Raw genomic sequence first — 144,179 nt, 5'->3', positions numbered from 1 at the left:
TTTGTGCATGACACAAGTAATTTTCCAACAATTGTTTACAGACAGATTATTTCACTTATAATTCACTGTATCACAATTCCAGTGGGTCAGAAGATTATATACACTAAGTTGACTGTGCCTTTAAACAGCTTGGAAAATTCCAGAAAATGATGTCATGACTTTAGAAGCTTCTGATAGGCTAATTGACATCATTTGAGTCGATTGGAGGTGTACCTGTGGATGTATTTCAAGGCCTACCTTCAAACTCAGTGCCTTTTTGCTTGACATTATGAGAAAATCAAAATAAATCAGCGAAGACCTCAGAAAGAAAATGTAGACAACAAGTCTGGTTCATCCTTGGGATCAATTTCCAAACGCCTGAAGGTACAACGTTCATCTGTACAAACAATAGTACACAAGTATAAACACCATGGGACCACGCAGCCGTCATACCGCCCAGGAAGGAGATGCGTTCTGTCTCCTAGAGATGAATGTACTTTGGTGCGAAAGTGCAGATCAATCCCAGAACAACAGCAAAGGACCTTGTGAAGATGCTGGAGGAAATAGGTACAAAAGTATCTATATCCACAGTAAAACGAGTCCTATGTCGACATAACCTGAAAGGGCGCTCAGCAAGGAAGAAGCCACTGCTCCAAAACCGCCATAAAATAGCCAGACTACGCTTTGCAACTGCACATGGGGCCAAAGATTGTACTTTTTGGAGAAATGTCCTCTGGTCTGATGAAACAAAAATAGAACTGTCTGGCCATAATGACCATCGTTATATTTGGAGGAAAAAGGGGGAGGCTTACAAGCCGAAGAACACCATCCCAACCGTGATGCACGGTGGTGGCAGCATCATGTTGTGGTTGTGCTTTGCTGCATGAGGGACCGGTGCACTTCACAAAATAGATGGCATCGTGAGGCAGGAAAATTATGTGGATATATTGAAGCAACATCTCAAGACATCAGTCAGGAAGTTAAAGCTTGGTCGCAAATGGGTCATCCAAATGGACAATGACACCAAGCATACTTCCAAAGTTGTGGCAAAATGGCTTAAGGACAACAAAGTCACGGTATTGGAGTGGCCATCACAAAGCCCTGACCTCAATCCTATAGAAGATTTGTGGGCAGAACTGAAAAAGCTTGTGCGAGCAAGGAGGTCTACAAACCTGACTCAGTTACACCAGCTCTGTCAGGAGGAGTGGGCCAAAATTCACCAAACTTATTGTGGGAAGCTTGTACAAGGCTACCCGAAATGTTTGACCCAAGTTAAACAATTTAAAGGCAATGCTACCAAATACTAATTGAGTGTTGTAAACTTCTGACCCACTGGGAATGTGATGAAATGTGATCTCTACTATTATTCTGACATTTCACATTCTTAAAATAAAGTGGTGATCCTAACTGACCTAAGACATGTCACGCCCTGACCTGAGATATCTCTGTTTTCTTTATATTTTGGTTAGGTCAGGGTGTGACTAGGTTGGGTACGTTAGTTTTTGTATTGTCTAGGGTTTTCTGTAAGTCTAGGGTTTTTGTAGGTCTAGGTATTTGTATGTCTATGGTGGCCTGATATTGTTCCCAATCAGAGGCAGCTGTTTATCGTTTTCTCTGATGGGGGATCATATTTAGGTAGCCATTTTCCTTTTGGTGTTCGTGGGTTCTTATTCTATGTTTAGTTGCCTGTCTGCACTATGTCATATAGCTTCACGTTTCGTTTGTTTTGTTGTTTTGTTAGTTTGTTCAGTGTTCTTTCTTTATTAAAGAAGAATGTACGCATACCACGCTGCACCTGGTCTCCTTCGTATGACGAATGTGACAAGACAGGGAATTTTTACGAGGATTAAATGTCAAGAATTGTGAAAAACTGAGTTTAAATGTATTTGGCCAAGGTGTATGTAAACTTCCGACATCAAATATATATATACAGTACCAGTCAAATTCTTGGACACACCTACTCATTGAAGGGGTTTTCTTTATTTTACTATTTTCTACATTGTAAAATAACAGTGAAGACATGCAAAACTATGAAATAACACATATGGAATTATGTAGTTACCAAAAAAGTGTAAAATAAATCTAAATATTTTTTATATTTGAGATTCTTCAAAGTAGCCACCCTTTGCCTTGATGACAGCATTGCACGCTCTTGGTATTCTCTCAACCAGATTCATGAGTAATGCTTTTCCAACAGTCTTGAAGGAGTTCCCACATATGCTGAGCACTCGTTGGCTGCTTTTCCTTCACTCTGCAGTCCAACTCATCCCAAACCATCTCAATTGGCTTGAGGTTGGGTGACTGTGGAGGCCAGGTCATCTGATACAGCAGTCCATCACTGTCCTTCTTGGCAAATAGCCCTTAAACAGCCTGGAGGTGTGTTGGGTCATTGTCCTGTTGAAAAACAAGTGATAGTCCCACTAAGCGCAAACCAGATGGCATGGTATATCGCTGCAGAATTCTGTGGTAGCCATGCTGGTTAAGTGTGCCTTGAATTCTAAATAAATCACTGAGAATGTCACCAGCAACGCACCCCTACACCATCACACCTCCTCCTCCATGCTTCACGGTGGGAACCACACACCCTTACATCGATTTCCACCGGTCTAATGTGAAAAGCCAACTGACATTTACTCCTGAGGTGCTGCACCCTCGACAACTACTGTGATGTCCATTGCTCGTGTTTCTTGGCCCAAGCAAGTCTCCTCTTATTATTGGTGTATGTAGGGATCTCTTTTATATCCATTCATCCATGAAGTCCTGGTTCACGCAGTCTCTTCTGAACAGTTGATGTTGAGATGTGTCTGTTACTTGAACTCTGGTAAGCATTTATTTGGGCTGCAATTTCTGAGGCTGGTACCCCTAATGAACTTATCCTCTGCAGCAGAGGTAACTCTGGATCTTCTTTTCCTTTCTCAAGAGAGCCAGTTTCATCATAGCGCTTAATGGTTTTAGCGACAGCACTAGAAGAAGGTTTTAAAGTTCTTGAAATGTTCTGTATTGTTAATTGAAATGCATTCAAGGAGACTACCTAACTAGCTGGTTGAGAGAATGTCAAGCAGGTGCAAAGCTGTCATGAAGACAATGGATGGCTACTTTGAAGAATCTCAAATATAAAATATATTTTGATTTGTTAAACACTTTTTTTTGATTACTACATGTTTCTATATGTGTTATTTCATAGTTTTGATGTCTTCACTATTATTCTACAATGTAGAAAATAGCAAAAATAAAGAAAACCCTTGAATTAATAAATGTGTCTTAACTTTTGACTGGTACTGTATATATACACTCCATGACCAAAAGTAAAACGTTGAACACCTCATTCCAAAATCATGGGCATTAATATGGAGTTGGTACCCCCTTTGCTGCTATAACAGCTTCCACTCTTCTGGGAAGGCTTTCCACTAGATGTTGGAACATTGCTGCGGGGATTTGCTTCCATTCAGCCACAACAGCATTAGTGGGATCGGGCACTGATGTTTGGCGATTAGGCCTGGCTAGCAGTCGGCGGTCCAATTCATCCCAAAGGTGTTCGATGGGTTTGAGGTCGGGGCTCTGTGCAGGCCAGTCAATTTCTTCCACACCGATCTCGACAAACCATTTCTGTATGGACCTCGCTTTGTGCACTGGGGCATTGTCATGCTCAAACAGGAAAAGGCCTTCCCCAAACTGTTGCCATAACGTTGGAATGACAGAATCGTCTAGAATGTCGCTGTATGCTGTAGCATTAAGATTTCCTGTCACTGCAACTAAGGGGCCTGAACCATGAAAAACAGCCCCAGACCATTATTTTTTTTATTTTTTTATTTTTGTTTTCACCTTTATTTAACCAGGTAGGCTAGTTGAGAACAAGTTCTCATTTGCAACTGCGACCTGGCCAAGATAAAGCATAGCAGTGTGAACAGACAACACAAGTTACACATGGAGTAAACAATAAACAAGTCAATAACATGGTAGAAAAAAAGAGAATCTATATACAATGTGTGCAAAAGGCATGAGGTAGGCAATAAATCGAATAATTACAATTTAGCAGATTAACACTGGAGTGATAAATCATCAGAATGATCATGTGCAAGAAGAGATATTGGTACTGGTGTGCAAAAGAGCAGAAAAGTAAATAAATAAAGCAGTATGGGGGGTGAGGTAGTAAATTGGTGGGTAGTTTACAGATGGACTATGTACAGCTGCAGCGATCGTTAGCTGCTCGGATAGCAGATTTTTAAATTGTTGAGGGAGATAAAAGTCTCCAACTTCAGAGATTTTTGCAATTCGTTCCAGTCGCAGGCAGCAGAGAACTGGAAGGAAAGGCGTCCAAATGAGGTTTTAGCTTTAGGGATGATCAGTGAGATACACCTGCTGGAGCGCGTGCTGCGGGTGGGTGTAGCCATCGTGACCAGTGAACTGAGATAAGGCGGCACTTTACCTAGCATAGCCTTGTAGATGACCTGGAGCCAGTGGCTCCTCCACCAAACTTTACAGATGGCACTATGCATTGGGGTAGGCAGCGTCCTCCTGACATCCGCCAAAACCCAGATTCGTTAGTTGGACTGCCAGATGGTGAAGCGTGACTCATCACTCCAGAGAACGCATTTCCACTGCTCCAGAGTCCAATGGCGGAAAGCTTTAAACCACTCCAGTCGATGCTTAGCATTGCACATGGTGATGCTAGTCTTGATTGCGGATGCTCGGCCTTGGAAACCCGTTTCATGAAGCTCCGGACAAACTTTTCTTGTGCTGACGTTGCTTTCAGAGGAAGTTTGAAACTCTGTAGTGAGTGTTGCAACTGAGGACAGACGACTTTTACGCACTACGCACTTCAGCACTTGACGGCCCGGTCTGTGAGCTTCTGTGGCCTACCACTTCATGACTGAGCCGTTGTTGCTCCTAGACGTTTCCACTTCACAATGCCAGCAGTTACAGTTGAACGGGTCAGCTTTAGCAGGGCAGAAATTTGACGAGCTGACTTGTTGGAAAGGTGGCATCCTATGACGGAGCCAAGTTGAAATTCACTGAGCTCTTCAGTAAGGCCATTCTACTGCCAATGTGTGTCTATGGAGATTGCATGGCTGTGTATTTGATTTTATACATCTGTCAGTAACGGGTGTGGCTGAAATATCCAATTCCAACAATTTGATGGGGTGTCCACATACTTTTTTATATACAGTGCATTCGGAAAGCATTTAGACCCCTTGACTTTTTCCACATTTTGTTACGATACAGCCTTATTCCAAAATTGATTAAATTACTTTTTTCCTCATCAATCTACACACAATACCCCATAATGACAAAGCAAAAACGGATTTTCATACATTTTTGCAAATGTATTAAAAATAAAAACCGGAAATATCACATTTACATAAATATTCAAACCCTTTACTCAGTACTTTGTTGAAGCAACTTTGGCAGCAATTACAGTCTCAATTCTACTTGGGTATTACGCTACAAGCTTGGCACACCTGTATTTGGGGTGTTTCTGCCATTTTTCTCTGCAGATCCTCTCATGCTCTGTCAGATTGGATGGGGAAGGTCGCTGCACAGCTGTTTTCAGGTCTCTCCAGAGATGTTCGATCGGGTTCAAGTCCGGACTCTGGCTGAGCCACTCAAGGACATTCAGAGACTTGTCCTGAAGCCACTTCTGTGTTGTCTTGGGTGTGTGCTTAGGGTAGTTGTCCTGTTGGAAGGTGAACCTTCACCCCAGTCTGCGGTCCTGAATGCTCTGGAGCAGGTTTTCATCAAGGATCTCTCTGTCCTTTGCTCTGTTCATCTTTGCCCCAATCCTGACTAGTCTCCCAGTCCCTGCATCTGAAAAACATCACCATAGCATGATGCTGTCACAAACTTGCTTCACTGTAGGGATGGTGCCAGGTTTCCTCCAGATGTGACGCTTGGCATTCAGGCCAAAGAGTTCAATCTTGATTTTATCAGACCAGAGAATCTTGTTTCTCATGGTCGGAGAGTCCTTAGGATGCCTCCAAGTGAGCTGTCATGTGCCTTTTACTGAGGAGTGGCTTCCGTCTGGTCAGTCTACCATAAAGGCCTGATTGGTGGAGTGCTACAGAGATGGTTGTCTTTCTGGAAAGTTCTCCCATCTCCACAGAGGAACTTTGGAGCTCTGTCAGAGTGACCATCGGGTTCTTGGTCACATCTCTTCCCAAGGCCCTTATCACCCGATTGCTCAGTTTGGCCGGGCGGCCAGCTCTCATTTGTGGCCAAAAGTTGTGAGAATGACATAAATATTAATTTTCACAAAGTTTGCTGCCTCAGTGTCTTTAGATATTTTTGTCAGATGTTACTATGGAATATTGAAGTATAATTACAAGCATTTCATAAGTGTCAAAAGCTTTTATTGACAATTACATGAAGTTGATGCAAAGAGTCAATATTTGCAGTGTTGACCCTTTTTTTTCAAGACCTCTGCAGACCACCCTGGCATGCTGTCAATTAGCTTCTGGGCGACATCCTGACTGATGGCAGCCCATTCGTGCATAATCAATGCTTGGAGTTTGTCAGAATTTGTGGGTTTTTGTTTGTCCACCCGCCTCTTGAGGATTGACCACAAGTTTTCAATGGGATTAAGGTCTGGGGAGTTTCCTGGCCATGGACCCAAAATATCGATGTTTTGTTCCCCGAGCCACTTAGTTATCACTTTTGCCTTATGGCAAGGTGCTCCATCATGCTGGGAAAGGCATTGTTCGTCACCAAACTGTTCCTGGATGGTTTGGAGACGTTGCTCTCGGAGGATGTGTTGGTACCATTCTTTATTCATGGCTGTGTTCTTAGGCAAAATTGTGAGTGAGCCCACTCCCTTTGCTGAGAAGCAACCCCACACATGAATGGTCTCAGGATGCTTTACTGTTGGCATGACACAGGACTGATGGTAGCGCTCACCTTGTCTTCTCCGGACAAGCTTTTTTCCGGATATACCAAACAATTGGAAAGGGGAATCATCAGAGAAAATGACTTTACCCCAGTCCTCAGCAGTCCAATCCCTGTACCTTTTGCAGAATATCAGTCTGTCCCTGATGTCTTTCCTGGAGAGAAGTGGCTTCTTTGCTGCCCTTCTTGACACCAGGCCATCCTCCAAAAGTCTTCGCCTCACTGTGTGTGCAGATGCACTCACACCTGCCTGCTGCCATTCCTGAGCAAGCTCTGTACTGGTGGTGTCCCGATCCCGCAGCTGAATCAATTTTAGGAGACGGTCCTGGCGCTTGCTGGACTTTCTTGGGCGCCCTGAATCCTTCTTCACGACAATTGAACCTCTCTCCTTGAAGTTCTTGATGATCCGATAAATGGTTGATTTAGGTGCAATCTTACTGGCAGCCATATCCTTGCCTGTGAAGCCCTTTTTGTGCAAAGCAATGATGACGGCACGTTTTTCTTTGCAGGTTACCATGGTTGACAGAGGATGAACAATGATTCCAAGCACCACCCCCCTTTTGAAGCTTCCAGTCAGTTATTCAAACTCAATCAGCATGACAGAGTGATCTCTGGCCTTGTCCTCGTCAACACTCACACTTGTGTTAACGAGAGAATCACTGACATGATGTCAGCTGGTCCTTTTGTGGCAGGGCTGAAATGCACTGGATTTTTTTTTTGTGGATTCAGTTAATTTGCATGGCAAAGAGGGACTTTGCAATTAATTGCAATTCATCTGATCACTCTTCATAACATTCTGGAGTATATGCAAATTGTCATCATACAAACTGAGGCAGCAGACTTTGTGAAAATTAATATTTGTGTCATTCTCAAAACTTTTGGCCACGACTGTAGGTAAAGTCTTGGTGGTTCCAAACTTCTTTAATTTTATATTAATGGAGTCCACTGTGTTCCTGGGGACCTTCAATGCTGCAGAATTTTTTGGTACCCTTCCCCAGATCGGTGCCTCGACACAATCCTGTATCGGCGCTCTACGGACAATTCCTTCGACCTCATGGCTTGGTTTTTGCTCTGACATGCGCTGTCAACTGTGGGACCTTATATAGACAATGTGTGTGCCTTTCCAAATCATGTCCAATCAATTGAATTTACCACAGGTGGACTCCAATCAAGTTGTAGAAACATCTCAAGGATGATCAATGGAAACAGAATGCACCTGAACTCAATTTCGAGTCTCATAGCAAAGGGTCTGAATACTTATGTAAATAAGGTATTTCTGTTTTTTGTTTTTAATACATAGGCAAATTTTTTGAAAAACTTGTTTTCACTTTGTCATTTTGGGGTAGTGTATGTAGATTGATGAGGACCATTTTTTATTTAAACAATTGTAGAATAAGGCTGTAGCGTAACAACATGTGGAAAAAGGGAAGGAGTCTGAGTACTTTCCGAATGCACTGTATAGTGCACACCTACTAATTCCAGGGTTTTTCTTTATTTTTACTGTTTTCTACATATAACTATAATTTTATAATTTTACTGTTTTCTACATATTTCTACACATAACCTAACCCTTTGTAAAGAATGGAACATCTGATCACACTATCCCAATAACTCAGACATCGTATCGCCTATCATGTGCAGTGATTTCAAAACAGGACTGTTGATTTTTCTTTAATTTTACTATTTTCTACATGGTAGAATAATAGTGAAGACATCAAAACTATGAAATAACATATATGGAATCATGTAGTAAACAAAAAAGTGTTAAACAAATCAAATTAATTATATATTTGAGATTCTTCGAAGTAGCCACCCTTTGCCTTGATGACAGCTTTGCACACTCTTGGCATTATCTCAACCAGCTACATGAGGTATTCACCTGGAATGCATTTAAATTAACCTCACTAGGGTATGTGGGACGCTAGCGTCCTACCTGGCCAACATCCAGTGAAATTGCAGAGCGCCAAATTGAAAAACAGAAATACTCATGATAAAAATGCATAAAACATACAAGTGTTATACATGGGTTTAAAGATTAACTTCTTGTTAATCCAACCATGGTGTCAGATTTCAAAAAGGCTTTACGGCAAAAGCATACCATGCGATTATCTGAGAACAGCGCCCAGCAGACAAATCATTACAAACAGTAACCAGCCAAGTAGAGGAGTTACACAAGTCAGAAATAGTGATAAAATAAATCACTTACCTTTGATGATCTTCATATGGTTGCACTCACAAGACTCCCATTTACTGATGTGCCATCCTGGATGAACTGCACTACCTGAGCCACTTGTGTGGGTTGTAGACTCCGTCTCATGCTACCACTAGAGTGAGAGCACCGCCAGCATTCAAAAGTGACCAAAACATCAGCCAGGAAGCATAGGAACTGAGAAGTTGTTTGTGGTCACCACCTGCAGAATCACTACTTTTTTGGGGGTGTCTTGCTAATTGCCTATAATTTCCACCTTTTGTCTATTCCATTTGCACAACAGCATGTGAAATTTATTGTCAATCAGTGTTGCTTCCTAAGTGGACAGTTTGATTTCATAGAAGTGTGATTGACTTGGAGTTACATTGTGTTGTTTAAGTGATCCCTTTATTTTTTTGAGCAGTGTATAATAAATAGGAAAGTATACCAGTTTCATTTGAGGACCAGGATGTTGACAACTGTGCCATACAGATTGCAAAATATTTGGGAAGAGATTTTTGATGTACCGATTCCATGATACAGGGTGTATGAGTTGATATATAAAACAACGTAAGATTCAAGACTTCGTGCTTTTAGGCTAAAATTATTATATAGAATTCTTGCCACCAACAAAATGTGGAATATTGGGGAATAAAATCATCGAAACTCTGCAGATTTTGTTGTGAGGATACAGAATCAATAGACCATTTATTTTGGTATTGCCCTCAGGTAGCCTGTTTCCGGTCTCAAGTTCAGGAATTGCTGAAAATGCATAGCATTGATCTAAAATTGACCCTAGAAATAGTACTGTTAGGAGATCTGGAGAGACTGGGTCAGTCAATTACTAATATACTAATACTCTTAGTAAAAGTATTTATCTTCAACTCGCAATCTGAGGATTCTATTCGATTAGATAAATTGAAATATTACATTAAACATCACAGCGTAGTTGAAAGATATGTGCTGCGTAGAAACCCGAAGTGGGTGGCCAGCAGAGATAGATGGGATGGGCTGAGGGAAGCTGAGGGTTGGGATGTGGAATTGGAGACATGTGGGAGTGGAGTTGCTTTGCGGGAGATAGAATGATGGTCAAAGATAAAAGTACAAAAAAAAGTCAAAATAAAACAGAATAAAAAGTATGTTTGAATGACACTGAGGGGCAGTGTTTTTACAACTAATGCCGGTTGCCTGAGGCTGATGCCATGCAGGTGTTTGTACACATGCATAAACACACACTCTCATTCAAATAAACACATACAAGAACAGACACATACATGTAATAGTGCCAGACATGCACACAAACATATACAGTTGGCATTGCTGTTCTTCTTGGGGAGGTCTCGAATGGTTGAGGGTCAGCTATTAGGGGACTGTGGGGGGATCTTGGAGGGTTCAGGTTCACCTTTTTTGGCCTAGTGGGAGATCTGTCAACGTGCCCTTGAGCAGGACATTGACCCTGGATGCCTTTGTGTGTCACTCTGAATGGGAGTCTGTTGGATGACTGGTATGATGTAGTTGTTGAGCGGCTTCACTGCAAGTACATTTTATGTTTCAGATATTCAATTAAATTAATTTGCAGTCGCAATATTCATCAAGCGCTATGATGAAACTGGCTCTCATGAGGACCGCCACAGGAAAGGAAGATCCAGAGTTACCTCTGCCGCAGAGGATAAATTCATTAGAGTTACCAGCCTCAGAAATTGCAGCCCAAATAAATGCTACAGAGTTCAAGTAACAGACACATCTCAACATCAACTGTTCAGAGGAGACTGCGTGAATTAGGCCTTCATGGTCAAATTGCAATAATAAGAAGAGACTTGATTGGGCCAAGAAACAGGAGTAATGGACATTAGACCGGTGGAAATCTGTCCTTTGGTCTGACGAGTCGAAATCTGAGACTTTTGGTTCCAATCGCTGTGTCTTTGTGAGATGCAGAGTAGGTGAACTGATGACCTCCGCATGTGTGGTTCCCACCGTGAAGCATGGAGGAGGAGGTATGATGGTGTAGGGGTGCTTTACTGGTGACACTGTCAGTGATTTATTTAGAATTCAATGCACACTTAACCAGCATGGCTACCACAACATTCTGCATCAATACGCCATCCCATCTGGTTTGTGCTTGCTTATTGGGACTATCATTTGTTTTTGAACAGGACAATGAAATAACAAACTTCCAGGCTGTGCAAGGGCTATTTGAACAAGAAGGAGAGTGATGGATTGCTGAATCAGTTGACCTGGCCTCCACAATCACCCAACCTCAACCCAATTGAGATGGCTTGGGGTGAGTTGGACCGCAGAGTGAAGGAAAAGCAGCCAACAAGTGCTCAGCATATGTGGGAACTCCTTCAAGACTGGTGGTGAGGGTAGGTAGCAACACATCTACCACGCTGATCCTCAACACTGGAGCTCCCCAGGGTTGCGTGCTCAGTCCCCTCCTGTACTCCCTGTTCACCCACGACTACATGGCCAGGCACGACTCCAACACCATTATTAAGTTTGCAGACGACACAACAGTGGTAGGCCTGATTACCGACAACGACGAGACAGCCTATAGGGAGGAGGTCAGAGACCTGGTCGGGTGGTGCCAGAATAACAACCTATCCCTCAACCTAACCAAGACTAAGGAGATGATTGTGGATTACAGGAAAAGGAGCACCGAGCACGTCCCCATTCTCATCGACGGCGCTGTAGTGGAGCGGGTTGAGAGCTTCAAGTTCCTTGGTGTCCACATCAACAACAAACTAGAATGGTCCAAACACACCAAGACAGTCGTGAAGAGGGCACGACAAAGCCTATTCCCCCTCAGGAAACTAAAAACATTTGGCATGGGTCCTGAGATCCTCGAAAGGTTCTACAGCTATAACATTAAGAGCATCCTGACTGGTTGCATCACTGCCTGGTACGGCAATTGCTCGGCCTCTGACCGCAAGGCACTACAGGGGGTAGTGCGTACGGCCCAGTACATCACTGGGGCTAAGCTGCCTGCCATCGAGGACCTCTACACCAGGCGGAAAGCCCTAAAATTGTCAAAGACCCCAGCCAACCCAGTCATAGACAGTTCTCTCTGCTACCGCATGGCAAGCGGAACCGGAGTGCCAAGTCTAGGACAAAAAGGCTTCTCAACAGTTTTTACCCCCAAGCCATAAGACTCCTGAACAGGTAATCAAATGGCTACCCGGCCTATTTGCATTGTGTGCCCCCCCAACCCCTCTTTTTACGCTGCTGCTACTCTCTGTTTGTCATATATGCATAGTCACTTTAACTATACATTCATGTACATACTACCTCAATTGGGCCGACCAACTAGTGCTCCCGCACATTGGCTAACCGGGCTATCTGCATTGTGTCCCGCCACCCACCACCCGCCAACCCCTCTTTTACTCTACTGCTACTCTCTGTTCATCATATATGCGTAGTCCCTTTAATCATATCTACATGTACATACTACCTCAATCAGCCTGACTAACCGGTGTCTGTATGTAGCCTCGCTACTGCATATAGCCTCGCTACTGCATATAGCCTGTCTTTTTACTGTTGTTTTATTTCTTTACTTACCTATTGTTCACCTAATACCTTTTTTGCACTATTGGTTAGAGCCTGTAAGTAAGCATTTCACTGTAAGGTCTACTACACCTGTTGTATTCGGCGCACGTGACAAATAAACTGATTTGATTTGAAAAGCATTCCAGGTGAAGCTGGTTGAGAGAATTCCAAGCGTGTGCAAAGCTGCCATCAAGGCAAAGGGTGGCTACTTTGAAGAATCTCAAATATAACATATATTTTGATTTGTTTAACACTTTTTTGGTTACTACATGATTCCATATGTGTTATGATGTCTTCACTATTATTCTACCATGTAGAAAATAGTAGAAATAAAGAAAAAACAACAGTCCTGTTTTGAAATCACTGCACATGATAGGCGATACGATCTCTGAGTTATTGGGATTGTGTGATCAAATGTTCCATTCTTTACAAAGGGTAAGGGTATGGGTTTTATGAACTGCGTGCAGGAAGACATAATCCTATATTCCAGGTTGAAACTACAACTCCAGATTACTGCATAACTCCCAAATTGACCTCTTTTTGTGGGTGCAAAATTTAGCTTTTTGGTAAATCCCTATTCGGTATTTAACTCTTTTAGGTGGTTTTGTATCAAAATGATGTCACTATTAAGCTTATAAGGAAATTAATTGGATGCTGCATCAGTTTATACCAATTGTAAAATGGACACATTCTAGCATAATGTTGTTGTGTATGATGATATTAGAGGGTTATATCTCACAAGTGGATAGTGAGGATTGAGACATTAGTTTGCTAACAATTAGAGTAGTTTATCTTTTTTTGGCTCCCGAGTGGTGCAGCGGTCTAAGGCACTGTATCTCAGTGCTAGAGGCATCACTACAGACACCCTTGTTCGATTCTAGGCTGTATCACAACCGGCCGTGATTGGGAGTCCCATAGGGCGGCGCACAATTGGCCCAGCGTCGTCCGGGTTTGGCTGGTGTAGGCTGTCATTGTAAATAAGAATTTGTTTTTGACTGACTTGCCTAGATAAATAAAGGTTAAAAAAAAAAAAAAWTTCATCTCAGTCAGTCAGCTGATAGTGTGCACATCCTGAGATGAATTATCATAGAATATTCTCTCTATTCCAGTCCCCTTCATACAGATGTAGGATCTTTATTTGATCACTCTTTTGTTGCTGAGAATTTTCCTGCGGAGAAGGAAATGCAACTTGTTTTGTATTTGAGTTTTAAAAGGCTTCCAAAGTTTGGATTTTCCCCTTAGACATTTCAGACTTGATTTGCTTAAATGAAAAATGTATCAACCCCTACAGAAATGTCTGTTAATTCTTATCTTTCAGTATTCTTATTTTGACTCCTATGCACCTGGAACCAACACTAAGTAGTAGTAAGGACCGCAGACGGCTGCTTATCATAAATTATAATTCACATAATAATTCACATTTCTTGTTGCTGCAGAATTATTTTCCTGCTGTAGCAAACTGGCTCAAATTAAGATCCTACATTTGTACCACACAGCTTTTCACACTCTTAAACACTCCTATTTACCACATCCTAAATACTTGCTGGATATAAGCTTATTTAAGATAGAAACTGTTTAACACTTTTATGTTAGAGCTGGACAAAATTCCAGTAACTTTTCCAAAGTTCCCAGGTTTTCCAGAAACTCTGTTTGGAAGATTTCTGGAATCAGGAGGGAATAAGCAGGAAATCCGGGAATCCTCCAACCAGGATTTCTCAAAAACCTGGGAATTTTGGGGAAATTACCTGACTTTTGCAACCATAAACTGGACATAGTTCAAGGATTTTGGATGTTGGTTCACAGTCACATCACACACAAGGTGTCACTCATTATGCCTTTAATGTTCCCCTGTAATGTATTGTTATGGCAGTTGTGTAAATGTATAGAAAGACCTCTAAAATAAAGTATTTTGAAATAAGGTTATTCCATGAAATCAGGAAATTAGAAAGGCTATCCCAATATTCATCAATATCAACATGCTCACCAATGTACAATAAGCTGTTGCTCCCCTCCCCCTCCAACCCCCCCACCCATTCTAAAATACCCAACCTCCACACACTGATAGTGCACTGGTTGCTAAGCGACAGAGGGAGAGATGGATTGAGGAGGCATAGTCGATCAATTCTACAGCGGGAGAGGGAGAGCACAGAGAGAGTGACCCAGAGAAAGAGGAGAGGGTGAGAGGAGGGGAGGAGGGAAAGGCAGAATGCAGAGTAGTGGAGAGGGGTTAGAGATGATCTTATAAAACATATATCTTTGTTAACGGTATCTTGCCTTTGCAAGAACTCTCCGCCTCTCAATCTCTGTCCAAATATATTCCACTTTAATATCTTGATCACTACACATTATAATCTGTTCACCCTCCCCATGTGGAATGTTAACCAATTCAAGAGAGTTTATAATTTTATATTTTATACTTTCGCTCTCTATCACACACACACACACACACACACACACACCACACACACACACACACACACACACACACACACACACACACACACACACACACACACACACACACACACACACACACACACACACCACACACACACACACACACACACACACACACACACACACACACACACACACACACACACACACACAATCACACACACACACACACACACACACACAATCACACAGCAGTAGCACATCTCCCCCAGTGTATGTGTGTCTGTGCAGAGCTTGGTGTTGAGCGCATCGACTGAGTATTGATCTCTCCACTCACCTCCCTGCAGTCAGCTCTTGTCCTACATAGCATGCCCTGTCTGATTTCTCCCTTAATGGCTTTTATCCAGCTCCAATCTTTATTTAAACTGAAAAGCAGGAATTAGCACTCACTCCCTTCCAGCTACTCCTTCCCCATCCTTTTCACCCTCCTCTCCAGGATGTCAACACATCACTGAACCCCATTCCTCCTTTACTGGCTTTCTCTTTGTTCTCATCCACATTTTACTTACTCCCCCCCACCCACTCTGTTTCTCTGTGTGTTGGCAATGATTGTGGTGCTGTTTGTGTGTCTGTGCAAGAGAGAATGAGAGAGTAAGAGAGAGAGAGTGAGGTGAGAGAGTGAGGTGGATTTCATACCAAGATCATATGAGTTTCAGTCATGTAAGAGAGAGATTTCAGATTTCTGCATGTTACCAAACAATATGCAACTTACCCATCAAACACTAATATCTCCTGATAATCATTATTTGTCATATGTGATTCTGATTTGCGCATAATACAAAATAAATATTCAGGGTTTATATGTACAGTACAGTGAGATTAATTTCCATCATCCAGTCACTGACATTTCAGCCTGGGAATGAGAGGCATTTTTTCTATGAGGAATAATTTGTTATTGAACGGATTTCCTTATTGTGACTACCCAAGCTGCCCCGGGGAGGACCTGCTGCATGCCGTCACCCCACCATTCCATTTGATTTGATTTGATGATGTTCATAGAAGGAAGTGATTGGAGACTTATCTTGGCTGAGCAGAAAACAAGCCCTACCAAATAAGACACCGCCGACTATCTGTGCTGGCACACACAATGGGGATTAATTGATCACCTAATACCACAAATAAATCAATTCCTGCCTTCCCCTTGAGCTCCTCTGTCCATTTGGAGGGCTTATTGTTTGATCAACAGAGGCTCCGTGGCCAATGGGGAGGCAGGTGGGAGGGAGACTGACAGAAAGCAGAATGGAGGTTAGCCCTACTATGGCCAGTGGAGAGCCAATCAGAAAGCCATTGGCAGGAGAATTGTTCCTGAGTTAGATTGAATAGAATTAGTGCTAAATCCACAGAGCTACAGAGTGCCCTGTGTAATCCTGGCAAAACTGTAGTGGGAAACTACTGTATAAGAAGGCATCTATGGTTGGAGAAAAATGACTAGTTGATACAATATTCACATCAATCTAATAGGAATAAATGTGTTTGTTGAGTCAATTGATATCACAAAACACATGGTATACCCTCTTTAGAGTCACTGTAAACCTTTCACAATATCACATCAAGTATCACTTGGTCACTGTAAACCTATCACAATATCACATCAAGTATCACATTAGTCACTGTTCCATCCTTTCTTCTCTCAGTCAGCCCATACGCTCCTCCTCCCATGCAGCCAAGTCTCTGGTCTGGTCGGGGCACCGGCCATTTTCTCCCAGTCGCCTCCTCTTATCCCCTCCTTCATTTGATTAATCTCCATTAGACTATCGTTTCCATCCACTAGCACTCTTCTTCTCCTTCTTTTGTCTCTCTCTTCTTTTGTCTCTCCTAGTCTCTTTTATCAGTCACTTTGCTGTTTCTGCCTTTCCCAGAAACATGCTTTCGTCTTACAGCTCATATAATAACGGGCTAAAAATATGCCTTTTTCTTTCTGGAAAGTATTGATTTTGCCCGTAGCATTGTCTATGGATAGGGAGAGGAGAAAGAGAGAGGGAGAGTGAATGGGAGAGAGAAATGAACTAGCAGGAAATAAGGAAAGGATCAGTCTATGTCTGGTTAAGCTCTCACCTTCTGTATTACTGGACTTAACCCAGTTGCAACATACGTTTGCTGTACATTACAGCACAATAATAACCCCACTTTGGCGGTTACGGTTGTTATTGTACTGGTCTACAGCACAGGGAGGGATTACATGTATAGGTACTAGTATAGCCTACTGTCTACATGTATTTCAAGATATGAAAGAACATTTGACAGTGTGCTCACCGAATATGTTTTAGGTCAGTGAATGGTTGGCTCTTTTGGCACTTGTGTGTAATGGAAATGGAGAGAGCTGATCAATAGAATATTGATCGCAGCTGGCCGTAGTCAGGGGAATTGAGAGTGAGAATAGGCGGGAGTTGGGGTGGGGGTTGGCTGCAAGTTGAATTTTTAAAATGCTTTATTTTAGAGATGACTTATAGCCTGTTTGAAGTGAGGGGAGAATGGAGGAGCCAAAGCGTCTCCTTCCAGTATGCCTCTTTCTGAACAGTCATCGGACAGACTGGACTTCCCAGAAGTTGTCTCTTGAATCTGAGCTGAATCTACTACAAAGCGATGGAGGCTTTTAAGGCCACAGCAGCTTGTGTGTGGGGATCTCTGTTTTAAAGGCTTTCAGAGCCATCCAGCAGTGTTTTTAAGCACTGCAAGCACATACAGTTTAGTGATTTGTACTTCTATCCAGGGTGCAAGAGTGTCTGGAACCCCAGGGGGCACAGAGACACACAGTACTTAGGTAATATTTACACACACACAGAACACAGGCTCTGATTGAGGTGCTATACCCATACAAACCAACACTGGAGGAGTGGATAGAAGAGGCATCACACATCAACATTTTATAAAAAGGGCACTGATGGTAAATGTATTTTGTGTGGAAAAAATAGCATATTTTTACCATACAAATTGATAACGTGGTGGGGGCATGTAGGCTACCTCCTCAGTTTCAGTAGGTATACTGGCTGTGGTGGACAGGACCAACTAGTAACACAGGTCCACAGGAGCCATTGGTAAGGCACTGGTACAGTTTAAGTCGGAAGTTTACATACACTTAGGTTGGAGTCATTAAAACTCGTTTTTCAACCACTCCACAAATTGCTTGTTAACAAACTATAGTTTGTTTTGGCAAGTCGGTTAGGACATCTACTTTGTGCATGACACAAGTAATTTTTTCAACAATTGTTAGCAGACAGATTATTTCACTTATAACTCACTGTATCACAATTCCAGTGGGTCAGAAGTTTACATACACTAAGTTGACTGTGCCTTTAAACAGTTTGGAAAATTCCAGAAAATGATGTCATGGCTTTAGAAGCTTCTGACAGGCTAATTTACATAATTTGAGTCAATTGGAGGTGTACTTGTGGATGTATTTCAAGGCCTACCTTCAAACTACTGTCAAGCCTCTTTGCTTGATATCATGGGAAAATCAAAATATATTAGCCAAGACCTCAGAAAAAATTGTAGAACTCCTCAAGTCTGGTTCATCCTTGGGAGCAATTTCCAAACGTCTGAAGGTACCACGTTCATCTGTATAAACAATAGTACGCAAGTATAAACACCTTGGGACCACGCAGCCGTCATACCGCTCAGGAAGGAGATGCGTTCTGTCTCCTAGAGATGAACATGCTTTGGTGTGAAAAGTGCAGATCAATCCCAGAACAACAGCAAAGGACCTTGTGAAGATGCTGGAGGAAACCGGTACAAAAGTATCTATATCCACAGTAAAACGAGTCCTATGTCGACATAACCTGAAAGGCCGCTCAGCAAGGAAGAAGCCACTGCTCCAAAACCGCCATAAAAAAGCCAGACTATGGTTTGCAACTGCACATGGGGACAAAGATCATACTTTTTGGAGAAATGTCCTCTGGTCTGATGAAACAAAAATAGAACTGTCTGGCCATAATGACCATCATTATGTTTGGAGGAAAAAGGGGGAGGCTTGCAAGCCCGAAGAACACCATCCCAACTGTGAAGCACGGGGGTGGCAGCATCATGTTCTGGAGGTGCTTTGCTGCAGGAGGGACTGGTGCACTTCACAAAATAGATGGCATCATGAGGCAAGAAAATTATGTGGATATATTGAAGCAACATCTCAAGACATTATCAGGAAGTTAAAGCTTGGTCGCAAATGGGTCTTCCAAATGGACAATGACCCCAAGCATACTTCCAAAGTGGTGGCAAAATGGCTTAAGGACAGCAAAGTCAAGGTATTGGAGTGGCCATCACAAATCCCTGACCTCAATCCTATAGAAGATTTGTGGGCAGAACTGAAAAAGCACGTGTCAGCAAAGAGACCTACAAATCTGAGTCAGTTACACCAGCTCTGTCAGGAGGAGTGGGCCAAAATTCACCAAACTTACTGTGGGAAGCTTGTGGAAGGCTGCCCGAAATGTTTGACCCAAGTTAAACAATTTAAAGGCAATGCTACCAAATACTAATTGAGTGTTGTAAACTTCTGACCCACTGGGAATGTGATGAAAGAAATAACAGCTGAAATAAATCATTCGCTCTACTAATATTCTGACATTTCACATTCTTAAAATAAAGTGGTGATCCTAGCTGACCTAATAGAGGGAATTTTTACTGGGATTAAATGTCAGGAATTGTGAAAAACTGAGTTTAAATGTATTTGGCTAAGGTGTATGTAAACTTCCGTCTTCAACTGTAATTGGTTAGAGCCCTGGTCTATAAGTAAGTATCCCTGAGAGAGAAAGGCAGTAAAAATTCAGTAGAAATTCAGCTGTAAATAATGTATTGAATGAAAACTTAAGGTCCAGAGGGAACAACGGATGGGCTCTTATTCTTTTTGTTGACTATTTATACAGTGCAGGATCAGACTGATGGGTTTCCAGCTCCATTCTCTATTGTAATTTCAGCAGCCTACATATCATTTTACATGTGGATATGGATTTGGATAGTCTTGTTTTTCCATTTCACGCTCAAGTTTGCATACAATACACCTGTGCGCCCACATGTTTCTCTGCCCTCTCATGGTTGGTGTGCATGTGTGTGTTATCTAGGCCGGTAGCCCAGGCGGATACATGGTCCTAGGTGTGTGTGTTATCTAGGCCGGTAGCCCAGGCGGATACATGGTCCTAGGTGTGTGTTATCTAGGCCGGTAGCCGAGGCGGATACATGGTCCTAGGTGTGTGTGTTATCTAGGCCGGTAGCCCAGGCGGATACATGGTCCTAGGTGTGTGTTATCTAGGCCGGTAGCCCAGGCGGATACATGGTCCTAGGTGTGTGTGCTCTGTTAATGCGCAGAGCCGGGATCCATTGATCTCTGTGCAGGATGTCAAACATTTTAGCGCGGATCTTGTCCTTGTTATTGCCCTACACAAGCAGGCTGTTAATGCATTAAAAATCGTTTCTCCCTATCTTTCCAAACCCATTTCGGAGCCCTGCCCGGAGCAACAGAAGAATATACCTCCATTGTATCATATACCACTCCTGACCCCCCTTCCTCCACCAACTGTTTCTCCCTGTCCTTCCATCCTCTTTGTCTCAATCAATCTTTACGACACCCGGTTGCATCTCTCTAATGTTTCCGGACTTGACTGTATCCCCGTTCAAAAATTCTTAATTAAGCCCGTTCTATCTGTTTACAGTTGGGCAAATGCCAATCTGACAGGGCTAATAAAATAACATTTGAGAGAGGAGGCCAAGAAAAGCATAAAGGGACCATTCTCTATTACCCTTACCTCCTTCATCTACCACTCCATCTCTACCACTCTTTATCTCCATATGTTCTACCTCACAGCTCACGCGAAGAGGGGAGTGATGAACTGATACCTGTTATTCAGGCCCCTGTGTTAATTTCATTTCTAGCCAGCTTTCATCTCTGGCTATTGAGATTCATTAATCTGCTCCCTGAAGTACAGTTAGTGCTACTGCTGTGAGTCATATGCCTATCTTTGCACATTAGCATTCTCTTGATATAGTTATTGACATATGCAATATCTAGACTTCAGGAATGTTTTTGTTTATATTTCGTATCTCTATTTCCGTCCAATGTATGTTTTAAAGTGGACAGCTGCAGGAGCAGTGGGTGAGGTGGGGAGGGAGAGCGGACCTCTCCAGCAGTTTAGGGAGACCTAGGGGGGAATAAGGTTTGACGGCCTAATATCCCCTCAGAGCAGAGTCCAACCACACGTGTCTGAGGTCAGCGGTCATGACAGGAACAAATAAGGGGTGGTTTTCTAAGCAACTGAAAAGAAAGCAATACACCTCAAATGACATGACAGATGTTCAAAGGGAGCATTAATTAAGGGAAATATGAGAGGGCCCAGGTTCACACAAATTAGGTACATTTATTGACCAAATTATTGGTTTGGTAAAAATTTGGGGTTAACAGTCTTACTTATTTTCAATTATAACCAACAAAAACTTAAATAAGTAAAATGAGTTTTATGCTCTTTAAAGTGTATTATTTTCTTCAGTATGTGTGTCCGTGGGAAAGAGAGGGAAAGAGAGTGTGTCTTGTATGATACTTTGTATGTTGCTCGACACAGTCTGACAGGAGCAAAGCCCCACAGTATTGTATTTCACACTCCACCGGACATATACCTCACATTGGATGTGTGAGAAATCCATTGTGGTCTTTGAGGACCTATCACAGAGCCTCTGTGAACACATCCTCACCTCCTGTATGTCAACCACACACACAGGCTACCCACTGCAGTGTGATGTGTTCGCCCCTCCCTCAGGAGGGGATTTGTGAGTGTGTGAAGTGAAAGAGAGAGAGGCTCTGAGTTTGTGTCATAGGATCAGAGTGTGTGTGTGTGTGTGTGTGTGTGTGTGTGTGTGTGTGTGTGTGTGTGTGTGTGTGTGTGTGTGTGTGTGTGTGTGTGTGTTGTGGTGTGTGTGTGTGTATGGAATGGCTGTCTTTAGTGCAGTTAATCAAAGGAGAGGCCTGGAGAGTGTCAGGCAGCTCAGTTGAAGTGTCCTCAAGCCCTCTCACTGTGCGTTGACACCTCTTAACCCCAGTCTATCATCTCTCACACCGACACGGCCTCTCCATTGACACTTGCCACCGCCGTACAGCATACAGCCCTCTCCAAAGGCTGAGAGTCCACTACAGGGGTTGTTAGCATAAAGACAGTGTTCAGAACAGTAAAGCATGTGCATGGTATGAACTGTACGTATCAGAACCCCCTGAAATATTACAATGAAGAATAAGAAAAATGTATCAAAGAAAAATAAAAGGGAAAAGGATTTGTTCTGTAAAAATATGGTTATAGAAGATGCAAATGTATATAAGTATAATGACTTTCAGCTCCCATGACCATTCACTGCATGCCTGTCACCTTCACTCTTATTTTTCATTCATTGTGCAAATGGATTGATATGGATGGATGGATGACAAAAAGATGGATTGAYGGGTCAGTGATGGAGTGAAAAATAGCATCAATTTTTAAGACCCCAGAAACAATGCAAATTTGTTTATTCAAATAAGTCCTTCTCCTGTACAGCTGACCAACGGAAGTGAGAGAGGGGTGTCAGTACTGTCACTGGCCTGTGTAAGTGGGGTCAGGGGGTGGAATCAGAAGATGAGGGTCAGTGGAGGAAGGTAAAAGGTCCCAGAGCAGTGGGTTCTTAAAACTCCTTTTAGCCTCCTTCAGGGATGTTATGTAATAGCTTGGGACAGGTTTGCAGGGTGAGGGGGTGCTAGCTAGGAGATTGTATATGCACTATGCAGGATGTATATTTATTACCCTTTTTATCAGGATTCAAAGTGAAGGCATAAAGGTCAAGAGGGTCAGGGTTCAAATTTATGTTGTTTTTTGGGAAGTATTAATATGATTATGTTTTACATAAAGAGGATGTCTTTATGTAGCATAGTTTAACTTGAACCTTCCAGACATGTTAGTGTCATTGAATGTCATCAAATTAGGTCTTAATAAATGTTCATATGTTCTCATCAACAGCCTTGTGTCATGAACAATGATATCCACCTTTTACACCACAAACTCCATCACTCCCTCTACGTCATCATTGATCACTCCACAGCCCCAGTCTCTCTCTCCCTCGGCTATCTTTCTCCTCACACCTCTAACCTCCCTCCATCCTCTAGCCTCACTGTAAAATGTGTCCTTATTCCCTGCTTCAGGACACTAACCATGTGCAGTCCCTATTATCAGTCCAGAGCTGTTAAATTAATAAATTGATATTGACGAGCTATCAGCCAGGGGATAAATTATTTGGGAGCGGAAGGCTAGGGTCACATGACTTTTAGTACCCACGATTCTGCAATTATTCCCTGCGAGTAGGCCAGTGGTGCATTTCCCATCCCCCCTTCCATACATTCACACTTTGGCCTATAAACATCAACACGTAGCCTACAGTGGGTTACAGGGGCTGTGGGGAATACCGATGATCATTATTGCTGTCATAAACGTAATTTCGTCATACAGGGGTTAGAGCTGAATATTGTGCATTACTCGTAGCCTACCGATAACTCATAAAATACATAGAATGTCCATCCGTGTGTATATGGGCAATATATGTATGAGGATGTATAGAATCAAATGCAATTTGTAGACTATTGAGCGCACATACGTTGCCTTAAGAGTAGAATACCTACAGAAACAAAAATGCTAAAATATGGAATGTTATGCACTGATGTTTCCAATATAAATGCAAATGGGAGGTGAAATCTGGGAGAAAGGTGAGGACTGCAGATGAAGGGGTAGTGAGGTGGCAGGTAGCCTAGCGGTTAAAGCATTGGGCCAGTGACTGAAAAGTTGCTGGATCGAATCCCAGAGCTGACAAGGTAAAACTCTATTGTTCTGCCGCTGAACAAGGCAGTTCTCCGGTAGGCTGTCATTGTAAATAAGAATTTGTTCTTAACTGACCTGCCTAGTTAAATAAAAAAAATAGAGTGAGCATCAGAGTGCCAATCATGGAAGTGCTCTCATTGCCCTCTGGCCACCACTGACCTCTTGACCCTGGCCATGGCCTAAAGGTTAAGGGTCAGCAGGGTTCACTGCTGGCCTGGCCGAGAACCATCACCATAGAAACCGTGGTCCCCAGGGAGGGAGAAAGGGAAAGGGCACTGGACTCTAACATCTACCATCTCCCCCTGACCAGAGGCTGTATCACATCTTTCCTGCTTTTAGAGATTTCAGCTTCCCTTATTAGCACACATTAGACTAGCATACGGTGGTATTGCTTAGCCCTACAGTAAAAGGAGAGGGAAAGGGAGATACCTAGTCAGTTGTACTCCTGGATGCCTTCAACTGAAATGTGTCTTCTGCATTTAACCCAACCCCTCTGAATCAAAGAGGTGCAGGGGACTTGCCTTAATCAACATCCACATCTTAGGAAAGGTAGCATAAGGCATCTAGTAAGGGAACATTATAATGATCAGGTTAGTATGATATTTCCAATATAATGAGCAATCTGATACTCACCAGGAGAGAAAGAGCTGATCTCTTGAGATTTTTTAAAATTAGTGTCTTGTTCTGTGAAGTATTGCTTTCCTGGTCTTACTAAGATGTCTTAATCTGTCGCTTGTATTTTGTACCCAGAAAGTGACATGCAAGTCTACATATTGCGTGTGTAGAATTTCCATAAATTGTGACGAATTAGAGCCCTACTGAAATATTTGTTTCAAATGGTCAAAACAATGTCGAGGATTTATTGACATCTTGCGCCATCTAGTGGTTATATGCCATATCGCTCTTTACGCAGCGCGGCACCGCTGGTCCTTTCTCCTCTCCGCTCTCATCACCGCTCCCCCTGCAAAAGAAAATCACTCCGTCTGCCTCCGTCTCCCGGGAGCGCCGGTCGATGCCTCGTCCTACCATATGTCTGAGCCCAGCTGCCAATCAACAGGTCAACGCGACCCCGGGGACAGAGAGGGGGTTGTGGGGAGAGATCAAACAGTGTACCTCAGGGATGACAGATGCAGATGAAAAGAAAGGCAATAAAACATTGCTTCAAAGATGGCAACGGTGCATTGGGAGGAAAATTATTGTTAACAGTAATGTGTAGAATAGCGCCTCGCATTCATGATAATCGATTGACTATTATGGGGCCTTTGATGCTCAGGCAGCTGAGGCTATTGTTCCTGTGACACAACTGTACACGACGGAGATAACGGTTCAGGTGCAGCCTAATGCTGACGTCTGAATATTCTACCTGTTTCTATCTATTCATAAGCTTTATAATACCTAGTTTCGACCTTTTCCAAAACTTCAAGTTCATGCAAGTCTATCTGCCATGGGTCCGTGTACCTTTTATTATTTTGATTTCCCGAGTCATAACTAAGAGTGGATAAACTGAAAATGTCTCGTTTCTCGTTTCTGATAACCAATTATAAAAAATATGTTCTTATTTATTGTGTCATCATTGGACATGGAATAACAAAAAACAAATAACAACAAAATGTATATATTTTTTGTCTCTCCGTTTTTCATTTGGTTCATAACTGGAAGCAGTGGCGACCCATCATTCAGGGCAGGTGGGGCTGAGCGCCATATTTAAAAATAAAAATAATATTAAAAACGAAAACATAAATAAAATATACACTACCATTCAAATGTTTTGGGTCAATTAGAAATGTCCTTGTTTTTGAAAGAAAAACTTTTTTTTTGTCCATTAAAATAACATTTAAATTGATCAGAAATACAGTGTAGACATTGTTAATTTTGTAAATGTTATTTCACCTTTATTTAACCAGGTAGGCTAGTTGAGAACAAGTTCTCATTTGCAACTGCGACCTGGCCAAGATAAAGCATAGCAATTCGACACATACAACAACACAGTTACACATGGAATAAACAAAACATACAGTCAATAATACAGTAGAAAAATAAGTCTATATACAATGTGTGCAAATGAGGTGAGATAAGGGAGGTAAAGGCAAAAAAAGGCCATGGTGGCGAGGTAAATACAATATAGCAAGTAAAACACTGGAATGGTAGATTTGCAGTGGAAGAATGTGCAAAGTAGAAATATAAATAATGGGGTGCAAAGGAGCAAAATAAATAAATAAATACAGTAGGGGAAGAGGTAGTTGTTTGGGCTAAATCATAGATAGGCTATGTACAGGTGCAGTAATCTGTGAGCTGCTCTGACAGCTGGTGCTTAAAGCTAGTGAGGGAGATGTGTTTCCAGTTTCAGAGATTTTTGCAGTTCGTTCCAGTCATTGGCAGCAGAGAACTGGAAGGAAAGATGACCAAAGGAGGAATTGGCTTTGGGGGTGACCAGTGAGATATACGTGCTGGAGCGCGTGCTACGAGTGGGTGCTGCTATGGTGACCAGTGAGCTGAGATAAGGTGGGGCTTTACCTAGTAGAGACTTGTAGATAACCTGTAGCCAGTGGGTTTGGCGACGAGTATGAMGCGAGGGCGTACAGGTCGCAATGGTGGGTAGTGTATGGGGCTTTGGTGACAAAACGGAWGGCACTGTGATAGACTGCATCCAGTTTGTTGAGTAGAGTGTTGGAGGCTATTTTATAGATGACATCACCGAAGTCGAGGATCGGTAGGATGGTCAGTTTTACGAGGGTATGTTTGGCAGCATGAGTGAAGGATGCTTTGTTGCGATACAGGAAGCCGATTCTAGATTTAATTTTGGATTGGAGATGCTTAATGTCAGTCTGGAAGGAGAGTTTACAGTCTAACCAGACACCTAGGTAATTGTAGTTGTCCACGTATTCTAAGTCAGAGCCGTCCAGAGTAGTGATGCTGGACGGGCGAGCAGCTGCGGGCAGTGATCGGTTGAAGAGCATGCATTTAGTTTTACTTGYRTWTAAGAGCAGTTGGAGGCCACGGAAGGAGAGTTGTATGGCATTGAAGCTCGTCTGGAGGTTAGTTAACACAGTGTCCAAAGAGGGGCCAGAAGTATACAGAATGGTGTCGTCTGCGTAGAGGTGTATCAGAGAATCACCAGCAGCAAGAGCAACATCAATAATGTATACAGAGAAGAGAGTCGGCCCGAGGATTGAACCCTGTGGCACCCCCATAGAGACTGCCAGAGGTCCGGACAACAGGCCCTCCGATTTGACACACTGAACTCTATCAGAGAAGTAGTTGGTAAACCAGGCGAGGCAATCATTTGAGAAACCAAGGCTGTCGAGTCTGCCAATAAGAATGTGGTGATTGACAGAGTCGAAGCCTTGGCCAGGTCGATGAATATGGCTGCGCAGTAATGTCTCTTATCGATGGCGGTTATGATGTCGTTTAGAACTTTGAGCGTGGCTGAGGTGCACCCATGACCAGCTCTGAAACCAGATTGTATAGCGGAGAAGGTACGGTGGGATTCGAAATGGTCGGTAATCTGTTTGTTAACTTGGCTTTGGAAGACCTTAGAAAGACAGGGTAGGATAGATATAGGTCTGTAGCAGTTTGGGTCTAGAGTGTCACCCCCTTTGAAGAGGGGGATGACCGCGGCAGCTTTCCAATCTTTGGGAATCTCAGACGATACGAAAGAGAGGTTGAACAGGCTAGTAATAGAGGTTGCAACAATTTCGGCAGATCATTTTAGAAAGAGAGGGTCCAGATTGTCTAGCCCGGCTGATTTGTAGGGGTCCAGATTTTGCAGCTCTTTCAGAACATCAGCTATCTGAATTTGGGTGAAGGATAAATGGATAAATGGTGGGGGCTTTGGCGGGTTGCTGTGGAGGGTGCCGGGTAGTTGACCGGGGTAGGGGTAGCCAGGTGGAAAGCATGGCAGTGGGCAGCTCAGAGGAGGTGCTCTTATTCTCCATGGACTTTACAGTGTCCCAGAACTTTTTTGAGTTAGTACTACAGGATGCAAACTTCTGTTTGAAAAAGCTAGCCTTAGCTTTCCTAACTGCCTGTGTATATTTGTTCCTAACTAACTTTGTTTCTAGCCATTTTGAGTCTGTAATCGAACCCACAAATGCTGATGCTCCAGATACTCAACTAGTCTAAAGAAGGCCAGTTTTATTGCTTCTTTAATCAGAACAACAGTTTTCAGCTGTGCTAACATAATTGTAAAAGGGTTTTCTAATGATCAATTAGCCTTTTAAAATTATAAACTTGGATTAGCTAACATAACGTGCCATTGAAACGCAGGAGTGATAGTTGCTGATAATAGGCATTTGTACGCCTATGTAGATATTCCATAAAAAATCTGCCGTTTCCAGCTACAATAGTCATTTACAACATTAACAATGTCTACACTATATTTCTGATCAAATTGATGTTATTTTAATGGACAAATTATATATTTTTGGGGCTTGCCTGTTATGCATGCTATTTTGGCATTAATACGTGTTACATATCAGTTTACATACAATGTAAATAAATATATTAATATCATTGAGTTAATAAAGTCGCAAACACACATGGTCTCTTTTTTGTTTTCTTGAGTGAGGCAGCTCCAAAATGCAGGTGTTTCAGCCTAGCTCAGTGTTTTCTGTGGTGCTGGGGCTAGCCAGCAAAAAATAGGAGCATTCCGCTGTGATTGGCTCAATGTTTTGTCAGTCATGGGGACAATACGTCATCACCAAGTTTAAGTCCTTAGTAAGGGTAGACATCCAAAATTTCAGCCCTTTGAGTCCTGCCATAGAGTTATATTACAAGTGCCCTTCCAAGAAGGCTCAAAGTCATTGACGACAGATAAAATTACGTCAAATCATGTTATATGTACAGTAGCTTTTATTGGTGTCAACATCTTACTTTCAAAGTCTTAGCTAATAGTCATCATCATGAATCAAGTCGACAAACTACTGGCAAATCCTTTTTAATCCGTGTCATATGAAGAGAAATAATGAAGAGAAATTATAGATAAAACTTATCGGTGCTCATCGGCCATTGGACATAAAGATTACACAACAAGTTGGAAATCGCAAATTCAACAATGAGTCGTTTGGAAGGAATCAGTGGCTAACTGCAAGAATTGCAAAGCAACCAGTAGCCTGCTATTCAATGGAGTTCCCACCATAAATCCAGAGAATGCCAGATTTTGATTACAACGTTTGATGACAAAATTGTCCCACAAAGGACCGCCGCGCCACCTTCATGTTTAAGTGAGCACATCATAAGCCAAGGTTAGTCCAAAAATGTCTTGTATGCTGCTGCATAAATTATGTAATATGCAAGGGAGATATGTGCACTATAGCTAAGAATGTAATACTAAATGTATGTTGTGCAGTAAGCTGTTAGTAGCCCATGTGCCTCACCCTAATAATTTGGTATATTTTCACTTCTTAATTTCACCTAACATTACTGTTCTGACTCAGTGGTTGTGCACATGTAGCCTATAACCTGTTTTTGAGAAATGTCATCATCTAATATTGTAAGAGGTTTCAATGTCTGCTTATATGCCCCCTTTATTTATCTTACGGTTCTGACTTGGTGTACAGGGAGAATACTGTAAGAGCAGCCCATGTTCTGCATTCTGTCGCTGTACATTTCAAAAGTGCTAAACACATAGTTATATTGACTACGTCCGTCGTCGCTCACTCATTAATGTCTTAATTGAAATGACGGAATACCTCTTATCCGCTCATCGTTCCCTTATGCCATAGTTTGTACATCTCAATTGTCAGTAGAAACCAGATTTGTTTAAGCAAGTCAGCCATATCAGCTAAGTCTTTTAAAAAGGCAGTAAACGAGGCTGAATTAATTGTTTTGCTGCCAGACAAGGCTCTGCCGATAGCGAGGTGTAGCAGTGGTAAGGATTCACTCCATTGTCCTGGAAAGAAAGCTCTGCTGTTGGGACAGCTTTATGTAGGCCCTAACAGTTTGTGGGCACCGCTTGTCACCGTTATAGTGCTATTGATGTATTGTTTAGTGTTGTGTTGTGTAGTGTCTTTGCTGGCATGCATCTTTTTTTGAGTTTGCCCCACCAAGATTAACATGCTAAAATCGACACTGCATGGAAGTACACACCCCCTCATAGAATATTCACAGGGTTTAGGGGGGGGTGTTACAGTCTAGGTTGGCAGCACAAATAAAGGATTAGACAGTGTGAGTGTGACAGGAAGATAAAAATACTAATGTTAGACTAAGATGCAGAACTTATTATGAAGTTAGCACACTAATAGAATAAACTCAACAACAACTGAACAAAGTTGGTTTGCACTAGTTGGCTACAAGGCTGGCTAGCTAGCCCTACCTGGTTACTGGTTATAGTCATGCTAGCTAGTAGTAGCTAGTGGAAGTAAGTTAGTCCCTCAACCTGCTATGAAGCTGCCCGGCCAGATCTACTGTACCTGCTGCAGAAAGGTTTGATTTCCAGATTACTTCTGCAGGGAAGAACAGGAGGGTCTCAGCTGATGTCCAATAATTATTATACACTGCTCAAAAAAATAAAGGGAACACTAAAATAACACATCCTAGATCTGAATGAATGAAAYATTCTTATTAAATACTTTTTTCTTTACATAGTTGAATGTGCTGACWACAAAATCACACAAAAATTATCAATGGAAATCAAATTTATCAACCCATGGAGGTCTGGATATTGGAGCAACACTCAAAATTAAAGTGGAAAACCACACTACAGGCTGATCCAACTTGATGTAATGTCCTTAAAACAAGTCAAAATGAGGCTCAGTAGTGTGTGTGGCCTCCACGTGCCTGTATGACCTCCTACAACGCCTGGGCATGCTCCTGATGAGTGGTGCGGATGGTCTCCTGAGGGATCTCCTCCCAGACCTGGACTAAAGCATCCGCCAACTCCTGGACAGTCTGCTGCTGGTGCACGTGACGTTGTGGATGGAGCGAGGCATGATGTCCAGATGTGCTCAATTGGCCAGTCCATAGCATCAATGCCTCCTCTTGCAGAACGCTGACACACTCCAGCCACATGAGGTCTAGCATTGTCTTGCATTAGGAGGAACCCAGGGCCAACCGCACCAGCATAGGTTCACAAGGGGTCTGAGGATCTCATCTCGGTACCTAATGGCAGTCAGGCTACCTCTGGCGAGCAATGGAGGGCTGTGCGGCACCCAAAGAAATGCCACCCCCACACCATGACTGACCCACCGCCAAACCGGTCATGCTGGAGGATGTTGCAGGCAGCAGAACGTTCTCCACGGCGGTCTCCAGACTGTCACGTCTGTCACATGTGCTCAGTGTGAACCTGCTTTCATCTGTGAAGAGCACAGGGCCCAGTGGCGAATTTGCAATCTTGGTGTTCTCTGGCAAATGCCAAACGTCTCTGCCACGGTATTGGCTGTAAGCACAACCCCACCTGTGGACGTCGGCCTCATACCACCTCATGGAGTCTGTTTTCTGACCCTTTGAGCAGACACATGCACATTTGTGGCCTGCTGGAGGTCATTTTGCTCTGGCATGGCTCCTCCTGTCCTCCTTGGCACAAAGGCGGAGGTAGCGGTCCTGCTGCTGGGTTGTTGCCCCCTCGGCCTCCTCCACGTCTCCTGATGTACTGGCCTGTCTCCTGGTAGCGCCTCCATGCCTGGACACTACGCTGACAGATACAGCAAACCTTCTTGCCACAGCTCGCATTGATGTGCCATCCTGGATGTTGCACTACCTGAGCCATCCTGGAGCTGCACTACCTGAGCCACTGTGGGTTGTAGACTCCGTCTCATGCTACCACTAGAGTGAAAGCACCGCCAGCATTCAAAGTGACCAAAACATCAGCCAGAAGCATAGGAACTGAGAAGTGGTCTGTGTGCACCACCTGCAGAACCACTCCTTTATTGGGGGTGTCTTGCTAATTGCCTATAATTTCCACTTGTTGTCTATTCCATTTGCACAACAGCATGTGAAATTTATTGTCAATCAGTGTTGCTTCCTAAGTGAGGCAGTTGATTTCACAGAAGTGTGATTGACTTGGAGTTACATTGTTTGTTTAAGTGTTCCCTTTATTTTTTTGAGCAGTGTATATTCTGTCCAGTTGTCCCTCAAACAGCAGGCATGGGTGTCATCAATCAGCTAACATGCCATCTGTGAGTGAGAACTGTAGGATTGTCATGTTTCCCATGCCATAAATCCCATTTGAATTGGGAGAGAGAGAGAGATAATCACTGTTGAGCATTCCATTTCAAAATAGTGTTAACTGTTCTATAGTCTATAGTCAGCTTGAGAGCATCATGTTTCCTGGATAGGGCTGTTTGACTGAACTTGTGTGAATGGTCCTGTCGGTGTGTTGTGTGTGTGTGTGTGTGTGTGTGTGTGTGTGTGTGTGTGTGTGTGTGTGTGTGTGTGTGTGTGTGTGTGTGTGTGTGGTGTGTGTGTGTGTGGTGTGTGTTGGGTGGTGTGTGTGTGTGGTGTGTGTGTGTGTGTGTGTGTGTGTGTGGTGGTGTGTGTGTGTGTGTGTGGTGTGTGTGTGTGTGTGTGTGTGTGTGTGGTGTGTGTGTGTGTGTGGTGGTGTGTGTGGGAGAGAGAGGAGGTAAAAGAGAGAGCGAGAGTGTGTGTGTTGGGGGGGGGGCAAATAATATTAGACTGGTTGCGTATCATTGATCATTGACCCACCCCACAGGCGATATGTACACAATGTAGGATGTTAATTTGATAATTTTCTCACAGCATAAAAATTATCCTGCAGCAACAGGAAATGTGAATAATTGTGTGGATTATAATTCATTGATACTTTTGTCAGGGTTTGATAAATTCTTAGTTAGGGCAAATCAAGTCAGTCATTTTAAAGTGGAAATTACAAACTACAGAAGCCTTTTTAAACCTCAAATAAGCTATACATTTGCAACAACTGGGTGATCAATTAAGATCCTACTCCTGTTTACACGGAGTGTACAAAACATTAAGGACACCTTCCGAATATTGAGTTGCTCCCCCCCTTTTGCCCTCAGAACAGTCTCAATTCGTCAGGGCATGGACTCTACAAGGTGTCGTAAGTATTCCACAGGGATGCTGGTGCATGTTGACTCCAATTCTTCCCACAGTTGTGTCAAGTTGGCTGGATGTCCTTTGGGTGGTGGACATTCTTGATACACACGGGAAACTGTTGAGCGTGAAAAACCCAGCAGCATTGCAGTTCTTGACACAAACCAGTGTGCCTAGAACCTACTACCATACCCTGTTTAAAGGCACTTAAACATTTTGTTTTGCCCATTCCCCCTCTGAATGGCACACATGCCTCAATTGTCTCAAGGATTAAAAATAATCCTTCTTTAACCTTTCTCCTCCCCTTTATCAACACCGATTGAAGTGGATTTAACAAGTGACATCAATAAGGGATCATAGCTTTCACCTGGATTCACCTGGTCAGTCTATGTCATGGAAAGAGTAGGTGTCCTTAATGTTTTGTACACAGTGTATATTCAGAGAAGTAGGCCAATTGTCAAAACAATAGTCGTGTTTTGTACTGAGTATAGCCTTGGTCTGCCTTTCAGTGAGTAGGAAGGGATGTTGGTGAAGTATACCAATGCCAATAAAAAGGCTTATTTTAACTTACTGTATTACTTGATGTAACTACATGAAGTTCATGATGATCAGCTGAGATGCCATATTGTACTTTTCTCCTACAGGGACATTCAGAACTTTCTCTCTCACACACACACACACACACACACACACACACACACACACACACACACACACACACACACACACAAACACACACACACACACACAGACACACGCACACACAAGAACACACACACATCAGCACTGACTATAGTTTAGTAAGGAGATTATTGTATACATAAGCAATAGCAAAGTTAGCTATGCAAAGTGCCAGATAGGTAACTATTTACAGTAACTGCAGTTACTTAGTCAACAAACACCATTAGCCAACAGAAGATCGAGCTATCTTTCTGCCGCAAGTAGACTTGCCTAGTTAAATAAGGGGGACTAATTTACTCCCATTAGCTACTACTAGCTAGCATGACTATAGCCAGTAACCAAGTAGAGCTAACTAGCCAGCCTGCTAGCTATTCTGTAGCCAGCTAGTGCAAGCTAGTGCAAGCCAACGTTAGCATGAGTATTTTTATCTTTCTGTCATACTCACACAGTCTAATCCTTTCTTTCTGCTGCTAACCTAGGCTGTAATCCCTGTGAATATTCTATGAGGGGCGTGTACATCCAGGTATGAATAAAAAAGGAATATATTTTGATGTTGTTTGTTTTCTGTTATTCCATGTCCAGTTTTGACACAATAAATGAGAGAACAAGTAGATTTCAGAAACACATTTTTCACACTCTGTCTTGACTCGGAAATCAAAATAACAAAAAATACACAGACATATTCCGTTATGAATTTAGTTAACCTAGTTGTTATATCCTAGGTCATTGAACTAGGTTAACCATTGGCTAAATTTAGGTAACGTAAGGCTTGACTAATTCAAATAATCTAACACATTTGACACGTTTATTGAAATAATAATTATTATATGCCAAGTTTTGGTGGTGCAGTTGTGCTTCCTGTCTTATCAAATGTCATTCACATAAAACCCCCAGCTTTATTTTACATTTACATTTAAGTCATTTAGCAGACGCTCTTATCCAGAGCGATGTCATTTTCTTCTGTTTTACAGATGCTCTGTGGAATCAGACACCAGCCAATGTTTGGTCAACATTTGTCAATATTGTGTCTTGTGTTGAGCCATAATCAATCCAAGAGATACTACAGCAGAGCTATCAAACTAGCTTTGGAATACTGTAATGTACTAATGTACTAGAACATGGCCATCAGTTTTCATCGCAGCAGGACACATCTTCTTACCTCACTCTCAGATCTGTTAATCAGGCACAAGTCGTGGACAGTAATCCCCTGAACCCTTCAGCCTATCCTATTAGATTAAGAAGTTAAAGCACCCAACCTGACAACCTCCCTCTGCAATGGCCCTACAGGCTGGGGCTGAAGTGTACCACACACTGACCGCGTCAGTCATCTTAAACACTGTTAACTTCTGATCATCATTCATTGAATGGAGAGTTTATTTGGTAAATTGAGATATCAGGTTTCTTGACGATGGACAACTCACATATTCCTAAAATGCATGGCACACCTACAATGTCAGAGGCCGAAAGAATATAGCACATTGCTTGACTATTCCCCCCCCCAAATTGAAACCTTAAATTTTGCTATTTTGGATTAGACATCATTACTAAAAGTTGAACAACTTGACAACATGTGTTGTGTCACGTTAAAGTCATTCAAGGGGCTCTACATTGTCTGTACATTTTACTGTGAACTTCAACCTTATACCTCACAACCACCAAATAGGTAACTGTGTGTGTGTGTGGGGGGGGGGGGGGGGGGGGGGGGATGCAACCTGTTCAAAGTCTTGTATCCTGCCAGCATGCGGCAAACATATGCAACAGAATTAAAGCCCTAAAGCTCACAAATTGATGAGGATTTAATGCAGAGTGCAATTGATGGGAATTAAACAAATTAGTGATCTAATTAGCTTGTCCACAACGAATCGAGAGATTTGGTCAACAAAAATTAATTAGATGGATTTGTCATCGCTCTAATGAACATAGATGGAAATTGGGTATTGAGATGTTTGTCTCTTGTATTTTAGCCCTTTCCCATTAATATATTCATTCTATTTTATTTTTACAATGTAATCTAATCTACATGTCAGATGTATTGCTTTATCTGGAAAAAAAACTCGCATAGCATAGTTCATTCAAAAAAACAACTCAAGTATTGTGAATTTAAATGTCAACCTTTGGAAATCACATAGGAATTTCCTATTAATGGAATAACTGATAGCTGATGATTGACTTTTCTTTTTAATCTTGTTGTATTCTCCAGATATGATTTTCTGACCATGCTGCTGCATATTTTAACACGTTTTGCCCTTTGGGAAAGAAATATGGTGCCAGTTCCCTATCCATTTTCAGATCTGTTTAAATATCATTATTATTGTATACTGTATCATATCTATATCACATTTCCAGTTGAGTTTGATTGACTGTTGGGTTTGATTGACTGTTGGGTTTGATTGGACCTGTATACCTTCTACTTGTTGTTGCCTGTGATGACTTTGACAATGACCTTGTCCTCTTGGCCTTTCCATGTCCACTCCTCCACCTGCACCTCCCCCTCTCCATGACATCCACTCCCCCTCCCCCTCACATCTCCCTCCCTCTTTCCCTCACCTCCCCCCCCCCTCTTCCCTCACCTCTCGCAGTGTCTCTTCACCACAGGAGCGGTTACAGATTACACTGTGTGATAAGCTTCCTATTTTTTTCGAAACTCCTTGGGATCTCTGGGATTATCCAGGTGCTTATCCCCGGAGTCAGCTTTGGGAAGCCTGCTTTAGTCTCTCTTACGGCACAAGATTTGGTATCCTGGCAGCTCTGACTAATTAGCATCTAAACTGCGCCGGGCTGCCGGAGTGGGCTCACTTTTAACACCCTGTATCTACACACAACCACACACAGACACAATTAGGAACACACAACCACATACAACCACACACGTGAATACACAGGCACACAAAAAGACACACAGACACAAAAAGGTATTCACTCGCACGCACGCACACACACGCATGCACGCACACACACATGCACATGCTCAGTTGATGAACTGTACTACCCGGAGTACCAAATGTCTTCTCAGAACAGTCATCTGTATGGTCCATTATTCTGTACAGATTTGTTACTTTAAAGTGCTTTATTTACTAGTTCAAAAAGTTATCATTCAGTTTAAGCCTTTTCTCGTCTGACAGAAATCAATGACACTTTGCTGGGTGAGTTTTTTGTTTATTTATTTGAAATTGTGCAAGATATATAAAATATTGCAAATCTTCATCAGTATATTTACAATTCATTTTCTTCATATACAGAATTCATCAAATACAATATACATGTATACTATCACAGTACAAATCTGGTGTATTACATTTCAAACAAAAATTGTGCAATATCGTACTTTGGTGCTTTGGTACTCTTATTTGTGCCAGCCAGCCACATATTTCACAATCATACTCAATACATCTCTCTCAGCCACCTGTTATATAAAGAACAGACCAACATCCAACATGCATCCAATTCTATGTGGTGCTATTGAACCGGAGCGTGGCTGGGTGTCGTCTGGTCTGCAGGCTGGCCCAGCTCCAATAGATCCTGGCTGAGACGTAGGACAGAGGGTGGGCGGCGGAGAGAGGGTGGGCTGGGGGACAGCACCAGCACCACACACCCCTGGGCCTATGGAGGGGATAATAGGGTGTGTGCAGGGCGTAGGGAAGCTGTCCTGTTACTCTGCGGATCCTGCGGCGAGCCCGGCGGCGATGGTAGTCCCCATTGGAGAAGTCCTGGAAGTTAGTAGGGTGGATGGCCCAGAAATGGCCTTTACCATTGTCACTCCGACCAGCCTTCACAAAGCACTCGTTCAGGGATAGGTTGTGTCTGACGCTGTTTCTCCAGTTCTTATCCTGTAGGACAACAATAAAGTTCACATATGAGACATGAAGTATAAAGTTGAGTAATGAATGAAGTGTTGTATGTGGCCCTGGAACAGAAAGTATCTTAATTTAATAGAAACTAATAATCGTTTTCCCTCACAGCTGAATCCCCAGTATATACATTGATACACTGTACTGAGAATATGGCAATTTGCTTTTGCTTTCATTTCATTGGTTCCAAGTTCATGTGAAGGGTCCATGGTGACCTTTGGTCAATGATGTTTCAGTTGGCTGCCAGACGAAACCATCATGTTCACTTTGTCAAACTCCCCCAATCATATGAGGTAAACTTGCTGTTACACCTGTTAAAGACCTAGTTTTAGTTTTTAGCCTGTTGCGGCTATCAACAGGTTTACCTATAGCCTTGAGATGACTCAGTTAGACCTTCTATGCAACAACAGCATCAGCCGAGCCAGGGTCCTGCATGCAGCAATTATACTCATTACTGAGTCAGACCACTGTGTTTCTACAGCTTACAATAGGAATATAGTGAACATTTAAAATTATAGATCAACTTTTTTCAAGCTCTTTATTTTCAGATGCTGCCTTATGACTAGAGTGGAGGAAGTGCGTAATGTCCCAGAATAGTACTTTAAGTTTTGGAAACTTTCCACACACTAGTCATTGCTTGACCAAAGAACTTTGTTTTTTTTCATGAGTATCTTGTCTACTGTTATTCAGTTAAATTGATAGGAATATCAGTAATTGGCTATTAGCTATACAGGGTTGACAATGTCAATTAAATTCAGTCCATATATTAAGTGAATTGAAATTGCATTTCAATAATTTAAAAAATCTGCTTTCTAAATAAATGGCACTCTTTTAAATTATTGAATTGGAATGTACTGTATCTCCTGAATTGAAATGAAACTGGCCCCAACCCTAATTCAGACAAATTCTCAACTTGAAATGAACCCTGAAATTAATCAATTGGACATACCTTGCTCTTGAAGTAGGGGTAGTTATCCATGATCCACTGGTAGATGTCACACAGCAAGAGCTTCTTCTCCTCTGAAGCAAGTATGGCCATGGAGATAAGGGAGATGTAGGACTGGGAAGGCTTGTCCTGTGGGCTGTCTGTAGTGGTTTCCTCTTCATCTTTTCCCCCTTTGATCTCCTCCTCCTCTTCATTCTCCTCCTCTGACCCCTCTTCTCCCTCTGGCCCCTTCTCAGGCTTCCCAGGTTTGATCATTTTCCTCTCTGAGAGGATGTCAGGACTCTGGCCCTCCAGTAGGCTATGAGCGGTCTGCTCCACTGCGGGAATATTTTGCTCTTCTCTCATACACTTACTGTCCTTGTTGTACAGCAGGTAGTCTATGGTGAAGCGTATTCCCAAGCGCTCCCGGTCATTGTTGCAGCTGCTTCTGTCCTCCATGGTTCTTCTTAGACTTTTAAGGCAGTTACTAATACTTTTGATGTAGATTATCTATAACCACCACAATAGGCAATCCTCAGATTCTTTCACAGGTGTTTTTGTTTCTTAATTTAAAGATGCTGGTCTAGGACACTGCTGTGCTCTCCATCAGGTAGGATGCCTCTCTTCAATGTCCTTTGGGCTAAGTAAGTTAAGTCTCTCTGGTCACAAGATCAAGTTAGGACAATTAAAAGGGATCCTCCCAATGTACTCTAATTATTTGGTGACTCAAACTCAATGTGATGCCAAAGCTTGAATAGGTTTAGAAAAATCTAATTTGTTAGACCAAATAGATAGGTTRGAGAAAAAAACAGTATATTTTTACTATCTATGCAGTGCTCAACTGTATCTTGTGTACACTAGATCAGAATGGATCACAGTTGTGAAGGTACCACTATTTAAATGTTCGTAAATTTATCCTTCACAGTGAGGGGCAATAGAGACAGGAGAAGCAGAGGTAGGGGGTCTAATCGAAGCGGATTAATTTTATTAACCACAGCAAATCTTTGTAATTACGGGAGATTAAACACTCTGATTTAGTAGGACATGGTGTTCAGAGGGTGCTTCAGCAGCACCAAAAGGCATTTAAACAGCGTTATCCCTACTTAAATGGTTTTCGAACAGAGGATGCGCTGCATAGTGTGCATCATTAGAGTTAGGCTTACTGTAAGCCTTTCTGTTATAAAACATTAAATAATTTATCATAAATGATATGCTAAAATCAAACTCCTTTGGCACAATGACAATAGCCAAGAGGCTAGACATAATAACTCAAACTACACTGCTTGAGTTTATCTACTTAATCTAAATTCAATAATTTGGTTGCAGATGTTGAGTGCCAAATCAAGAGCAGAACTATCTCAACCTCATTATTTTACGAATATTCTACTATTTCTCGCATAGGTCTTGTCACAGTTGCTAGGTTCCAAACGGAATATGAAATGTTTAATTGTTCTATGTAAAAAGCTTTAATGCTGCTGACTATTTGTAACTATTATAACACTAAAAAGTGTTGCACTTGTGCTATTCTAGAGTTAAACTACAATAGCCCTGCCTATAGCCCTGTTCTGTACATAATCTTGCTATAAAATGTATTATCCTCAATTATATTTCATTTCATTTGGTTAGAGAGCACATTCAAAGTGCTCCTTTCCAGGAATGTCCCTAGCGTCAGTAAAGAAAGCTAAGTTGTAATGCTGTATTAGAACAAGGTAGGGCATGCAAACCGTCTTACACTGGCCAAGAATGAGAGGAATGAAGAACCACCAGTGGACTATATCGCCCTCGTCTGTCCGAGTTGTGGAACTACTACTACAGCATATACAGTACTATCCAAGTATAATGGGTGAGCCATGTGGTAAAATGTGCCGTTAATTAAAGCTAGAATCCTTAATTTAAAGAATAACAAAGAGGTTACATCCACCTATGTATTGGTAAAAAGCTGAGGGATTGGCCTGGAGAAATGTAACCACTCTCAAATATATAGACAGAGATATGGATGCAAGGACTGACCTTCCATAATATCAAAAGTCAAAAGTATAGTTCTAATTAGTTTTGAGGCTATCCAGCAGTCAAACTCATTCCATGGAGGGCCTAGTGTCTGCGTTTTTCTTTTCTTATTTCAATTAAGACCTAGAGCAGAGTTGTTCCAATAGTATACTTAAGTTAAGGCAAATTTGAGGTTAACATATATCAAAGATGATATATGACAGCGTATATAATCTTTAATTCGATTTTATGAATCAATTTGAACCATTTCTGTTCTTCAGCACAAATCACGAAGTTTGGAAATCCAGAAATGGATCTTCAATGGAGAGTGTGAAATCGGGATTTATTTAACTCATGACTGCTCTTATTCAATGCACTGCATTTTCAAATTGAAAATCAAATATAACCTCTCATCAGAACGTGACTTTAGTACGCTACATCTGTGTACTGCATTTTGACTTGACTCCCTATGATTATTTAGGTTTTGTGTTAAAAAAATATACAAAGCATTTATAGTTGATAGCTAATAGTTCATTGCAAATCCCGAAGTGTAGCTTTTCACTCGGACAGGAGTTGATTTGGCCATGTGCCTCTCCCCATTTAACAAGTCATGCTTTCCTCTTGTGTTGAATTTGGATTATTTCCACAACGCATATTCTCTTTGACTCGATAGTATAAAACTCAGCAAACCCCAACGTTCAGCTATTTGGAGGCTGGTTATGTTTTCTTATAATTGAGGCCTAACATATAGGGGAGGCCTGTCTTTTAGTGTTTAAAAAAAAGTTGTACTGTCACTTTAAAACAATGCTGGCACGCCTACTTTCAACACACTCCTTGAGGCTCGTGATGTAGTTGCGCTGTGATTGGAAGCAGAGAACCGTCGAACAGCGACCCCTCTGCCTCTCATTGGCGAAGGACTATCTTTCGGCTCTGGCTCTCGCGGGGCTGCTGTACGAAGATGGCGGCCGAACTGGTGGAAGCGATGGTATGCAGAGCTCCGCTCGCCTGGGTTGATAGAAAAGGGTCTGCTGTAGCGTGGGGGATGGCCTGCTAGGCTGGGAAACTGTAAGGGTGTGTCATGAATACTGTCTAAAATGGTTTAACTTAGCTACTTAGTGGTGGTTGATTAATTGGTATATTGAAACTGGTTTCCGTGCGCTACTAAGTGCGTCTAGTTAGCAGGGACAGTGATGAGACCATAAACATTCGCCAGCAGGGAGTCGGCGTGAAATTGTACCATTCAGTGTTTAAGCAAGATATTGCATTAAGCATTCGGGCCATCCGCTGTCCATTTGACTTGTCAATTCAGTTATGGGGGTGACAACAGAACAAGTGGAGTTAGCTTAGCTAGCTAGCTATGTAACCAATAGCCTAGCCTCTGTTGTCAGACAAGGCACTTGCTCAATGCCGCTGTCTGGACAAAACAGTAAGAATGTCACTGAGCCTTATACACGAACTGTAGAAATTAAGTCAATTGATGAGATTGACTGATGTAGCTAACTTGTAAGGTAATTTTCTTATTAACTAAATAGCAAGCTAACGTTCCATACATTGCTGGGTCTTCGACTATACCGGTGTTGTGTCCTATAGTAGTTAAATGAGGGACCAGTCTAGGTTTTGCTTGCAGGAGAGATATGGTGTTAGGAACAGAAGGGGCTCATAGGTCACGTTACTGAATTCTAGAAGGTATGGATGGGAAATATTGCTCCAAGCAAATACTAACACTGATATTTCAACCCATCAGAAAATAAGTTGGCATGACCTGAGTATACACTTGAAACAACTTTTTTTAGACACCTGTGCCCATCTCTTTGTGTAGGCTATTTTTCTTATTGGGACTTGCCTAGGTCAAGGAATCCAAAGATTGTAATCCAAAATCAAAGATGGTAATCCAAAACCTCCCCTCTTCTTCCTATCCCTCTCTCCTTTGTCTTCCCTCCAGAACATGGTGAAGAATTTTCGGGTGTCTGACCTGCAGACGCTGCTGGCCTCCATGGGCCGCAGTAAAAGTGGTCTCAAGCAGGACCTGGTGGGACGGGCGCTGAGGCTGGTGCAAACAGAGTGCAGCCCAGAGCTGCTGAAGAACGTGCGGCAGCTCTATGAGTCACGCTTCCCCAAGGCGTCGGGTTGGCTGGCTGCCCGGCGCCCGGAGGGGGTCTCTGTGGCCTACTCCTCCCTCAGCTCCTCGCCCACTGGCACACAGGGCGCAGACTACCTCAACGGCATCCCCAAGCTGTCCTCCACACCAGCAGCTGAGGTCAAGCTGGTGTCACTGCCCTTTTACCAAACTCTGGAGAAGCTGTTGCTGCCAACGGAGCTGAGTGAGTGATTTTTGTGTTTTTTTYCACTCGCAGTGAGATATCAGGCTAGTCTTTGTAGAGAGGCCCAAACATTTTTACTGCTCAAATGATAAAGCTTAGAAGAATACTTCCTGGTCAGGTCTTGTGGTCAGAAAACCCCCTGGCAACTGGGCCCTGGCCCTACACATACAGTGTATTCGGAAAGTATTCAGACCCCTTGACTTTTACCACATTTTGTTACGTTACAGCCTTATTCTAAAATTGATTTTATTTGATTTATTTTTTATGTCACCGTCAATCTACAGACACTACCCAATAATGACAAAGCAAAAACGTTTTTGGACATTTTTGCTAATTTATATATAAAAATAAACTGAAATATCACATTTTCAGACCCTTTAGACAGTACTTTGTTGAAGCACCTTTGGCAGGGATTTACAGCCTTGAGTCTTCTTGGGTTTGAAGCTACAAGCTTGGCACACCTTTATTTGGATAGTTTCCCCCATTCATCTCTGCAGATCCTCTTAAGCTATGTCAGGTTGGATGGGGAGCTGCACAGCTATTTTCAGGTCTCCAGAGATGTTTGATCGGATTCAAGTCCGGGCTCTGGCTGGGCTACTCGAGGGCATTCAGAGACTTGTCCCGAAGCCACTCCCGCGTTGTCTTGGCAGTGTGCTTAGGGTCGTTGTCCTAGTCTGAGGTCCTGAATGCTCTGGAGCAGGTTTTCAGCAGGTTTTCATCACCTTGCTCCGTTCATCTTTCCCTCGATCCTGACAGTCTCCAGACCCTGTCGCTGAAAAACATCCCCAAAGCATGATGATGCTACAACCATGCTTCACCGTAGGGATGGTGCCAGGTTTCCTCTAGACGTGCCGCTCTACCATAAAGGCCTGATTGGTGGAGTGCTGCGGAGATGGTTGTCCTTCTGGAAGGTTCTCCCATCTCCACTGAGGAATTCTGGAGCGCTGTCCGTGACCATCAGGTTCTTGGTCACCTCCCTGACCAAGGCCCTTCTCCCCTGATTGCTTAGTTTGGCTGGGCGGCCAGCTCTAGGAAGAGTCTTGATGGTTCCAAATTTCTTCCATTTAAGAATGATGGAGGTCACTGTGTTCTTGGGGTCCTTCAATGCTGCAGAACATTTTTCGGTACCCTTCCCCAAATTGGTTCCTCGACACAATCATGTCTCGGAGGTCTACGGACAATTCCTTCGACCTCATGGCTTGGTTTTTGTTCTGACATGCACTGTCAACTGTGGGACCTTATCTAGACAGGTGTGTGCCTTTTTCCAAATCATGTCCAATCAATTGAATTTATCACAGGTGGACTCCAATCATGTTGTAGAAGCATCTCAAGGATGATCAATAGAAACAGGATGCACCTGAGCTCAATTTTGAGTGTTCATAGCGAAGGGTCTGAATACTTATGTAAATAAGGTATTTCTGTTTGTTTAATACATTTGCAAACATTTCTAAAAACCTGTTTTTGTTTTGTCATTATGGGGTATTGTGTGTAGATTGAGGACAAATGTATTTTTATCAATTTCAGAATACGGGTGTAAGATATCATAATGTGGAAAAAGTCAAGGGGTCTGAATACTTTCCCGAATGCACTGTATATTAATGATAGAAACATGCCATGGCATTCAAATGAGAAGTACTAAGGACATTGCGACGCATAGTGATGTTGTGCAATGTGTATGATCTATTTTTCTGCACCTGTCCTTGTAGTTGCCCAGAACAGTGAGAAACTGCAGGACAGTCAATGCGTATTTGAGTTAACACAGAGCCAAGCGGACCAAGTCAGAAACTCAACGTGAGTATAACACTTTTATTCAAAGTTAACTGTCTATCCTACTGCTTGTGACTTTGAATGAGCACTGAGGGTACCATCATTTTACCCTCTTGTTGTTTCAGTGAGCTTCGGCCAGGAATGAAGGCAATCCAGGTGGTTCTTAGGTGAGTTAAGATGTCCAACTGTTTTACACACAGCAGCACACCAATCCCACTGTTAATATAATTGCATAGGTACGTATAGTTGATACATACAGTACCAGTCAAAAGTTTGGACACACCTACTCATTCAAGGGTTTTTCTTTATTTTTTACTATTTTCTACATTGTAGAATAATAGTGAAAACATCAACTATGATATAACACATGTAATCATGTAGTAACCAAAAAAGTGTTAAACAAATCAAAATACATGTTATATTTGAGATTCATCAAAGTAGCCACCCTTTGCCTTGACAGCTTTGCACACTCTTGGCATTCTCTCAACCAGCTTCACCTGGAATGCTTTTCCAACAGTCTTGAAGGACTTCCCACATATGCTGAGCACTTGTTGGCTACTTTTCACTCTGCGGTCCAACTCATCCCAAACCATCTCAATTGGGTTGAGGTCGGGTGATCGTGGAGGCCAGGTCATCTGATGCAGCACTCCACCAATCTCCTCCTTGGTCAAATAGCCCTTACACAGCCTGGAGGTGTGTTGGGTCGTTGTCCTGTTGAAAAACAAATTATGGTCCAACTAGGCACAAACCAGATGGTATGGCATATCGCTGAAGAATGCTGTAGTACACATGCTAGTTAAGTGTGCCTTGAATTCTAAATATATCACTGGCGGTGTCACCAGGAAAGCACCATCACACCACCACCTCCATGCTTCACGATGGGAACTACACATGCGGAGATCATTTGTTCACCTACTCAGCGTCTCACAAAGACACAGGGGTTGGAACCAAAAATCTCCAGTTTGGACTCCAGACCAAAGGACAGATTTCCACCAGTCTAATGTCCATTGCTCAAGTTTCTTGGCACAAGCAAGTCTCTTCTTCTTATTGGTGTCCTTTAGTAGTGGTTTCTTTGCAGCAATTAGACCATGAAGGCCTGATTCACACAGTCTCCTCTGAACAGTTGATGTTGCAATGTGTCTGTTACTTGAACTCTGTGAAACATTTATTTGGGCTGCAATTTCTGAGGCTGGTAACTCTAATGAACTTATCCTCTGAAGCAGAGAACTCTGGGTCTTCCTTTCCTATGGTGGTCCTCATGAGAGCCAGTTTCATCACAGCGCTTGATGGTTTTTGCGACTGTATTTGAAGAAACGTTCAAAGTTCTTAATGTTCTGTATTGACTGACCTTCGTGTTAAATTAATGATGGACTGTCGTTTCTCTTTGCTTATTTGAGCTGTTCTTGCCATAATATGGCCATAATATTGCTATCTTCTGTATACCCTCTTACTTTGTCACAACACAACTGATTGGCTCAAATGCATTAAGAAGGATAGAAATTCCAAAAATGTACTTTTAAGAAGGCACATCTGTTAATTGAAATGCATTCCAGGTGACTACCTCATGAAGCTGGTTGAGAGAATGCCAAGAGTGTGCAAAGCTGTCATCAAGGCAAAGGCTGGCTACTTTGAAGAATCTCAAATATATTTTGATTTAACACTTCTTCTTTTTTTGGTTACTACATGATTCCGTTTGTGTTATTTCATAGTTTTGATGTCTTCACTAATATTCTACAATGAAGAAAATAGTAGAAATAAAGAAAAACCCTTGAATGAGTATGTGTCCAAACTTTTGACAAGTACTGTACATGTTAGGTACATACAGTTGATTTGTAAAACTCAAGTATACAGTTATAGCCTATGCCATATCAGTATCTAGGTTTCCATCAATTCGTTTAAAGATTTTCATGCAAATATTTGCTTAAAATATGCACATTTCACAAGCAGTGGTCGATTTCCATCAAACTGTCTTGTTAATTAAAAGCTGTGCGGAATGACGTAGTGCACATAAAAAGCACTTTGTCCTTTAACTTAATTTACAAAAAAAAAAAAGTACAATGTGTTTCCATCCAGTTTTTAACTCTGCCGTTGGTATTGGCACAAGAAGTCTGCAACAAACGGTAAATGTTCCCATTGGTCTTAGCACGTGTGCTCTAGCCAACAGCTCGCAGAGGGTAGGCTTCATGATGACATTTTGGATAAGAGCAAGATCATTTTTATTTGTCAATTGACAGCCAAGCATTGATCATCATGTCACCAGCGTCAAACTAAGACCCTGAATATTTACTGGAAAGGAGCATCATGATCATCACTGTGCACTTTCACAACTTATTTCATCTGTAGCCTAATAAACTGTGCAGTGTGGATGCTTTTCTAAGTCGTGGGAGAACCACTCAACATTCAAAATGTTACTTCGAGATGATGGTATTTTGTTCTGTCGACGTTTGGAAAGTTTTCCTCTACAGTGTCCTCGTTTGTCAACAGTGAAAGTCAAAAAACAAAATGGTGTACAATTTGAAATGTGTGTATTGAATGAYAAATCTGACCACCTCAACCATTCATTGTGAATGGCTCAGTGTCTGAGGCTTACAAATGTTGCAACTTATCTAACACTGCTAACCAAWGAACCTCCTATGCTGTTTCTACGATGCTTTACAGAATCTGTTACACAGACTCCGTCGGTGTGCAGGAAGATCAGTACCCTCCCAATATTGCTGTCAAAGTCAACCAGTCTTACTGTCATGTACCGGTGAGTATTCAAGATGGGGAAACCCATCAGGCATACAAACCAACTAACTAATCAGAAGGAAATGCCTAGGCCTAAATATTGGAGGCTTAACATGTCTATATTTGTTCTGTACAGGGTTACTACCCTTCTAATAAGCCAGGTGTGGAGCCGCGTCGGCCCTGTCGCCCAGTCAACATCACACCCTGGTTACACCTCTCCACTGCCACCAACCGGGTCACTGTCACATGGGGCAACTTCGGCAAGGTCAGTCTCTGGATGACACTGTTCTGTAATTGAAAACCTCGCTGCTGTATTCCAAATTTGTTTTGATTCATTTTTATGACAAGTATTTGAAATGGTGTGGTTTGTTTTCTGTAGAACTTCATATCTGCTGCTTTCCAGTGTTCATTCTGCTCACTGCTCTTTCTGTGTGCAGCGCTACTCGGTGGCAGTGGATTTAGTGAGGGTCTTCACATCAGCAGAGCTCTTCGGCCAACTCAAACACTGCTCAGTGGAGAGTGCAGAACGCTGTCGTGAACGCAGTAAGTGTCCTCAACATTTCTTTCTCCCTGTTTTTCATGCTTCTTGCATTTTAGTGATGTTCACCGTGTAATGCTGTGTGATGTTGAACTAGTTTCTCTCTGCTGTGTCCAGTCCAGGACAAGCTACGCTTTGATCCAGAGAGCGAGATCGCTACCACAGGGCTACGGGTGTCCCTCATCTGTCCTGTGAGTATCTGGCTCCCACCCTAATCCATATCCACCCAAGAGAGGAAGTCACAAACCTTTCAGTTGTTTCTGACCAAAACAAAGAGAACTCACGACACGACAAACAGGCTACAACCCACCATTTGTCCACAGCTTAATAATAAAATAAAATTGTACCTTACCATGAAATGCTTACTTACAAGCCCTTAACCAACATTGCAGTTCAAGAAATAGTTAATAAAATATTTAGTATATAAACTAAAGTTTTTTAAAAATCAAATAAATTTAAATAACAGTAACTAAGCTATATACAGTGGGTACCGGTACTGAGTCAATGTGCGGGGGTACAGGATAGTCGAGGTAATGGCATGTCTCCCTTTCCTCCTCTCAGCTGGTGAAGATGCGGATAGGCGTTCCATGTCGGGTGATCACCTGTGCCCACCTACAGTGTTTTGACGCCATCTTCTTCCTGCAAATGAATGAGAAGAAGCCCACGTGGACCTGCCCTGTGTGTGACAAGCAGGCTCCCTTTGAGCTGCTCACCATCGATGGGTAAGTAAGGCACGTTGAGACTTGAGACTTACTAGCACTACCACTCACAGGAATTTGAGAACCACGCTTCCTCTTTGCATGGGTCATTGCTTGTTCAACCTTGGAAACAAACATTTGCATTTTTGGAGCAATTTGTAGACTCCTGTTAAAACTTGCAATGGCTTACCTACACTGGGCTACATTTTCAATAAGGCTGTTGTCTCTCCCTGTTCTATTGTGGAACAGAGTAGAATAGTAGAATATCAAACCATTTCCATTGGGCTCCCGAGTGGTGTAGTGGTCTAAGGCACTAAATCTCAGTGCTAGATGTGTCACTACAGACCTTGGTTCGATTCCAGGCTGTATCACAACCGGCCATGATTGGGAGTCCCATAGGGTGGCGCACAATTGGCCCAGCGTCGTTAAGGGTTTGGTCGGGGTAGGCTGTCATTGTAAGTAAGAATTTGTTTTTGACTGACTTGCCTAGATAAATAAAGGTAAATAAAATTCCACAAACTTCCTATCTAAGATTTGAGAGTTGATAATGTGTGTTGTGGGACACATCCGATCGATCTCTTCTTGTGTGTCCTGGTATGATATGTACTTCTCTTACTGACTGTCTCATGTTTTAGGCTGGCATCTGAGATCTTAAAAGAGACCCATGAGGATATTGAGGAGATTGAATATCTGACTGACGGTTCATGGAGACCCATCCGAGAGGAGAAGGAGAGGGAACGCAGCAACACGCCTGACTACCCTGTTCTGGATATATGTAAGTGCATGTCAAATATTGCCATTATTGCCTTTTCGACAATTGCAGACTAACGTTTTTATTTTTTATTTAAGTTTTCAAAATTAATTTAAGACGCCACGCTGTGTAGGTCATGTCTGTTTATTTTATTTTTTTAAACGGCATTGGTTTGTAATAGTGTGTGAACCTGTTCCTTCTCAGGTGTTCCCGAGGTGAATGGCCACTCCCCGGCCCACAGCAGCACCAGCCAGACGGGGAAGTCAGGAGCTGGGTCCACGGCAGGGGGGGCGGGAGGAGGAGTGGTGGTAGATCTGACTCTAGACTCTGAGGAGGAGGGGGGAGGGGCTGGAGGAGACAGCGACGACACTGAGGACAGCCAGGACAGCCCCGCCCCCAAGAGGGGCCGATACGACTATGACAAGGACCTGGTCACAGCGTACTGACTGGCGGACTGACCCCACAGACTGGGAAAGAGGGTTGGGCTAAATTGGAGGACTGGAAATCATTAGTCCCTACTACATCGCCCGCCCCCACTACTCTAGCATATATTCACACAGACACATGCACATACATGCACTGTCAACCTCTGGAGTGGTTAGCCTTGCTCAATACACCACTGGAAAAAGCAGCTCCCTGGCACTTGTGACCCTCCCAGCATTCAAATTCTGTATCCTCCATCATAAAGACCATTGAAAAGAGTAACCGCCCAAACTATTTCTCCCCTCCATCTTCTTGTACTTTGTATTTGACTGGAACTTAAGGCTCTCAAAGCCACAAGCATTTGGTGTTTGCGTCTCAGAATTTCGCCACTTTTTGTGATCGCAGGCAGAGGGAGATATGGCGCCTCCTCCGTAGTTCAGTGGTAAGAGGTCTAAATAACTTAAATGAATAATTTGGGACACGAACAACAGACTAGATTTTTCTGGAATATGATTAAATTGAACAACACCCCTACATTTTCTTTCTGTTTAATTTATTCAGACAATGAAAATAAATTAGTTCTAACAAAACCTTCCCCCATTTTTGTCTTTAAATGCTGACAACCTACCTCAGTCATACACAGTAAACTTACTTGACCAGAGAACGTAGCACCTGAACTAAGGTTGCTATAGTATTTAACAAGAGGGTCTATTTTTATTTTTTTGTCTAACTTTTCTTTCACTCACTCGCCTCACTTTTCCAAACAATTTATGTATGGCCTTTTTAAGGAATGGGTTATTGGAATCAGGGTCGTGTTCATTAGGGCACATGTTGCAAAACATATTTTTATGGTTTGTAACAGAAAATTAGCATTTCTTATTGGACAAGTACAGTTGGTACCTCCCTGTTTAACTCCATTAGAGCATTTTCGTTCTAATTTGTGCCTACTGAATACGACCCAGGAATGCTGTGTCTTTGACAAGTTCTTGTATATACTCCCCACTGCATTGAAATCTACAATTTGATTTGGTGGCTGAATTCATATGACAAGCAATTGTCTTTGTGGAGAGTTTGCAAAAACAAGCAGTTATCATTTGAGGTTTTGGAACATACTCTTTTCAGATTCTTCCCAATGTTCTGTTTTGCCAGTGTTGTTCATATTGATCAAGGAAACAGATGCAGGATGTATTCTTTTCACTTGCCTATTTCATGTCAGTTTTCAACAGTTGGATAGTCTAGAGACTGATTACTGCTGCATTCAACCTTCCACTGATATCCTGAGAGCTTTGCAGGGTTTTGAACTGGACTAGAGTTTTTTTTTTTTTTTAACAAGGCTCTAACTAAAGAATGATCATGTCACAAATATTAGTATCCACACAATTGGTCAAGATCATGTTGAGGCAATTGTGCCAAACAGATTTGGGTCAGTTATCTCTTGTTGTTTGGCCAGATTTGGGTGCCTTTTTGTTTTGAGTTAAGATTGGTGGAGGCTCAGTAAGAAAATTAATTAATTCCCCCCCCCTTTTTTTCCTGGAGTGGAGGACTTGAGATCTTCAGATCTGGAATGGGATTCATTTGTGAGTGTCGACATCCTTTTTGACTTAATTTTCTTCGTCTTAAGTATTTTATTTATTGATAATTGATTGCTTCACGCCTTTGTTTTATTTGAATGGCAGTTTATATTAAAATGTACATATGTCTCAATGGAAAGAGTGCTTTACCAGAGCATTTATATACGGCTCTGATCTGTACACGTTTTCAGTAAGGGATAGCAGAACACTTACGGAGCTTGGACTTTTTGTGGAAGAGTGAATGATTGCGGCACAAAGCACTGCCATTGTTAGACAGGTTCCATTCCTTTTCCTCTGAGGAAACTTAGCACTTCTAACCAATGACACATTCAGCCTCCTCCCTGTTCAAGGATATTACCCTCAGAAATCAGCATTTATTATCACATAGATCCTAGATGAATGTCCTCTACATCAGTAATAGCTGCTTCAGAGGAGCTTTTTCCACAGGCACAATTAAAATTGTAATAAACAGTTCATCTTTTGGGTATCAACAGTTGTTGAGAGAATTTGGCTACATGGATGGTATGAGTTTAAATATCCTCTCACTTTTATTTACTTTCCATGTCATTAGATTCCTCACCCCAAGAGTCCCTGTTTTCAATCTGTACTTTAGAGATGGCATTTCTGTTTTTATAGAACTGTGTGTTCTGAATTCCTAAAATGTCTCAAATGGTATTGATGATGCATGCATTTGACTATGATCACAAAATGTCAATATGCTATTCTGAATTCAGACTTGCGTAGACATTTTGTCCAAAGTGTAGTAGTATACCTAATCTAATAATGAGATGGTAACGACCTGAGGAAACTTATGGGCTCTGGTCTTTTATGCTAACCTGGTCTTCCAATTTTCTGCAGTACTCATGACATGTCCATATAGCTTGCGGATTGTTATACCGATTGGTGAGTCCTGTAAACATGGGAAACCCGCAATGATTGATGGCACTTTCTGTAAAAGAAACTCAAACCGTAGCCGTGTCCCTGAATATGACAGTCGTACAATTTAATGCATTTAAGCAATATGTTAATACATCTTGCAGAATTTCATCTTCAACTAACAGAAAGTACTTTACAGATTTAATTGTATTGTCTACATTGTTTAAATTTCCAGGTGCAAAAGTGTAGAAGAACATCGCTGCGCAGATAAGATTTCCTCAAGCTTTTTCATATCGTGGGCAAGGCGAGAGAGGTGAAGTACATGTTGTTTCTAAGGAACTCAATTATAATAATGCTTAAGGTAGCATGAGCAGTGGCTTGCAATCCATGATGTAAATGTTTTGTTTGTCTTTTTATATGTTCATATTAAAAGACAATACAATTAAAATATTTTATTAAGCTTTGAATTGCCTCCAGTTGTTCCAAAAGTCCAATAAAATCACAAATACCAGTGTTGGAACTGATGCCACTTTAGGGGTAAGTGAGGTGGTTGAGGTGTAGATTGGTGTGATGTCCTGTACCTGATGCTGTGGCCTCAGGGACACATTTGTCTCCTGTTCAAAAATAACTGTAAAATTCTAAATAATCGTATTCGAACACCTGTTATTGATGTGTGGAACTAATTAAAACATTTTTAAATATAATTGTCTTACGTAATTTTAGCTCTAAAAGTATCTAACTGAAGTTCCTTCTGGAAAAAGTGTTTTAAAACAAACATTTAATCATGATCAAATTACTTTTGCCAGTTGTCCCATAGGTAATAGAATTGTATTTGTCACATGCTTCGTAAACAGGTGTGGACTAACATTGAAATGCTTACGTATAGGCCTTTCCAAAGAATGCAGAGAGAAAGAATAGAGAAATAATAGAAAAGTAAAACACGTAGTAATAACTAATGAGTAACGCTAACTTGGCTATATACAAGGGGCACCGAGTCGATGTGCAGAGGTATGAGGTAATTGAGGTAGATGAGTATATACATATAACTAGGAATAAATTGGCAGATAGTAAACGGTAGCAGGAGCGTACGTGATGAGTCAAAGTTAGTGCATGTGGGGGGGTCTGCTGCTACTGCATGGTTACCTGAGAACTTCAGGCGTCATGGAGGCTCTGAAAGACTGGCTGATAAAACAACACATGACTGTGAACGTGTGTGGTCTCCTCTGTATGACTGGGTTTACATACTGTGTGTTCAAGTGAGAACAGGTCCTGGCTTGGAGGTGGTTTCTTAATGGGTTATCTAGGTATAAATATTTCTGAGGTTAGATGTTTTATGTCATGTATTTATGTACATATCTACTGTATGTGGTAAGATTTCCTTTTCTACACTGTCAGTTGGGAATTACTTAAGTATGACTGTGTTGCTAAGAGATTAATTATATTTAAGGGCCTCCGAGCCTCACTGTCACCAGTACCGCGTGCAGTGCAGTGGGGGTGGCCTTCCTCTGACACCGCCTGGTATAGAGGTCCTGGATGGCAGGTAGCTCTGCCCCAGTGATGTACTGTGCCGTACGCACTACCCTCTGTAGCTCTTTGCGGTCGGATGCCAAGCAGTTGCCATACCAAGCGGTGATGCAGCCAGTCAAGATGCTCCCAATGGTACAGTTGTATAACCTTTTGAGGATCTGAGGGCCCATGCCAAATCTTTTCAGCCTCCTGAGGGGGAAAGGTGTTGTCGAGCCCTCTTCACGACTGTTGGTATGTTTGGACCATAATAGATCCTTAGGGATATGTACACCGAGGAACTTGAAGCTCTCAATCTGCTCCACTTCAGCCCGTTCTATGTGAATGGGGCTGTGCTCGGCCCTCCGTTTCCTGTAGTCCACAATCAGCTCCTTTGTCTTGCTGACATTGAGGAAGAGGTTGTTCTGGCAGCAGACTGCTAGGTTTCTGATCTCCCTGTAGGCTGTTTTATTGTCCTCTGTGATCAGGCCTACCACCCTTGTCATCAGCAAACTTAATAATGGTGTTGGAGTGGTGCCCGGCCACGCAGTCGTGTGTGAACAGGGAGTACAGGAGGGGACTAAGAACGCACCCTTGAGGGGCCCCTGTTTTGAGGGTCAGCGTTGCGGATGTGTTACCTACTCTCACCACCTGGGGGTGTCCCGTCAGAAAATCCAGGAACCAGTTGCAGAGGGAGGTGTTCAGTCCCAGGGTCCTCAGCTTAGTGATGAACTTGGAGGGCACTATGGTGTTGAACGCTAAGTGACGTTTTCCATCATAAATTTAAGCCTTAATAGTATTTTGATGCACGTGTCTAAGTAACATACTAAAACAATCCCCATCAAAATCTGTCAGTTTAAGCAAAATATGTTCTCCATCCACCGCATCCGGCTATGTAGGCCTTCTGCATCTGCGGTGGAAGGTGGCCGAGCTACAGCGATGTTTGTCAGGCCATGAGGCATCCCTAAAATCAATCTTCTCATGAAAACGTCTGTAGCGTCCGAACCATTTGGGTTATAAACTAATATCACCCCACTATGGAAAGGGGAGATTCTCATAAACACGATGTTCTCCGTTTTGCTTTACAACCCCCACAAGTGTCACAGGACTCGTCTGAAGGTAATCGGTACAGTTATTTTTTTTTAAGTTATGGAGGTCGTTGTGTCCAAAAAAACAATATTTACTTAGCTTTCTTATCTCCTAAATATAGGAAAGACACTTAAAAACCTTATTCTATATGATTATTTATTTTACTGTGTTCTGACATTTATAAGTGTTTTTCAGTGCGCTTATATGGACGATAGTGGTCAAATTTAAATATTTTATCAAAATTGTATATACAGTACCAGTCAAAAGTTTGGACCCACCTACTCATTCAAGGATTTTTTTATTTTTACTATTTTCTACATTGTAGAATAATAGTGACGACATCAAAACTAAATAACACATGGAATCATGTAGTAACCAAACAAGTGTTAAACAAATTTTCCTTCACTCTGCTGTCCAACTCATCCCAAACCATCTCGGTTGAGGTCAGGTGATTGTGGAGGTCAGGACATCTGATGCAGCACTCCATCACTCTCCTTCTTGGTCAAATAGCTCTTACACAGCCTGGAGGTGTGTTGGGTCATTGTCCTGTTGAAAAACAAATGATAGTCCCACTAATCACAAACCAGATAGAATGGCGTATTGCTGTAGAATGCTATGGTAGCCATGCTGGTTAAGTGTGCCTTGAATTCTAAATAAATCAGTCTTACAGCAGAGCACCATTACACCACCTCATCCATGCTTCACGGTGGAAACCACACATGCAGAGATCATCTGTTCACCTACTCTGCGTATCACATAGACAAACATTTCAAATTTGGACTCATCAGACCAAAGGACAGATTTCCACCGGTCTAATGTCCATTGCTAGTGTTTCTTGGCCCAAGAAAGTCTCTTCCTAATATTGGTGTCCTTTAGTGGTGATTTCTTTGCAGCAATTCGACCTGAAGGCCTGATTCAGGCAGTCTCCTCTGAACAGTTGATGTTAAGAATGTGTCTTGCCATAATATGGACTTGGTCTTTTACCAAATAGGGCTATCTTCTGTATACCACCCCTACTGTACCTTGTCACAACACAACTAATTGGCTCAAACGCATTAAGAAGGAACAAAATACCACAAATTATCTTTTAACAAGGCACACCTGTTAATTGAGAAAAGCATTCCAGTTGTCTACCTCATGAAGCTGGTTGAGAGAATGCCAAGTGTGTGCAAAGCTGTCAAGGCAAAGGGTGGCTACTTCGAAGAAACTCAAATATAAAATGCTATTTTTTTTGGTTACTACATGATTCTATATCTGTTATTTCATAGTTTTGATGTCTTCACTATTATTCTACAATGTAGAAAATAGTTTAAAAAAAGAAAAACCCTGGAATGAGTAGGTGTGTGCAAACTTTTGACTGGTACTGTATACAGTTGAAGTCGGAAGTTTACATACACTTAGCTGGAGTCATTAAAACTCGTTTTTCAACCCCTCCACAAATTTTTTGTTAACAAGCTATAGTTTTGGCAAGTCGGTTAGGACATCTCCTTTGTGCATGACACAAGTAATTTTTCCAACACTTGTTTACAGACAGATTATTTCACTGTATCACAATTCCAGTGGGTCAGAAGTCAAATCAAAGTTTATTTGTCACGTGCGCTGAATACAACAGGTGTAGACCTTACAGTGAAATGCTTACTTACAGGCTCTAACCAATAGTGCAAAAAAGGTATTAGGTGAACAATAGGTAAGTAAAATAAAACAGTAAAAAGACAGTGAAAAATAACAGTAGCGAAGGCTATAAAAGTAGTGAGGCTACATACAGACACTGGTTAGTCAGGCTGATTGAGGTGGTATGTACATGTAGATATGGTTAAGGTGACTATGCATGTATGATGAACAGAGAGTAGCAGTAGCGTAAAAGAGGGGGTGGTGGGTGGCGGGACACAATGCAGATAGCCCGGTTAGCCAATGTGCGGGAGCACTGGTTGGTTGGCCCAATTGAGGTAGTATGTACAGTTAAAGTGACTATGCATATATGATAAACGGAGAGTAGCTGCAGCGTAAAAGAGGGGTTGGGGGCACACAATGCAAATAGTCCGGGTAGCCAAGTTTACATACACTAAGTTGACTGTGCCTTTTAAACAGCTTGGAAAATTCCAGAAAATTATGTCATGGCTTTAGAAGCTTCTGATAGGCTAATGATGTATTTCAAGTCCTACCTTCAAAYTCAGTGCCTCTTTGCTTCACATCATGGGAAAATCAAAAGAAATCAGCCAAGATCTCAGAAAAAAAATTGTAGACATCCACAAGTCTGGTTCATCCTTGGGAGCAATTTCCAAATGCCTGATGGTACCACGTTCATCTGTACAAACAACAGTATGCAAGTATAAACACCGTGGGACCACACAGCCGTCATACCGCTCAGGAAGGAGATGTGTTCTGTCTCCTAGAGATGAACATACTTTGGTGCGAACAGTGCAAATCAATCCCAGAACAACAACAAAGGACCTTGTGAAGAGGCTGGAGGAAATCTGTACAAAAGTATCTATATCCACAGTAAAACGAGTCCTATATCAACATAACCTGAAAGGCCGCTCAGCAAGGAAGAAGCCACTGCTCCAAAACCGCCATAAAATAGCCAAAGACTACGCTTTGCAACTGCACATGGGGACAAAGATCGTACTTTTTGGAGAAATGTCCTCTGGTCTGATGAAACAAAAATAGAACTGTCTGGCCATAATGACCATCGTTATGTTTGGAGGAAAAAGGGGGAGGCTTGCAAGCCGAAGAACGCCATCCCAACCGTGAATCACGGGGGTGGCAGCATCATGTTGTGGGGGTACTTTGCTGCAGGAGGGACCGGTGCACTTCACAAAATAGATGGCATCATGAGATAGGAAAATTATGTGGATATATTGAAGAAACATCTCAAGACATCAGTCAGGAAATTAAAGCTTGGTCGCAAATGGGTCTTCCAAATGGACAATGACCCCAAGCATACTTCCAAAGTTGTGGCAAAATGGCTTAAGGACAACAAAGTCAAGGTATTGGAGTGGCCATCACAAAGCCCTGACCTCAATCCTATAGAACATTTGTGGGCAGAACTTTAAAAGCGTGTGTGAGCAAGGAGGCCTAAAAACCTGACTCTGTTACACCAGCTCTGTCAGTAGGAATGGGCCAAAATTAACCCAACTTATTGTGGAAAGCTTGTGGAAGGCTACCCAAAACGTTTGACCCAAGTTAAACAATTTAAAGGCAATGCTACCAAATACTAATTGAGTGTATGTAAACTTCTGACCCACTGGAAATGTGATGAAAGAAATAACAGCTGAAATAAATAATTATCTCTACTATTATGCTGACATTTCATTCTTTAAATAAAGTGGTGACCCTAGCTGACCTAAGACAGGGAATTTTTACTAGGATTAATTGTGAAACTGAGTTTAAATGTATTTGGCTAAGGTGTATGTAAACTTCCAACTTCAACTGTATGTTTTTATACCTACAGGGGTCCTAAAATTCTAAATCAGATAGCTAAATGATCCATGGTATGACCATTTTAAAACAATGCCATATATTAGCTTAGTTAAAAACTCCTCCCCCAGGCTTAGACTTTCAGAGGTGAAATACTAAAATGAAACAAAAATCCAAGCAAACCTTTTGAAAATTGAAGTAAATGTGTAGTCTGAACTGAAGTATTTGAGTAGCTAGTTGTCGAAAACGGCTTGATTTGTAATTTTTACAACCTTCCATTGGTGGTCGCTAATCATGAGAGACCTGGCGATAGTTCAATTGCTATGCCCATGATGGCTCAGTCTCGCGATTTTTGGAAGACTCCGCGTTGCTGGGTTTACGCTAGATAGCACAGCCACATAGTCTAAATTGTTTAAGGTTAAGATTAGCCATAAGGTTAACAGTGTGGTTAAGGTTAGGTTTAAAATCAATATTTAAGAAGATACATTTTAGTTATAGGCGGGGTTTATGACTTTGGTAACTAGTGACGAACATGTCTCTGTTTCCTGTACAGAAACCCCATAAGCAAAGATAGTTCACTCATGCCGTTTACCATTGGAAAAAACAAGTCAGTTCCGGTCTACTTAACTGGGTGTGTCTCCCTTAGACACCAATACAATAGCAGCTGGGTCCATTAAACCAGAAGAAAAAAACTGCGAGTGGAGTGTCTCGCTTCCTTTTCAGTCTCTGCCGAAACCCTTCTCCGCAACCAAGCTTCACACCCGGCTGCATAGGGAAGGTCCACCGCTGCACCCCCCCCAAACCTTCGAAGGCCAACCATCCTCCGTCAGTGACCAGTCCTGTCAACCACCGCCGCTGTCCTTTCCGTGAGACCTCAGTGGCGAGGGCCGCTCCAATTTGAGGAACGCAGCACACGATTTTCGTAGGGGAGCTGGTTCTACTTATCGCCTAGCAGCTAGCTTGCTAGCTAGGCAAGAATCGAAAGGAACAGTAACGTTAATATGTTGTGTAAGAAATACTGCTAGTGTAACGTTACTGTTATAGCTAGTTTGTTTGTGAAATATTCTTTACTCGTTAACTAGCTAGTTAAGTTAGCTATCTAAATAACGTTAGTCAAATGCACCTGACCTGATGGTGACGTGCATTAGGGATTGTCCTTAAACAGTTATCTGCCATGATCGCAAAGTAACGTTACTTAGCTAACGTTAAGTCACAGACCGCCAGCAACATTTACCCCTGTTGCTGTTTTAGAACAACTTTGAAATATCAGTTCATTCTTGTACTGATTTGCTTTGGAAAGTCGTCCAGTGCACTGTCAAATATTTCGAAATGGCTCCGAAGAGAAGACCCGTTCCCCTAAATATCACGCCCATTGGAGAGGGGCAGTCCATCTCCACGACCATCGATGCTGCGTCGGAGTGAGTGTTCAAGGAGGGCTGAGGGCATGTACTGTACTGATATTAGGCAAATGTTGATTCCGGGAACTGTAGTTGCATAATTTAGTTCCAGGCCAAAACTAACCTACTTAACACTAGTCTAACACACCTGATTCAAACCAATCATGGGCTCAGTGATCAGTTGTATCTGGTAGTGCTCGGCTAGAACACAAATGTGTCCCCAGGAAAATTGTCAATAATATGGTTGTTTAATATTGATCTGTGCCATGCTCACTCCATGCATATCTCCTTAGAGCCAATCTGGAGGCCTTACAGAAGAAGCTAGGTGAGCTAGATTTGGACGAACAGCAGAGGAAACGTCTGGAGGCTTTCCTCACCCAGAAAGCCCAAGTGGGCGAGCTGAAAGATGATGATTTCCACCCCATATGTGAGCTGGGCGCTGGCAACGGTGGAGTGGTCAACAAGGTCCGCCACAAACCCTCCAGACTGGTCATGGCCCGGAAGGTGAGTCTAACCTTGTATGTACTTTTGACATTATTCTCCAAATCCAGAGTTTTAGCTCTACACTTCACTACACTACTGAGACATACAGCTATTGAAAGAAACCAGGTCCACACACAAGTCTAAGTTGGTTTATGACTCTGAAACTGATAGTTATTCTAGATGAGCAATAGATTATTTGGATGTTTATCTGATCTCTCTTCTCCTCCACAGCTCATCCACCTGGAGATTAAGCCTGCCATCAGGAACCAGATCATCAGAGAGCTGCAGGTGCTCCATGAGTGTAACTCTCCCTACATCGTGGGCTTCTACGGGGCCTTCTACAGCGACGGAGAGATCAGTATCTGTATGGAGCACATGGTGAGAGTCAGAGAGACCGAGGTTTGAGTTGGGGGGGAGCGTCTGATTTACCTCAGTCATTGAACTAACATTATGCTGGAATGATGAAACTTGTTGGAAGACAATGGGGGGGTCCATGGCAAAAAGGCAGATGTGTGAATTCTCATTTTTGCTGAGAGTATGAACATTTGTGTGTGGTTTTGAGACGGCAATGGTGCTTATAATAGGACCTGTGGTATAACACTAACAAACCAGTTGTAACTTTGTTTTAACAAATTGATGTGTTGCAATGGTTGTTACGATATACCTTGTCATGCACCTGGAGCTATTGTGTATTACTGTATGACAAAACAATACAAAATGCAGACTGTGTACAGTAGCAGTGTGTGTGTCAGACATTAAGCCGTGGCCTGTTGGGTACAGGATGGAGGCTCTCTGGATCAGGTACTGAAGGAAGCCAGGAGAATCCCTGAGGAGATCCTGGGCAAAGTCAGCATAGCAGTGAGTATTATAATAAAGATTTATTTGTGTATTATTTGTGCTTTATTCAGTGGTACTTGCATTTATTTTGTAGATGTCTAGATTTATCTCGTTTTACAGCAAGTTTCCTGCAATTCTATATATTTTTCCATGGGGTGGAGACAAATGTTTGCAGTTTTTAATATGATGACCGGAGTGACTAACAAAAGCAATGAGAGCCCCACGGTCGGTGATTCAACCATGATTCCTACAAGTTTAGAATGCTGGCCATAACACAAATTACCAAACTAAAAAGTTTTAGCTGACACAGGCCAATTGAGTAACTAACATAACAAGATACTAAAACTACTAATGCACAACCACATTTAAAAATTTCACCTTGTGGGGGAATTGATCTGTGGGCCAGTTGCCCATCCGTGCTCTGAACACAACAACTTCACAGTATGTCACAACTGTGATCAAATGCACTCTGCTCCCTTCCCATGTGGTTAAAGGCCCGATGCAATTATTATCAAATAATTTCTGGGTAACAATTACTACATTACTGTAATACTTTTCCATAATAATAGCTTTTTAGCAAGCAAACATTTAGCCTTTTATGCTGGCTTCGAGGCAAGCAACACTGAAGCATGCATGAGAGCACCAGCTGTTCCGGACGACTGTGGGATCATGCTCTCCGTAGCCGATGTGAGCAAGACCTTTAAACAGGTCAACATTCACAAAGCCGCAGGGCCAGATGGATTACCAGGACGTGTACTCAAAGCATGCACGTACCAACTGGCAAGTGTCTTCACTGACATTTTCAACCTCTCCCTGACTGAGTCTGTAATGCCTACATGTTTCAAAGAGACCACCATAGTCCCTGTGCCCAAGAAAGCGAAGGTAACCTGCCTAAAGGATTACCGTCCCGTAGCACTCACGTCTGTAGCCATGAAGTGCTTTGAAAGGCTGGTCATGGCTCACATCAACAACACCATGCCGGAAACCCTAGACCCACTCCAATTCGCATACCGCCCCAACAGATCCACAGATGACGCAATCTCAATCGCACCCCACACTGCCCTTTCCCACCTGGACAAAAGGAACACTTATGTGAGAATGCTGTTCATTGACTACAGTTCAGCGTTCAACACCATAGTGCACACAAAGCTCATCACTAAGCTAAGGACCCTGGGACTAAACACCTCCCTCTGCAACTGGATCCTGGACTTCCTGACAGGCCACCCCCAGATGGTAAGGGTAGGCAACAACACATTTGCCACGCTGATCCTCAACACCTGGGACCCTCGGGTGTGTGCTTAGTCCCTTGTTGTTCCAGGACAACAACCTCTCCCTCAATGTGAGCAAGACAACGGAGCTGATCGTGGATTATATCACCTGGTATGGCAACTGCTCGGCATCTGACTGTAAGGCGCTGCAGAGGGTAGTGCGTATGGCCCAGTACATCACTGGGTCCAAGCTTCCTGACATCCAGGACCTATATACCAGGCGGTGTCAGAGGAAGGCCCTAAAAATTGTCAAAGACTCCAGTCACCCAAGTCATAGACTGTTCTCTCTGCTACCGCATGGCAAGCGGTACCGGAGCGCCAAGTCTAGGACCAAAAGGCTCCTAAACAGCTTCTACCTTTGTTTTTACATTGCTGCTACTCACTGTTTATTATCTATCCATAGTCACTTTACAAATTACCTAAAATAAACTGTATCCCCGCACATTGACTCGGTACCGATACCCCCTGTATATAGCCTCTTTATTGTTATGTAATCTTCTTGTGTTACTTTTATGTCGGGATTTTTTTTCTCACTTTTTAGTTTATTTAGTAAATATTTTCTTAACCAACAATGCAGTTCAAGAAAGAGTTAAGGGCTTGTAAGTAAGCATTTCATGGTAAGGTCTACACCTGTTGTATTTGGCACATGTGACAAATAACATTTGATTTGATTTTGCTGGGAATGTCTGAGTGCCCCGAGTGAGGAACATAACCTGAAAACTAGCTGTTATTGGCAGAGAGGTTTGGAACTCTCTTTGTGGCCTGTGGTATTCTATTAATTTATAACACCAGGCAAGCCAAAACTCCATGCTGATTAGGTCCTGTGTAAATTGTATTTTCAACCAGCAACTATCAGGAAATAACACATTTCACCAGTTGTACAATATGATAGGAAAAAACTGAATTTGGATTGCACTGGGCCTTTTGGAAAGCGGTTCTTATTGTTTCTCAATGGACTGCTTTTTCTACTGTCGTGATAATCAGGAGTCACAGGAAGCTCGGCATGCAGGCCTCACTGTTCTCACCGTTCACACTGTGTGTGTGTTTTTGATATGATATCCTGTATGGATGTATCTATGGACTCAGAGCTGGTCTTTGTATGATTTCAGGTCCAGGAAGTGTGGGTTATTATATGTTGTGATAAATAAAATGTTTGCATCTCACTTTTAAAGGTACTCAGAGGACTTGCCTATCTGCGGGAAAAGCACCAGATCATGCACAGAGGTAAGCGACAGCTCTCCATATCGAATGTGTGTTTTTGTGCATATTAACAATATGATTTGAGACCCTGGATAGTGTTTGATTTGGATGGAATAAATTAGTGTGATGTCTATAGTGTGTTTGGGTGGATCTGAAGCTGAGGAGTTCTGGTGTCTAGTGTTCTGAAGTTGAGGCCGGTGGTGAAGTGTTTTGAGCTGAGCGTTGTGGCGTACAGGTTTTTTTTGTTGTTGTTGAGGGCACTGGTGTATGGTGATGTATGTGGAGCCGATGGGGTGGGCTCTGGTGTGTTGGGGTGTAGTTGGAGGCAGAGCTGAGCGCCATGGTGTATTGGGGTGTGGTGGTGTTAGGCAGCAGGGCTGAGGCAGAGCTGTCTAGGAGCCCAGTCGGTAATTACACGCTCTCCGATGTGATTACATGGCAGCCACACCCTGCAGCCCCCTCCCTCTGTCTCTGTCACTCCACCTCTCATACTTGCCCCTCTGTCTCCTCTGAAGTGGGAGGGGTCACCACAGAGGATGGATAGCAGGTCTACTACACCCCATTATTGAGAGAATTTTTCCAGACTAGAGGGATTGAGGAGGATTTGGCTTGTTTGTATGGTCTCAAATGTAAATGTTGCGGTCCATGCTAGCTAGCAGAATCAGTGGCTTTGTGAAATGTCAGTGGTGAGGTGTCTGGCATGGTAGAGGGACAGGGACGAAGAGAAGTAGGGGAGGGGCTGCTGGGTCTGGGCCTCCGGCCCTCTCTCGCTCTCTGACATCTCAACTGTCCTCCCTCCCTGCTCTGCCACGCAGACGTCAAGCCCTCCAACATCCTGGTGAACTCGCGCGGGGAGATCAAGCTGTGTGACTTTGGCGTGAGTGGCCAGCTCATCGACTCCATGGCCAACTCCTTCGTGGGAACGCGCTCCTACATGTCGGTGAGTCAGCTCTCCCTCCCCTGCCCAAGCCGCCTTGCCAAGAGCCGAGGCCGTACCCAGTAGAGGGCTGTGTCGCTGCCAGCCCTGTCCCCTTCCCCCAGACACCTGGAGGGAGCGATGCACAGAGCTGCCCGCCCACTTGGTCCACTCTGGGTGTGACGTGCGTGTGTTCCTCAACAGCCGGAGAGACTGCAGGGCACACACTACTCTGTGCAGTCAGACGTGTGGAGCATGGGCCTGTCCCTGGTGGAGCTGGCCATCGGCCGCTACCCCATCCCCCCGCCTGACGCCAAGGAGCTGGAAGCCATCTTTGGCCGGCCAGTACAGGATGGAGCTGAGGGGGAACCACAGGCCCCCTCCAACCGCCTCCCCAGACCACCAGGAGGACGACCAGTCAGCGGTTAGAACACACCTGAAGCCCTTTCTTCTCACACAATATTACAACACAGATTATATAACTGCTTTTCAAACAGATTTATTTTTGCTTTTCAATAAAAGGAATTCTGGAAGAAAGGAAAATAATTACAAAAAATTGAATGTTTTATTTATGAAATCTAAATACCTCTCCATATTGTCCTCTTCCTCAGGACATGGGATGGACAGTCGACCTGCCATGGCTATATTTGAGCTACTGGACTACATTGTCAATGAGGTCAGATGAACTGCTGACTCTACATTATATTCTCCTTATTACATGTTCTCCTTGTTCGTGTGCTCTGGTTATTTTAAATGAGTTTTGTCTTGCGCACCTTTTCCTCATTCCCAGCCTCCTCCCAGGCTTCCACTCGGTGTCTTCACCAACGATTTCCAGGAGTTTGTGACAAAATGGTGAGCCCAAGCATTCATCATATAATAATACTGCCCATTATTACCTCAGCACCTTTTATTGTCAGCATTCAGACAGAATCCCCAGTTGGTTTACTATGATTGTTTGGTGGCTGTGTGTGGACTCTCCACATCTTGTGAATTATTGTATACACTAGGCAGAGCCTAGAGCAATATGGAACAAACTTAGATTCAAAGGTCATTTTCTCACCTCTAGAGAGTCACTTTATATTAGGTAAAGTCAGCAAAATGCTTATTGTGATTCCCTGTGCTACTAACCTACTCCAAGAACTTCTGGAGGGTTTAGAGAGAAACATCTTTCATAGTGGAGAAAGCTTTCCTTTTATTTCTCTGCTGAGTTTTCTAATGATTTCTCCGGAGTCATAGAGATTATCAACTGTTTGTGTTAATAGTCTGATCAAGAATCCAGCGGAGAGAGCTGACCTGAAGATGCTGATGGTATGTAGTTTTCAAATTGGCTCAGGGGTCCTATTAGCTTTCAGAAATCTGCTTTTTTCAAAATGCAGACGTTAAAAAATATACGTTTTAAACCGCTTCACCTGTGTTTCATATTGAAAGTCAAGTATTTTTTATTATTTTTTCAATAAAGTGATCAGGGGCGTGCAACTACAATCAGGGTTGGAGTGTAACGGATTACATGTAATCAATTACATGTAAGGGATAACAAAAACGGTAACTGTAAACCGTTACGTTACCAGCAAAAATATTGTAATCAGATTACAGATACTTTGGAAAAACTAGATCATTTCTTCGATTACTTTTAAATTCAGAAAGGTTTGCAAAGAAAAATCTTTCACACTTCTGTTTTGTCAATGACATTCAAATCAGCATTGAAAAAATATGCAAGTTTAAGTTTGTTCCACCTGAGCGAGTCTGACCACAAGTTAGAGACCACTATGATGACACACCAAATGTGTTTGATGGATCGCTGGAAACGAGCAGGAATAGGCTACAGTCTAAGCTATGTCTTCCAATCGTACGACTGCTGTCGGCATCCAAAGATTATCCAACTTGAATAAACGCTTGGAGGTAAGGATGAGAGCAGTGGTGTAGTCTACGGCGATATAGATATCACTTATTGATATCTACATTTGAATCACATTGCTGCTCTCTCATTTTGCTATTTGCGCCTTACGGATTGTGGTTGTTGTGGATGGCTGTTCACAAATCTAAATGTGTATTTGAACCCAATAATGGTTGAATTCAAGAAGTTTAAGCTGCTTATCAATCATTGTTTTTTAAACCAGTGGACAGTCAGTGAAAAATGTGCTCTTGCAACAGCTGCACAGTGCGGATCCCAGCCTATGGAATAAAAGTGGGGCTTTCATTGCTCAATCGAATTCATTAAAAAAATGTCAAACTCACACACTTTTGACTTAAAGGGGCAATCTAGTTGCTGCATCCATTTTTGGACTTGTAAATTATATTTATATCCATCCATAGATTGATTATTGAAGAATATAACTTATAAATGACTCATGAGCTTAGTTCAACTGTCACACTCCATGAGAACCCAAAATATAAGCTTGTTTTTCTCCAATGTTTGTAAACATGGTAAATGTAAACAAACACTGTATAGCCTCATAACATGGTTAAAACAATCATTTTGATATCATGGATGGTCAGTCCTTGCATCCATAGCTCTGTCTATTAATGTGAGAGTGGTTACATTTCTCCAGGCCTATCCCTCAGCTTTTTACCAAAACACCAACAAAAAGTAAAATAGGCCTATAGCAAATGCAGCATTCATTTTTCACATGTAAATAGCACTTTTCAGTAGTGTTCAAAGCATGCCATTCCATGAGCGCAGCATTTATTTTTCAACTCAAATCAATAAGCCCAATTAGTCCTCCATGACAACAAAATCATTAACAACAGAGTAGGGCTGGCTAATAAGTCCTTAGTTTTGGGGTTATGCTCAGGTAAAACAATTTGGCTAATCTATAATTCCATATTTCCAAGTCCTATTCTTGAAGATCAAGGGGTATAACATTTTTTGGAATGACTGGAATTCTGATGGACGGGTGTTTAATGTAAAGATATAATTTAATCGTATTATAGTATGTAGTAGAAAGCGATGGGTTAGAAGAATCCTACATAACCAACCCATAAAGTAAAATTTAACATATGGCCAGCCTTGTAAACTTGAACATTGATTTATCCTGCAATAGATGTGCTTCAATTGGTAACATATACATTTTTGTCTTCTTCTAATTACTCTAGGGGGAAAGTAATGAAATGTAATCAGATTACGTTACTGAGTTTGTGCAATCCAAAAGTTACATGACTGATTACAATTTTGGATAGGTAACTGTAATGGATTACATTTAGAAAGTAACCTACCCAACCCTGCACAAAATACGCTAGTGCAACAGATTTGGCAGAAAATTGCTTCATTTTCATTAGATGACAACAGAAGTGCAATGCTATTTTGGCTAGGAGCCACACAAGAAAATTAGTTTACAATGAAAAAGCAAGTTTTTTTTTTTTTTTTTAATTGCAAAAATTATACATGGCCATCATATCTAATGTTTGTCATAGGACATTTAGCTGGCTACATTCTTTCTAATGTTTTGCTTTAAATGAATCTATAATTTTACCAGAGAAAAATACAAAGAAAAGTTCAGGATAAAAGTAGCTTCACATCAGTCAAAGCACTCAGCTGATGGAATGCCTGTTCGAGAATGCAGGGATTTGATTGGTCTGATGACGAGAGCAAAGATTTCTCATCCGGTGGAGAAGTGCAACTGAATCACAAAATGAATCTGAAGTTGAGCAGAAATTACAATAAGAAGCATTTCAGATCTACTTTGACAAAAGGCAGCAATATATTTCTTATGCGTTTTATCTAAAATAATTGTGTGGAAAAACGCCTAAATTCTGCGTTAAAGTGACCACTGTGGCTATGTTACCTATCTACTGTACATGCCCTTTCGATATTAGCCATCAACTAATTCTGATGTATTAACTAACTTGCATTTGCTGTTTTGTTATTGTTTAGAACCACACGTTTATCAAGCGTGCTGAGGTGGAGGAGGTGGACTTTGCTGGCTGGATGTGTAAAACCATGGGCCTCAACCAACCCAGCACCCCAACCCGCATCACAGAATGAACAGCCCAACGCCAAACTGCTAACCACATTAGGATCCATGGTGTCTCACTGTCACACACACACACTTTGGCACCCTTTTCGTCTTGCTCTTAAAAAAAGGTTTCAGCACTCTCTCTAAGGTACACATATCATCAACAGGGCCAATTGACTCAATGTATGACCACAGATTTCGCATAACAGTGGCAGGGTAGATCTACACACTAGTCATGATCTTTTTCCCCAATCATCATATTAAAGAGAAGGTACAGGGCATGAAAGGGCTGCCAGGTTATAATTTAATGATTTGTCATTGATATCATCTTACCACATTTGTATTGATAAATTCTGTATTAATATTGGCAAGAGAGTTGTTAATGGTTTGTGCAACTGCATATTAGTGAAGGCTGTAGAGGGGCCATCTTTGACAAAGAAAAAGTGTCCATGACAGAAATCACTGGAGTCAAGTGCTTTGTATTCACAGGAGGACAGCAAACCAAAGAAGGTACTCATCGTGACTACTAATGTTTTGCATTTAATGCCTTATCAAAGTACTTCGTTTTGTACATTCATGACCAGTACAGTTTTGAGAGAGGAGTACTTTGAATGTTGACATTTTTATTTGATTATAATAGTAATGACGTAGTTATCAAATGTGCTCATTTTTACAAAATGACATAATTTGCTATCTTATATATTTTCCAGACACTCAAGATCATGGTTTTTTGTTGTTGTTTTTTTTACTTGTATCTTTTATCAACTGCCTGGAACGCACATCTGTGTCAAGTCAGAATATGTCCAACACCTTGACTACAGACGCTCTGAAATGTTCAGATTTTTGCCAGTCGACTCAATTTATTCCCCAAAGTGTTTTTGGTTCTGCTCGCACTGTTGTGCTTTGCGTGAGTAAGTGTAACCTACACGCCAAGCTTTCTTTTGGTGAAGCCGTGGTTACTGTCTCTGGTGGGGGTTGGGGTAGCATGTATTAATTAGCCTGTCGTCTGTAAGAGCCCCTGTATATATAATCTGCTTCTGGCTGACCTTTACAATTTTCAATAGATTTGCATTCGTTGCTAACAAAGTTAAGGCATTGTCGCCTGTATGTGTATAAAGCTATATAAACTGTACGCAAGTGCTATTTTGCAGTCTTAAGAAAAAGATGTTGACTCGTTTAGACAGAAATGTAAGAAATTTCGTTTTATCTAAAGAAAATGTGTTGGATATTGTTATAATGTAAAAAAAATAAAACGTATTTGTGAATGTATATGGCAATTTTGTTTTTATGTGGGGAGAGTTTTGTGGTTAGTTATGGAACAAATGTTAAATAGTGCTTTCTATTGGGCGAATTGAATGGCTTTGCCCTCTTGCAGGAGCGTTCCTTTAGAAACAGGACACTACCTGATACTTACGGAGGAAAGACAGGAGGTAAGTGCCAAATGATGCTCTTGACCCAGGTTATGACATGCTACACATATCCAAGGATTCAACTCTTGAGTCATGTACTGTAGCTATAACACAGCTTCCCGTTAAACTATGCTTTGGATACTTATTTTAAAACCAAAACACTTTAGGAGATACATTCCGTATTGCTCTTAAGTGTTTGATTAAAGTTTCTCGCCTTTGGCCCGAATTAAGTCAACCATGACTCAGTCACAAATGACAAAAGCAGAGTTGCTGGTGGGTGTTTGTGGTGGGTAAGGCTAGTTTATATTGGACTGTATTGTAATAAAAATGTCTGACATCATCTGACCTGCCAACCAGAAGGGAAAATTAACCCGTCTGGTGGTTAGCTAATTATTTAAGACTTGTATGAAAACTGTATAGTATCAATCGTTCAGATGTACAATGTATTGGATGTTAAACAGCAGTACTGTCGGTATAGATTAATTTATTGATTTCTAGCTGTTATTCTAGTGCAAATAGTTTATATGTATTGTCCGTATAGCAGGGGTATTCAAAAACGGAATGGTTTCCTGATAATGAGTTGCACCCACCTGGTATCCCAGGTCTAAATCTGTCCCTGATTTTAAAGGGCAACAATGGAACAAGTCCAGTGGAACACGCTTCGAGGTCCAGAGTTGAGTTTGAGGGATGTATATATTTGTTATATTCTGTGTTTTGTCTGATTGTGAACTACCTCTGCTACCTGCTGTAGTGCTGACACTGCCCTCTAGGCTGGGTGTGTGTTACTGCCTCCCCCATGCTGTCAGAGCATGCCTAGCCTAGTTCTTCTCACAGTGCCAAGCCATGCCACACAGTGTGGGGTGCAACAGATTCCAGTCAGACCGAGGAGACACCAGTCATGGCTAGCTGTTTCATCACATTACATAAGGTAAGCCATTTCACTTCATACATGATAACGTGTTCATACTCCGTGTGATGCCTGTTTAGAGTAAGGAAGATCTCCATCCCACTCTGACTGACTGTCCAGGTGTGCAGTGTAGAAAATTAAAAAAGTGCGTAGGCATGTTAGAAAACAGTCAAAATGCGTTGTCCTTATAAGAGATATAAAGCCCAACCATTTGATTTTGACTGGTGTCTTACACGCCACCTAAGAAGTGTTGGTAAAAGTGGGATTAGTATGACAAGAGGTGAGGCATGTTCTGTAGTCTTACCTGTAAAAGGTACAGGTATTCTAGTACGACGTGAGAAGGTGGAGGGACAGAGGGAGAGATTGAGAGTCTAGGGGGTTACTGGCAGCCCCTGTGTCCTGGAATGTACCAAGGCTTGTTTTTGGGGTGGGACACTATGACCTCAGGCTATGGGATGGGTGGGTGTGATTCGGTAGAAGAGAAAAGACTAAGGTAAGAACTACAATCAGTTCATGCCCAATTAATATGGACTCTGTTGTCAACTGTACCGACAGCAAGAGGATGAAGTCAAGTGCTCATTTTGAATTATGTCATTGAGATGACAAATGTCCATTCTTGATCACAGACAAATCTCTTTTATTTTTCTCCCCAGAGAGGAGAGCAAGAGAAACATCTAGTGGAATGCTGTTTCTTTAAGAGAGAGAGAGGGTGAGAGAGAGCGAGAAAGGGAGGGACCTCTTTGCCCTCCAGAAACCAGGAAGGGAATTGAGTTGATCTGCTGGCGCTTGGTTAGCGCATACGGGGCTTTGAGCAGCACGGCAGTTAGAGAGGGAGAGAGAGGAGGAGAGGAGGGCTGACCCATAACAAGCACCACCACGGCCATCGCAGGTGAGCTAAAAGCACCCCCGCTTACACCCCGCTGTCCGCCTAGGGCCTGTCGACCGGAGGGAGCAGGCACAGAAGGAGAGAAAGGAATGAGGGAGGGGGACAGAGAGAGAGGAGAGAGCAAGAGGAAAGGGGAGGGAGGGGGGGGGGTTGTCGCAGGCAGTAGTTATGGATATGTTTTTATTCCTGGTAAAATACTTATCTGATTCCTGCTTTTACCTTTTGGGGGAGGCTTCAGTTTTATTTGGTGTGTTTGAGGCATGAACTTTTTGGGCAGGTGGAAGCACTTAGAGGATGAGGTGGATGGGGGGTTCGGAGGGGGGGGGGGTTCTGAACAAGAGGAAGGAGGAACCAAAAAGAATTATGTAGAACAAGGTACGATGACAAGCAAATGACAACTTTTCAGAATTTGTCATTCACTAAGAAATCATGCTTGGAGGGAAAAGTTACGAGCAATGTGTTTAAATATATTTTTGCTGGGTTGGTCCTTTCCTCCTGGTTTGGAATTGATCAGAATAGAAATTAGTCTTTAATTTGGTCAGTCCTCTTGAAGTGTGTTTAAAACGTAGACAGAGGGGTAGTCTCACTGAATACAGTGTTTGGCTGTGACGTTCTGGCCGAGAGCCTTTTGTTAGTATGCAGCACGGCCCTGTTTGATGGCTGATCTGTACTTTTAATACCTGGCATCCTGCTAGCAACATACTGTAGTGTATAATTCTGCCCTGAGTGCTTACGTTGGAACAGGCTTGGAGCAGTGGGGGTGGCAAGGTACGGAAAGCTGGGACTCGTAGTTCACAGCAAGGGCTGTGTAGCAGGTCAAATAGCATTTAAGGACTCTACATCCCAGAGTGCCTTGCCCTTGGCCATACAGAAAAGGGAACAGCTGCCAGCCTATCCCAGCAAGGAGGTGTGGTGAGTGAGCGGCTGTCAAGCCAATCACAGATGAGGAAGATATGCAAGAGCAGTGGGCTGAAAATAGGGGGGGGGGGAGTAGGTGTCTGCTTGTGTGGAATCAGGCAAGGGCTTGCCTGTATGACTAGGGCCACTCGGAAGTTTCCTGTCTGCAAAAGCTCCAGTACTGGAGGCAGCAGGCAGGGCCCTACCCAGACACGGAGACAGGAGAGCCGGACAGGGCCTGGGGAAGGGACACGTGCTTCTGCCCAGCTGGTAAGAGCTCAAACTGCACTCTCTCTCCCCTGACACTGAGGAAAGAGAAAGGAGGAGGAGCGCTGAGGAAATAAATACCAGGTTTCTCTCTCTCTCTGTGTGTGTGTGTGTGTGTGTGTGTGTGTGTGTGTGTGTGTGTGTGTGTGTGTGTGTGTGTGTGTGTGTGTGTGTGTGTGTGTGTGTGTGGAGAGAGGCATGGCTTCAGAGCTCCTGACCCACTTGCAGATTAAAAAAAAGATGGCAAAATAGGGCACTGTTCAGCAGGTAGAGCACATCATGTTAGAGAGACTTGTCTTAAAGATTTGGGAATACACACTGTGACATTTTAACACTTTACTTACTGGGATGATTTAAAATGAGGATTGTTAATTTGATCATCTAAAATAGTGTGATTGTGTGTAATGTTAATGGTTATTAATGGTGTCATGGTTATTAATGGTGTTATTAATGTTTAAGTGAGTCAGCTACAGATGATATCTCCCTCCTTACCCTCAGGCACAACTGTGACATGATGGAAGAAAATGTGACACCTCTTGTGGACAATTTCCCCTCATTAGTGAAGTGTAGAGAACGAGCCACCACTGGAACTTTGCCCACTGCCCTTGGAAATCCTGTATTAGTTTATAACTTTCAGTTGTTCATCCCCCGGCTGCCCAACACCTCCTTCAGTTGTCCTTCTCCCCGGCTGCCACACACCTCCTTCAGTTGTCCTTCTCCCCGGCTGCCCACACCCTCCTTCAGTTGTCCTTCTCCCCGGCTGCCCCACACCCTCCTTCAGTTGTCCTTCTCCCCGGCTGCCCACACCCTCCTTCAGTTGTCTTCCTCCCCGGCTGCCCACACCCTCCTTCAGTTGTTCTTCTCCCCGGCTGCCCACACCCTCCTTTCAGTTGTTCTTTCTCCCCGGCTGCCCACACCCTCCTTCAGTTGTTCTTCTCCCCGGCTGCCCACACCCTCCTTTTTGTCACTCTCTTCATCCCTCTCACCTCAAGTAGCCCTCTTGGCATTGTGTGATTTGTGTCACAATGTATTTTAGCCTACTGTCTGTCTGTCTGTCTGTCTGTCTGTCTGTCTGTCTGTCTGTCTGTCTGTTGGTGGGTTGTCAAAAGATTTTGCAGGAACCATAACTTATTCTAATTCACGGATGCATATTTCTGGCAACCCATACTTGTTGGACTTGTTTTGAAGTGTGTGGGTAAGAGAGAGGAAGGGGCATATTGTATTGTAATAAAGACACCCACAACTGAGAGGTGTTTAGATAGCTTTCAGAGGCAGTGTTTTAAAAATTATTCATCTGTCAAATGTCAGTGTTCTGATGTTACTTTTGCTACCCCTGAGTACCAATTGCAAAAGGCTGCACTTTCAGCCTGAATAAATTCCACTAAGAGGTTAAGTCGGGACGCTCCATGTTACCCACAATAGCATCCAGGGGAATTGCAGGGGACTTCAGTGGCTGTGGGTAGGCCCTAGACACCACCCATCAATTTGGCGGTGAGCATGTTGAATACAGTTTGATATTCTTGTATGTTGTGCACCATAATGCCCCAAACTAGCAGGTCCACAGTGACAGGAGGAGACAGGTTGCATGCATGCTTACTGACAGTCTTTGGAAGGCCTCATTTTGGGGTAATGTTGCTTTTGAGTGGTGCACTGAACTATAATCTGCCCCATTATTAAGGGGGAACTCCCCTTGTCAGCAGCTAAATGTCCCACTGTTCCTGTCCCAAGTAGACAGACACACAGACATGGCTCTGTCTGTTGTGTTGTTGTTGTGGAGTCTGGGGGGAGTGATAGGGTCTGTCCTGGGCCTGCTGGGTTATGAAGCAGCTCACACAACCTGATCAAATTAGAGGCTGAGATGCAGCCCAGGGTAAGAGTAGGCCGTTGTGTTGTGAGTGGGACTTCACTTTTTACACTTTCCTTTTACACGGTGGGTTGTCTCCAAGATGTCACACATTTTTGTCTGAGTAATCTATTGTCTGAGAAATCCCATGTTGACCTTGGTACTACGTATGGAGAGAGGAGTGTTCGCTTAAGTCTCCTGTGATCAGGGGGTAGCATATGACAATCTCATGGCTGGTGAGTTCCTGTCTCATTTCCAGACGTTGTTCTAGCCTTCTCAGCAGGCTGAAGGGGATGTGGGCGATGTGGTTGGCCAGCAGGGGCACAGCGCAGTGCAGTGTCTGGAAGAGAGAGAGAGAGGGATGGTCATCTGATAACAGAGCGGGTTCTGTTACACGCCTGTCACAGACACACAGGAAGTCCTCTGCACACAATGCACAGCCGCCTGCACAGAATGGCGCAGGGCTGAGGGGAGGAGGGCTACTGCTGCTGGGCCTGGCTCTACTAGGGGTGCTGATTTTAGTGCTACTGTGAGTTTGGATCCATTACTTCCTGACTGACAGCATGGCAGCGTTAGGGAAGTATAGTTCCAGCAGTAGAAGAGGTTGTGTCTCTGTTTGAAACGGTGCTGCCAGATGTACAAGTCTGTTTCTGGACCAGCTAGCTCAGGCTGGAGGAGGGAGGCAAGGAAAGCCAAGTTGAGCGTTCACTTTGGTTTACTTTACTTTGCTTTGCTAGGAGAAGGGGGATGGTACTGTAAACCCATACAGTAGTCAGTTATTGATTCCCCACAGTGGCTCTCCAGCTATCTCTTGATCTCTGGGGTAATGGTACCCTTAAAGAACTTAGACCTTTGATATGAAATCATAAAAATCTCCCACTTCCTCTTGCACTGAACCTTTATTGACAAACATGGTAAAAGGACTTTATATAATGGTGTCTAACCCCTCCTGCAGTGTGAAGGGTTAGTTTCTTACAGGGGCTAAGAAAAGGTTTCTCGAGTCTCAGACACTTTCAAAGCACATTACATTTACAGTATTCCTTGGGCTGATGTCAAGGTTGTGAGTTTGTTTAAGATTGCCTCGCCCACTACCTTTCAGTCAGGGGCATTGTGTCTGATTCTTGGCAGCCGTCTGCCGTGTTTCAAGTTGAGCAGCACAGCCCCACCTCCAGTTTATCAGTTGTTCGCCCTCTTCCTGCTCAGGACCTATCAGGCTTCTTATCCCGGGAAGCCTGGCAGTAATGAATCACACAGCCACACTAGGCCAGGCTCAGCCTCAGTCAGAATCCTGTTCTTCTTGGAAATGGCCAGCCCCTGCCCCCCTCCTCCCCATAGTATTTCTGATTATCTTGTAATGTCCTATGACCTTGAACCCTGGTGACCTCGGTCCAGTGATTCCCTTTCTCTGGGCTCAATCAGCAGGTGGCTGGTCTTAGCCCGTGACAGTCGGCCAGGGAAAGACAACCTGTTTGCACTCTGCTGTCTATCTATATCACCCACCCTATGCTTCTATGAGTTATACCCTAGTCTACTGTAATTGTTCCAGTGTTGTTGGAGTTAAATTATTCACAGATATACCACTGATCCCCCACACACTTGCACTGCTTGTTCTGCTAAGGATGCTTGTTTTCTGGTCTCTGTGTTGCTCCCTTCAGCAGGGAARCAAAGAAGTGTGCGGTGGACTGCACTTCAAAGGCATTATAGCAAAACACTCAGTTTCAGCGACTTTCATKTTGGTCATGTAAGGAACACCTGAGCTTGTCGTGGGTAAGGTTGATAGTCATTTTACTCCAGGAATGAACAGTATGTGTCAGACAAAGACTGTAGCTTCTTTGATCCGGGTCCCAGTTGACCTGAGATTATATTTCCAGTATAACGCACCACCCAGTGTATTCCAGGTTTTATAACTACCAGTATAACCACAAGGTGTCACTGTATTGGTCATTAAATAAGAAGGGTTCTATCTAGGACAGAAGCCTATTTATCACAGTCAGGTGTTAAAAGCCAAATAGACAAAGTTCAATAGAACTGAAACAAAGTCGATGTTCAGCTCAGAGTGTCTTGCATGGGATCGTCCCCGAAATCTAATCTTGATAGCTGTTCTCCACGTTTGCTGGGGGGGGGGATCTGCAGCAGTAAGTAGTGGTTTGACTTGCAAAGCAGCACCCTGTGCGTGCAGAGTAGGATCTAGTGAACTAGGCAGGCAACGCTGGGTCGGTGGTGGCCCTGGGAACTGAGACGTTGGGGACACGGTGTGGCGCTGTGGCCGCTGTCACCCACAGCCATGAATAAGTGATAAGGAATGTTTCAAGCCATGAGTAGGTGTCAGGATCAGGTTTGTTTGCACTGTTGTTTCCTCCTCTTTCTGTGGGGCTCTCTGTGGGTTCATCCTGGCCTCTTCTCCTCTCCCCCTAGCTCCTGTGTACAAGACAGGACACCTGCATGCCTCAATGGTGACTGGGCTGTATGAGGTAGCCTATGAGACTGTTTTTAACTCCTCTCAGCCTCCACAGATCTGCGTGTGACCCAGGGTCGGGCGTGTATGTCCTGAGGATAATGTGTAAGCAGGTTTGCACCAGGGGCCAGCCCAGCAGCTTGGTGCAGTAAGCAGCAGCATCAGTGAGAGCAGGTTGACTTGGCTGAGGTCTCTGTGGGCTCACTCAGGATCTATTTCCACACTGTGAAGGACATGACCGTTAACCCTGCGGTTGCCTCCTCCGACTCTCTCTCTCGCTCTCTCTCTGAGTCTCTGTTCTCGCTGCCCTCCCTCAGCATATTCAAATGAGAGGTGGAGGATAATCAAATGTTCCCACGTCAGACAGGGCAGTTTTATCAGAAAAACAATGGGAGAGGTTGTAGTGGCGGTGTGGTCAGGTGCATATAAAATAGTAGGGGGTTAAAGGAGAAAGAAAGTGCTCTAACTTGGCTTGAGCCGAAATGAAAGGGCATTGTGTCATGAATAAAAGACACAAACTACTCCACATGGAACCAAGTGGGACAGTATTATTTCCATTTGCAAGCTTGTTTGTTTTAAGATTACCGCAAGACAGATGTACCGGTTTACCATAGTAAAGCATTTAAATGTCACACATTATGAGGTGGCATGATTGACAGGTCTTGTTAAGGATTTTTCCTCTTTGTTGAAGGAGTGGAGTTAACATCAGAGAAAGTGCAATTAGGTTTCTAGCACTACCCAGAGTTGACTTTTCAGAGAGCGTTACCGGAGTATGACCTGTGGTTAGTGTTGCTGCGGTGCCAGATCTCTAGGTGTGGAGAGAGGCGTTGCTTTGTGAGGTGTGGGAGAGAGCCAAGCAGGGGAGAGGAGAGGCAGCCAGGTTGAGCACAGGTAGTGTATATACCAAGAGCCTTAATCTGAAGGAATGTCATTTGAATGCGTTGCTCTTATAGAGAATAATCCCACTTGCCTCACCCCCTGCTGGGTCTCCCTGGCAGATGGAGAAGGGTGGGTGGGCTTTATTTCATGTGTGTGTGTGTGTGTGTGTGTGTGTTTGTCTGTGCTTGTGTAAGTGTGTTTGTAAATGGACAAATCAGGAAAGACTTGTGTTGCCGAGCCCCCCTCCCCCGTGCATTGCAAGCTGCAGTCGATCATTTTAATCTTCCCCACCCCCCACCCCCCACACACACACACGTGAGCGAGGGGACAGCCTTCCTGAAACTTGGCACACAGTAAAGGGTGGGGTAACCGGCTCAGACCGGATTGACAACCTCCCTTTTTAATACCGTTCCCTCGCAGCTTGTGCGTGTCCTCCTCCTCCAGTGAGGTTTTTCCACGGGGTCTGTAACCCCCGCCCCCCTCCTCCCCCTTTCCTAACTGACACAGAGCGACGCACAGCCTGCTGTACAGTCCCGGCCCTGCTCCTCCTCCCAGCATGCACTCTGATCCTCCCTGCTCTCCCTCAAACTGCCCTTCACTCTCTCTCATGGTAATAGGTTCAGCAGTGGGCCAATACATCCAGCATTACAGATACAGCATGGATGACAGCTATTTTAACACTGACTATGTATGGGAGGTGTTGGCCAAAAAGGATGTATGCCATAGCTATACTGTAGTTTCTATTAGATTGGTCTGTAAAGCCAGTATGTCGGCCAGTAGCTGTTTGTCAGTGAAATCAATGGTATCTGTAGTGTTTGTATGGTGGTGATGTTACAACATGGCTCACCTCCAGGCCCTTCAGGCTCTTTAATGAACTCTGGGGCCTGGTGTTGTAGAGGACTGTAGTGATGGGCTATTGACAAAAGAAATCACCGTTTTTGAAAACTTTCAGTTCTTCAGCTAAACTGGCCAATAGGAACTCTGACATGATTTAATAGCGATTGATCTACAGTATCAACTTTTATTCCTTGTTGGTTCTAGGGCTGTGAAGATACCAGTATCGTAATGTTATTTCCATGGCAAAAATGAAAACACGAAGCAGTTCACTCTTTGGTCCTTTTTAAAACCTTTTGTATGTAAAATATTGTGGGGTATAGTTTGGAAAATAATTAATCTGACTCTGGATGACAACATAATGATGTTTGTTTCCAACATTTGGGATTTTTTCCTAAAAAAGTCCTTGCCATTACRCAAACGAATTTCGCAATACTGGTATCGTCCCGGACCTAGTTAGTTCAGCATAATTTAATTGAAAGGACGTGGAAGAAACAATAATTCAACCAGTGTGTGCCCAGTGGGTATTAATGGCACGCCACATTATTGTGGCATTAGTGAGCAAAATTTCAACACATTATTATTTTCATGTATTTTCTCAGGTGTGAAGGCACTTTAAATTACTTTCTTACACAATTTCTAAATAACCACCAGCCCTTACCCTGAGGCACCTCTTATATATCTGGGTGGATGGAAAAATTACAGAGAAAATTCCACCTAGCCTACCACATGGTCAGGGCCGTAACCAGGGTTTTAGTGAGGTCGGGAAGTTTTTAKAAAAATWTATATATATTTGACCTTTATTTAACTAGGCAAGTCAGTTAAGAACACATTCTTGTTTACAATGACGGCCTAGGAACAGTGGTTAACTGCCTTGTTCAGGGGCAGAACGACAGATTTTTACCTTGTCAGCTCGGGGATTCGATCTAACGACCTTTCGGTTACTGGCCCAACGCTCTAACCACTAGGCTACCTGCCGCCCCGAGGGTTGAAGATCATTTACTGCATTTTTATATAAGGAGAAAAAAAAGTTCAAATGCTGTTAAGAGAACAGCAAAAACAAGTAGGTTCATTCACCTCAGTCCATCTAGAAACACACAGCCTATTAGGAGAGCAGGCATGGTGGGAGGAGCTATAGGATCATGGACTCATTGTAAAGACTGGAATGGCATAGATGGAACGGTATCAAACATATGGAAACTACATTTTAGACTCTGTTCCAATAATTACATTCCAGCCATCACAATGAGCCCGTCCCCCTATAGCTCCTCCCACCAGCTATTAGCTATACAATTGTAATGTTATACCCCTGAAAGGGGGGAAATATGAGAACTGAATCACACTGACACCTAGCATCAGCGACTGTTCAGTCAGTTGTAATGATGAAATGCATAAAATCATCAATTCTTTACATAGATATCTCTTTTCTCAAATTACATAGCGTTCACATTTGTATTCCGAGCCATTACTAATCAAGCTCCGCACAGACAGACATCAATGGAGCACATAGATAATCGTATTATCAATTATTAGACTATTACTTACGGGGCCTCCAAAGTGGCGGCGTGGTCTAGAGGCGTCGCTACAGACCCGGGTTCGATCCCAGACTGTGTCCCAGCCGGTTGTGACCGGGAGACCCATGAGGCTGCGCACAATTGTTAGGGGAAGGTCAAGCCGGCCGGGAGGTCCTTGTCCCGTCGCAGTCTAGCGACTCCTTGTGGCGGGTCGGGTGCATGCACGCTGACTTCAGTTGCACAGTGTTTCCTCTGGCTTCCAGGTTAAGCCAACAGTGTGTCAAGAAGCAGTGCGGCTTGGCAGGGTCGTGTTTCAGAGGACGCATGGCTCTCGACCTTGGCCTCTCCCGAATCCATACTGGAGTTGCAGCGATTGGACAAGACTGTAACTACCAATTGGATATCATGAAATTGGGGAGAAAAAGGGGTCAACAAATAGAATATTATTTACTATTCTGTATTAATATCAGCAATGTGGTGGTAAAAAAAGATGGGTAAACTATAAACTCCATGTGCTGCTAAAATGGCAAATCCGGGGGCACAGGCGAAGATAACGAGCAACCACTGTCCATGATTCCATTCTTTCGCAAACAGGCAGGCGCGATTAGAACTCAGTCGGATGAAGAATATTAACGTTCTGAGCTTTGAGCAATATTTAGATTGATTTCCTTTGTGTACAAAATATATATTTTTATTCCTAAACTTTTTTTCAACCGAGAAAAAAATACAGTGGTCCGGACCTCGGTGTCCTCGTATTATGGCCACGCACGTGATGCTATTACCATATTGCTACTGTAATACCTACCAAATCCCTAGGACTTTGGGCTAGGAATTGAATTGGGCATCTGTGTATTGTGTTTTAAAGACTGAGAACTGATTCTCTCCTCCTCCTTTTCTCCCCCTCTTCTTCCTCCCTCAGACAGGCAGACGGACAGACGGCAGGACGGACACGCGGGCGGCGGCTGTGATTGGCGGCTCTGCGGCAGGCTGGTGGAAGATGTCGTTGGGAGCCGGCGGGAGGGGCGGGCGGCGGCTCAGGGGCACTGGGGGTGGAGGAGGAGGGAGAGGGGAGGCGGCGGAGGAGGGCCTGGTGGGCATCCCCTTCCCCGAGCACAGCGCAGACATCCTGGGCAGCCTGAACAAGCAGCGCCTCAGCGGCCTGCTGTGCGACGTGCTCCTGATCACCCAGGAGAGGGAGTTCACTGCCCACCGTTCGGTCCTGGCCTCCTGCAGCCCATACTTCTACAAGCTGTTCACCTCTGGTCCAACTGCCGACCAGCAGCACGTCTACTCCATCGACTTTGTGGCGGCCGAGGCCCTGGGCGCCCTGCTGGACTTTGCCTATACAGCCACGCTAACGGTCAGTCACAGCTCCGTGGGAGAAATCCTGGCTGCCGCCCGCCTGCTGGAGATCCCGCCCGTCCAGGAAGTCTGCACTCACCTGCTGGACACCAAAGTGCTCTCCCCGCCGGTAGGCTGGTCATCATGACAACGCTAACTTACCAACACTCCGTCAGCAGTCTCTGTCTTACCATTACATCACAGGCCTCGCATCAAAATATGGTCACTTGACAAACTTTCTGATCCAAAGTTCCTGAAAGTTAAAATACATGTATTCAGTATGGCCTCTGCGGAAACCAGTCGAACCACTCTTGTTTTGAGTTGTTAAAACTATTGTGTTGCAAGTGCCATTCTGGAGCTCCATCCAAATGCGCCACCACAGACCACGTACCACACAACCTCATCGCGTCACGCTAACAAACTAACACTCAGTCATCAGTCTTTGTCTGGCCATCACATCATGCTCTTTATTAGTGTCTCTCTCACACACTGCCAAACACACATCCACACCCTGGGGTCACAATGACACTGACCTCGAAACATTTACCCATGCTAAGCCAACACCAGTCTCTGAGTCTCAGGACAGGGTGCTCTTTCACAAGCTGCATTCTACAGACAAAACCTATCGCAGCTACAACATTCGCATGGTGGGGAGCGTGTAGAATAGCAGTAGCAAGGCCATGTTCATAGTCATATATGTTTMTGTTGTGTGAATATGATATACATGTGTCCACTCACATTCTGTTAGACATTGAATGAGAGTAATGGAAACCTGTTTTATTTTTTCGTAGGCGGGCAGTGAGCGRGGAGAAGAAGAGGATGATGATGATGATGAGGAGGAGGAGGGAAAAGGTGGAGGAGGAGAGGTGGAGCAGGGGAATCGGCTGCGGGCCCAGGAGTATCTACAGTACTTCCAGAGAGGGGCCCACTGGAGCAGCAGCTGCAGCACGCCAGAGCTCAGGGACATGCCCACACACCTGCACTTTAATCATGGCAATGGGGCCCAAAGCAACGGGGCCCCCAGCGGCCCCAGAGAGTACTACTCTCCCCTGGACCTCGCCCTGACCCAGGCCCCCACACAGGACCCTGAAGATGAAGAGGATGAGGATGAGGAGGACGAAGGGGAAGTGGAGCACTCTGAAAGTGGCGGGGACATGCTGGCCTGGGCCAGGGGTAACGGAGGGGGGCCAGGGGCCTCTTTCTACGTCCCAGCCCAGAACGGACACTTTTACCTCCCAACGAAGCCCAAACTGGAGACGGAGGAAGAGGGGGAGGAAGAGGGGGGGCGGGATGGAGAGAGGGGCTCGGCCAGTGCCCTCCTGCAGAAGATGATGGACTCCATCGAGAGGCAGAAGGAGCGGGCCGCGGCCGGGGAGGAGCTGGGGGAGGGAGAGGACCCGGACGTGGAGTTTTACTTGAATTACTTTAATAGCACGCAGCACGAAGATGCCGCTGCCGCCGTCTCACAGGGACTGCTGCCCCTCTGGACGGCACGGGGCAGCTCTAGCCGAGAGAGAGAGAGGGGGGGAGGAGAGAGGGGAGGAAAGGGAGGAGAAGAGAGAGGGGGCGGAGGGGAGAGGAAGATGCGCTCCAAGGCCTTCCAGAAGTGCCCCATCTGCTCCAAGGTCATCCAGGGTGCAGGCAAGCTACCCCGCCACATCCGCACGCACACGGGAGAAGAAGCCTATGAGTGCCGCATCTGCAAAGTGCGCTATCAACCAGGTAATCCCAATTAATGCATTGACCACCCCATGTCACATCTACTCATGGTGAGGAGGCGTGAAGGAGCAAAACAAGACCACTGTTGTCCCACAGCCAGGAAAGTCTACTTAGCATTAGCTATGTTAGCTAAGCCAAGTTTGCTCTCTGGTCAATTAATTAATTTACTAATGTACTAATCTGAAATTGAAGTGAGAAACATAGTTGAAAGCATAGTACCCAATTAATTTTTAACTAGGCAAGTCAGTTAGAACAATTTCTTTTTTCAATGACGGCCCTAGGAACAGTGGGTTAACTGCCTTGTTTCAGGGGCAGAACGACAGATTTTTACCTTGTCAGCTCGGGGATTCAATCTTGCAACCTTTCGGTTACTAGTCCCAATGCCTAACCACTAGGCTACCTGCCGCTCTAGATGTCCCTACCTATGTGGTAATGTAATCATTTTGCCAAACCTTTCTGGAAAAATGTTAATCAGAGATGAACATGTTTGATATTTCATCTCGTGGATGGAATCAGGGTGTCATAAAGACGTGTTTATAAAGACATTGCTCATGGCAGGTCCTGGAATGTTAACAGGTGGTATAAAAAGAGGGTTGTGACACGTTATCTGGAGGAAGCTGCTGTAAAGTGTTCTGTTCTGATACTGACAGGGGGATTACAAGCCGAGTGGTGCCCTATCTGTGCCAATGCCGGAATTTGAATTGTGATCCTGGTTTTTTGTTGATTTGCCCACGACAAAACCGACTGGACCTCTCTCTCCCACTCCCATCCCGACCAGCCCTCTCCTCTCTCCCTCCCAACCGACCAGCCCTCTCCTTCTCTCTCCCCTCCCAACCGACCAGCCCTCTCCCTCCTCTCCCCTCCCAACCGACCAGCCCTCTCCCTCTCTCTCCCCTCCCAACGACCAGCCTCTCTTCTCTCCCTCCAACCGACAGCCCTCTCCCTCTCTCTCCCCCCAACCGACCAGCCTTCCTCCTCCCAACCGATCCAGCCCTCTCCCCTCTCTCCCTCCCAACCGACCAGCCCTCTCCTCTCTCTCCCCTCCCAACCGACCAGCCTTCCTCTCTCTCTTCCCAAACCGACCAGCCCTCTCCCTCTCTCTCCCTCCCAACCGACCAGCCTCTCCTCTTCTCCCCTCCCAACCGACCGCCCTCCCTCTCTCTCCACTCCCAACCGACCAGCCCTCTCCCTCTCTCTCCCTCCAACCGACCAGCCTCTCCCTCTCTCTCCCCTCCCAACGACCAGCCTCTCCCTCTCTTCCCCTCCCAACCGACCAGCCCTCTCCCTCTCTCTCCCCTCCCAACCTGACCAGCCCTCTCCCTCTCTCTCCCTCCCACCGACCAGCCCTCCCTCTCTCTCTCTCCCAACCGACCAGCCCTCTCCTTCTCTCCTTCTCCCAACCGACCACCCTCTCCTCTCTCTCCCCTCCCAACCGACCAGCCCTCCTCCTCTCTCTCCCTCCCAACCGACCAGCCCTCTCCCTCTCTCTCCCTCCCAACCGACCAGCCCTCTTCCCATCTCTCTCTCTCCCAACCGCCCCCCCTCATCCCTCTCTCTCCCCTCCCAACCGACCAGCCCTCTCCCTCTCTCTCCCCTCCCAACCGACACCCTCTCCTCTCTCTCTCCCCTCCCAACCGACCAGCCTCTCTCCTCTCCCTCCCAACCGACCAGCCCTCTCCTCTCTCTCCCTCCCAACCGACCAGCCCTCTCCCTCTCTCTCCCCTCCCAACCGACCAAGCCCTCTCCTCTCTCTCCTCTCCCAACCGAAACCCTCTCCCTCTCTCTCCTCCACCGACCAGCCCCTCTCCTCTCGCCCTCCAACCGACCAGCCTCTCCTCCTCTCTCCCCTCCCAACCGACCAGCCCTCTCCCTCTCTCTCCACTCCCAACCCGACCAGCCCTCTCCCTCTCTCTCCCCTCCCAACCGACCAGCCCTCTCCCTCTCTCTCCCTCCCAACCGACCACCCCCTCCTCTCTCCCTCCCAACCGACCAGCCCTCTCCCTCTCTCTCCCCTCCAAACGACCAGCCCTCTCCTCCTCTCCCCTCCCCAACCGACCAGCCTCTCCTCTCCTCCCCTCCCAACCGACCCAGCCCTCTCCTCTCTCTCCCTAACCGACCAGCCCCTCTCCCTCTCTCTCCCCCTCCAACCGACCAGCCCTCTCCCTCTCTCTCCCCTCCCAACCGACCAGCCCTCTCCCTCTCTCTCCCCTCCCAACCGACCACCCTTCCCTCTCTCCCCTCCCAACCGGGACAGCCCTCCTCCCTCTCTCCCCTCCCTCTCCCAGTCCTTAGTCAGCTAATGAAATCTGTGTGCTCACAGTCAGGCTGCCCAGCTAGCTACAGGCCAGGGTGGACTGCTAGACTAGCGCGCTGTGTCGCTGGTCTCCCTGTATTTTAAGAGCACTACCTCTTCCTTGAATCTATCCTCTTAATGAATCAATCAATGGACTTGCATTGGAAATAGATGCACACTGGAAATACCCAGGACTAGGGTTGCAAAGGGAGGGTATATTACTGGAAACGTTTGAAGATCTAGTGGGCTTTTGGGGTACTTCAGATTTACACAGGTGTGTGTAATTATCTCTGGCCCTCTTGTGTGGCCTTATCACATGTAAAAAATATATATAATAATAATAATACAAAATAATGACAAAGCTGTAATACATTATTCTGAATATAAACCATGACCTTAGTGAATTACATTAGCATTTAATGAGGGTTTCCACATGAAATATCCTTTATTTATTTTTATATATATATATATATATATATATATATATATATATATATATATATATACCCTTTGCGCAGGCGGGCGAGCCTGATCTAAATGTGCTTGCTTCTAAATGCAGCCTATCGGCAGTGAAGTGGGAAGCGGGTGTTGTAATCTTAATCCTATTTGATCAGGGTTACGAGTGTGCTGCTTTCGCACTGTAATAAACCACTCCTGTCCTTTAAATATTTCACCCTGTGTCACTGTATGTGTGTAACCATGGTAGCAGTAGTGCCCCTATGTGGCTTGTGTGGGTGCTAAGTAGTTTTCTTAACTCCGGAGGTTTGTTTAGGTGCACTCTGGGTGCTAAAGGGCTGGATGGCAGAGAGACAGATATTATGACTGGGTGGGTAGGTGAGGGAAGCTGAAGGACGGATTAAAATCAATGTTTTATTGTCACATGCGCTGAATACAACAGGTTTAGACGTTACTGTGAAATGCTTACAATGCTGTTCAAGAAATAGAGTTTAGAAACTAAAGTTAAAATAAAAAGTAACACAATAAAATAACAATAACTTGGCTATACGTATACAGGGTTACCGGTATCGCGTCAATGTGTGGGGTACAGGTTAGTCGAGGTAATTTGTACATGTAGGTAGGGGCAAAGTGACTATGCATAGATAATAAACAGTGAGTAGCAACAGTGTGAAAACAAAGGGGTGGTCAATGTAAATAGTCCGTGTGGCCATTTGATTAATTGTTCAGCAGTCTTATGGCTTGCGGGTAAAAGCTGTTAAGGAGCCTTTTGGATCTAGACTTGGCGCTCCGGTACCACTTGCCGTGCGGTAGCAGAGAGAACAGTCTATGACTTGGGTGACTGGAGTCTTTGACAATTTTTTGGGCCTTCGTCTGACACCGCCTAATATATAGGTCCTGGATGTCAGGAAGCTTGGCCCCAGTCATGTACTGGGCCGTACACGCTACCCTCTGTAGCGCCTTACGGTCGGATGCTGAGCAGTTGCCATACCAGGCGGTGATGCAACCAGTCAGGATGCTCTCGATGGTACATCTGTCAACCTTTTTGAGGATCTGGGGACCCATGCCAAATCTTTTCAGTCTCCTGTGGGGGAAGCCTCAGTTAATAAAGTAGAGGGGCCTGAACTTGGCACTAGTAAGGTGTACAGCTAGCTGTCCTACTTTTACAAGATAGCACCTCTACAGACTGTAATCCTAAAGTGTATGTTTTGTCTTCTAGTTTTATTTCACTGTAAATTTGCTGCTGATGTTTTAAGAGGAGCTATTGACCCATTGATTAGTCTCTGAAGATTCTGGGTTTGTCCAAAAAAGTGACAAGAGAAACTAAAGCTTCGCAACCCTTAATCTAAAATAAAGGTTCAATAAAAAATATATACAGTTTCGTTCACCAACATTTTTGTTTAATTGAGTTTATTTCCACTTTCCAGTGTTATATGTGATATTCTTTGAAGGTAGCTGCAGCAGAAATAGATTTCCCCTGAACCTAGCCACACTGTCTGTGAACGTTGAGATCCGGGCCAGGTCTCTACATGTACTTTAAGAAACGGTGTAGATAAAGATGTAATGGTGTAGATAACTGTAAGTGAAAAGGAAAAAAGAAAGGAAAAAATAGTTCTACAAGCAAAGAATCCTCAATTCCAGCATGGCTGGAACTTTACGARGCCTTTCTTCCAAAATATCCACACTTAAGAYCGTGTGACCACTACTATTATTTTCCAAACTATTGTATTTATTCATGGCCTGTCCTCAGGTGACCTTGCTGCCATGGCAGAGTAAACAACCTGGAAGAGGTCCATTAGGTGTTATAGTGAAAGAGATAGACACAGGGAGACAAACAGCCTCCATAAGCACATTCACCCTGGACAAACACCCTACTTTAAGATCACATAACAATATGTACTGTAGCCTATTTTGCAAAGTAGTGGAACATTTTCTATTTTGTTTCAATGTCAACACAGACATGTTTTAAATTGTAATTTTTCAAGATTGTGATTCTTAGCCTATTGTTTGGTTAATGGTTGTAGTTTGCTTCTTATATTAACTACCCTTGTTGCTATCAGAGTTCCTACTGTACTAATCAATTCTGTTGTTTTTCTGTACTGAGCCTTTGTGTTCTTCCTCCGCAGGCAGGACAAGCTCAAGGTTCACATGCGTAAGCATACGGGAGAGAAGCCTTACTTGTGCACGCAGTGCGGTGCTGCGTTCGCCCACAACTACGACCTGAAGAACCACATGCGCGTGCACACAGGCCTGCGGCCCTACCAGTGCTCCAGCTGCTTTAAGACTTTTGTGCGTTCAGACCACCTGCACCGCCACCTCAAGAAGGACGGCTGCAACGGCATCCCCTCCCGCCGCGGCCGCAAGCCTCGTGTGCGGGACCCCGGGCTCCTGGAGGTCCCTGTGGGGCTGGCGGGCCCCGGCCCTCGGAGTGTCAGGGGGAGACGGCGCATGGAGGCGGCTTCAGCTGCGGCGGTGGAGGGGGCCTCCAGGGCCCATGCACACAGTCCTCAGCCCCAGGAGATGGCAGGGGAGCCGGGGGACTGAGACAGGGAGGGACGCTGGACGCCATATTCATACTGGGACCCTGAGGGGCCGCCACCGAAACCAAGGGAGAAAAGAACACGCTATGAACAACGGCAAACAAAATAAACACAACAACTAACTATTCCTCTATATACCAAATCAGGGTGTCACCAATCTAATATTTTCAGTTTATTTTATCCCTTTGCTTTAGGAAACAGAGTAGACACACAAACACGAGTCAGTGGTCTGTTAAAGAGCAAAGAACGCTTCAAATCACACCTCCATGATGTCTCCTTTCTGGGTCATTTCTGTCTCTTCTGGGTTTCTGTACATTTGGCATAAGTGCTTATGTATAACCAAACAACAGAAAAACCTGAGCAACTATGCAGTTAAAATAGATTCTATTGGTTTGGGCTTCATAGCCTTCAAACTTTGAGGTGTCCCACATCTATTGGCTGCTGCATTGGTGAACGGAGTGTGATCTCTCATATTCAGATGGAAAGCAACCGATCTTTTTCTATTCTTTTGCATTTCTAAAATGTACAGTTACTATAGAAATAGTAGTATTGTCAGAATATGACAATATATGCAAGATTAACTCAACCACACCTCTGATGCAGAAATAATACTTTTTTTCAAATGCTCCAGAAAGAATCAGACAAGGATTTGATTTAAGTGTTACTTACTCTTTAAAATATATTTTTTAATCTATGGTTCATCTTTTTTAAATGTTAAATGTCGAGTTGAATCCACGTTTGGGGGGGCTCTTCCATTGCAGGGGTAAGGACCGCGAGAGGAGGGGGTGTGTTTCTAAAGCACTACCATGGTCATGTTGCCAGGTGACCACGTCGTTGACTACCAATCACAACCCTGACATTTCAGCCTTTCTATTTTCCTTTTGATTTGTCTTAATTTTTTTCCGTTGTTTGTTTCTTGTTTGAGTTGACTGCTTTGGGTACTTGACACTTTACATTTGTATACATGTAGATACATTAGGCGGTGATTATATTGGTCCCTTTTTAATGCTGAGATATATTAGCCTAACAATCGGGGTTTCCTTCAGCTTGATGTCAGATTTCTCACAGAGTGAAGCTTGTGGGTAAAAGAGAAAAGAAACTGTATGAATGTTAGAGTATATTGAATTGAGAAACCCATTGGTCCTAAACTTAACACTTGATTGAGATGTATAGAGTTACTGCCCGAAGGAAGAAGAGTTACTAGCTATGTGCTTAACTTTGTGCAGTTCTGACAGAATCTTCCCTGGTGTGAGGAGAGAGGGCAGTGTCTAACCAACAGCAGGTTGAAAGAGATGAAAAGCAGGGATAGACAGAGATGAGTAGAGGAGAGACGAGCACCTTTTTTATACGTTTGCACAGCTTTACTAAAGATATCCAACAGAGAGATGTATATTTAAAGGGGGTCGTCGGGAAAAGGAGGTGTGTAATAGTGCGTATTCCAATCTTTTTTTGTCCTGGGGACCACAAAACCACGAGGCAACCTGTGTGGTGAAGAGAGCAATAAATACCTGTCCAAGTTGGGAGGCCAAATAAGTGCGCAGCTGGGTGTTGGGGGATGGGTGGCGAGTGGAGGGGGATTTCACAATGTCTGTTGCATTCCAAAATATAATCTCCTCGGCACAGCCATGTTTCCAGGCAGATCGGGTTCAAATCAGGCCTTCTCTCTCCCACTTCAGTCCTCCAATGCCCCAAAACCAGCCTGTGGAGTGCAGGGTATTATAGAGCCCTGGGTAGAGGAGGTCTACTCAGTGACTGACTGGACTGCTGCTGGGTGTTTGTGTGTGTGGCAGCCAGGGTCTTTTCTCTGGCCACATCAGCGCAGTGTGACTCACTCAGACTGGCTGGGAGTGTCAGCAGCTCCTCCAGTTGTGGGCACGTTCAAACACGCTCCCCAAACTGCTGGCGCACTAAAAGCCAGGCAGACACTAAAGTGGGCGAAAAACACGAGGGCAGCCACTAGGTGTTGCTCTACAGACTTATGACGTGTGTTCGGTATGGGCCACTGGCTCACATACATCTGGACATGTTTGTCTTGGTCAGTACACTCTTAACCACACAGAGGAGAGGGTGCCGTGCCAGTGACTTAGATCGAATTCCCCTGCCATTGCTGCAATGCGGTGTCCTGAGTATCAGTCCTTTGCACCTTAATGGGAAAGAAGCAGGTCCTGAATGCACTTTGTTACTGAGAAGGGCACTTTTGTCAAAGAAACGGGTACTTTGAAACAAAGTAAGGCGAATGAGCTTAATATCCCCATCACAAGTGCTGCCGTTAAGCTTGTTTTCTGGTTTTGTTCAGTTTTTGACGACAAGCTGCCAAAAAAGAAAGAAATGTATGTGCGTTTTGGATCTCTTAAGAGAAGTCAGGCAGGTTCAGGAATGAACATGTTGGGTTTTGTGACCATACAAACTTTTAAAAATACAAAATAACCCCATGTAACTGATTGCACTTGAAGATAAGTTTTGGTTAAAAAAAWATATATATATAGTCTATATTCATGTCTTAATGCAGAGCAGGGGACGAGTGGAGGTGGTGGGGCCGGAGTGTGTGTGAGTGTGTGTGCATGGCTGGAGGGTCTCAGGGCAAGCCTGGATAAACAAACTATCTCCACCCATCTGTTCACCAGCTCCCCTCTCATAGCTCCACATATTATCGCAGGGAAGAAAACACAGTCAGACACCAACTCCAACTGCACGGCAGTTCCATCATACACATACTATTKTCCAAGTAGTGGCTAACTAAGGGGTGTGTGTGTGTGTGAGTATACTTGAAACATCCACACACCCTAAACCATCTTTTCCATAGCTTTTCCCCGCTTTGTATTCTGTTGCAATCTTTATTTCCCTGGGATTTGTTATTGAACAGTTTGACTCCTTTTAGATGAATGTATTCAATAGTCTGTCAGTGTGGACATCTACAATGATCAAGTCAAATACTAGGAGGTAGTAGATAAGGGGTGGTTGATATGTATAGCCTGAATGCCAGGAGCTCGGTGTAGGGTCATGTATATGCATAGGTCTGATGAAAGCCATAGTTCGGTGAGGTGTTAGGCTTCTAAGTTACCCCTCCCAAGCATATGTAACCATTTAAACGGGTGACATTCTTGGGCCTTAGTATTGTGATTTCAAGTTTTATTCCTATTTTATTTCTTTATTCTTTGGCTAAGCCAAAATTGACCCAGATTGCACATAGGACACTCTTATAGAGATATGCCCTAGTTGTTCTCCATGTCTGGTGTATAATATGAAGGTATGAAAGTAATCCCAGACATATATAGAATGAGACCGCCTCTGACCAAGCCACACACCAACAAAGCCCACCCCCTCGATATGTATGCAGCAAATTGTGTGGAATCATACACAACATTTACTTGAGTTCACATTTCTCCCTTTATTTCTGTGGACTTTACAATGGTGTAGATGGAATAGCTTGTCCTTTATGTCTTTATGTAAAAGAAAACGTCTTAAAGGTTCCGCTACAGCATTCCTTTTTTTTCTAACCAACTTTATGGCTATTTTTGTGTGGGTGGGGGTCAGGGTATGGGATGTGGTTTAGGGAGGGTGGGGTATTTTATGAGGTCGGGCAGAGGGGTGTTTTGGGTGGGGTTGGGGATATAAAGCCTGATAGCACTGGAAATAGTGCTATAGCTGAGACAACAAGAGTTTGCACTAAAGTCATGTCCTTGTCCTGCTAAGGGTAGGAGGGCATGAGACCTCAGCAAGGCCCTTGAGTTTCCATGAGCACAGGGTGTTTACACACTCAGCGGTCCAACACAGAGAGTCCATCCATTCCCCTAACCAGCAGACTTGATCATGTAACGGTTCTTCTGAGAAGTATACCAACATTAATTAACCAAACCAAAGCAGAAAAAGACTTTGATAAGTCATTGCACATTTAAGCTGTCTTATCATGTTGAATGTATACAGCAAAGCCTGAAGGTGCTTTGAAAGTTGTAGAATAGTTCACACAGAGGAGACTAAAGTCATGTAACTACAGCGAATCTGAAACTCCCATGTTTGAAATGTTGTAAACATTCAGACCCTATATATAACTTATATAGCTGCCTCTGGGAGGTAGTATGACAACCCTCTGAGCAGTGTGTTCAGCAGCAGTGTCTAGATAATTTCAGGTGTCCTTTAGGTAGAGTGAGTGTTCTCTGGGACTCTGTGGCCTTGTCTGAGGACTAAGCTTTGTTTAATGGGTCCAGTAGCAGGCTGGGGCTCTGTCTGTCTGTCTCACCAGGTGGACATGGGACATGGGTGAGAACGTGACTTAAAACAGAAGGAATGGAAGAACCCCTCCCTCTTTCTAATTGTAGAACACCTTAATCTAACTTCCTAATGGTTAGTTAAAACATGTGGATGTTGAGAAGTGTGGCTGAAAATCTCTGGTGAGCCACTCTTAATCAAACTCCCACTGTATTGTTTGACCAAACTACTATGACTTACTTATAAATGTAAGAAGAGGTGAACCTATGAACCAATTGTTCTACTGGTTGATGTTGTGGTGTAGTTCTCTGCTACTTCGTTGCCCTATGTTCCCATGGTCCCACTCCTGGTGAGACCTCCCAGGCTCAGCCCCTGCCCTCTGTTACTCCGACACACGCTACACTGACAAGGTGTCTCACAACACCTTCAAGAAAATACTTATTATTGGTGTTTATCCAAATCCTCCTGATGTTTTGTTCCTAATTTATTAAGAAAAAGAAAAKAACATGTCTGAAAGCATTCAAATCTACGCAAAACATTTGATAACAATTATAACTGTAATAATCATAGAACAGGAGTGGGTAATGGTGGTGGAGGGTATGTTTTGTTAGTGGTGCTGCACACCTGAATGTCCAGGCTGGTGAAGCACAGCAAGCTGAGGATGACATATGCAGTATGGCACAATGCACAGCGTGGCTCTGGCACTGGCACAGCCATCCCTGGGGCCTATCAGAGGCTATTGGCTTGTTGGTCGGCCAGTTTACTGTAGGAGTCGCTATCTACGTCAGTGGGGTACAATGGTTTGCAAAAAGTGGGAGAGACCAGATCCGGGAAGTTGTGCTGTGCAATGGTTCAGGTTGCCCCATCTTGTTGTGTTTCACTGGGAATTATATGATGTAGCAAAATGGTGGACGATGTAGGGGAGTCACAGAACTGGTGATGGGGAAATTACAGGGGAATGTTGATTATCTACTTTTCTGTTAGTGCTTCTCAGGTGGAAAGCAACACTGCAATGCATTGCGTTTCAATTTCTGTTTCTGTTCAGTTTGTGGTTTGACCCCAGTAACATCCATTTATACAATTGCCAAATTGTACCAATGTTTAACGAAATGGTTCCCAGAGCGCGGAAACAGTTGGTTCCCCATTGCCATGTGACTGTGACCCCTATTGCTTTACCTAATGTTGATTCAATGGCTTGTCTGTGGGAGGGAGAGTGCTGAGAAGTCTGTGTTAATCAGGTTGAAACATGTATAAAAGTATCTGGGTATGAGAAGCACAGAGGGGAGGGGAGAAGGGTGGGTTCTCTCTCCAGACCCTGGTTTCCATATCTCTAAAGACAGGCCTTTGATTAGAGATCACAGGCCCTCAGCAGGGGAAGCTGAGAGAGGGAGGGAGGGAGGGAGAGAAAGAGAGACTCACTTGTGGTTTAAAGCCACCAACCAATAGAGGATACATTCCATAACTTCATACAGTAATTCCCGCTTTTGAGTCTTGGCGTGGGGAGACGGAGGGGGTAGAGGGAGAGGAACAGTCAGCGTTTTACAGCCGAGTGTTTCAATCTGTCCATTCCACCTCCTACCACCCCCAGTCTGACAGACAGGCAGGCAGTGAGCTCGGCCTCTCCAGGCTTGGCCGTCCAACTGCCTGAATGTCTCAGCTTCTGCGATTGTAACAAAGCACTTTGCGAAAGGCCATCCAGAATATTGTTTGCTGTTTTTTGGGGGTTATTACTATTGTTATTATTGTTTATTCTTGTTGATATTTTTATTTCATTATGGATTATTATTTAAATGCAAAGCTACATGAAAATGAGAACTTGAATATTTGATATTTGGGTTGAAGTCCATTCGAGCTACCGCCCCACTAGGCCATACATACATACACCTCTGGCATACACACAGTCTCAGCTAATAGATGCAGCTCAGTGGGGATACACTCAGAGTGAAAGGGTTTTAAGGCAAGGTCTCCTTCATCTCCACATACAATCTCTTTGGAAAACAAGTCATATAATCTCATTGGGAGAGGTGCGCTGCACAGAAACTTCCATAACAGTTGAGAAGCTTTCTGAGAAGGCTAACTGGGTAGTTCTACTTAATGTCAAACATGCAGTACTTTGTAGGTTTAAAGCTAATTTATTTTTATCTCTCACGTCACTTACACATACTGGTTCATTAATGTATGTGGTGTCTCTTTGCTGTACAATAGTGCCCCTTGTGTAGCTAGAGTAAATTGCTGGATCTGGTATCCTCAAATCATTCTGAGACATGAAAATAGGAACGACCAAATTATTGTGCAGTTTTTGTTTGGAGTTAAGGTTTTGGCCTTCACAGATTTTTCAGTCAAATCAAAATTAGTTTTAGCAAAATAGAGTAGTATGCAGACATATAGCAGAAGTGTGAGGGAGAAGAGATTGACTATCCATTATAGATTGATTTCTAACTGTAAAAATCACTATCCATCCATTCTAGTTTAAAACGCTGGGGCACAGACGGGGGCAGCAGAGTATTCCCTGTCTGTCAGGCATGGATGCTAAAAACCCTGTCCTCTTCAGAAAAGTCATTTTCATTAACATTGTCTGTCAGTATATTTTGGAAGCTATGCAGGGCTATGCAGGGGATAGGTGGTTCTGGAGAATTTGCACTTTTGGCTACAAAAATAAATTGTATTGTATATGAGACCACTAAATCCACACCGTCTAAACCATTTAATTCCATTTGTTTTGTTCTGTTTTTCTCTTTGTAATATATCCCAAAATGTCTGGCGTCCTTGGTTGAAAGAAAATACGATCTTTCTATTAAAAAAAAACAATGGTTGTGACTTTTTTGTCTGCATGCACATGTTTGTTTATAACTAAGAATGGACACTAGCAAATGCATTCAAGAGCAAGCCTCTGGCGATTGTCATTTCAAATGTCAGGCAAATGGTTTCTGTCTCTATTCTTTTGCCCACACACTAAAACCACATCAAATAGCCTTCCCAAGTATAAGTTTCTCATCAAATATTATCTAAAAACAGCTAATAGTACTGCAATAGTTTGCATAGTTAATGAATATGTATTTGTACATTCACAATGTTTTGCATTTCAATATTTTGTCTAAATCTGCTTCACTTTAAAATCGTCCCACTGAAAAATACAGCAATCCAACCTGTTTGTGAATAATTAAGAATATTATAAATTACACATGTACCTTAACTATCAATGTAATATCCGAGAAATTATTGCTATCTTTTACAGTATTTTTCAATCGCTTTGGTGCTATTTTCACACGTATGTTATGAATTTTCAAAACTCTTAGTACAAAACTCCAAACTGGTAACACTTGTAATGCAGCAAGTCTCATATTCAAAACTTTTTCACTATTGATCCCAAATATAAATTTACTGTGGAATACCATTGAGCATAAAACAATGATATCTTCTCAAGGAAATGTCTTCTTTTAACAAGTTTTTTTTCTCCAATCGCTTTTGTGCAATTTTCACAAGTATGTGGTCAATTTTCACAACTCTTAGTACAAATTTAATCTAGAAATACAGTTTTCACATTGCAATACATGTTTAAAGAAAGTCATTGCCTTTTACAATGCAATGCTCATATTACTTTTGTTATGATTCTTTTCTCATTTGGTAAAATACATTTTATTACTTAATCTGTTAGCTCTTAATTGATAATCACTAAATTGAACACAGTGGCCTCCATCATTCTTAAATGGAAGAAGTTTGGAACCACCAAAACTCTTCTTAGAGCTGGCCGCCCGGCCAAACTGAGCAATCGGGAGAGAAGATCATTGGTCAGGGAGGTGACCAAGGTCCCGATGGTCACTCTGACAGAGCTCTAGAGGTCCTCTGTGGAGATGGGAGAACCTTCCAGAAGGACAACAATCTCTGCAGCACTCCACCAATCAGGCCTTTATGGTAGAGTGGCCAGACGTAAGCCACTCAGTAGAAGGCACATGACAGCCCGCTTAGAATTAGCCAAAAGGCACCTAAAGACTCTCAGACCATGAGAAACAAGATTCTCTGGTCTGATAAAACCAAGATTGAACTCTTTGGCCTGAATGCCAAGCTTCACGTCTGGAGGAAACCTGGCACCATACCTACAGTGAAGCATGGTGGTGGCAGCATCATGCTGTTGGGATGTTTTCCAGCTGCAGGGACTGTGAGACTAGTCAGGATTGAGGCAAAAATGAATGGAGCAAAGTACAGAGAGATCCTTCATGAAAACCTGCTCCAGAGCGATCAGGACCTCAGACTGGGGAGAAGGTTCACCTTCCAACAGGACAACAACCCAAAGTACACAGCCAAGACAACGCAAGAGTGGCTTCGGGACAAGTCTCTGAATGTTGGAAAAGTACAGGAGCAAAGTACAGAGAGATCCTTAATGAAAACCTTCTCCAGAGCGCTCATGACCTCAGACTGGTTGGAAGGTGAACCTTCCAACAGGACAAAGACCCTAAGCACACAGCCAAGACAACGCAGGAGTGGCTTCGGGTCAAGTCTCTGAATGCCCAGCCAAAGCCCGGACTTGAACCCAATCGAACATCTCTTGAGAGATCTGAAAATAGCTGGGCAGCAACGCTCCCCATCCAACTCCCATCCGATTTATTGGAGGACCAAAAAAGGTTGATACCGATTMATCGGCTGATTTTTTATTTATTTATTTGTAATAATGAGAATTACAACAATACTGAATGAACACTTATTTTAACTTAATATAATACATCAATAAAATCAATTTCACCTCAAATAAATAATGAAACATGTTCAATTTGGTTTAAATAATGCAAAAACAAAGTGTTGGAGAAGAAAGTAAAAGTGCAATATGTGCCATGTAAGAAAGCTAACGTTTAAGTTCCTTGCTCAGAACATGAGAACATATGAAAGCTGGTGGTTCCTTTTAACATGAGTCTTCAATATTCCCAGGTAAGAAGTTTTAGGTTGTAGTTATTATAGGAATTATAGGACCATTTCTCTCTATACGATTTGTATTTCATATACCTTTGACTATTGGATGTTCTTATAGGCACTTTAGTATTGCCAGTGTAACAGTATAGCTTCCGTCCCTCTCCTCGCCGCTACATGGGCTCGAACCAGGAACACATCGACAGCAGCCACCCTCGAAGCAGCGTTACCCATGCAGAGCAAGGGGAACAACTACTCCAAGTCTCAGAGCGAGTGACGTTTGAAACGCTATTAGCGCGCACCCCGCTAACTAGCTAGCCATTTTACATCGGTTACACCAGCCTAATCTCGCGAGTTGATAGGCTTGAAGTCATAAACAGCGCAATGCTTGAAGCATTGCGAAGAGCTGCTGGCAAAACGCACAAAAGTGCTGTTTGAATGAATGATTACGAGCCTGCTGGTGCCTACCATCGCTCAGTCAGACTGCTTTATCAAATCATAGACTTAATTATAACATAATAACACACAGAAATACGAGCCTTAGGTCATTAATATGGTCGAATCCGGAAACTATCATCTCGAAAACAAAACGTTTATTATTTCAGTGAAATACGGAACCGCTCCTTATTTTATCTAACGGGTGGCATCCATAAGTCTAAATATTCCTGTTACATTGCACAACCTTCAATGTTATGTCATAATTACGTAAAATTCAGTCAAATTAGATCGCAATGAGCCTGGTGGCCCAAACTCTTGCATATACCCTGACTCTGTGTACAATGAATGCAAGAGATGTGACACAATTTCACCTGGTTAATATTGCCTGCTAACCAGGATTTCTTTTAGCTAAATATGCAGGTTTAAAAATATATACTTCTGTGTATTGATTTTAAGAATGGCACTTGATTTTAGATCTGATTTGGATAGGTACACGTTGGAGCAACGACAGTCCTTTTTCGCGAATGTGCACCTCATCAATTATATGCAACGTAGGACATGCTAGATAAACTAGTAATATCCAACCATGTGTAGTAACTAGTAATTATGATTGAATTGATTGTTTTTATATAGATAAGTTTAATGCTAGCTAGCAACTTACCTTGGCTTCTTACTGCATTTGCGTAACAGGCAGGCTCCTCGTGAGGCAGGTGGTTAGAGCGTTGGACTAGTTAACCGTAAGGTTGCAAGATTTGAACCCTGAGCTGACAAGGTAAAAATCTGTCGTTCTGCCCTGAACAAGGCAGTAACCCACCGTACCTAGGCCGTCATTGAAAATAAGAATGTGTTCTTAACTGACTGCCTAGTTAAATAAAGGTTAAAAAATAATAAAAAATCTGCAAAATCGTCGTCAAAAATACCGATTTCCGATTGTTATGAATACGTGAAATCGCCCTAATTAATCGGCCATTCCGATTAATCGGTCGACCTCTAGTCTGCAAGCTTGTAGTGTAATACTCAAGAAGACTCAAGGCTGTAATGCTGCCAAAGGTGTTTCAACAAAGTACTGAGTAAAGATCTGAATACTTATGTAAATGTGATATTTAAGTTTTTTTTATTTTTATAAATCAGCAAAAAAAAAAAAAAAAAGTTTTTACTTTGTCATTATGGGTCTTGTGTTTAGATTGACGAGGGGAAAAACGATTTAATCAATTTTAGAATGAGCTGTAACCTAACAAAATGTGGAAAAAGTCAAGGGTCTGACTACTTTCTGAAGTCACTGTATATACAGTGCCTAAAGGCAGATTAACCAGCATGCTTGACCAGCTTAACCAGCATAGCTACCACAGCATTCTACAGCGATACACCACCCATCTGGTTTGTGCTTAGTGGACTATCATTTGTTTTTCAACAGGACAATGACCCAACACACCTCCAGGCTGTGTAAGGTCCATTTGACCAAGAAGGAGAGTGATGGAGTGCTGCATCAGCTGACCTGGTCTCCACAATCACCTGACCTCAACCCAATGGAGATTGTTTTGGATGAGTTGGACCGCAGAATGAAGGAAAGCAGCCACGTGTTCAGCATATGTGGAACTCCAAGACTGTTGAAAAGCCTTCCAGGTGAGTTGGTTGAGTGAATGCCAAGACTGTGCAAAGCTTCATCAAGGCAAAGGTGGCTACTTTGAAAGAATCTAAAATATATTTTGATTTTTAAACACATTTTGGTCACTAAATGATTCCATATGTGTTATTTCATAGTTTTGATGTCTTCGCTATTATTTACAATGTAGAAAATAGTAAAAATTAAGAAAAACCCTTGAATGAGTGTTGTGTCCAAACTTGACTGGTACTTGTGTGTGTATATATATAACACTGCTCAAAAAAAATAAAGGGAACACTTAAACAACACAATGTAACTCCAAGTCAATCACAACTTCTGTGAAATCAAACTGTCCACTTAGGAAGCAACACTGATTGACAATAAATGTCACATGCTGTTGTGCAAATGGAATAGACAAAAGGTGGAAATTATAGGCAACAGACACCCCCCCCGCCCAACCAACCAACCTCCCCCCAATTCGACCGCATCCGTCGATACATGATCGCGTATAGTTCTCACGATCGAATGCCAATCGTTCGAGGCTGTCTATGTCGGGCCCTCAGCCGCAGCAAAGGCCAAAACATAACAACCCCAATAAAGAGTTGATCTTTCTGCAGTTGCGTGACATCAGACCACTTCTCCAGTTCTGATGCTTCCTGCTGGCAGTTCTTGTTCACTTATGGAACTGCTGCCGTGCTACTCACTACTAGTCGTTACATGCAGACGAAGGTCTAGCAACCCCTACACAAGGTGGCCTCAGTAGTGACAGCTCTCCAGAGATGCACCATCCAATGCGAGCTGTGGCAAGAAGGTTTGCTGTGTCTGTCAGCGTAGTGTCCAGAGCATGGAGGCGCTACCAGGAGACAGGCCAGTACATCAGGAGACGTGGAGGAGGCCGTAAGAGGGCAACAACCCAGCAGCAGGACCGCTACCTCCGCCTTTGTGCAAGGAGGAGCACTGCCAGAGCCCTGCAAAATGACCTCCAGCAGGCCACAAATGTGCAAATGTAAAATAGGGTGACCAAGCAGTTAAGTAATTGTAACATTTATTTTAACAAATGAGAAGAGAATCATCAAAAGTAAAATAAGGTAATAAGGTAATAATTTTTTATGAAAATGTATTGCAATGTAAATCATGTATTTCTAGACAAAACACTGATTAATTAAGGATTGGACTCTCCCCCCCCCCCAATTTTCACCTAAAATCACATACCCAAATCTAACTGCCTGTTGCTCAGGACCTGAAGCAAAGATATGTATATTCTTGATATCATTTGAAAGGAAACACTTTGAAATTTGTGGAAATGTGAAATTAATTTAGGAGAATATGACACATTAGATCTGGTAAAAGATAATGCAAGAGAAAGGCCACAATATACTATTCCAGGTTAGGCACCATTTAGATTTTGGCCACTAGATGGCAGTGCAACGTTTTAGACTGATTCAATGAACCATTGWATTTCTGTTCAAAATGTTGTATCAAGACTGCCCAAATGTGCCTAAGTGGTTTATGACTACATGTTCGTAACTGTGCACTCTCCTCAAACAATAGCATGGTATTCTTTCACTGTAATAGCTACTGTAAATTGGACAGTGCAGTTAGATTAACAAGAATTCTAACTTTCTGCCCATATTAGATATGTCTATGTCCTGGGAAATGTTCTTGTTACTTTCAAATCAAATCAAATTTTAGTTGTCATATACACATGGTTAGCAGATGTTAATGCGAGTGTAGCGAAATGCTTGTGCTTCTAGTTCCGACAATGCAGTAATAACCAACGAGTAATCTAACCTAACAATTCCACAACTACCTTATACACACACAAGTGTAAAGGGATGAAGAAATGTACATAAAAATAKATGAATGAGTGATGGTAYAGAACGGCATRGSMARRWTSMWKWAGRTGGTATMGAGTACAGTATATACATGTGAGATGAGTAATGTAGGGTATGTAAACATATAAAAGTGGCATTGTTTAAAGTGGCTAGTGATACATGTATTACATAAAGATGGCAAGATGCAACCTCATGCTAGTCACATTAGATTATGTTAGCTCAACCGGACACTGATCCCGTAGAGGTTAAATTAGGTGAAAAAGTGGTTGTATGATTTTATGTTATACTTAGTCAATAGAAATATGCTTAGAGTTTTTAAACAACTGCCTTTTTTCACCTTTATTTAACCAGGTAGGCTAGTTGAGAACAAGTTCTCATTTGCAACTGCGACCTGGCCAAGATAAAACAAAGCAGTTCGACACATACAACAACACAGAGTTACACATGGAATAAACAAACATACAATCAATAATACTGTAGAAAAATCTATATACAGCATGTGCAAATGAGGTAGGATAAGAGAGGTAAGGCAATAAATAGGCCATGGTGGGAAAGTAATTACAATATAGCAATTAAACACTGGAATGGTAGGGTGTGCAGAAGATGAATGTGCAAGTAGAGATACTGGGTGCAAAGGAGCAAGATAAATAAATAAATAAATACAGTATGAGGATGAGGTAGATTGGATGGGTTAGTTACAGATGAGCTATGTACAGGTGCAGTGATCTGTGAGCTGCTCTGACAGCTGGTGCTTAGAGCTAGTGAGGGAGGTAAGAGTGTCCAGCTTCAGAGATTTTTGCAGTTCGTTCCAGTCATTGGCAGCAGAGAACTGGAAGGAGAGGCGGCCAAAGGAAGAATTGGCTTTGGGGGTGACCAGTGAGATATACTTGCTGGAGCGCGTGCTACGGGTAGGTGCTGCTATGGTGACCAGTGAGCTGAGATAAGGCGGGGCTTTAACTAGCAGAGACTTGTAGATGACCTGGAGCCAGTGAGTTTGGCGACGAGTATGACGCGAGGGCCAGCTAACGAAGAGCATACAGGATCTGTTTTGGGTTTTTGTACTAGAAGTTGTGAAAATGTACCGCATACTTTTGAAAAATGCACCAAAGCAATTGAAAAATAAATAGGATATTCTGGTATTAGGAGCTCCCACCTCAACTATATATTTTCCACATGCAGTACTCAGGACATCAGTTCCGCCTCAAGATGGCAGTATCCTTTCTAGAATGACCTGAATACTGAAGCTACATCCCAGTAGTAACTTGCTACTGACACACAAACTTGCTGCTATTTCATCTGCTGAATCCACCACAGCGGAAGCCGGCCCAGCCATCAAATCAAATACATTGTTATTGGTCCAATACACATGGTTAGCTATAGAACGCCTAAGCAGACCATGCTGAAACATTCAAGTACAGTACATATTTTTACCCACTTAAGCAAATACATAAGCACACCACCATTATGCTTCTTGATGCTTTCTTACGTATTCTGAAATGTGTGCACTTGACTCTTAAACTTTAATTCCTCAATTTTTGCTAAGGCTTGTACTCTGCCGTGTCACTTACACGTTGTGTGTGTGTGTGTGTGTGTGTGTGTGTGTGTGTGTGTGTGTGGTGTGTGTGTGTGTGTGTGTGTGTGTGTGTGTGTGTGTGTGTGTGTGTGTGTGGTGTGTGTGTGGGTGTGTGTGTGTGTGTGTTGTGTTGTGTGTGTGTGCGCACATCTGATTCCCTCAGGGTGTCCTGTGGGGTGAACGGAGTCACGTGACGGTCCCCTCCAGTCCCTCACTCCAGGCCCTGCTCAGCCTGCCCCTCCCACCACCCCACACACACACACATCTAATGTCCACTAATGACAGTTAAGCAGACTAAGTCCACTGTGTGGTTACATATTCTCACAAATGGTTTATCTCGTGTGTTATCCATGTGGTTATAAAATGTTTTTCTAGTCTCAGCCTGTGATGAGAAGGCATACTGTCGGGAAAGTGTCCAAATCTCACTTATTCTTCATCTTCACTGAGATACGTCTATTGTGCATGTTTGAGTATAATGAATCTAGTATTTTTGTGGAATACTTGAAGTAACATAATCTATTTCAAACAACAAAACGTGAATGGAGAACACCTAACATTTTACATGACTACAGTGAAGTGCAGAATGTTCTTTGGGCTTGACGTGGTCGGTATCTCCGACACAGTAGGATGTGGTGTTATTTTCCAGGTTTAGGCCCATGTGTTGTGTCTAAACATATTGGATAAGACGCACAGTAACACTGGGGGGTAAGAGATGCCTGGGAGCTGTTGTCTACCGTCTCTGGTGAACCACTTTATGTGTGTGTGTGTGTGTGGGTGGGTGTGTGTCGTCTTCGTTATGACCTGAGGTAGTTGGGCACCCTGCTGTTTTCACAATGAACACACACAGAATACATGTTTTCTTTCTTATGTTGATCAGGGACAGTGATCCTTGACCCCTGAACCCTGCCACCCTCCTCTGCATCTACCCCCACTCTGCCCAACTCCACCAGGAAGTATTTTGGGGACGGGGGAGGCTTGGAGCCTCGCCGCTGGACATTCCCCTCCCTAGAGGAGAGGACTGAGGTGCATTTAAACCACTGCGGCAAAAACCCCACCAAAACTCTGCAGTTCATTAATATGCAAAAATGCAAATGAGGAGGTAATTAAGAGCCTGAGCTCTCTGGAGGCTCTTTGATTGCTAATTAATTCTAATCTGCAAAGAAAGGGGGAAGGGATGCAAAAAAAGGATGGAAGAATATAGAGATATAATGAAAGAGGGTCCAATACCTGAATTTCTTACATTCCTAACTTTAGAAATCAAAGTTATTACCTGGGGTCATACGCTTAAAAATTATCCTAGTCATTTCATCCAATAACAAAATGGTAGATATAGGTCACAAACATTTTGGGAGAATAGCAATATGTACTTGATTCTTTTCAAAATAAAGAAATATAGTCTAGGCATTATTGTTATATTTTGCTGATGTAATTTTTACCTAAAGAGAGATCATGTTTTGAACAGAAAGGGTTGTGGTAAACAATAGAGTATCAGTGTAACGGGAGAACGTTAGACATACTGAAGCAGATTAGAACACACTGATAAACACACTTATGACCTGATGTGTGTCAGGGAGAAAACAGAAAAAGGCCAGGTATCTTGGCAGAATGTGTTCTACTGCTGCAGCAGCTGTGTTGTGGAGTAGAGGAGATGTCATTTCATCACGTTTGCAAGCAATAACACCCCCCTCTTCTATGCTCTTGCTCAGACACATGCACACACAAACACACACACRCAGGCACTCACTCACACAGACACACACACTGCTGTTATTGTTGTTCCAGTGCTCCCAAGACACCAACAATCTCTGTCTCCCTCCCCCACTCGCTCCCATCTATCTCCCTTTCTCTCCTTCTTTTCCTCCTCCTGTCCTGGATCTGCCTGACATGCCTGCTCCAATTGATTTAGAGTCAAGTCAAACCTTGATCTGATTGTAATCATATGACTTTGCCCTCCCACACTTCCTACTCAGTATGTGACTATTACATTATATTTACAAAATGTCAAGCGACCAAAGATTGGGAAGTGTTGATATTGCCAGGGACCTCTCTCTCTCGCTCTCTCTCTGTCTCTCTCTCTCTCTGTCTCTGTCTCTGTCTCTGTCTCTGTCTCTGTCTCTGTCTCTGTCTCTGTCTCTGTCTCTGTCTCTGTCTCTGTCTCCGTCTTTTGTTGCACTAACACATTTTTCCTCTCCTTCTCACTCATGGGACCGCAAGTCTGTTCCGTGGTGGGGGTTCTAATGTGCCTGCCTGACAGTGTTCTGTTCAGCGTACCTGAAGCGTGGGTTGCAGAACAGGGGCTACCCATGGAATTACTGCTCAATAATGGGATTTCAAGATGGCAGGAGGGGTGTCAAAAATCACAAGAGAAAGGTAGTGGTCAGGAAACCACCTCATGTTAAAATGGGACAATAGGGTTTGTTGGGCTTTGTTAATACACAGTTGATTTGTTTTTGTCTGTGACATACAGCATTATGTTCATTTTAGCTTTGGGATAGTTGTGAGATTCATTTTAAAGTCAATCCAAAAAGCTCTGTGGGAATTATAGTTTCAGTCAAATGCAATATACTTTATTGGAAGTATAATACAGAACACATTTGTGTTCACATTTAACTTATACTTTGTGTACCATGAGAGTACTTTGTGTACCATGAGGGTACTTTGTGTACCATGAGGGTACTTTGTGTACCATGAGGTTATCTACGAACTATTTGAATTTGAGGTGTCTTCACATCACATATAGTCTTAAACTTGTCTTTCCTCATAGCTAGCTGACCTTGTAGCTTGTTAAACACTCTTCTCTGTGCACCTTGCTGATATTACACAGGTGGGCATCTGAGCTTGGATAGTTTCTGCTCTGTGGGGGTCAGTTTACCATGAGTACAGAGAGCACAACAGATAGGTCCTCCTCCCCTCCCCCTTTCCTTCTGCAGAGATAGACTCAAAATACAGGCATCCAGCCAATGCTATCAATCTATCCCCTGCTACCTTCAGCTATTTTCATTGGAGCAATGCTTTCAAGGGGTACGGAAATATGAATCATTGCCCAAATACATAAGGTTTATTCTCTAAACACACGTGTTGTGGACCAAATGCTTTTTTAATGTCTGGTTAATGACATTCTCTCAATTGTCTTGATCCTGTAACAAGTTGCAGTGATGGGAGGGGCTAGCGTTTGAAGTGTTGTCGGTCATGGCCTAGTTTCTTGTGTGATCAGAACCCTATGCACCTCTGCCCTTCCCCCACAACCAATCCAAAGCCTCTACCATTACGCAGTCATTGACTGTTAGGGGCTCAGTGTAGTGAGCAGCTTGTCTCACTGCTGTGTGATATAACCTGGTGATGTGGTTTGCATGAGTGGCTTTCTATAGACTGAACAGAGAGGATGCTGGGGAAGAGGGCTGGATTTGAAAAAAGATGTAAGAGACTGTTGAGACAGGTAGCACCAAACCACAAAACATAAAGAGGAAAGGTACATGCTGCCATTTGTTCAGTGTAAAATGGAACAAAGAGAACATTGGCCCACAATGCTTTCTTCCTTGTTCTCCCAGGAGTGGTGAATCCCCCTTTGTTTATTTGTTTCTGTTCTTTACTTAATTAATTTGATAAATACATCTAATATTGCATAATTTGTACACTTAGTGCACAATTATTACTTACATGAATTGGTCTATATTCAAAGATTTGTATACATTTRAATATTTTATACATGTGCCCAAATATATGACCGATTAGCACCAATGTGCAAAATATATGCTAATTTTTCTACGTGCATCTGGGGTTAATTACAGAGAGGAGGCAGGGAATGGCTTGAAGGAAGTAATGAGGGCAAATATGTCAGTTTCTCGCTCCAAATACATTCTGTCTTGTCTATTGTACTATTAATGCATTTGAAGATTGTATATTAAATATACAGTATTTTGGTATCCACTTGTTCTTCCAGTGACAATGATATATGATTATCATGATCTGGGGCTGCCAGGCTATCATTCTGCGACCTGTTAATCATAAACAACCATTGCAATATGAAGGATGGTTAAATGATGTGATTTTAAATCATATTTGTCTATTTCCCTGGCACACACATTATTGATACAACATTTACAGGTACACTTAACTCAAATCAATACTCCATTTTATGTTTCAAATTCTATACAATGCCCCTTCCACTCCACCTTTATTTCTTGGAGTTCACTATCCACTCCAATATTCTATGAATTCATGTCTTTGATCCTTTAGTTAAAGGTTTTCAGACAATTTTTTTATTCCACCCCCTCCCTCTTCACTCTGGCTGCCCTTGTACATGCTCTCCATGTCAGGCCCAGCTGTTAATACAAACTACTTGGAGGGCTTACAAGCCTCATTGCTAACACTGACAACAGCACTATTCTTACCCAGGGCCCAATAGTGGAAAAATATATTTTTTCTTCTGTCAATTCATTTTCAAACAGATGTTTCCATCTGTTCAAATTTTTTTTTTGATGAATAGATACTTTAATTCCGGATTTTTCAAGTGGCTGTCAGATAAGTGAATCAGATGTCCTTTTTTGACAGCAGGGAKACTTTTCTGTGTTTTTTCTTCCTGCCTTCCGTCAATGTGTTCAGTGTGTTAGTAAAGGTATTTATGGCCCATATGTGCATTTGTAGGCAATAACCCCATTACATTCCACAGATGGTCCCTGGGACTAATTAATGCACTGTGCTGCCGAGGCTCTCCTACCCAGGGGACACCGTGATTATTTACCTATATATTCTATTGGCAGCCAATCCCTCTCTCTCTCCTGGCTATCCTAAGTGAATGGACAATTAGATATTTAGTTGATGCTTTTAATAATTTCCATACAAAATCTTTGCTTTCCAATTGTAAACTTTGGCCACAACTTGGACCACAAACACAAATGGTTGTCATCATCCTCATCATAAAGATCATCATCACATGTTTATCTACCCATTAGCCAGTCTGAACTTGATGTTGGTCATGGCATTCCTTATCGCATCCTTGCCTCATGGTTGATCTAAAGGGTTTGTAGTTTCTACACACAATGCTCTCCAACCCTGTTCCTGGAGAGCTACCCTACTGTTTTGCTCCAACYCCAGTTGTAACTGACCTGATTCAGCTTATCAACAGGCTAAATGTTAGAATCAGGTGCGCTAGATTAGGGTTGGAGCAAAAACCTACAGAATGGTAGCTTTCCAGGAGCAGGGTTGGAGAGCCCTGTATGACAAGGTTTAAGGCGGAGCCTCTGACATTAGTTATAAAGCAGCCATTAGAATAACATAAGACCAGCTGTCTATAAGACATGCTATAAGAAACATATAAGCTGATTAAAACATATATTTCCAATAGTGTGTGATGCACTTAGAGTTTACATATATATTGCCCTTCAGTGTAATAACATTTTGTTTTGTTTTATTAGGGGAAGTGAGGTTGATTTAAAGTAATTGACATTCCAAAGCTGTGTATCTTTCGTGGAAATTTATAGAAAGATATATTCTAACTACCTAGCTATTAAGTCATATATATTTTTTTTTCTTAACGTCTTAATCACCAAAACGTAGACTTCAATATATGCCTCTCCGTCTCTCAACACATGCTCTCTCTCTCTCGCGCGCTCTCTCTGCAGCCAGACCTCCTCCCCTCCCCCCACATTCATGCTCTGTTAAAATCCTGTACTCTGTGATCCCATACTCTTTTCTTTCCCTCCTCTCTCAGTGGAGAAGACCAAGGAAGTTTAGTTTTATGGTTAAGGTTCAGCTTTTGTCAATAAATATTGTGTCCACAGTGAAAATAGCACGCAATCAATCAACATTATTTAGGGTCTAGAGCGTTTTCCCTGTTCATATCACCAGGTCAAGAAAAACTCAGGCCCAATAATAACATAGTTATCTATTATCTATTATCTTTAAAAAATATATATTATTCATTGCTTGGCAAACATTTAGTGAAAACGGGATAGATAGGCTTATCAATGGTGTGAGCAGTTTTAAGGTGAGAATTGAGAGGGAAATAATTGATTTCGTATGAAAATTGTCAAAAGAAAAATGGTTAAAGTCTAACATTGTAATACTGTTAGACATGTGGTGTCTATCTGACTTTAAAAAAGAAAGACAAAAATTATAATAATGTAGAAACAGCCTATTACTCTGAGAAAGCATTGCAATAACCCGCAATAACATCTGCTAAATATGTGTGTGACCAATACAACTTAATTTGATTAAAGGCTAGATCATAAGGTCTGACATAACAATTTGGTGATGTCCACTCTGTTGATACTACGGTGCACATAGCCTATAAACCAATACAACTAGTATAGTGTGTGGTTGACATAGGCGATGAATGTTATTTATTTGACAATTTCACCCATCCGCTTAGAGTATGCTAGGGCTACGCTTTCAAAATGTAGAGCGAGAAAAAAACGATAACCACAGCATTAAAATGATGTCAGAGTTTACACTGTAGCYCCCCTCACAGCCTTCATTATCACACAGAAAAAGCAAGCGTCAATAAGAGGGAGGTTCCAAGATGTATTTCCGGTTGGCTATTGGCTTCCGTGTCTGCTTGTCACTCATACCTGCTTTTCTATTGGCTATGCTCTTACGGAATTATCAATCCATCTCGGGAAGCTGCTGTGTAATCACAGTGAACTTTCCTACAATAACCTTCCGCTGAAAGGCGTAGTCCTTTAGATCTCTTTTATTTTGAAGAGAACAATATGAACTGTTGACCAACGAACTAACATATGCGGCTGTTACATCAATTTAGGTCGTTATATCTTATATGTTTTATTGTCCTATGAGCAAATAGGTTGTCTTTCTATAGGCGTTTGAAATCGGACACCGCTGGCGTTGGGGCCCTCATTTCAAGCGTAGGGATACGTTGTTGCTTCTGACAATGTGGACGGAGGTGGTTAAGATGTCTWCTAGAAGAATGAAATCATCTCAATTGTAACAACAAAAAGGAAGACGTGAGATTAATAACTAGATATTGTTTGGATGCAAACTGGTTACATTGTACTAATGACGTGGACAGTGTAACGAAGCAAGGTTCAGGAGGAATAAGGAAGACCTACAGCGATCCAATGCGTTTCACGCGCTGAGGTTGAAATTCTCTTGAAGTTTTATGTTTTTTCCCCCTGCGAGAGACAGCCTTTCTTTTTACTGTTGGATGCCAGACATTTGAAGATTAAAGGTAAAAAATGCTTCTGTTTCAGACTGACATATAGTCGGGAAAATTGCACGAATTCATTAGGTGTGATGTGGCCAATTGTAGAACGTCTGACTTCTACAATTATCAAAAGTTTTGGGAATGTGTGGTTGGAGCGGGGGGATGCAAGTTTTTGTCTGGTTTCTAGTAAGGTGGTGAGTTCAGCCCTCAAGTGTGTGATGGTCTCCGCACCAACCGTGTAGTGGGGGAAATTAGTCCTTTGTTCACCATAAAGATATAGGTTATTCTGAATTTGACTCACTTTGATGTGTTTACTAGTCTCAATTTTCCCATAAAGAAGCCTATGTTTGATCAATGGGAATGACGACTAAATCTAATTGGCTATATAGCCTAAGTAATGTTGAGTGGCATTATAAACTTGTACTTTCATTGGTTCACCCTGCCATTTCAAGAGTTCATCAGAAATGTAAAGCAACTAACGCAGACGTTTCAATAACCACTAATACACAAACAACAACCTCTTTATGAAAGTGGTTAAGCGGCTGGTCACAGGCTAGACTTTCATTTATTTTATTACACAATTGGCAGGAATTTCCTTATTCCCCCACCCCCCCACCATCTCCTTTTTGGACGAACTGAAATGCAAACTTCAACCTTGAGTTTGTTGTCGTATTTCAAAAGAAATAACGTATTTATAACATTATTTCAACTACTTTCACAGTTATTCAAGGAGGCCACATTATTTGTTTTTCAGTCTTTTAGATGTTTTTTCTTTTCCTCAAGGTTAATGGAATTATTTTACGTTTTGTGTAGCGAGAGATCCCATTCTTAATTCCACAATATAGAACCCTTGGAAACTGACAATATCCTCCGGCTGGAAAGCATCCCTTTTCAGTAGGCTATAGGACCTAGACGTGGCCTATTATCTTTGGAAACGGCTAGCGAGCGGAGTAGAATGAGTTTGCAACCAGGAATACATATTTACCTTGTTTTAGTTAGGGAAACTACCCTTAACGATATGGAAACATTTAATTGGAACGAAAATATCGTTGAACCCAGCAGATTTCTGAATACATTTGATCATGATGATGTTCCCGACAATAATGTAAAGTTTTAGTTGGATTCATTGTAGCCAGACACATTATATTCCCTTGCTGAGAAGCAACAGTTGTATTTGAGTTTTTTCACCTCAAAACATATATTTACATTTTCTGTTAATGTCTATTCAAAGGAAAAACACAATTGACCAAAGCTCACATTCTACTACTAGTTTTTTTGGTGGTGCTTGAATATGTTCAAGGTTTTGGGAAGTGCATGATCACAATGGATTTTGTATTAGCTCTCAGAAACAGAGGCCTGTATATGCAAGGTGTGGGTAGAGTAGCCCACTTGTCAAAATGTGTTTTGTTTAATTAAAATAACATAAAAATTGTGTTAAAAATATGTTCCTTTTAGGAATACAGACTATAGTTTTGCACATGGAGGACGTCTTGCCTTGTCTTGTCTGGCTCACGTGTACAAGGCGACCATAGCCCTAATCTATTGCTTCCGAATATTGTTCTAACTGGGTAGCAAAAGACACAATTCTGTACAATAAAATGTGTGTATCCACAGTGCCAGCGTCCCTTTAAATATCCAGATGTACCCACAACATTTTGGAACAGCAATTGTTTTGTGGTTTATGTTTGGCAAGGTTTGTGTATCCTTGGCCTACCACCTTATCCGAAAGTCTGGCAAAACAACATTAGGCTTATTTACACTTGGGCCTAGTGTTATATTAGGGCATTAAATTTGTTTTATTCAAGGTTAGGTTATGTAGGCCTAACCTGCCTTCACTTTCAATACAAAGGCCTATTCCTGATGGATCCTTTGCATGGTATATAGCCATTTCTATAGTAAAATTCGATCTCCTTTTGAATCTTTTTTTTTTTTACACAGGTATTCTCAGCCTTCAAAGAATATATTCAAGTTTCAAGATGCTGAAGCATCATTTGCTGAAACTCCAAACACATAAATTCCTTGATCCCACAGTGTGGTCTTGGCTCTAAGGAACTAGGTCCTATGTGTGACAAATACAAAGAAAGTAAGAATAGCTTTCATTTTGAAATTGATGTATTGTTACAAATCTGGTCTTTTACTTTTTACTTCTGAGAAGTTGCGTTTATTTTCTGGTTTAAGCCCCCAAATTGTTGATTACAGCAAATTGCACTAGTAATGGATTACAAAGAATGTGGTAAAAGTACACCACCTGTTGGTGCCCTAGTGCTTCTTTCCAGTTGCACTGGCAGTGTTTTTGTGTGTCATGTACTGCTGCTGCTGAGCATCCAAGCTCTACCCTTTGTGCCTCAGGCGCATGTTGGAACGCAAAACACAGGGTAAATCCAGTATTCATGCTTATTTTTTTTTTTCATTTGACAAGGTTCCTCTGCGCTGACATATGGTAATTTGGTAATGACATGTTTGCATACATCCATTAGCTCTGCCTTTCACCCCTATTACACAGTGCAAACAATGGTCCCAATTATGTCTAATTGTAAACCTAATATACTTTACTTTCATATAGAATTGGATGATTGACGTGTGTGTGATTTGTTGTGGAAGCATCAGAAAGGAAGACATGGTCTCAGAAGTGTGATTACTCTTGCTAAAGGTTGGATAAGGGATACAAAAACTACACTGGCCTATATGTTTCACATAGAATGTCAGATTCTCTCCTTTGCAGCCTGTGTAGTGAGCCTCACTATTAGTAGCTTATTTGGTCATGCCCAAAGGAGTTGATGACATTCTCTGGTTGTTCTTTAGGTTGTAGTTCATATGTTATTATTACCAATTAATGAATGCACTGGCCTAAATTGTAACTCTGTTACAACAAAATAGTGTTTCCCATTTTTCCGCTCTATTGTTTGAACAACAGTGTCCCATATGCCAAAATAGCCTTGACTCCTCACCCACGTCTGACGACAATTATTACCATGAAAAAGTCAGAGGCGATCAGGCGGCAGTGTTAAGGTTGTAGGGCTTCTGGAAAATCATTTAGTAAGAGGGGAAGGATCTTTAACTATTAGTCTGGGTACTCAACTTCCGTCAACTCTTTACTCATCTGTGTCCATAGATAGTGGTAGGTAAGGGTCAATGAAAAGGCCGAAAAAGCAGTATGTTACTATCTGTATGTTCACTCATTTTCACAAGTGATAGAACTCATGAATTCTTTAGTAATATCAGCCAGTAATATCCAGTGTGATTTTTTTTTTCTTTCTCTTTTTTCTCTCAGTCACATTCAATGTGTTTGTACTCTCTAGTCTGGTTCCATTAAGTCAGTCTATCCTATTTGCGAATCTCTCTCGTAGGGTTGTTAGAGACTGAGGGGCATGAACGAGCAGCCGCAGCAGAGAATGGCTGCAGTGGGAACACAAGACAAGGAACTCAACGACCTCCTGGATTTCAGTGCGGTAAGAGAGAGTGGTCTAGGTGTCTGGGGCCAGGTCATAAGGGCTGCTGGGCTGGGCCGGGTGGACGGTAGGGTGGACGAGAGAGATGAATGGGGAGGGACAGGCCCGTTACATTGCCAATATAATGACAGCTAAACTGTTAAACAGTTCTCCTTGTTCCCGATTCATTAACAAGTTATACTTTTTCCACATCGCTCACACCATGCTTTTTTTTTATCCTTTAACTCCTGCATGACAGAAGTAGCTTAATTTCCCCCCAGACGTCGTTTGGGGGGGGGAAATCAGTTTTACCCCATCCCACATCCAAGTAAGGTCACCTGAATACAACACAGGTCCAAGGTGTTTATTCATTGGGTTTTAAATCAGTCTTTGAACATGAGAGAACATAATCTGCAGTAAGGTTGATTTATGGTTTGGGCTGACCTGAATGCTGAAGATTTATTTAGACTAGATGCATTTGATTCCTATGTTTGCAGTTATGTTTATATTTTGCTCCCGAGTTTGGTTTATCTTATTTTGTGCACAACCTTGCAATAGTTTGATTGCTGATAAGTTCCAGGACTTTTAAAGGGATGCTCCATACTCTTGAGTGGTTCTGGCACTCTCAAAGTATACACAGCTGAAAAACCTCACATCATATTCAACTCAATACATGCTGTGTGAAATGGGGTAGCCCTGACATTTATGTCTCTTGAATAGCAGGTCTTTATAAATGGTCAGATTAATGGGATTTTGGGTATGATTTGCTGGCATCAGCCTGTTTTTTTTTTTTCATTCATTTTTACCATATGATTTCTGTCTTGGGCTTTTGAGTTGACATTCATGTCAGTGTTTCTCTCTGAAAAATGTAATATCCTGAGGAAATTCATTGTTATGGAAAATTACCTTATACGGGGGACATCCATGGATTCAAGACCAGGAATTGTAATTGAGTAAACGCTTGTCATCAGACTTGATGTCCTACATTAATTGATATCTCTCTACTAACCACAGCTTACTAATGTGATCTGCCCATGTATTTGATTTCCTCCATTATYTTAGCCTTATGATGTGTAACATTGGGAAATTCCATTGGTTCTGTTCCCTCTGTCAGTTAATGGGCCACTAGTGTGTGGAGCATCAACTATCATGCCCTCAATCAAGACCTTGGTTTGCTATGCACATCATTTGTGTAGCCACCACTCAAATCATAAATGCGTCCATGGTTCTATAAGTAGTAGCTATGTATGGCATCTAAACGCACTAGAGACAAAGGTGTGTGTGTGTGTGTGTGTGTACCGTGTGTGCCGTGCCGTGCTATGCCAGGATTGGCTGAAAATGCTGCAGTATGGCTGTCGCTGGCCCAGATGCCAAAGAGGCAGAAACATACAGTGGCTCATGAGATGGCATGTTAAACAAGCCCCTGTAACCAGGCATTAGGATACATCACTCCTATCAGTGTCCAGCCCACATTTCATATCACAGATTATCTAGTTTTACTGTATTTTCAATTAAGGTGTATTTATGACTTTATTTCCCACCTCTTCTAGATGTTTGCACCACCTGTGGCTAATGGGAAGAACAGACCGACGACACTCGCTAGCAGTCAGTTTGGTGGATCAGGTAAGATTCTATTCAGAATGCAAGATACTGTCATGAGCCTTGAATATCCTGCAGGGCCATACTTAAACTGTATTGTATGAAGCTTTAGTTTTTTTGATAAGGTCAGTAAGTAATGAAGAATGGTTATGTAGCGGCAAAATATTTTTGTTGGAAGTACTAGGGCAGTGGTTAGTGCTTTGGTTCTATTGCACTATGCCTTCACCCTTTCACTTGGTTATATAATTAAAGATGCTGTATATGGGGCGGCAGATAGCCTAGTGGTTAGAGCGTTGGACTAGTAACCGAAAGGTTGCAAGGTCATCTCGGGGATTTGATAAGGTAAAAATCTGTCATTCTGCGCCTGAACAAGGCAGTTCTTAAACTGACTTGCCTAGTTAAATAAAGGTAAAATAAAAAAACATCCTCTGTGTGCGGACAGTATTTCATCACCTTTAGTGCTGGTAGTAAGTTGGCCAGATCTAGTTACTTTGATCCGAGATCTCCTCTGGAAACGTGAGAGCCTGCTCTGTCCCTCCATGTGTTCACATTTCCCCTCTTTGATCTAACCAAGATTATTCATCTGTGCTGAAGCTTCAGGACACTGTTGGTGCCTTTGAGCACTGTGTTGTTGGATGACACTTCTTAAGAGAAAAGCTTTCTGGAGTTCAGCAGAATGTCTTCATTTATGGTTGTTGAATGAGACCCATGTTTTTTTTGGTGGGGTGATGAACAAATGAACAATCTTGGTAACCCTTTTAATTGATAGCAATATCTCAATTTAGCAAATGAGATCTATATATTTTATTTTCATTGCATCTTTTTCTTGCACCAATATACAAAAACTCGATTTTATTTTCCCACCTTGGAACACCTGAAACCCTTGTGTAAGCTAGTAGCTTTTGCTGTATGTTATTAGTAAGTCATGTTCCTTCCCACTGTCACCCTGCCAACCTGCAGTGTGAAATGGAGTCACACTGCGCGGCCCCAAGAGTGAAAACCCCGCCACAGAGGAACAAAGACGGAAAAGGGCTTATGGACTTGAAACAACTCCCCCACCCCGAAGTGTAAAACACTCCTCCCCCAACTCCGCACAGGACTTTTCCCCCCACTGGTTCACAGGAAATGGCTTGAGCCTGAGACAATGCCCCTCACCCACAGCTCTGGGGCACTTAACTGGCCCAGCATGGAGCGCTGGCTAGAGTAGGAGCCCTCTGAATGGGGATCAGTGGCAGGACTCTGTGTTTGTTTCTATTACAGCAGGCAATTACTTAGCAGTGAGGAGTTAATTCCTGCCCCCGTCCTAAGTGTGCCCCTTGGTCATTGACACCATTCGAATGTGATACTTCATGCTGTCACATTTAACTTTCAGAGAACTCCAGGTATCTCGTAATAGCATTTGAGTGCCACAGCACAAACCTCCATAGATGCCAACCTCTAGAGAATCTATATGAGATTAAGACAAGCATATATCAATCCATGGAGCAAAATGAGGGTGTCCATAAACTACAATTCAGGCTTGTGTGTAAGCTACAAAGTATTGCACTTTGATGTTTTTATCATTAATGGAAATAAAAGTGCTGAAAACATGTTGGWTCACTATTTAAAAAGATGAAGAACAAGTTGTAGGATGAAAAATGAGTTTTGTTGCAGTTACAGCCGACTAGCGCTAGTTAATGCTACCTAGTCCAAAAAGTCTATTTTTACAAATTGGAGTCAAAGTATCGCTATAATATCATCCAAAATAATATTGCGATATGTTACTGTCGATTTTTCCATCCCTCAATCCCCTTGTTATAAAATCAGATATACAGTGCCTTCAGAAGGTATTCATACACCTTGACTTATTCCATATTTGTTACAGCCTGAATTTCTCACCCATTTACACACAATACCCCACATTTATTGAAAATAAAATACAGAAATATCTCATTTACCAGTCAAGTTTGGACACACATACCCATTCAAGGGTTTTTCTTTTTACTATTTTCTACATTGTAGAATAATAGTGAAGACATAAGCTATGAAATGTCACATATGGAATCATGTAGTAACAAAAAAAAGTGTTAAACAAATTAAAATATATTTCATATTCTTCAAATAATCCACCCTTTGCCTTGATGACAGCTTTGCGAACTCTTGGCATTCTCTCAACCAGCTTCACCTGGAATGCTTTTCCTTCACTCTGCGGTCCAACTTATCCTAAACCATCTCGATTGGGTTGAGGTCGGGTGATTGTTGAGGCCAGGTCATCTGATGCATCACTCTCCTTCTTGGTCAAATAGCCCCTATGCAGCCCTGAGGTGTGTTGAGTCATTGTCCTGTTGAAAACAAATGATAGTCCCACTAAGCGCAAACCAGATGGGATGGCGTATCGCTGCAGAATGCTGTGGTATCCATGCTTGTTAAGTGTGCCTTGATTTCTAAATAAATCAGTGTCACCAGTAAAGCACCCCCACACCATCATACCACCTCTTCCATGCTTGACGGTGGAAACCATACATGCGGAGATCATCTGTTCACCTTCTCTGTGTCTCAAAGACATAGCGGTTGGAACCAAGAATCTCAATTTTGGACTCATTAGACCAAAGGACAGATTTCCACCGGTCCATTGCTCGTGTTTCTTGGCCCAAGCAAGTCTCTTCTTATTGGTGTCCTTTAGTAGTGGTTTCTTTGCAGCAATTCGACCATGAAGGCCTGTTTCACGCAGTATCCTCTGATCATGTTGAGATCTGTCTGTTATTTGAACTCTGAAGAATTTATTTGGGCTGCATTTTCTGAGGCTGGTAACTCTAATGAACTCATCCTCTGCAGCAGAGGTAACTCTGGGTCTTCCTTTCCTATGGCGGTCCTCATGAGAGCCAGTTTCATCATAGCGCTTGATGGTTTTTGCGACTGCACTTGAAAAAAAACTTTCAACGTTCTTAATTTTCCACATTGACTGACATTCATGTCTTAAAGGTTAAAGTAATGATGGACTGTTGTTTCTCTCTGCTTATTTGAGCTGTTCTTGCCATTATATGGACTTGGTTTTTTCCCAAATAGGGCTATCGTCTTTATACCACCCCTACCTTGTCACAACACAACTGATTGGCTCAAAAGCATTAAGAAGGAAAGAAATTCCACGAATTAACTTTTAACAAGGCACACCTGTTAATTGAAATGCGTTTCTTGGTGACTACTTCATGAAGCTGGTTGAGAGAATGCCAAGAGTGTGCAAAGCTGTCAAGGCAAAGGCTGGCTACTTTGAAGAATCTCAAATATATTTTGATTTGTTTAACACTTGTTTGTTTACTACATTATTCCCTATGTGTTGTTTCATAGTTTTGATGTCTTCACTATTATTCTACAATGTAGTAAAAATAAACAAAAACCCTTGAATGAGAGTAGGTGTGTCCAAACTTTGGCTGATACTGTATATATTCCCACCCCTGAGTCAATRCTTTGTAGAAGCACCATGGGCAGCGATTACAGCTGTGAGTCTTTCTGGGTAAGTCTAAGTGCTTTCCGTGCCTGGATTGTGTAACATTTGCCCATTCTTTTTAAAATTCTTCAAGCTCTGTCAAATTGTTTGTTGATCATTGCTAGACATCATTTTCAGATTTTTGCCATAGATTTTCAAGTAGATTGAAGTCCAAACTGTAACTCGGCAACTCGGGAACATTCACTGTCTTGGTAAGCAACTCCTGTGTAGATTTGGCCTTGTGTTTTAGGTTATTGTCCTACTGAAAGGTGAATTAATCTCCCATAATCTGGTGGAAAGCAGACTGATCCAGGTTTTGCCTGTGCTTAGTGACTCCCCAGTCCTTAACAATTACAAGCATACCCATAACATGATGCAGCCACCACTATGCTTGAAAATATAGAGAGTGGTACTCAGTGATATGTTTTGGGCAAATCCAACAACTCTTTTTATTCAGGACATAAAGTTAATTTCTTTTTTTGCAGGATTTCTTTGTGCCTTGTAAACAGGATGCATGTTTTGGAATATTTTTATTTGGTACAGGCTCCTTTTCCATCTGTCAGTTAGGTTAGTATTATACAGTAACTACAATGTCTCCTATCACAGCCATTAAACTCTGGAACATGTTTTAAAGTCACCTTTGGCCTCATGGTGAAATCCCTGAGTGTTTTCCTTCCTCTGGCAACTGAGTAAGGAAGGATGCCTCTGTCTTTGCGGTGACTGGGTGCGTTGATACACCATTCAAAATGTAATTAATAACTTCACCATGTTCCGTGGGATATTCATGGTCAGTGTTTTTTAACCAATATACCAATATGTGCCCTTTGCGAGGCATTGAAAAACCTTGCTGGTATTTGTTGATGAATCTGTTTGAAATTCACTGCTTGACTGAGGGAACTGTGTGGGTTAGAGATGTCATTAAAAAAATCATGTTAAACACTATTGCACACGAGTGAGTCCATGCAACTTATTATGCGACTTGAGCACATTTTTACTCCTGAACATATTTAAGCTTGCCATAACAAAGGGCTGGAATACTTACTGACTCAAGACATTTGTAAAAACAAAATTCTAAAAACATTATTCCACTTTGACATTATGGGATATTGTGTATAGGCCAGTGTCAAAACATTTAAATGTAATGCATTTTTAAATTCAGGCTCTAACACAACAAATTGTGAAAGTCAAGGGGTGGGATACTTTCTGAAGGCACTATACAATCAGAGGGGAGTAGCCTCAATACAGGGATAAAATGACATACTTTAGCAGTTTTACATCAGTTTTTCTCCTGAGGGTTGACTWCTATTGAAGAAGGCAATGTTTGTGATTCATGTTAACATTTTCCCCATGATATTTCCCCACCTCTTCCACTTTGTCCTGAAACGACGACTTGATTTGATTTATTTGGATATGTAGAGGCGGGCCTACACACAATACCTTAATGTCAAAGTGGAATGTTTTTAGAAATGTTTACAAATGTAATAAAAAAATGTGACCTGAAGTGTCTTGAGGTATTCAACCCCTTTGTTATGGCAAGCCTAAATAAGTTCAGGAGTGAAAATTTGCTTAACAAGTCTCATAAGTTGCATGGAGTCACTTGTGTGCACTGTTTTTTTTTAACCTCTCTTGGGTACGTGAGACGTTAGCGTCCCACCACTTCAACAGCCAGTGAAATTGCTGGGCGCCAAATTCAAATACAGAAATACTCATGATAAAAATTCAGAAAACAAAACATTTTACATAGGTTTAAAGATGAACTTCTTGTGAATCCAACCACGGTGTCAGATTTAAAATATGCTTTACGGCGCAAACATACCTTACGATTATTTGAGAACATAGCCCACTAGACAAATCATTACAAACAGTAACCAGCCAAGTAGAACAGTTACACAAGTCAGAAATAGAGATAAAATGAATCCCTTACCTTTGATCTTCATATGGTTGCACTCAGCAGACATCCATTTACTCAAATGTTCCTTTTGTTCGATAAAGTCTCTTTATATCCAAAAACCTCMGTTTTTGTTCGAGTTTTCTTCAGTAATCCACAGGCTCAAACGCAGTCAAAACAGGCAGACAAAAATCCAAATTGTATCCATAAAGTTCATAGAAACATGTCAAACGATGTTTATATTCAATCCTCAGGTTGTTTTTAGCCTAAATAATCGATAATATTTCAACCGGACAATAACGTCGTCAATTTAAAAGGTTAACAAGAAACGCACTGTCTCGGTCTTGCGCATGAAAAAGCTCTGTGACACTTTAGGGTCCACTCATTCAGACTGCTCTTACTTCCTMATTYTTCAGAATACAAGCCTGAAACAATTTCTAAAGACTGTTGACATCTAGTGGAAGGCATAGAAACTACAATTTGAGTCCTAAGTCAAGGGATACTGTAATGGCATTGAAGAGAGAACTACAAAACAAAACAACAAAAAAACTTCCTGAATGGATTTCTCAGGTTTTCGCCTGCCAAATCAGTTCTGTTATACTCAGACACTATTTTAACCGTTTTGTAAACTTTAGTGTTTTCTATCTAACTCTACCAGTTTTATATGCATAATTTAATTAATTTGGGCATGCATTTCATCCAAAATTCCAAATGCTGCCCCCTACCCTAGAGAAGTTAAACATATTTTTTCTTCCGTCCTCCATTATGATAGGATCACAGGGCCATAACAAAGAGCAGCCTGTTATGTTCTTTATTGTTCTCCTGGTAACTTGCGTCAACTTCCTGTTTGCCTGGGCCAACTGTATCCCGTGACATCACGGCTTCAGTGTGCCACTACTAGTAGATGACCCAGTGCGGGAAAGGAAGAAGCAGAGCTATTCACCAACACAAAAGTACTCAGAGCTCCCTTCGCAATTAGTACCCCTCTATCAGGCGTCCCCTCACTCACCTTTGCAGCTGCTGGCCCCCATCACCCAGCCAAAGGACAGCCCCCCCCCCCAACCACAACAAACAACCCCCGTTCACACGCACAGACAAATGCTCGTGCACTCACTCCCACACAAATATTTTTTCAGATGATTGTCATGGGTTGTTTGTCACCTTATGATCTGAACAGCCAACTTCTATCTAATATGCCCTATACTGCTGGCACTAGAAAATGGCTGCTCTACTAGGTCTATATCTTGTTAAGACATACGCAAGAAACGATCTAGGCTGCCTTTTGGAGGCATATTAGATTTTGCCATGTGAGAAGGTTTTGTGCCTCAAAATATGATTATTTCTTCAGTGGCTGGCTGCTCCTGTACAGTGTTAGTATTGTCCTCATGGCCTTCACTAGATTCTCATTACTGAATCAGGTTATAAAGTTGAGGCGCAACGTTTCAACAGGTAGAAAGTGAGAATAAAATGCAATCACACTTATAACAGCATTACACAAACAATTAAATTAATATGTTCTTCAAAAGAATGAAGAGTGAACTTGGAACAATGAAGTCTGTCCTCTCTTGTCTCACACCCCTGTCCTTCTCTCCTCCCTGTGCCTTTTACTCCCTCTGTTCCTCTAGTCGTTCACCCATGTCCCTCTCTCCTCCACTTGTCTTGTCTGTTTCTCCTCCCCTCTTCCTCTCCTCCTTTCCTTCAGTCCTTTACCCCTGTCCTCCCCTCCTCCATTGTGGCAGTAGGCTCAGTGTTTGGCTCCCACTTCTTAACATGGCTGGCTGTGTCATTGCCATCTCAGCAGCTCCCCACCTTATTTAATTGCCTTTGAGTTAATTACTCCACAAAGTGTGAACAATGTTGTCAGAGTTGTCCTCAGTAAAGCGATTCTATCTCAGACACTACCCACTCGCCAAATGGAGGCCTTTTTAAGTGGCGTAGGTCTAGGTGGGCACCAAATACTATTATTGAGTGGCTGCTGGACCAAAGCCATTGTAGACACTGGATAATGGAAAAGCWTGTTTTATAGACCTGGGGTTCCTCTTATTTGATCGTGTCTCAGTGTTGAGTGAACTAACTCTGCCAGCAAGGCTGTTTTAGATGAAGTGGTGCCCATGCAAAGCCTGTCTTACATATTTCGTTGTCCATCAGTTCTGTGTGCTGTTGTGACTATATGTAGCTGTGTTAGCAGTGTGGCCTTTCAGCCCACTGACAGTGACTGAGTAAGGCTGATCTTTGGAGGTCCTGCTCCCCTGCTTCTCCATGCCAGTGGCATCAGCTCCATAGATCATGGCTGTCATAGCGTGTGTAGGTGCTTGCACCACTCTGTTAGCCTCATCAGTCATTTTCACTCTTTAGTCGCTCATCTCACCCAGACCCTCCCTCCCTCCCCTCACACTCTCCCTCTCACRCACACATTTTTTTAATTAGGCAAAAATCAAAGGAGAAATATGAATATTCATAAGGAAACCACATTAATATGCACACTTATGCAAATTAGTATGCAATTAAGCCCTGTGTCTCCAGAGAGGCTTGGTAGCATTAACGGATAAGACTATGGGAGAAGGGGGTATTTGGAATTTCTGCTCCGCCAATCTTTAGAATCCTTGTTTTTCCTATGCCACAGCCGCCACTTGTGAAATAATTTAACATTTTCATATATGCTTTGTGTACTGAATATGTATGTTATTGGTTGTATTGTGGCTTAGCGTATGATGGCATCTGCAAAACTGCTGTGGAACGAATTTCAATGAGAAGCTGGACAATGACACATTCTGTTTATAGTTTGGTTTCTCAGCCAATCAGTGAAATGACCCCTCTATTAGACTGGTGATGGCGATTTTCACTTTGATATTTTCACTTGGATATGTATGGAATGGTCCCTCCTTAAAGGGATAGTTCACCCAAATGTACAAATACATTGATTTCCTTACCCTACCTTAAATAGTCTCTGCCTAGATCTTTGGGGTAGAGTTTTCCACAAACAATGTAAACAGTCTATGGACAAGGTATGACAGCAATCCATGCTTTGGTTTAGTTTCCCTGGCACTGTTTTCACATGCTAACATTTTAGCATTTGTGGCACAAATCCCTTTCAAGTCATGGGACCAATATTAACATTTTTTGTGCATCATGTTCAAAACCTCTAAGTGACTTTGAGCTTCACAATCAATTTTGAATACTTTCGGATGATTTGGAAATGAGGTGCAAAAAATGCTTATATCGGTCCCCTGACCTGAATGGGATTTGTACCACAAATGCAAAAACGTTTGTATGTAGAAACTGTGCCAGGGAAACTTAACCAAAGCATGGATTTCCATCATACCTTGTCTCTAGACTGCTTACAAGTTGAAGAAACCAATGTCATGTTGTAATTTTGGTGAACAATCCCTTTAATGCAACAATGGCAGATTCTCTTAAAGATGACCTGTTGTCCCAGTGGCTTTGCCTTTAAACCWGTTAACTCTTGTGAATGACATGCATTGGCTCAGGGCCCTGCACTGCTGACAAGTTCACCTGAGTGATGGGTGCTAGCTTGTATTATGGCTACACGTCTACAAATAGGTTTGAGCTATAGGACCCTACCCCTAACTTCACTGTTGGTCGATGGTATTGCCCGGCGGCCACTCGATCCCACCACTGACACCAAATAAACACTTGCGCTAGTACTAGGAAGGAGGAACATGCCCACAGTCATTGTAACTTGCTGGTCTTAGTATAATTTGTCCGGATCTAGTAGTTTATGATGTAAGTTGTCTCTTCCATGGTCCACCCAACCTAATGTGAGTTTTTAAAGCTGTCTATCTATACCAGTCAGTGAGTAACCCTGCCGTTTCTCTCATCCAGCTCTGGATGAGCGCAGTAGCTCTGGATCCTGGGGCCCTGGAGAACAGAACAGCCCCTCCTTCAACCAGGGACGGGTAAGCATTACCAGGGACTCCTCACAGGCTCTCAAACTCTCTCACTCACACACGATAACAGCGGAGTGTGTTGGCAAACTTTAGATTCAGACTGGTAGTTTTTACTTTGTACCTAATGTCTTGGAACAGTGTCAGGCGTTGGCAGGCTCTGCGCTAAACTTTACATCTGTGGAAGCCCAATGGTAATTGCTGCTTCACAGCCACGGTAACTGTCTTGGCTCGTTTCGGTGTAAATATAAGGAACGGGATATAGGGGGTGAAGATTGGCTGCAGCAAACTGTGATTACTGATTACCACAACTTGATGATTAAGACATTTCTAGAGCCTGGATTCTGCACATTTCCTGAGCTCGCATGACAGTTTACAGACTGGGATGAACCAGTGCACTGGCCATGGCATGGAAGGACTTCAGTGAACTCTGCTGACTTGGACTCCAGTCCTCATCATGTGTTTTCCCACAGGGCTACGGAGATGGCTCCCACTACAATGAGCATGAGGGCCTGTCATCTCCCTTCCTCAGTTCAGGAATCGGAGGTAGGCTACGCTCAGAGTCTTCTGGCTTGTCTCTTTGTGTCTATCACTGTTGTAATGCAGTGGTTCCCAACCCTTTTCAGTTACTGTACCACCAACTGAATTTTGATCTGCCCGGATAACCCTGAAGTTACCCCCTCGTGCATTTTTACCAGTAGGGCTGTGGTCTCAAGTCTTTTCAAGTACCCCCTGTGGATAGGCCAAGTACCCCCAGGGGTCCTAATACCCCTGGTTGGGAACCACTGTTGTAATGGGGATAGGTTGTAAATAAGTAGCGGAGGTTACTGTTGGTGTGTACGTATTTTGTTATGACCATGAAATTGTTATCTGAGTGACAAAGTGCCAGAAACTGTGTGTGTAATGTGTATTTAGTGGGTGCTGGGGATGTTAAGAGCACTGAAGCAGAAACGCTCTCTTGGGGTTTGTCTGGCCAGCACCTGAGAGCTCTGAAAGGGGGAGGCCGCTTTTATCACTACTTCTGTATTTTAAATGGCTACTAATCATTTTTAACTTTGTCATTTWGAAAAATTACTCTGAATACCCAATGTGTAACTTCCATTCCATAAGGAACCCGCTAATTGTACATTTCGTCTTGCAGGTAAAAATGAGAGGGTACCATACTCTTCGTTTGGAGGCCAGGTAAGAGTACTTCTGACCCCTTTGCTTAGACCCTGTTATGATCATAGTTTAGGTTGCCCACATCACCAATTCTAACTTGATTTGAGCAAAATTCATAGTCAGGTTTCAGTATAAAGAAGACCTCGTTTTCTCACTTCTCCTTTCATCCGAAACACATTGAATTAGAGCGTTCTGGATTTCCCAGAACTGTGCATTCATGTGTGTTTTTCTATGCATTCCTGCATGTGTTGTTTGTTAACCCCTTGCTCTTTGTGTTGTTCTGCCAGCCTGGCTTCCTACCCAGTGACATCGCCATGCCCAGTCCAGATGCCATGTCTCCCTCTGGGCTAAAGTCTGCCTCTCAGTTCTACCCCGGATCGTACCCCAACAACCCCAGGAGGAGGCCTCCCGATGGCCAGCTAGGTAAGAGAGATGGATTCGGAAAAAGCTTTAGTTCTTTGAAGAAATGTTTTTCAGGCTCTTGCCTTTTTATGTCAGATTATAGAACAAGAAGTTGTCTCAGCCAAATATATGTGTAGCTTTAACCTTTTTAACTGGGTGAAAAATGCTAACAATACACAATAATACCGTCAATATGGTCAAATAATATTTTTTTTTCAAACAAGACACTAACAGCTCTAATTTAATAAACCTAACACACTGGTAAATCTTAGTGCTGGCGGTAGCGCTATAGGTCTGGGGTGTGCCAGAAATATTTGTGCTATTTTGACAGCAGGAATTATGAGCGCATTAACTGGCAGTGCCGCGAAAGGACTGGGTTTTGATGAATAAATTAATTGTAGGTGTGACAAGGGCTTGGCCACTCACTGGCCAATCAATGCGTTTCATGGCTTAATACTGCATGCCATTGTCTCAAGTTCTGTAGGTCATTGATTGTCTTTGCGTTGTCGTTCAATTCGGCTGGGGGCACGGAATATTCTCGTCCTAGTCCCTTGTGGATTGATGCTACAGTTTATTAAATAGCATAGGCTACAGAAACTAGTAATTACTGTAAAAAAACATTCAGTGTTTGGAGTGTTGACAGAACATTGTTGTAGTTGACTTCAACGAGTATAGGCCTACATATCTTTATGCATCGCTCTTCTTTCTTCTCAAACAAAAAATACTAGGCTTCTGTAAATTGTATATAAATTGTATTGTGTGAGGCACGTTCTCAATAAGCAAGATACATCCTTGGCCTACCGTTGATATGGCGTTATAGGACTGAATAATTTGAATATGTTTGGAAATGGGCTTCTTTGGAAACTAGACAAGAAGTGCAATTTGGAAATGACGATGGATACAACCTGAATGGACTATGCACTGCATGTAGGTCTATGTGAATAATGCAAAGCATCACGAGTAGACCATTTAGTAACCTTTTATGGATAGGCTACTTGGCTAATGCATGGCCAGGAAAAACACCTGACGCATTGCTGGTGAAACACCCTACTAGAATTACAGCTAAGGGTTTCCTACTTTGTGCTTGTTTTGTTWTCAAATGGAATAGAAAACAAGCAATTGTTACAGGAAAATAACTTGAATGTTTCTAAATACAATGGTCACCGGCATCATCTCATCTCTCATTCCATTATGGACATGTAGCCTACATGGAGTGTTTGTTTTTTACACACATCCAAAATAATAACAGGCGCTGGCTAAAATAATGTACATAGATAAAAAGGGGATGTTCGCTCACTGTTTTGCTGCTCCAAAACGTGATCTTTTAATAAAGCTTTGGTGATTGAAATTTATTTCAAAGTGGTGTCACGAGCTTAACCCTTTATCGATAGTCTTGACTACTTGGCGAATGCATTGGGACAGACAAAAAAAAACTGCCTTAGTCAAATGAAACAAAGTGGGAAAATTGTTTTTTTATGTTTCTCAATACGAGGTTTACGGGAACATAAAAATATTTTCCTTGTACCATGTGCATAGGGCACTGTGTGGMACGCCTGGACAGGCTGTGCTTCCGCTGTCAAAATCCATGCCATAACCAGCAGCTTTACCACTAAGGCCAGGTTTTGGTTGGTCTTAAATATTCCCACCAGCGCTGTCTGAAATTGCACATTTTAAGAACACGCCTCAGATATTGCCACCCCTCCCACCTCGGCGCAAGCGAGCTCATGTAAGACAGTTCAATTACCAATCCTGGCACAAGGGCTGGAAAATAGCAGAGCGCCGGCTTTAGCAGGTCAAAATCTTCAACGAGCGTGCGTTTGACAATTGTGCTGTCTTAACACCAGCCGAAAATAGAGCCCTAACAGTCAACCTTTATGAAGCGTGCTATCTGATTTACCTTCTGTCTCCCTGTAGACACCCAACCGAAGAAGATCCGGAAACCCCCTGGCCTGCCTTCCTCGGTGAGTGTTCATTCTACTCCCCTTCACAGACAGTCTCCCCACACTAACACTTACCACTGTCTGTCTGCTCCAGAAGCTCTCTGACAGACAGACAGGTGGGGCCAAATGGTCTCTGCTCACTCAGACAAACAACTGGCAGCCCAGGCGAGTGAGAGAGCCTCCAAACAAACATTTAGTTTCTACAACACTGGGCTCAGACTACTGACAAAGTTCCAAATGAATAACTTTAGTCTATATTGTGCTCTACTGACAAATGCTACAGATGCTGAGCAAGCCTCCAAATAACCAACAGTAGTAAATAACACTGTAGAGTTGTTTTTGTTGGAACTAATGCTTGAGATTGCATGCCGTGTGGTATTTGCTTACCATGCCCTGTAAGATGGTCTAGTGTGTTCAGGGTGCCTGATGCCTTTTTAACTAATAGTGGAAGGCCCCCTGCCAGGGATCATTAAAATGATATATTGCCATTACACAAACATTTTCTGTAACCCAAACCATGGGCACATTCACTCTCCTGCACTCTCATATATGCATATGTGACACCGCAGTGAAGACAGTCATAGTGAAACCTCTGTGGCCAGGGTTCGTGACTGCACCACATAGGCAATATTAAACACCGTCTGGGTTTGAGGCCCTTCTCTCAGCCGCTCCCACAGTTTGAGCGATGGCCATGTGGTTTTAGTGTAAATTAATGTAAAACCTCTGGCTGCCCCCCTCCTCAACCCGTCCGCTTACGCTTCGCCACACGATGGTCTGGGAGGCCTCCCCCTATGAGTGACCCAGTTGTGAGGCGTGCTGCTCGCAAGGCCTCTTAGCCCGTGTCTGAGCCCAGATTAATGACTGCTGATGATCCTGTGTCCCTCGCCCTGCTCTCCCCCGCTCCTCTCCCGCTCTCTCTTCTCTCCCTCTCCCCGTCTCTCTCTCTCTCTCTCCTCTCTCTCCCCGCTCTCTCTCTCTCTCTCCTCTCCCCCATGCTCTCTCTCTTCCCTCTCCCGCTCTCTCTCTCTCCTCTCCCGCTCTCTCTCTCCTTTCCGCCCTCTCTCTCTCTCGCTCTCTCTCTCCGCTCTCTCTCTCTCCCTCTTCTCCTGCTCCTCTCTCTCTCCTCTCCCGCTCCTCTTCTCTCCCGCTCTCTCCTCCCTCGCTTCTCCTCTCCTCCGCTCTCTCCCTCTCCCCGCTTCTCCCTCTCCGCTCGTCTCTCCGCTCTTCCCCGCTCTCCTCTCTCCTCCGCTCTCCTCTCTCCTTCCCGCTCTCTCTCTCTCCCTCTCTCCTCTCTCTCTCTCTCCCTCTCCGCGCTCTCTCTCTCTCCTCTCCCGCTCTTCTCTCTCTCCCTCTCCCGCCTGCTCTCTCTCTCGCTCTCTCCCCGCTCTTCTCTCTTCTCCTCTCTCCCGCTCTCTCTCTCTCCTCTCTCCCGCTCTCTCTCTCTCCCTCTCCCCGCTCTCTCTCTCTCCCTCTCCCCGCTCTCTCTCTCTCTCCTCTCCCCGCTCCCTCCTCTCCCTCTCCTCCGTCTCTCTCCTCCCTCCCCCGCTCTCTCTCTCTCCCTCTCCCCGCCTCTGCTCTCCTCCCTCTCTCTCCGCTCTCCTCTCTCTCCGCTCTCTCCCCTCGTCTCTCTCTCCTCGTCCCGCTCTCGTCTCTCTCTCTCCCCGTCTCTCTCTCCTCTCTCCCTCGCTCCTCCTCTCTCTCTCATCCCTTCTCTGCTCTCTCTCTCTCTCTCTCTCTCTCTCTCTCTCCTCTCTCTCGCTCTCTCCTCTCCTTCTCTTCTCTCTCTCTCTCCTCCTTTCTCTGCTCTCTCTCTCTCCCTCTCCCCGCTCTCTCCCCCACCTGCTCCCCCTCTTCCTTTGCCACTCCTTCAGCTGCTATTTGTTGGTTACACCTCTAGCTTTAGCTCTCCAACCCAACTGCCAGACCCCTCAACTAAACTTCTAATACCTGTACATCAGGGCCTGGCCCTAACCCCTAACCTCCATGTCACACACAACACAGGCCATTCCTCAGGCATATTGTTACCCCTTAATATGGCGCCATCTACACTACATGAAAAGTATGTGGACACCTGCTTGTCGAACATTTCATTCCAAAATCATAGGCATTAATATGGAGTTGGTCCCCCCCTTTGCTGCTATAACAGCCTCCACTCTTCTGGGAAGGCTTTCTACTAGATGCTGGAACATTTCTGCAGGGACTTGCTTCCATTCAGCCACAAGCATTAGTGAGGTCGGGCACTGATGTTGGGCGATTAGGCCAATTCTCAAAGGTGTGAATTATATGGACCTCACTTTGTGCACTGGGGCCTAACCCAAACTTTTGCCACAAAGTAGGAAGCACAGAATCGTAAGATGTTGTCATGCTGTAGCGTTAAGAATACCCTTCACTGGAACTAAGGGCCCCGAACCATGAAAAACAGCCACAGACCATTATTACTCCTCCACCGGACTTTACAGTTCGCACTATGCATTGGGGCAGGTAGCGTTCTCCTGGCATCCGCCTGACCCAGATTCGTCTGTCGGACTGCCAGATGGTGAAGCGTGATTCATCACTCCAGAGAAGGCCTTTCCACTGCTCCAGAGTGCAATGGTGGCGAGCTTTACACCACTCCAGTCGACGCTTGGCATTGCGCATGGTGGTCTTAGGCTTGTGTGCGACTGCTCGGCCATGGAAATCCATTTCATGAAGCTCCGGGACGAACAGTTATTGTGCTGACGTTGCTTCCAGAGGCAGTTAGGAACTCGGTAGTGAGTGTTGCAACCGAGGACAGAAGATTTTTACGCACTAAGTGCTTCAGCACTCGGCGGTCCCGTTCTGTGAGCTTGTGTGGCCTACCACTTCGCGGCTGAGCCGTTGTTGCTCCTAGACGTTTCCACTTTACAATAACAACACTTACAGTTGACCGGGGCAGMTCTAGCAGGGCAGAAATKTKACAWACTGAAAAGTGGCATCCTATGACGGTKCCACGTTGAAAGTCACTGAGCTCTTCAGTAAGGCCATTTTACTGCCAATGTTTATCTATTGAGATTGCATGGCTGTGCTCGATTTTTATACACCTGTCAGCAACGGGTGTGGCTACAATAACAGAATCCACTAATTTCAAGGGTTGTCCACATACTTTCTTTAATACGTGCATACAGTACCAGTCAAGAGTTTGGACACACCTACTCATTCAAGGTTTTTTCTTTATTTTTACTGTTTTCTACATCGTAGAATAATAGTGAAGATATCTAAACTATTAAATAAATCAGAGACAGTGTCACCAGCAAAGCGCCATTACACCACCACCTCCATGCTTCACGGTGGGAACCACACTTGCGGAGATCATCCGTTCACCTACTCTGTCTCACAAAGACAAGGTGGTTGGAACCAAGAATCTCAAATCTGGACTCATCAGACATGAGGACAGATTTCCACCGGTCTAATGTCCATTGCTTGTGTTTCTTGGCCCAATAAAGTCTCTTCTTATTATTGGTGTCCTTTAGTAGTGGTTTAGTGGTTTCTTTGCAGCAATTCGACCATGAAGGCCTGATTCACGTAGTCTCCTCTGAACAGTTGATGTTGAGATGTGTCTGTTACTTGAACTCTGAAGCATTTATTTGGGCTGCAATATCTGAGACTGGTAACTCTATTGAACTCATCCTCTGCAGCAGAGGCAACTCTGGGTCTTCCTTTCCTGTAGCGGTCCGGATTGACTGACCTTCATGTCTTAAAGTAATGATGAACTATTGTTTCTCTTTGCGGCAGGTAGCTTAGTGGTTAGAGTGTTGGGCCAGTAACCGAAAGGTTCCTAGATCGAATTCCCGAGCTGACAAGGTAAAAGTCTGTCATTCTGCACCTGAACAAGGCAGTTAACCCACTGTTCCTAGGCTGTCATTGTCAATAAGAATTTATTCTTAACTGACTTGCCTAGTTAAATAAAGGTTAAATAAATAAATAAAGCTGTTCTTGCCATAATATGGATTTTGTCTTTTACCAAATAGGGCTATACCACCCCTACCTTGTCACAACACAACTGAATGGCTCCAACGCATTAAGAAGGAAAGAAATTCCACAAATTAACTTTTAACAAGGCACACCTGTTAATTGAAATGCATTCCAGGTGACTACCTCATGAAGCTGGTTGAGAGAATGCCAAGAGTGTCCAAAGCTGTCGCCATGGCAAATGGTGGCTACTTTGAAGAATCTCAAATGTAAAATATATTTTGATTTGAGAATTTATTTTATTACTACATGATTCCCTATGTGTTATTTCATTGTTTTGATGTCTTCTCTGTTATTCTACAATGTAGAATAGTAAAAATAAAGAATAATGCTAGAATGAGAAGGTGTGTCCAAACTTTTGACTGTTACCATGTGTATATGTAGTTTTCTAGACCAGCGTTTTCCAAAGTCTGTCCTTGGGACCCCAAGGGGTGCACGTTTTGGTTTAGTTGATTATTTGAATCAGCTATGGCGTGCTAGGGCAAAAACCAAAACTTGCACCCCTTAGGGTCCCGAGGACCGAGTTTGGGAAACCGTAATTTAACCTTTTATTTAACTAGGCAAGTCGGTTAAGAACAAATTCTTATTTTACAATGACAGCCTACCCCGGCCAAACCCTTCCCGAACCCGGACAAAGCTGGGCCAATTTTGTGCCGCGCTATGGGACTCCCGATCACTGTGATACAGCCAGGGATCGAACCATGGTCTGTAGTGATGCCTCTAGCACTGAGATGCAGTGCCTTAGACCGCTGCGCCACACAGTGGTAATAATACAGACCTACTGTGGTTGTATTATTAATGTAGAGGATATGTTCTCTAAGTTGATATTGTTTTCTACTAGGCCCATTCTATTGTCATATTACATCACTTGTTTTGCAAATGCTCACACAGTCAGAACCTGAATTACATTAAACCCCCATTAGTGAGGATTTTCCACAGAAATCCGAATTCTTTCTTCCTAAGAACACAATTATCCACCCGCAATCATTGTTTCATTCCCCCACACATCTATCTAGAGCAGAAGATTCGCTCAACATTGTTTCCCCTGAAAGACAAGCCTATTGTTAAATGAAGCCATCTCCGCCTTGTTCTCTCGAATTAACCGTGATGGTAGTAAAGCCCCTATTCACACAGACTGACTCCCCTGGCCATATCATGCTTTGTTTAAGTCATTTAGATTACCTTATTCTGTCCCCCACCCCAGCCTTATCTCTCTGCCCATTTCATAAATCATCAGCGCCTTAATTTCCCCCCCCCACTCCCCACTTTGCCCCCGCCCCCTCCATTGCAACCTCGCTCTCTCTCGCTGACTGGCACCCAGCCCCCGCCTCTCTCAGCCCTCTCCCTCTCCTCGGCTCTCCTCAGCCCAGCTGCCTGTGGAGTTGGACCAGGTCCAGGAACAGGCAGATGGCTCTGTAATTAGAAGTGCATCTCTCCATTCCCTTTCCACTTCTCTCTGTTAAATCAAATTACAGAAAAAAAATCTGTTTTCTGGTTTAGCATTCTTTGCAGCATAGCCTCTCTCTCTTCCCTCTTTCACCCCGTACATGCCAGAAAGCGTGAGTAATGGGTTATAGTGTCAGGAAGCTGGGATCTTTGTGTCCATTTGAATTTTAGGGGAGTGATTCGACGTTTCCGACACATGCAGGGGAAAAAAGGTTTGGAATGGCTTGCCATTTTCAATGTAGCATTCATTGTGGTTCGGAATAACTTGGAATGGACCCTTGAAGGGCCATTTAACCAAATGGCTATTAGAGTATTGGGTCACGGACCCATATCACCCCTAATTCAATAAATACAAATTCAGTACATGCGTATTATCTATGCCCCTTCAGTTCAAACTCACGGTCTTGGTACTATAGAAATCAGAGAAACGATTATTGTTTATTTGAGGTCATGGGCTGGACAATGTTGTGTGTTTGTGCACACCTCAGTGTGTGAGCTGCTGGTGAAAGGATAGCTTGAGGGGAGGCTCTGCAGGCACTAACCCTGCTATGTCACTGGGCTCCTGGGAGAGAGGAAGTGCTGGCTGTGCTGTGGGATTGTAACCGTCGCTGTGCCCGGCATGGCCACTGTGCCGCTCTCGCACACGGCATAGGCAAGGGAGGCATGCCAGCCTCACCCTCGCCACCTCCTGGCTGCTTAGTGCTACAACCGTTAGCTAAACGTTAACACCATTGATTAGTGGCAGTTGTGCATTTGTTATCTTGGCAATAGTGATACCTGGCAATTGTAGATGTAAGGCGCAGACACCTTTTATTTTAGGGGAGGCTGACTGTAGGTATATATCATGACACAAGTGTGTTTTGTTGAAATGACAACTAATGTGAAATTTGTTTCACCTATTAGGTGTATGCCTCTTCCTCCGGGGATGAGTATGCCCGTGACAACGGAGGATATCCTGGCACCAAACCTGGCTCTGTCTACCCAGGCTCTTTTTACATGCAAGGTAACTGTCAACCACTTAAGCACTGGAGTGATGACACAGTCTAACCTCTTTGTTATGTTAACTTAATGATTTAAGGTATATGAAAATGTGTTATGTTCAAATGCACTGGAGTCAGTCATGTTTGAGTAAGTCCATTGCCTAACCCTGTTGTTGTTGACAGAGGGACTCCACCCCTCCTCTGACCCTTGGGCCTCCTCAGGACCTTTGGGTCAGTCTGGCTACTCTGCCATGCTGGGGAACTCTCCCCACATCGGCCAGCCCGGATCCTTCTCTGCCATCAACCCACAGGACAGGATGGTGAGGACAACCCCACGCTATGTAATATTTCATATCATTTACAATCAAGTAACTGTTGTATTGAGTTCTGTGTTCTTTTTTAATGCTATTTCTACTCTCTGACGAATCCAACTTCCATACAAGTTGCTCTAACCCAAGCTGTTTTGTCTTCCCTCTAGAAGCGTCAACCCCTGCCTCTGTCCCCACAGAACTACCCTCTCCACGGCAGTGAGGTGAACGGCAGTCTCCCGCCCGGCTTCCACTCTGGGTCTGGGAGCTACAACCACACATCCTCCATCAACGGCGCAGACAGCATCATGGGTACAATAAAGGCTCACATGACAACCGTGCATTTTGTTAACCAATTACCTTGTCCTTCTCCTGTTAAAAATGTTGTGTTGCCCCTCGTTTTAACAATGTCTTTAAAGCGGTCTCACTAGCTTATTGGAGACCTTTTATATAGTAGTTGCTGCCTTTTTAAATAATGGGTGAGGTCAATAAGCTGTCGTTTCTCCACAGCCAATAGAGGCACTACTGCAGGGAGCTCAGGGGATGAGATTGGGAAGGCTCTTGCTTCAGTGAGTAATCCTCTCAAAAAAAATCCTACAGACCTTTTGATTGAACTGCATTGTGTTCTGCTGTTCACTGTCTAAAGACACTTTGTCCTGTGTGGGTTAGATCTACCCCTCGGACCACAACAGTAACAACTTCTCCTCCACACCCTCCACCCCAGTGGGCTCGCCCCAGGGAATTGCAGGTATACATACTGGATTATACCTGCTGCATCTAATAGCTTGTATTAGTAAAGGGCTTGACTGGATCTCTGGAGCCCTGAAAATGGTTCTGGAGCTCCATCTACTGTTGGAAATCAGAGCTGTCATTTTGTTGGACAGGATTTTCTGTGTAAATATGGCATCTCTTCTATTCTCTCTCTGCAGGAGCTGCATCTCAATGGCCAAGACCTTCAGGGCAGTCTGCCCTGTCACCCAACTACGAAGGGCAACTGCATGCCCTGGTACGCCCTCTTCACTCCAAATAATTACAAAATCTATTATTTGATGTGATCGTATAGTAGTCAACATAGTGACTGAGATTTGCCCTTTACATCTGTCTCCTTGCAGCAGAACAAAATGGAGGACCGCCTGGAGGAGGCCATCCACGTGCTGCGTAGCCACGCTGTCCAAGGCCCGCCCGGCCTGGGAGGAGGAGCCCACTCTGACATGCACAGCCTGCTGAGCGCTGTGTCCTCTGTACACAACGGTGGCCTGGGAGGTCTCTCTCAGGCCTTCTCCAATGCTGGCCTTGCCCTCAGCAACAGACACCCTACCATGGTGAACACACCTTCTGACTCCAAGACTTAGCCCCCTGTTGTCTTACATTACTGAGATTATGATGATAATTTTTATTGAACTTTCCAAGCAACAGATTTAATAAAGCTTTTGTCATCGCGTTGCATGTTGTTGTGTTTGTCTCATGTTTTGTTACCGTTCTCCAGGGAGGGAACCACCAGGAGGAGCCCACAGGCCTTCCTCCCAGCAGTACCCTGCTGCACGGTCACCACGCCTCCGGACCCCCTCAGTCCACTGGACAACCAGAGGGCTTCACCAGTGAGTCACACACTCTGATTCACTGCTCATCCCCCACATGACCTGTGACCTTTACTCCTGTTCCCTGATTTAATGTATTAAACATGGCAAGCCGATAAGATAATGGGGCTACTTAATTGTTCTCTAAATCGGACATAYTGAAGGTGCGTTTCTGTGCTGCAACACAGGTCTGCCAGGAAGTGTGGCCCGCTCCACACACTCGTCCAGCGGCTCTGACATCAAGAGGGAGGACAAGGAGGACGACGAGAACTCCTCCATCGCTGACAAGTCTGAGGACGAGAAGAAAGAAACCAAACGCATCAGAGCAAGGTAGGTGATCACCAACCTTCTCTCACCCCGACTATTGACACTGGCAACTGTCATAGAGAATGCATTCCTGTGTATTACCATTTGTTGATGAACATACTGTAGACTTTTATCCCACATAGGTGGAAATGTTGTTCAATTTTGTTAGCGAAAGAAATACGAGGAGGAGCGCATGACATTAGCCTCGATGTAGATGCACAATTTCAACTGCTAGTTAGCTGTGTTAGTTGAGTTGGTCACTAATTGAATTGGTAGCTAGTTGTGTAATGCCCTCCCGTCATGTTCCATTGTTTTCAGAAAGGAGGCGTTGACCCTCCAGATCCTCTCTGGCCTCTCAGGCCTGTCAGACCCGGGAGATGAGTAAGTCTCCATCCATAGGCCATAGTGCTTTGTGCGCTGAAAGCACACAATTGGGGAGCCAATACTGTATATCAAAGTCTACCGTTCTGCAAAGCCTAGCACTTACATTTTCATTTGGTTTGATGGTAATAGACATAAGTTGGAAAACAAAGCAACATTGAATAGCATAATGGTAAAAAATAACAACATTTCCAAACCATGTGGGATAAATCATTATTGTTTAGTATTTTTACCAAATAGTCTTATAATGCGTTTCACTGCAATTGGTAACTTATTTTCCTAGTCTTGAGTAAATTAAATGTTTCTTCGGATCAATTGTATGACTTAACAATGTATCTGGAGCTTCCTTTTAATACATTTACTTTCAGAACAACATAACTTCCTGGTGCTACCCAGGATTCTTTTAGAATGACAGCTAAATGCTTAGGTGTCTATGCTGCTTCGCATGTTTTGCTGAGGTGCAGCTGGCACATGCGGCCCAACTCTTTGAAAGTCTAGTTGCTTGGTTTGTGAGTGCCGTCCTCCCGTGGCTTCATTCCTCTCCGTGTCTTCCGCCTTCTAGTCAAGAGGATGAGGATGACGAGGACCTTCCTCCTGAGGTAAAGGTAGAGCGTGAGAAAGAGCGGCGAGTGGCCAACAACGCCCGCGAGCGGCTGCGAGTGCGAGACATCAACGAGGCTTTCAAGGAGCTGGGCCGCATGTGCCAGCTGCACCTCAGCAACGACAAACCTCAGACCAAACTGCTCATCCTGCATCAAGCCGTCAACGTCATTCTCAACCTGGAGCAGCAAGTCAGAGGTAACGCAGGGCTACTGTGGCCATATCTCTTGTATTGTCACTTTTTACATGTTGACCTCTATATTACTTTGTCCCCTGTGTATATTCTTTTCTCAGTGGACCATCGAGAACCATCCCGAAAATTTCATCCAGCTATTTTTCACACCAGAAAAATCTGTTTTATGTATCTTTTTAATAAAGGATTGAGTTTTTATAGCACAGTGGAAGGTTGGTTAAATGACTTGTATGCAATGTAAACTCATATTCCCTGCTATCCCCTCTTGTCAGAACGCAACCTGAACCCTAAAGCAGCATGTCTGAAGCGGCGGGAGGAGGAGAAAGTCTCTGGGGTGGTGGGGGAGTCCCCCATGCAGCTCTCAGGAGGCCACCCCGGCATGGGGGGAGATGGCCATAACCCAGTCAGCCATATGTAATACCAGGTAGGTATCTCTTCATCCATATTTCATCTTTGTCAATAATTGTAGTGCTTTCAAGTTTAGAAGACTGACACTATTGTATTTTCCTTTGCAGATCTGGTGGAATTCCCTTGGCTCTCGGAAGATGTGGCCTTGATCTCTTCTTCCACCCATTCTTCTCAGTGTGTACATATACTGATGTGTCTGTGTATTGTCAAATTCAGTTTCAAGACACACATTCACACACCCTTATCCACACATGCATACTGCCAAAACTGACACAGCCAATTTGCCGCACTCCTGACCATGACTACCAGCGCAAATGTGAAGAACCTTGTACTTTTTTTTTTTTWTATATACATTTTTTTTTTGCTTCCGTGACATGATGGATCACCGGAGTACTAGTGTCCGGCCACAAATGGGACTTAAAACACTGCCGAGAGGTGCTCTGTGAAAGACAGAAGCCTAACAAACTACAAATTTACAAAAGGATTTGTGCCTAATTGTTACATGTTTTATGAGACATTTAAGCAAATGTGTGGAACGTTTTGTTTAGGGGTTGCTTGTATGTATGAGCAAGTGTAGATTTGTCATTCCCAACTTAATGGTACAGTCTTACATATGTTATGTAACCAAATCCATGTGATAGAGAGGGCAGTTGACCTGCATCGTGGGACAGAGTTGCAGTCCCACCCCAGCTCTGTGGGCCCTGGGCCCAACATGAGACGAGGCAGAAGGGGGAGGAACCTCACCTGCCTAGTTGTCATGTTCAGTGTTGTAGAAGGCTTTTTTTTTTAGAAGGCTCCAAGGCTTTTCTTCCCTGCCATAAACAAAATAATAGTATTTCAGACTCCAGTATTGTTCCAGCATCCCCTCGGTGTAGGTTAATTGGGAGACACCGGTTTACCTGGCATGGGGTAGAAAAGCAGTTTATCAGCACAAAAGAAACAGTAATTTTTCATCCTGCGTCTAACCCCCACCCATTGGTTACTATTGATGCCATCCGAAACTAGAGAAGCTTTCTGGAAAGCTTGTGGTGCTAACCAGCCACTTTGTTCCATCTAGTCATGAGACTGGAGGCTTGGTTTGGAATACTCTGATGGGCATCTTATGGCCATATTGTGTAGTGCCACCCTTTGAGTTTCAAATCAATTGACCCTGAACTTATGCCCCATGCATTGTTATTCTTAAAAAACTAACACTAGGCGCCAATGTGCATATGCAGGTTCAACCAGTGATACCCTTAATGGAATGAAATATCCTCTTAATACCAGACAAGCAATTTATTAGAAGTTCAGTTGTCTATTCTTAAAATTGAAGCTTTGAGCATTCCCAATGAACTACACTACATGGCCAAAAGTGTGTGGATTCGGTTATTTCAGCCACACCCGTTACTGACATATATAAATCGAGCACACAACCATGCAATCTCCATAGACAAACATTGGCAGTAGAATGGCCTTACTGAAATGCTCATTGACTTTCAACGTGGCACTGTCATAGGATGCCACGTTTCCAACAAGTCAGTTCATCAAAGTTCTGCCCTGCTAGAACTGCCCCAGTCAACTGTAAGGGCTGTTATTGTGAAGGGGAAACRTCTAGGAGCAACAACGGCTCAGCTGCGAAGTGGAAGGCCACATATGCTTACAGAACGGGACCACGTAGTGCGTAAAAATCATCTGTCCTCGGTTGCAGCACTGACTACCGAGTTCCAAACTCCGGAAGCAACGTCAGCACAAAAACTGTTCATCGGGAGCTTCATTAAATGGGTTTCCATGGCCAAGCAGYCACACACAAGCCTAAGATCATGTACAATGCCAAGCGTCGGCTGGAGTGGTGTAAAGCTCGCCGCCATTGGACTGGAGCAATGGAAACGCATTCTCTGGAGTGATGACTCAAGCTTCACCAATCTGGGTTTGGTGGATGCCAGGAGAAAGCTACCAGCTTGAATACATAGTGCATTGGTGGAGGAGGAATACTGGTCTGGGGGCTGTTTTTCAAGGTTTGGGCTAGGCCCCTTAGTTCCAGTGAAGGGAAATCTTAACACTACAGCATTTTTWAAAATTTTATTTCACCTTTTTATTTAACTAGGCAAGTCAGTTGAGAACAAATTCTTATTTACAATGACGGCCTACCCCGGACGACGCTGGGAAATTGTGTGTCGCCCTATGGGACTCCCAATAATGGCCGGTTGTGATAAAGCCTGAAATTGAACCAGGGTCTGTAGTAACTCCTCTAGCTTTGAGATGCAGTGCCTTAGATCGCTGTACTACTTGAGAGCCCCAGCATATAATGACATTCTAGACAATTCCGTGCTTCTAACTTTGTGGCAACAGTTTGGGGAAGGCCCTTTCCTGTTTCAGCATGACAATGCCTCTGTGCACAAAGCCAGGTCCATACAGAAATGATTTGTTGAGATCGGTGTGGAAGAACTTCATTGGCCTGCACAGAACCCTGACCTCAACCCCATCGAACACCAGACCTGATCACCCAACATCAGTGCCCGACCTCACTAATGCTCTTCTAGCTGAATGGAAGGAAGTCCCTGCAGCAATGTTCCAACATCTAGTGTAAATAGTTCCTAGAAGGGTGGTGACTGCTCTAGAAGCAAAGGGGGACCAACTCCATATTAATGCCCATGATTTTGGAATTAAATGTTCGTTGAGCAGGTGTCCACATACTTTTGGTAATGTAGTGTAGTAAGAGCTCACTCATGCTGTGAAGTCTTGACTATATTATTAAAATGTTAATGCTTAATGAGACAATCTGATTTGTAAATCCACCTCAAGCATACATTCATCTAAGGATATTGTTTCAAATGGAGCAAAATGAAATGCATATAAATATATATTTGTCTATACATTGTAGATTTTAAATCCATGACAATATTAGTTTGAAGTTTAGAGTGTATCGTAGTTGAGCAGAATGAAGAGCTGATATTTAATCTTAATGTATTTTCAAAATGAACTCAAATTGGACTGTCAGATTTGCCATTGGAGAGGAAAGCTTAACTTAAACAAGAACACAGGCTCAGAAAGAGAAACGAAGACCGATGGGGTCAGTTGTAGGCTTAATTATCATTATGTATTTAGTGGCCATTAAGCTGTCAGTCTTTGGTGCATCCCATTTTGATGAGATTGCAACATTTGACTAAGGGGTATAGTGGCCTAAAATATTGATATTGTTCCTGTTTTTTTTTTTTATATATATATATATATATATATATATGAGTAAGGAAGTTTTTTTGTCCATTACCCAGATTCATTATTTCTTTTCAAATGGGAATGTGTGGATGGAATTTATGCCACTGACTGTCCTATTGAAGTGTTCTTACTGAATGGTCATGTGGCTTCACAAAGCAAAGTCTATGAAGACGGGCACTGTCTCGAACAGTAATTATGCAACTGGTTTTGAATGTAACATTCAAATGTGGATTGCCTTCATTTTCAAGTACATATCCAGGTTTTGTCCGTCAGTTCAATGTTATTATTTTCTCTTCATTTCAAACGTTCCATTCTATTCTCTGCATTCGTCCATGTGGTTGTCAATGTTCAGCTACATTGTCCTGACATGTTATTTTGGAGTTTGTGTTTGGATGGTCTGAAAAAACAAGTGTTAATTCCTGTTGTAAGTTAATATCATGGCTTCAGACATGGTATAGCACCGACCTCTAACCACAGAGGCAGAAATGTACATTGTTACTTGTTGGTCATAGTATTGAGAAGGATTTAAGTTTACTTTGTAGAAAGTGAGGAAAAGAAAAAGACCGTTTCAAATCAATAGTGTGGCCTTTTCATTCTCAAGACTAAAGATGTCATTACTGGAGAGTGATGCCTTATCAGTGCCTGAACTTGTATTTTCATTAACTATAAAGACAGTTCTTTTTTAAACCATAACATTTCATGTATCGCCAAGATTAGAGGTACATCGGATGAACCACCCCACCCCCCCTTTTCACTTTTCAGGAAGAAGTTGGAAATTTAAAAAAATAAAATATTCTATGTATCTAGTTAAATAAACATTTTAACTTTTATGTAGATCTCTTGTTATTTTTATTTTTTTATTCAACTGGATTTGACCATACTACTGTTAAGTTGTGGCTGTAGGTTCAAGTCCTTGTTTTGTTTGTCTGTTCGCCCCCCTATTGATAAACCACTCGACACTACTGGGTTCTAAGAGATGATGGGTTCTGCCCTTGTGATCTGCTTTTCAAAGCACCTCAAACTGTCAATGTATATATATATATATATATATATATTGCTTCAGCTTTGAAGTGGGGGGCTGTGTTATTTTGAGCCATGACAACTGGAGCTTTTTGTCACTAGAACTACCATTTCTGTGTAAAAGAGTAAGTCTCCTCCATTTACTTTGAGATCTCTTTTTTCTGATATCATTCTCCTTATTGACTTTGACAGTGACTTATTGTAAGGGGTATTGATGTACCTCTTCAGAGTTGATTTTGAAGATTTGTTTCTCTACTATTACAAGGTGAAATATGTGTAGGCCTACTAAATATTGCGGATTTGTTCTGAGAATTTTTTTTACTGATCTGATGTCATTGCGTATTCTGTGAACGTCCCACAATGACAAAATGTACAACCTGTATTCTGAGTTGTTGGATAGGGGGAAAGATGGAGGGTCTTTTCTGTGTCTCGACCTGAATATTGACACAGGCCCTGTTTGAATACTTAGACATGCGTCCATCCGTCCTCGCTTAATGACATGACTGGATAGTGTGAGTTGTATTGTCAACCTGTTTAAAATCTGACATGAATATAACTTTATTTGATTTCATTTGTTATATGAAAGAACCTTGCTTTCACCTACCAAATTATTTCAGCCCATAGATCAATTCGAGGAGGGCACTACTGTTTTTTAATTCAAGTATTCAAGCGGGGCCACTCACTGCTACAAAGCCTGGCATCTTACACTTGCAGCGAGGACACAATCAAGACTGAGCAGTGTTTTCAGAGTGCCTCCAGTCCCGGTCTTTATTATAATTTCTTTTATATATAAAGTAGTTATTGAGAACTGTCCTGTATATAACAGTAATGTAGCAATAAATGTGCCATTTTTAATAACAGAATTATACCTTTTTCAATGTCTGGCTTTTGAATCTTGTAAACATGAAAGGAAAATAAAGGAAAACATTGTAATAAAGGGTTTATCATAGCTTGGCAAATTAATGTCTCCTCTCAATGATCTCCCATTGGTGAGAAAGTATAGCCCCTAACTAAAGTTTTCCAAATGGTTGAACTTGGTTGTCAATGTGATGTCCCTTAAGCCCAGACAAAGATAATGTTATTTACTAACCAGCCTCTTCCTCTCCGGCTCAGATTAAAAAATAAATAAAATCACATTAGAGATTTAGCCAAATTAGGCAGTCATAAAACAAGAATCTTATGGAATTGATTGATAGGGAAATATTGACCATCTAGTAGCCCACTGTAAAATGAGCACTAAAACAACTATCATACATTCATACATTCGCTAGCTATAAATCAAGGCCTACTCACAATTACAGTATGACTATCTGTACACAAGATTATGTATCTAATATATATGAAAAAATAAAATAATTTGATAGCTATATGTTGATTTAAAGGAAATTATGGAAAGCTAGATTGTGGCATAAATAGTAGCCAATGCCGTAGTATTGGTATAGTCTTTGTAGCGTATCTATTTGACATCAATGGGTCAACTCAGGTTAGCTATCAAATCTCATTGTTATTAAAATTATAAACTAAACTGTACAAACAATTGTCACTACCTAGTATTTTAAGAAACATTATTTTACGATGTTTATACTATTAGTAAATACTGTATTCCTTATGATGTATTTTGGAAACTTTTTAAAACATGCATTTAAACAGACATTCCTGAGGTCCTACAAAGCAGCAGCAATCTGCGACGGAGGTGAGAATGGTGCAAGTGATAAACAAGTTAATTGGGGCAAAATACATTGCCATCGCGTGGTAAGTTGAAGTCTGTATCATAACTTTGTGAAGATTTATTTGACTTTAATAAATAGATTCTGACAACCGTCCAATGCGTCTCCATGAGCCATCACTCAATTGGCTAGGTGTAACGTTACTGATAGCTAGCTAACGTTACTGGTCTTTGCAAATCTGTTATCCAAAATAGTTAATCTCGCTAACAATCTCAGTCCTCTGGTTTAATTATGGCCTCAGTATTTACAAATTCCACCTTTTTGGAGTTTGT

At 43.0% G+C, this 144,179-nt stretch overlaps 5 protein-coding genes and 1 long non-coding RNA gene across 20 annotated transcripts; 4 read left to right on the top strand and 2 right to left on the bottom strand.

The window, feature by feature from the left end:
• Positions 1–36,706: 36,706 nt before the first annotated feature.
• LOC111971970 (forkhead box protein D4-like) lies at positions 36,707–39,160 on the bottom strand. Its single transcript, XM_023998764.2, has 2 exons — positions 38,341–39,160; positions 36,707–37,370 (listed from the first exon to the last, which is right to left on the bottom strand). The coding sequence occupies exons 1-2, from the start codon at positions 38,773–38,775 to the stop codon at positions 36,990–36,992; spliced, it is 816 nt and encodes a 271-aa protein (XP_023854532.1). The 5' UTR covers positions 38,776–39,160; the 3' UTR covers positions 36,707–36,989.
• Positions 39,161–41,163: 2,003 nt separating this feature from the next.
• Positions 41,164–52,441, top strand: LOC111972100 (E3 SUMO-protein ligase PIAS4-A). Of its 3 annotated transcripts, none has more exons than XM_023998953.2 (11): positions 41,164–41,287; positions 42,245–42,623; positions 44,330–44,414; positions 44,516–44,557; positions 47,049–47,139; positions 47,254–47,382; positions 47,555–47,660; positions 47,773–47,846; positions 48,217–48,377; positions 48,989–49,128; positions 49,309–52,441. In XM_023998953.2, the coding sequence occupies exons 1-11, from the start codon at positions 41,261–41,263 to the stop codon at positions 49,548–49,550; spliced, it is 1,476 nt and encodes a 491-aa protein (XP_023854721.1). In that variant the 5' UTR covers positions 41,164–41,260; the 3' UTR covers positions 49,551–52,441. The 3 variants fall into 3 exon arrangements, with proteins under 3 accessions (XP_023854721.1, XP_023854722.1, XP_023854723.1); XM_023998954.2 differs by having other exon boundaries at positions 41,278–41,367; XM_023998955.2 differs by lacking the exon at positions 41,164–41,287 and adding an exon at positions 41,290–41,373.
• A 6,221-nt stretch (positions 52,442–58,662) lies between these two features.
• LOC111972098 (dual specificity mitogen-activated protein kinase kinase 2) lies at positions 58,663–68,730 on the top strand. The gene is made up of 11 exons (XM_023998952.2): positions 58,663–59,401; positions 59,674–59,884; positions 60,095–60,241; positions 60,644–60,721; positions 63,141–63,192; positions 63,984–64,108; positions 64,289–64,508; positions 64,696–64,760; positions 64,875–64,936; positions 65,347–65,392; positions 67,956–68,730. Exons 1-11 carry the CDS (start codon positions 59,313–59,315, stop codon positions 68,064–68,066), a joined length of 1,206 nt encoding a protein of 401 aa, XP_023854720.1. The 5' UTR covers positions 58,663–59,312; the 3' UTR covers positions 68,067–68,730.
• Positions 68,731–72,201: 3,471 nt separating this feature from the next.
• zbtb7a (zinc finger and BTB domain containing 7a) lies at positions 72,202–95,300 on the top strand. Its single transcript, XM_023998950.2, is given in 6 exon segments — positions 72,202–72,319; positions 72,321–72,366; positions 72,369–72,406; positions 80,848–81,399; positions 82,061–82,982; positions 87,857–95,300. Coding segments are annotated over 6 exon segments (2,031 nt in total). The 5' UTR covers positions 72,202–72,271; the 3' UTR covers positions 88,282–95,300.
• LOC139028518 (uncharacterized) lies at positions 86,132–90,082 on the bottom strand. The gene is made up of 2 exons (XR_011480757.1): positions 89,786–90,082; positions 86,132–88,321 (listed from the first exon to the last, which is right to left on the bottom strand). It is a non-coding gene; the product is annotated as an uncharacterized lncRNA (long non-coding RNA).
• Positions 95,301–109,471: 14,171 nt separating the features above from the next.
• On the top strand, positions 109,472–143,122 carry LOC111972093 (transcription factor E2-alpha). Of its 13 annotated transcripts, none has more exons than XR_011480750.1 (21): positions 109,472–110,017; positions 111,932–112,076; positions 113,341–113,442; positions 114,972–115,044; positions 124,215–124,288; positions 124,750–124,822; positions 125,418–125,458; positions 125,725–125,860; positions 127,754–127,800; positions 134,116–134,215; positions 134,376–134,533; positions 134,671–134,812; positions 135,011–135,069; positions 135,170–135,248; positions 135,430–135,506; positions 135,613–135,822; positions 135,987–136,098; positions 136,266–136,407; positions 136,702–136,764; positions 137,327–137,981; positions 138,073–143,122. XR_011480750.1 is itself a non-coding variant. In XM_070446119.1 (21 exons), the coding sequence occupies exons 2-20, from the start codon at positions 113,362–113,364 to the stop codon at positions 137,973–137,975; spliced, it is 2,049 nt and encodes a 682-aa protein (XP_070302220.1). In that variant the 5' UTR covers positions 109,478–110,017; positions 113,341–113,361; the 3' UTR covers positions 137,976–137,981; positions 138,073–143,122. The 13 variants fall into 13 exon arrangements, 5 of the variants coding, with proteins under 5 accessions (XP_070302222.1, XP_070302220.1, XP_070302224.1 ...); XM_070446119.1 differs by lacking the exon at positions 111,932–112,076 and having other exon boundaries at positions 109,478–110,017; positions 137,327–137,562; positions 137,830–137,981; XM_070446120.1 differs by lacking the exon at positions 111,932–112,076 and having other exon boundaries at positions 109,479–110,017; positions 134,376–134,512; positions 134,701–134,812; positions 137,327–137,562; positions 137,830–137,981.
• Positions 143,123–144,179: the final 1,057 nt, after the last annotated feature.

The sequence above is a fragment of the Salvelinus sp. IW2-2015 genome, linkage group LG13 (assembly GCF_002910315.2).
Source record: "Salvelinus sp. IW2-2015 linkage group LG13, ASM291031v2, whole genome shotgun sequence".
Classification (NCBI taxonomy): Eukaryota; Metazoa; Chordata; class Actinopteri; order Salmoniformes; family Salmonidae; genus Salvelinus; species Salvelinus sp. IW2-2015.
Note: the sequence above shows the minus strand (reverse complement) of the source record. Positions and strands in the feature narration are given on the sequence as shown.

Excerpts from the sequence above, each read along its gene's own strand:
- LOC111971970 (XM_023998764.2), bottom strand. The coding sequence starts at position 38,775 with ATGGAGGACAGAAGCAGCTGCAACAATGACCGGGAGCGCTTGGGAATA. Across the intron at positions 37,371-38,340 it reads ACCCCTACTTCAAGAGCAAG|GATAAGAACTGGAGAAACAG; the intron begins GTATGTCCAATT and ends GTTGTCCTACAG.
- LOC111972100 (XM_023998953.2), top strand. The coding sequence starts at position 41,261 with ATGGCGGCCGAACTGGTGGAAGCGATG. Across the intron at positions 42,624-44,329 it reads GTTGCTGCCAACGGAGCTGA|TTGCCCAGAACAGTGAGAAA; the intron begins GTGAGTGATTTT and ends CTGTCCTTGTAG. Across the intron at positions 47,383-47,554 it reads CATGGGGCAACTTCGGCAAG|CGCTACTCGGTGGCAGTGGA; the intron begins GTCAGTCTCTGG and ends TTCTGTGTGCAG.
- LOC111972098 (XM_023998952.2), top strand. The coding sequence starts at position 59,313 with ATGGCTCCGAAGAGAAGACCCGTTCCCCTAAATATCACGCCCATTGGA. Across the intron at positions 59,885-60,094 it reads GACTGGTCATGGCCCGGAAG|CTCATCCACCTGGAGATTAA; the intron begins GTGAGTCTAACC and ends TCTCCTCCACAG. Across the intron at positions 64,937-65,346 it reads CAGGAGTTTGTGACAAAATG|TCTGATCAAGAATCCAGCGG; the intron begins GTGAGCCCAAGC and ends TTGTGTTAATAG.
- LOC111972093 (XM_070446119.1), top strand. The coding sequence starts at position 113,362 with ATGAACGAGCAGCCGCAGCAGAGAATGGCTGCAGTGGGAACACAAGAC. Across the intron at positions 134,216-134,375 it reads AGGCTCTTTTTACATGCAAG|AGGGACTCCACCCCTCCTCT; the intron begins GTAACTGTCAAC and ends TGTTGTTGACAG. Across the intron at positions 136,765-137,326 it reads CTGTCAGACCCGGGAGATGA|TCAAGAGGATGAGGATGACG; the intron begins GTAAGTCTCCAT and ends TCCGCCTTCTAG.